Here is a 144,179-nt window from a genome sequence, read left to right as displayed (position 1 = left end):
TGTAACAAAAAGTAAATGCTCATGAGCTTAAAAAAAACTCATAAGTTGCAAATGGTGTTTCGGGAATGATTATTTTCAAAGAGCCACTTCTAGAATTACTGACATATAGCCAAGTACAGTCTGTGATGCCTGCTAACAGATAACTAAAAATCAACGGTGACAAAAATCACAAGCAATTTTACTACTTTTTCAACTACATTCTTTATTAAATACTTGCAAGGGCTTCTGGCAAGTAAAACAATGCATAATTGAATTTTCTTTTTGATCTCTTTTTCCTTGCCTGTTTGTTTACTTACTTTTTATGTATCTATGTATTTATGGTGATATTGCTGTTGAACACTAAAAGAAAATAATGCACAAGGAAGGTTATAAGCCAACTGGACAATTATCTTGATTAGTTTGGGCATAAGTGGGCTAAGACTGTACAATGTATCTGATGCTTACTCAAGATATCACACACAGAGAGAAACTTCCAAAATATTCTGAGGAAATAAATGCTCTTTTTCAATTCTCCATTCTTTCTATTCTCCCATTGTTTCCTTGTCATAAACTTACAGTCACTCTCTCAAAAGTTGTTTTTAATCTTTTACATAAATATCTGTACGTGTTGATGTGTCATATCACTGGCTCTTTTGGTTTTCTTAGTCAATTTATTTAAGAAATATTTGTTGAGGGCCTTCTATATGCCAGGAACTCTTCTAGGGGCTGGGTATAAGCAGTGAACCAAACAGACAAAAATCCCTGCCCCCATGAAGATTATAATTTAGTGGGAGGAGACAGATAATCAACAAAATAGATAGGCAAAGCATTCTATTTTTTATTTTTAGGAGGTACAGGGGGCTGAATCCCGGACCTCGTACATGGGAAGCAGGCACTTACCCACATGAGCTACATCTGCTCCCCCATTGTAATTTAAATAGTGAATATATTCGATGGAAAAAATCAGAAAGGGTGCTTTAGGGAATAAAGGAAATGGCCAGAGAAGGCCTCACTGCCCAAGGTGACATTTGAGCTAGCACTTGAGGAAGGTAAGAGAATCTGGGGTTAGAGCATTCCAGGCAGAAGCAACCTCCAGCGCAAAGGTCCTGTGGCACAAGTATGCCTGGCATAATCAAGGATCACCAAGGAAAGAAGTAGTTAGGCAAGGAATTTAGGAAGTTTAGAAGTAGTTGGGCAAGGAGTTTAGGAAGTTAACATCAGATAGGTAAGGCTTTAAAGGCCACTGGAAGCACTTTGCCTTTCTCTTGGAGACAGGAGCCAACAGAGGGTTCTGAGCAGAGGAGTGACATGATCTGATTTGCATATTTTCCAGGATCACTCTGGTTGTTGTACTGGAAATATATACAGGGGGGAAAGAATGGAAGTCAGGCAACCACTTAGCAGGGTATTGTAGTAATTTAGGTAGGAGATAACGATGGCTTAGAGCCCGCATGGTGGTAGAGAAGCAAATAAGCTGTCAGATTCTGGACATACATTTTTTAACAGCTTTACTGAGGCATACTTGACATGCAATTAAAGTGTACATTTTAAGTGTACAATTCAATGATTGAGTAAATTTACAGAGTTGTGCAGCCATTACCACAATTAAATTTTATAACATTTCCATCACCCCAATAAGATCCCTCATGCCCAAATGCAGGCATGCTCCATTCCCCCTGCCCACTAATTTACTTTCTGTATCTATACAGATAGTCTATTCTGGACCTTCCATATAAATGGAATCATAATGTGTGACTGGCTTCTTTCACTCAGCACCTTGTTTTCAAGGTTCATCCATGCTGTAGCATGAACCAGCGCCTCGTTCCTTTTTAGTACTTGTTCCTTTTTAGTACTCGTTTGAATGGATAAACCACATTTTGTTTATCCATTTACCAGTTGACGGACATGTGCGGTGTTTCCACTTTTGGGCTATTATGAATAAACCTACTAAGAATGTTCACATACAAGTCCTTGCATTGACGTATGTTTTCATTTCTCTTGGGTATATACCAAGGGGTGGAACTGCTGGGTCATATCATAAATTTATGTTTAACTTCTTAAGATAATGCCATACTGTTTTCCAAACTGGCTGCCCCATTTTATATTCCCATCAGCAATCTCTGACGGTTCCAATTTCTCCTTGTCAACAGTTGTCATTGTCTGCTTTTATGTTATAGTCACACCAGTGCGTAGGGAGTGGTATCTCATTTTGGTTTTGATTTGCATTTCCCCACGGTGAGTATTTTTTCCTGTGCTTATTGGCCACCCTTAGATCTTCTTTGATCTTCTTTGGTGAGAGGTCTATTAAAATCTTTTGCCCACTTAAAACGAGGCTTTTGGATATACAGTCAATTCTCATTATTGACAGAAGGTATGTTCTATTATAGCCATGAACACTGAATTAGCAAATTCTGAACCATTATCCCTAGGGGACATCTAGGGTTAGGCTTCTGCCAACCGCTGGTAACATTTCATCCACCAGTCAATACATAACCTGGTTTTATGTGTTTCTGTTTAAAGGTGCCTTATGGCCTTTACTTCCTCTTTAAATTTGCATAAAATGATTCCTTTTGGAAGTTTTTTGTTTGACCATCCTTTTAGAGACTGTTCCATTTAACCCCATCTACAAACAGCATTGCCTTCAGAACATTCTGGAGCTACCATTTATTTAAACAAAGCCTCTGAACATAAATTTAAGCAAGGTGAAACCATAAAGTGCACTGGGGGGCAGCTCACACCGGAGCTCCTTAAATGAGGTGTTGAATCATTAACACTGAACTCACAGCTAACAGCACTACAACTCCAGCCTGAACTAAGCTGAATGCAGAGAGTACCCTTTTGCCCTTAGGGCACTAGACAGAACTTTGGCAGCACACTTGGGGGCCATTTTAAACAGCAAAATCACCCACAAAAAGCACAAAAATGCAACAACAAAAAAATGTGGCACTACATATACTGCATAGACACTTGCTGATGGAAAGAGAGCTGAAACAAGGAGGCAGAACATTGCCTTATTTGAACTCAGCGGGGAACTCTTCAAGCAGGCGGCTCAAAATGTTCCCGGGCTCAGTGCCTGTCTGCGGATGACGGCAAGAGTGCAGCGAGTATGAATTTGGGCGTTACACATCCATTTCAGCGAGTAGGCAACTTTGCAAATACGGACTCCACCAATATTGAGATGTGGCAGTATTAGAGCCAATGGGATTTGCAGATGGATGGGAAGTTCAATGTGAGGGAAAGAGAGGAGCCAATGGTGACTCCACGGTTTTTAGCTCATGCTACAGAAATATGGAATTGCCATTAAGGGGAGAAGCAAGTGTAGAGGAGAGCGGAAAAGTGTGACTTTGAACAAGCTAACTTTGAGAGGCCATCCAGGTGGAGGTGTCAAGTAGGCTGTTAGATTTATGGGTCTGGAGTTCAGAGGAGCCATGCCAGGCCTGGAGAGAACAGGGTGCTCATCAGCACACAGACGGTGGAGAAAGGCCTGGAAGTAAAAGTAGGTAAGGTCACCAGGGAGGGAGTGTGGCTATGGAAGGCGTCCAGGGACTAAATTCTGGGACATCCCAAGTTAAGAGGTCGGGGAAATAAAGAGGAACCAACAAATAATACTGAAACGCAGTGCGGGCCAGAGCCCGGGAACACCAGGGAGATGGTGACCTATTGTGAGCCACTTGTTTTATTCTCGCCACAAAGTATTCTCCAGAAGGAAGTATGTCAAACACAGCCGAGAGGTTTCGGGGCTAAGAAGCGTCCCTAGGACCCAGGATTTAGCAATGTGGAGGCTGTTGGTGAAGCAGACAAATGGAGAGAAGGGTCTTAGCTAAGAGCTTGGGCATTTGCAGGCCCCACTGCTGCGGAGATGGTGGTGCAGGACAGCATTTCACCAACTTTCATGTAGAGTGTATGAATCACAGTGGGTTTTGTGAAAATGTAGATTGTGACTCCACAGGTCTGGAGTGGGGCCTGCATGTCTGTGCTTGCTCCCAGGGGATACTGAGGCCGCTGATCTGCCACACTGGGGGTGATTTTATCTGCTGTTATTACAACAGTTTATTTCCTGAGTACAAGTTTCACCAGAATGGTGAATGTCTACAGCTCCAGGTAGATTCTAGAGGATGTTCTATTTTCCCAAGGGCTTACTATCATGGACATGCAGGTGTGGCTTCAGAGCCAGGGAGGAAGCACAGCGAGCCACAATTCGGGATCCCCGCTCTGGCCCCGTAGGCTGTGTGACTTCGCCCCAGCAGGGCCCACTGGGGCAGAAGGGTAGACGCGCAGCTGAGCGCAGAGCTCCCGTGCTCCAGGTCCACTGGATGACACGCTCCTTCTCTTGCTCAGTGAACTATGGAGGCGCCTCCTGAAAGCCCCCTTCCACCAAGCCTGCCATTATTTTTCCATTTTATCTATGAATAAATTGGGACACTAAAGGTTTAGACGAATTCACTGAGCTCAATATCCCATAGAGACCTTGTTGCCCATTCCCTCCCTCAGTTCACCGGGTGTCTTTAACTGTGGTAGCATATGTGTATGACAAAAAATTTGCCATTCAAAGCACTTTAAGTATACAATTCAGTAGCATTAATCACATTTATGATGTCAAGCTACCACCACCATCCATTGCCAAAACTTTACCTATCATCACCCCAAACAGAAACTGCACCCATTAAGCAAGCCCTGGTAACCACTAATCTACTTTCTGTCTCTACGAACTTGCTTGTTCTAGATACTTCATATAATAGTTGTCCTTTTATGTCTGGCTTTGCAGTATGATGTTTTCAAGGTTCATCCATGCGGAACAGGTGTCAATCGTTTCTATTTTAAATAATGAGGAAAAAAGTGCAGCCTGCCCAGGAATGGTGTCGCACACACGGAGAACTGACACAACAAGATGACGCAACAAAAAGAAACACATAGTCCCGTGCCACTGACGACAACAGAAGCGGACAAAGAAGATGCAGCAAACAGACACAGATAACAGACAACCAGGGTGGCGGGGGGAAGGGGAGAGAAATAAATAAATAAATCTCTTTAAAACTAAATAAATAATAAGGAAAGTCCACTAAAATGTCTGGAAACTTTCTGCTTGGCAATTGGTGAAATTCCACAATGCTATGGGGTAAAAGTCCATCAATGGAATGAAAATAAAACTGCAGATATGGAAATCTTAGGTCTGAAAAGATACCAAAGACAAGAAAAACCAAGAAGGCCTGGTGGACTTCTAAATGCAAACAGTCGATTTAAACCTTTGAATTCTTTTCTCTTAGGCCCAGGTAACTATTTCCTTCAGCTTTTTCTGGAACAGGTGCACATTGCTTCACCTGCGATGAGTAAGCGCTAAGTGGCACTCAGGGCACAGGTGCCGTCTCCGTCTGTGCTGCGGTTTGGGAAAGAAACTTGAAACTAGTTTGGCAGCTCTGTGTCTGGATGACTCGCTGACGGACATGTCAGGTGGAATCCAGCCTAATGGCTTGCTTAATTTTTGTCTCAATCCCCAAAGGTAAATTTAGCAAATTGTGATAACATTTTGATGACTTAAAAGCAGCTGCTGGAGAGCTATGTCTAGTTTATATACATTTACAAAGTGAGTATATTCCAAAAAAAAAAAAAGTAAAGAAGTTTTTGAATGGGTAATGTTTTGACTTACTTAAAGATCCATAACTTTCTCATGGCTGTTTTAGATTAAAAAAAAAAATGTCATCACTTGAAAAAGATTAATGACTACTTGGGATCTATTTCCACTTGTACTTCGTTTAGATTTTCAAAGAAAGCAAGAATAGGTCTAACAAATTTATTTTAATTCTACTTTTTGGCTGTCCTGTAGGGCACTTACAATAACTTAACAAAGAATGCAAGATAGCTTGGCTATTTGCCCAAGCAGATTGCTCTCTGTTATGTGTCTGTGGTCCTCTTATACAGGCAGAGGTGATGATATAAAAGCCACCATGCTTCACAGGAAACGGTATTTTAAATGGCATTTCTATATTTATAGTCTTCAAATTCATTAAAAAAATGAGTCCTTTCAAAAAGGAATGTCCTTTCAAATGTCCTTTCAAAACCTACATGTTTTTGTCTTTCAACATTTAAGTATTTTTATTTATATTTATTTTTCTGGTTGCTTTCATTTAGCATAATATTTTTTAAATTACTGTAATTTTTAAAATTACGAGTTTTAGGTTTACATAAATGTCATGTAAAAAAAATTTACAACATACCCACATATTCTTTTGAGTGTTGACATTAACAGTGGCATGGTAACTTTGTTACAACTGATGAAAGAATATGAAAATATGACTGTTAACTTTAGTCCTTAGTTTGCATTAGTGTGCTTTTTTCCTATGTACCACCTCATAATTAACACCAGGTAATAGCGATGTCCATTTGTTATAATTTATGAAAGAACATTACTGTAGCTGTACTATTAAACCTAGTCATCATTCATAACATGGTTCACTCCGTTGGAAGATTTTTTTTTCCAGTTTATTAATGGGTTTAATTAAATCACCTTTGCCGATTGTTTTTTTCCCCACACAAAATGTTACATTAAAAAATATGAGGTTCCCATATACCCCACTCCCCCCACATCAAAAACTTCTTTCATTAGTGTGGTATCAATATTTAAGTGTTTTTAAAATTACTGAATTTCAGGAAATGAGCCAGGTGACACTGCTGCCACACCGAGGCTCAGGAAGCACTCTCCCGGGTCAGGAGCTCCCACGTTCCTGGCCCATCTCTCCACCAGAGGGAGGAGTGCACCTCACTGCACCAAGGTGGAGGGCATAAACCACAGGCTTCTTCCTGACACTGAAAAAATAAACCACGACTAAAATGCATGGGAAACTGCACATTGTTTCTGGGAGCAAACTGAAAGGCCAAAAAAAAAAAAAAAAGGAAGAGGCACCTACTTTAACAGAAGGTAGTCCAAACTTTGTCCCCAAATATCTTGGGCAAGTTACTTAATCTCTCTCCTCCTCAGTTTCCTCCCCATACCAAAAATGGTGATAATACCTGCGTGGCAGGGTCATTGTGAAGATGAAATGAGATCAAAGTGTCAGGAATATAGCAAGTGTGGTGCTGGAGCATTCTTCGCCCTTTCCTCTGCCTAGCCAACCTACTCAAGTCTTTCCCTAAGGGTCCCACCTCTGTGAAGCCTTCCCTAAATAATCCCACCCTGGCTTGGTTGATCCTCCTGGGCTCCTAGGCACCCTTCTCTCCAGTCGGTGCCTCTCTCCGAGCTCTTAAGAGTGTAAACGTTTGCTTGCTGGCTGCATCAGGTGGCCCTTCCCCTGTATTTTAAGGCTTGAGGCTGGGACGGCACCTTGCAAAGTGTTCAGCATTGTGCAATTACGACTGCATAATATTTTTGACAAATCATGGAAACATCTCTGCAAACCAAAATTTAAACAGTAATGCAAATGGAACCATCTGGAGTTGTCATCGGTGCTCCCTTCGGATTATAGCAAGAAAGCAACTTTTATAATCTAGGTCCTTATGGTGAGTACCTCTTAGACAAAAATCCCTATTTTAGTAAAATAATTTGCATTTACTGGGAAATTATAAATAACTAAGCAAGGTGACCTAAAAAAAGATGAAAGCCCAGCCCTTGTAAAGGCAGTGAAGTGTTGCCAGCTGCAGGCTTCCCACTGGTTATTTTGAAATGGTAATAGGGCATGAAAGGAGCCTGTCATCCCAGGAAGTACTCAGAAAAGAGACAGAGTTGCAATTGTATCCAGTTTTTTATCTAAGAAAGTAACTTGGACAAAGAGAGAAGGATGGTGGGAAAACCCATCCAGATAGCCCTTCCACATTCAGGTATAACCACCTCTGCCCTACACAGTGGCTCCTGGCAACCATGGCAACCACAGCACCCAGGATCCAGGCTATACTTGTGCTGAATTTCTGTGCTGTTTGTTATTCTTTATTATGTAGGAATTGGGGGTTGGTTGTATCTTATGAAACATGCATTTGCAAAACGGACAAGTCCTTTATGGATGCGAGAGACCCATGTACTCTTGTTTGGACCCAGTCATGACATTTAGACCACTGCAATGACCACCTAACTTTTGTCCCTGCATCCACCCTTGCTTCTCGCCCCTTCTAACTCAACATAGCAGCCAGTCCTTCAAATCATAAAACGGCCAACTCCCAAGCTTCAGTGGCTTCCCATTACACTTAGAAAAAAATCCAAAGTCCTTAGGACAACCAACAAGGACCCGATGGCCCCTCTGGCTTCACTCTCACCCTTCTGGCCCTCACTCACTGCGCCTCAGCTCCAGTGGATTCTTGCAGCACCTTGACCGTATCAGGCATCTCCCTGTCTCAGGGCTTTCCACCTGTGGTTTCTGTAAGTGGTTTTAAGTGAAATGTTTACTTAGTGATTCTTTACCCCACATGTAACTTTAAAGAAAACCCCTTTCTTTTCAGGCGATATGATATAGGACGTGAAGGGATTATCCATACTGAGAAATGTAATGCTGTCTCATTGACTAAAGGAAAAAAAAACAACAATCAGATCACTATTTTCCTATCTCTAGTTGCAAAATTCACTGACAGCTGATCAAAATGAAGACCACTCAGATTTTCTAATTTTGGAGTGTGAGACAACTGGCACTTGAGGCGTTTTTGTCTGCAAATTTAGTTTGCAGAATTCCAACAAAAATAAAAACTTTTACCAAAAACAAAACACCAAACACCTCAAAACCCAAATACTGACATGAACAAATCAAACTTGGTTTTCACATGGTGAATTCTTTCATGAGCACTGAAGTTTTTAAGATCATTCCAAGTCATGTGAAGCCACACATTGCAAAACTTTCTTTTACCATTCTTTTTAATTTAAAGCCTGAGGTGTTTTTTTTTTTCAAAATAAACTTTATTTTTAGAGCAGTTTTAGGTTTACAGAAAAAGTGCACAGAAAGTACCGAGAATTCTCACCCCTCTCCCCCTCCCTCTCCAATTTCCCCTATTACACCTTGCATTAGTGTGGTACATTTGCCACAACTGATGAGCCAACACTGACACATAATTTACATAAAGCCCATAGTTTACGTTAGTATTCACTTCTTGCTTATACAGTTCTATGGGTTTTGACAAATGCTTAATGTCATGTATCCACCATTACAGTATCATACAGAATAGTTTTACCCCCCTGAAAATGCCCTGTTTTGAGATGACTTTGTAAATTTCTCTGCACTACATTTTCAAGGACTAATGTTTAATCACATAAGCAGGAAGCTACAGAGAAAAAAGATATCAAATTAGAATCAGGGAAGTGGACTTGGCCCAATGGATAGGACATCCGCCTACCACATGGGAGGTCCTTGGTTCAAACCCCGGGCCTCCTTGACCAGTGTGCAGCTGGCCCATGCGCAGTGCTGATGCGCGCAAGGAGTGCCGTGCCACGCAGGGGTGTCCCCGCGTAGGGGAGCCCCGCGTGCAAGGAGTGCGCCCTGTAAGGAGAGCTGCCCCGCATGAAAGAAAGTGCAGCCTGCCCAGGAACGGCACAACACACACAAGAGAGCTGACACAAGATGACGCCAACAAAAAGAAACAGAGATTCCTGGTGCCGCTGTTAAGGATAGAAGTGGTCACAGAAGCACACACAGCAAATGGACAGAGAGAGCAGACAACTGGGGTGGGGTGGGGTGGGGTGGGTGGGGGGAAGGGGAGAGAAATAAATAAATCTTTTTTAAAAATTAGAATCATACCTGATGGCTTCCAACCTATTGAAAATCATTTGAAAGCAAAAATACATTTTAGTGTTCTACACCTTTTGGGGAATTCTGTCATGACACAGATGAAGCGTACATACTTACAGTAAGGCCTAAGAGCGCTGACAAAGGAAGTTAGAGAAGTTGGGGAAAAGGAACTAGTGAGAATGAGTAGACTTACAGGTAACTCAGAAATAAACTTTTTCAAATTCTTTTAAAAACAATGAACATTATAGGGAAAACCCAGCTTTAACCCTATAGGCAGCTTGTGTGTTTAAACAATTACACGGATAGGTTAAGTACTGTTTGCAAAAGCCTCAAAACGCCAGGACATCCTGGGCTTCAGACCTCACACCCATGCCCTTTGGAATATGAAGACCCCCTAACACCAGAGACTAAATGTCACAGTCAAGGAGTGCCCAGGAAAAACATGCGTAAAGAGGGGAAACCCCACAACCTACCCCACTCCTTAAAGCAAGCAAGAGGATTCTAAACAAATTCTGAGGAATGAGTAGTAGAGTAACTTTCATAGTCCAAGCCTCACTTGTAAAGTGAGAAAAGGGGGGGGGAGTAGTAAGAGTGGGGGTAAGGTGTAGCCACAAAATACTGGAGTCTGAAAGCACCAGTCAGTCAGTTCCAAAACTCCAGGAATTCATTTCTCGTAAGTCAGTATCAAGGCCGTCTTGGATGGTGAATTTGGGGAAAGAAAACCTGGGATCAGTTTTGAGTAAGGCTATTTATGGTTGGATAGCTTGGGCAAGCCACAGCATCTCTGGAGAATTGTTTCCTCATCTGTAAAGCATACAGAACACTCTCTTCTTAGAGCTGTAAAACGGATCAAGTGAGAACCCATTTATCAGTACCTCTCAACCCTGCCTGCACCTTAGAATAACTTGGGGAGTTTAAAAAAAAATGTTGCAGAGCAGCTGTAGCTCAATGATTGAGAGCCCGCTCTGCATGTACAAGTACAAGGTCCTGGGTTCAATCCCCAGTATCACCTTGAAAAAATGTTAATGTTTGGGCCCTAACCCAGAGATTCTGAATTAATTGTTCTAAGGCGGATGCGATCCGTGGGATTTGAAAGCTCCCCAGGTGGTTCTAATATGCAGCCACTGCTGAGAACTACAGGTCTATGGCCAAAGCAGCTTTTCAAACTCTCATGAACAGGATCACCTGAGGATCCTGCCGAACTACAGATTCACACTCATTCCTAACAGGCTCCTAGGGTACCTGAAAGGCTCTCAGCCCTACACTGCATATAGCAAGGTACCAAAGGCTGCAAAGCACCATGCAAATTACTGACATAGCCGCACACTCTCCCCAAGCTATCAACTTTTGGTGACAGTGATAGCTTCAGCAAACTACTTTCTTAGTGTGTATAAGATTGTAATGACAGCATAAAAGGGCTGCATAAGTACTGACAAAAGGCACCGTTTGGGTTACCTTGGTTAAGAGAACATTTACAATTATAAGCACACCCACTTGCTATGGTACCACTGTTCCCCACATTCATTACAAATCACATAGGTCATCATCTGCTCATCTGGGTTTGAATTCCGCACCCAACTTGGAAGGAAAAGTGTTCCTCTAGCAATTACGGTGACCTTGCAATTGTATTTCTCACAGCGTCTGCATCTTATTTTATTTGTCTCTGTGCCATCATTTACTTGGGGAAGGTGATGCTCCTGTATGCAAGCTTCTGTGTAGGAAGCTCTCAACTGCTTCAGTTCCTTGCTTGCCATTTCCATAATGGTCATTTTGGCAAATTCTCTTGGAGACATGGTTCCGGAGAGCAGGTTTTGTTGTAAATGAGAATTTCTGGGATTCTTCAAGTTGGAAACTTTGCTTCTGATACAGGTTTTATATTTTTTGAGGTTTCCTGAATAAAGGGTAAAAATGTGTTCTTCAATTTCTCTTGCAAATGTCTGCCACACGTCAGCTTTTGGTGGATCTGTGGAAGAACTCGTTAAAGCTTCATAAAGAAGCTCTCTGCATTTAGCTCTCACGGGCACTGTGGAATCCAGCAACTCACTTGATTTGCCAGTGGGTTGAGGATCACCACCCTTGAAGTCCCCCTCCTTAGGCTCCACTTGAATAGCGTTATTTCCTGGCATAGTCATTTCAGTGGCTTTTGCAATATCTTGGGATGGTAGTGGATAATCGGAACTGGAGCCGTCTGATAGCTCAGCTTGACTTGGGTCATGAAAAAGTACTGAATTTTCTTCTTTGTTACCACTCTCAGGGAAAAATTTAGGGTTGTTTGTTGGTTTGACAAGAGCATTCTTATAAAGAGCTTTCCACTTTGACAGCAGGCCCTTGGCTTTCTTTTTCAAAGCCACTGTGGGGCAGTCTTTGAGGACCCTGTACACAACTCTGACCACATCTGTCTTCTGCAGATGTTCCTCATTCACATGAGCAGTTTCTAGTTCAGTAAGGTGGTTGCCAAGATCCTCAAAATTCCTTTTAGACATTAGTTGCTCAATAAGTAGAGCTCTGGCAGCGATTCGGTTCTTGTCACACATCTTTACAGCTGCAAAGAAAAGGGAAAAAGAGGTTTCAGATTTCTCAAGCTTGTTTCGGCTAGCCACAGCTTCCCAATAGCAAAATGGCACTTTCTGCCAGTTACCTACTGAGTATTTTCGGAAAGAGTTACGCAACCCAGACGGTTGCAACATGCTAGCAAACAGAATCTGAAATATGGTATGGTCTTAGTTTCAAAAATTCAATACACAGTGGTTAAAAAAGAAAAAAAAAACAGCATCACAAAAAACTTCTGCATTACCATTTGCTTAAAAGAGGCTTGTTGGGGTTTTTGCTGGTGCTGCCCCAAGCCACGCCATGCCAAGCCGCTCGAGGGGATGTCTTACATCCTGAACTTGAAGACTCTGGCCCCTGGCAGAAAGTGCCCATTCTCCTTCTCCCAGCACAGTGACAGCCTCACGGTACTGCCAGTGGCTGACTACCGGCTGCCACTCCTGGGCTACACCCAGGTGCCCCAAGCAAATACACTGAGCTGCTGCCCATCAGAGAAAGAGTTGGGGAAAGAGGTCAGACCAGCAGTGGGTGGAGCAAGAGCACCTATGGAGAGTTTCAAGTGACACATCATTCATGCTAGCAGCCTGGGCCCAGGGCACTTGGCTGAATCGAAACGGAATGCTGAGTCCTAGCCACGCTGTTACCTTTGAAGACTTGCCAGCTTTGCCCAAGGTGAGAAGTTACAGTCCATCTCCTCTGTTCAGATGGAACTCGTTTTGAAAATGGTGACAGTATGGGTCTGCCCCATCCTCATCCCCTTACCCTCCCTTGGTTCACTGGGCTCTGAACCTGCCACCTCTAAGACTGAGGAGAGAGTCTGCGGTTGACTAGGATTTGCACTTTAAGTAGTTAAGGAGTATGCAGGTTTTTGTTCGTTTTGTTTTCAGGCACTGGAAAAGTTATCTTACAGCACACAGCAATTTACCTTCAAGATACCAGTATCTCTCTTGAATTTTGCCAGTATAACCTCTTCTGTTTAAAATAACTTTTTTTGCTTAAGCACCTGCAGGACTATTAGTGTGCTCTGATGTCTAAAAGGCGCACAAGAAAGCCTATGAAACTTAGAAGAACCTCCAGAAATTTTCATGCTAAAACTGTGTGCACATTTGTTCTGTTTCCTATAAGATGATCAACACACCTGGAAAAAAAGACTAAAACGGTCTGCATCTTTGTCTGTATCTATTTTATTGGATGATCTGTTACAACATTTCCATCTCCACTGTTACACAAATCAATGATCTTTCTAGGTCCAGGTCAGCCAGTTCATGTGGATAGAACTGTGGGAATGAAAAGCAGGCCAGCGTCAGCACTAGCATCGATGTGGTGCTACTGGGCAGAGATTTTTTCCCATATTCAGCTCTATCACTGAATTACTAGCTTTTATAATCTTTAAGTGGTACTTTTCTGAACGTGAAAGAATGAGGAACAGGGCAAAAGGGGAACAAATCTAGAGAGACACAAAGCAGATTAGCGGTTGCCTGGGGCTGTGATAGGGATTTACGTGGGGTGGAGGGAAAAGGGGAGTGATTGCTAACGGGTATGAGGTTTTTTTGGGTGGGTGGTGGTAGTGAAAATGTTCTTGATCATGGTGATTTTTGTACAACTGTGAATATACTAAAAACCATTGAATTGTATACTTTCAAAAGGTGACTTGTATGGTATGTGAATTATATCTCAATAAAGCTGTTTTTTTTTTTTTAACTCTACGGTCAGATCAAAACTTTATTTATAAACTACCATGAAGAGAAAAGTCTGAAGAGAGAATCAGAAAACTTTAAACAGTAGCATTCTCTGAATGTTAAGTTTTTAGGTGACTTATCATGTGCTCTTTCACCCTGTTCTGTATTTCCTACTATGAGCATGTATTATTTTTATGAACAGAAAATTTATTAGTCTAATATAATTTCATGATAAACTATATACATTTAAGTACTTGCCTATTGAAAAGGACTATAAATGGACCAGTTAACCTTTATCTTCTTTCTGGAATCTGCATATTGTCTTTTTTTTCTTTCAAACAAAAGGTCTCACATATTTATTACTGAACCAAGTTATTTATGCCGAAGCATAAAAACCAAGAAAAAATCAGTGTTTTCCTCCAATAAAGTAAGTCCAACTATTCAGAAAGGATGTCTCTTTCACCTGCATATGGCAAGATGTTAGTGAACTTGATACTGTGTAAGCATGGGAGTTATCACATGTGATTCCTTACAGACCCAGCTTAGTTCTCTCCAATGTCGTCTCTTGGAATTGTACCTGATCTTATTGCCAGCTTTCATTTGAATCCATTGAGGAAAGGGGCGATTCTGTTTTTGTTTCTTGGCCAGAAATTGATTCTAAAAGTCTTATGAGAAGACATGGCAAAGCAAGAAGTCAAACTTGTACATTATCTCTTAAAGGTGCTACATCAGCAGCAGTTCTGCATCCATATTAGCATTCACAGTTCCCTCAGAAGTCTATGGCTGCTGTGCCAGCTGGGCCCTGAATCTCAACAGAGTTGCAACACCTACTCTCCAGTTCATTGGTCTCACCCAGGACAACTACAAGGAAGTGATGGACAACCACCATACTAAGGAACAGAGGGAGTCTACAACTACAAGCAAGAGAGTCCCATCCATCGGCCTTATGGGAACACAGCCCCCTCTCAATTAGAGGTGGAGTGGGCATCACCATCCCAGAGTCCTTAGGATTGGGGAATGAATTATGGACTAAAGTAGACTTACTGGTATTCTACTATAAACTTAGTGTGATTCTAGCAATGGAAGAAATTATATCATTGATGTGGAGGCAATGGCCATTGGAGGTTCTGAGGGAAGGGAGAAGCAAAAACAGGTGTTAATACGGGGGTATTTTTAGGACTTGGGAATTGTCCTGAATGACATTACAATGACAGATACAGGCCATTATACATCTTTCCATAACCTACGGAATTGGGTGGGAGAGAGTGCACACTATTAAATACAATGTAAGCTATAATCCATGCTTAGTGGCAACATTCCCAAAAGTGTTCACCAATTGCAATGAAAGTACCACACTAATGAGGGATGTTGTTACTACGGTAAAGTGTGGGAGATGTGGGGAGCGGGCCATGAGGGAATCCCCCGTATTTTTTATGTAACGTTTATGTAATCTAAGTATCTTTAAAAAAAAAAAAAGGTCTATGGCTGGGAGTGGAGGTGGCTCAAGCCATTTGGTGCCTCCCTCCCACATGGGAGGTCCCAGGTTCAGTTACCGGTGCGTCCTAAAAAGAAGACAAGCACATAACAGACAGAGAGAGCAGACAGCGAGCACAAAACAACAAAGGGGGGGGGGACAGAAATAAATAAAACAAATCTTAAAAAAAAGTCTATGGTGAGGGGAGCGGTTGTAGCTCAGTGGGTGAGCACCTGCTTCGAATGTATGAGATCCCAGGTTCAATCCCCAATATCTCCTTAAAAAAAAAAAAGTCTATGGCTGAGTGATGAAAAAGTTGGGGTAATGGATATAGGTGATGGTATCACCATACTGTGAATGTAATTAATACCACTGAATTGCATATGTGAAAGTGGTTAAAATGGGAAATTTTGAGTTGTATATGTCACTACAATAAGTTTTTTTTAAGAAAAGTCTACCGCTGACTCTCCAAGAGTTGGATCTCCCCTCAAACTCAACCCCAAAATATGCAGAGTTAAGCAGGCTTGGCCATATCTATGGGGCTCCTACTGGCCTTTCTGTGCTGGGTCTGCTGGGACTGTGAAGCACCTTCCCAGATTCTGAGTCTTGATTTTTACCACCATGGGGTGCTGGAATGTAGAAAACCTGGGCAGTCATTTTTTTAAAATTCAGCTTAACAGTCACTCAGGGGGCCCGTCAATTCAGGATTTTAAGTGTCAACTTTTCTAATTATCAAGAATCAGTACTTAAAGATGAGTCTTCTTCCTTTTTTGAGATCCACTTTTAAAGATGGAAAACAGTAAGAGACACCTTCCAAAGACTCGAAGGCTCTGTAAACAAAGAGCAGGCAAGATAAATAAATAAAATAAACCGAAAAATAAAAAAACATCCTCAATTGCTGAACTTTTATCTCAGAACTTTCTGCTGGAGATTTTTAGGAAGTGGAGCGGTCAGATCACAATGCAAGCTTCCAAACCGCTGAAGACACTCGGCACCACCTCACTTGTTGGAAAGTTTCCTTAAACTAAATATTCATTCCCTGTTCTGTATTCCTTCTCTAGGCATTCCTAGCAAACAGATTAGGATTGATATTTGCTGGAGGTTAGAAAGGTGGTTAATAAAGAGACAGGTGTAGAATGTCCACAAGGAGGTTAAGCAATATTTAACTAGGGTCAGAACTCTCAACTGAGGGCCAGAATTTCAAGGTGATTCTGAAGGGGAATTTTAACCGCAGCCTCGGGGCTTCAAGTGCAACCAAGACAGCAGCTGGTATCGCCAGCAAACCTTTTTCCTTACTCATATAAATCTATAGAAGTTAATGTATTCGTGTTTAAGAAGCCAAAGAGCACTTTGCCCTTCACTTGTCCTTTTATTTCTCTCTCCTCCATCTTTTTAAGAGCATTTAAATCCCGTCAAGTCGCCTCATGGGATTATGCTGTGCATAGAAATCTTTGCATAGCCCTAGCAGGGCACAGTGTCCAAGTGACCAGAATACAAAACCTGGGGAACTACCCTAAAAAGTCAAAGTAAGCTGTGTGTCCAGTTTAGAGCGCTATGGAGTTCATTCAGCAAATATGTCTCTAGTATGTGCCAGATGTTGTGCCTAGAGATAAATACTGTAGATTGTCTCTGCCAGTCCCCAAGGAGCTGACAGTCTAATAGAAGGAATACTTACAACTGGGTAATTACAATACGTGGGGTCTCCACAAGGATGACACAGGTTGGTTGGAGGAAACACATGCGCTGTACACCCTGATCTGGGCTCTCCAGCATCTGGCCAGTTTCAAATAGCTCTGGCACAGATCTTGGCAAGATATCCCCGTGTTTCCCACGGGTGAAAGGCCTCCCCTTTTGGGCCTCCCCATCATCACCCTGAACCACTGACAGACGCTGCCTATTTCACAGCTCTGTGCCTTGCCTACACACACACACAACCTATGCTAATGTGCTCCTGCAGCAGGACCTTCCTGGTTAGGCTGCCGGTCGTCATTCCCAAAGACAGCTCGTTTCTGCTCCTGACCTGAACACTCAGACACTTCTCTGACTCCAGTTTTTGCTAGATGAGTCCCATTAAATCAGAAAATATTAAAAGCACCCACTGTGCACAATGCTCCTCTACAAATTACAACTAGTGATGGTAATTATTGTCACGATGCACCCAAATTCCCAATACTCATTCCCTCACTAAATTCACTTTTCAACAACGGAAGGCAACATATGCTTATCCAGCATATGCATCATAACGTCATCTCAAGCCTCATAATAAGCCCTTGAGAAAGGTATACTGCTTATCTTCATCTTACAGAAGTCCATACCCCTAGGCTCCTTCCCTGGCAAGCAATCCATCCCAATTCTGGTTTAAAAACTCCTGGAGCTGTGGTGCCCACAGTAGGCTAACCAAGGGCCTAGGAGTCAAGTCATTTGGGGAGAAGGATCAAGAAAGTTCAGTTCCCAGAAGTAAGCAGTGTGGAGCATGCTGGGCAAGTTTCTTGAGCATCCCGTGCTTCAATTTTCTCAAATTTTCACCAAACGGAGAAAAATCCAATGTCCTAGGATTTATATGAGAATTAAATGAGGTAGTTTGTCAATTACACAGGTCTATGATTATAAGGGTTAAAAACGTCCACCACCTTGCAAGTACTGTCCAGAGAAGGCAGGGGGTCTGCAAACTTGTTTTGCTAAAACACCAGATAGTACAGGAAATATTTTAAGCTTTGTGGTACATCCAGTCTGGGTATGGTTTACTCAACGCCGGTGCTCTGGTAGAGTGACCAACGGCCACTGACAAAGTATAAATGAATGGACGTGGCTGTGTTCCAATAAAGCTTTTGTCAGCCACCCAGAGTGTGCTGACCCCTTTCCAAAGCAGTGCTGCTCAAAAGAAATATAATGCAAGCCACATATATAACTTATAACTTACATAATTTTTAGTAGCCGCGTTAAAAATATAAACACAAGAAATTATAGTATACCTTATTTAACCCAGTGTACCAAAATATTGTCATTTCAAGATGCAATGGACATAAGCAAATTATTGAGGTATTGTACTTTTTTTTTTCTTCTTACTAATTCTCCAAAATTCGCTGTTTTATACTTCCAGCACATCTGAATTCGGTCTCACCCACGTTTCAAGTACTCACTGGTGATATGTAGTTAGCGGCCACCCTATGGAAACATATGCTAATGTAGATGATTAGATGCACAGCCACGCTCCTAGCTTCTGCTAGAGTTTAGACAGGGCCAGCATACCAGGTGAGTGGATGCTTGCAAATATTAACCGACACGATCGTATGGGCAAGGCGCACACATTTGCCCTAAGGTTGCCTAGACTCTGCAAAGTACAGAGAAAAAGAAAGTGAAAGAGGTTTCCAGACGCTGGGAACAGCAGCAATAACCAGATTCCCCATCCGCAGGGAGTTTCCAGCCCCATCCCCCGCAACGCCCCCGCCCCGCAGGCAGCCCCGCCCGGCCCCGAGAGGAAGGCAGCCAGACGCCGCCTGGGCGGCGCTTCCTCCGCGGCACCGCGCTGGGTCCCTCTCCCGCTCCGCGGCTCGCCAGCGAAAACGCCGCTGGGCGCGCGGGGGGCGGGCTTCCGGTGAGCGGGGCCGCAGCCACGCCCCCGCGGCCCCGAAGATTCCACCGCCCTTCCCCTCCCCCCCCCCCCCCCCCCCCCCCGCCGCCGCGGCTGCCGCGGGAAGACGGCGGTCTGGGCTCCTGCGGGCCTAGCCGGCCCAGGGCGCCGGGACAGCCTCTCCGCACGAGAGCGGGCGACAGGTGCGGGCTCCCCTGTCGCCCGGGCAGCGGCCCCGGGAAGCGCGGGGCTGAGCTCACCGAAGGGCGCAGGCGGAGCCGGGGGCCTTCCGAGCGTCTCGCGTCACGAGGGAATTTCCGGTCCCCAGGCCGGGGGGGGCGGGGCGGGACGGCGACGGCTCCACCACTCCAAAGCCGCCGGGCCTGAGGACACGCCCCTGGGAACCAGCGCGGGCGTGCTTGGGAAGTGGCGCCTGCGCAGAGCAGGCTGCGGCCGCCTCCCCGCGGCTTCTAGGAGGAGGAGGGACGGCTGGGGGCGGAGAGGCCGGCGCAGGCCTCGGAAAGGGAAAAAAGCGCCGCCAGGAGGCTTTTTGACAGCCCCTGTTTTGATCTACTCTAAAACTTACTTTCTCTGCTTACAAACTAGACAGTCAAGACAGCGCTCACTCAGCTAGATGTTGATATAAACTTGGACATGACTGTGAATCATCGATTTAACTCAGGAATTAATTCAGCAGGGATGTACTGCACCCCTATCATGCCCCAGTTAATGTAAAAGTAGTAGGCGTTCATCAGGTAGCCATGTCCATCCCGGACTTCTTTGCTGTGCACATTCTCTGCCCTACAAGGGCCCCAATAAAACCTAAGTGATGGTTGAAATAGAGACTGTCGCAGCCCCCTGCTTTGCTGATTCCCTACTTTAAGGTAATTTTCGGGCAAGGTCAAAGAAGCGGGGCTATGTGGGAGGTGTGGGGAGCGGGGTATATGGGAATCCCCTATATTTTTTATGTGACATTTGTATAATCTAAGTATCATTTTTAGAAATAAAATATTAATAAATAGTAGATAGCATTTTTTTAAAAAGCAGCAGGGCTTCGCTCGGGATTGGATGTTGCCAACACTGTTTCATCTGCCATTTTTATAATAGCCATCCTAGTGCCTATGAGGTGGCATCTCATTGTGGTTTTAGTTTGCATCTCCCAGATGGCTGATGATGTTGAGTATCTTTTCAAGTGCTTATTGGTCATTTGCATATCTTCTTAGGGGAAATGTCTCTTCAGATCCTGTGTCCATATGCCTAATTTATGAAGGGGTGCAGTTGGCACCCATTTCCTCTGGACTAAGTCCTCGTGTTAAGACCCGAGGGGCCAAGCTATGCCTTTTTCTTTTTAGTTCATTTGTTTTTAAAAACTGTTAGAATGCTGCAGATCCATCCTGGATATAATCTAAGAGATTTTAGTTTCATAAATTTATTGCGAAAAGATTGTTTCTCTCCAAAGAACGAAGTGAGACACTATAAATCTAGTTTATTGTACAGGCTGGGTTCCAGAGGATATAAGCAGGAAGAAAGTATTATTTCTCCCCATTACCTTGAAACAAACTCTGATGGTTCTCTTTCCCCTACCCCTTGTCTACTCAAAGGTTGGAGCTTGAGGCTTGAGCAAATCTCAGCTTTTCCTGTCAATTTCAGGTATAATGCAACAATTTTATTGTTAGGTCTTTAAAAGCCCAGTCCAATCTAATATCAAACATCAATCCCTCATCCAATTGAGGTGACACACCGACTGGTTGACCACTCAGTCCTGCTACTGGCAATTCATCCCACACAGCCTTTTTTCTTTTGGGTCACCTCACCAACAGGCAGGTCTCTTGGGCAAGGTCCTTCCAAGACAATCCAAACCCAACTTCTTGCTTGATGTATACCACAGGCCATGGGAGAAACCCAGCAGCTCTGTGCCCGCCATGCACTGCAAGCAGAGGGTTCTTGCCAAGCCAAGTCCCTGTCTACAGGGGAGGAAAGGAAGCTTCCAGAATACTAACAACTCTCTTCCTGGATCTCGATTGCCTTCTTCTGTTCATATGCTGAAAACAGGTGAGGGACCATAGGTGACGAGCAGTTAGGAGCTCACTATTTAGTAAGTCCTGCATAGATTGTCAGGTGTCTTTTAATACTGTGCTCAGCTTTGGGGCCTTGGATGGAACTGTGAGTCAGGAAAAGCCCCATTTAACATCCTCCGGTTCCTGTAGTAATCTTTTGGTCATTTCCAGACTTCTTGGTCTCCTTTTCCACACCATTTTGTCCATTTTGCATGTTTATGGCAAGTGGTTACCAGTTAGCAGAGAAATGATGAAGAGCAGTAAGTCTGGCTTTGATTACTTTTTGGTACTTATCGTAGGATGGAAAATTCAGAGGCAATGCAACCACACCTTTCTTATTTTGTTACTAAGGAGTCTTCAAAATGCCATTTAACTGGAAAAATCTAGAGGAAGTTTAAAAGAAGTGGAACAGGGCAAGCAGCATGGAGGAGTGGTGGACAACTGGGCCGGTTGTTGCAGGCCAGGCCATGGAGCTGCTGCCGGGCTGGGTAGGGGTCAGGCCCATGGTGACGTTGGCCTACACACGCCACCTGGGTGTCAGCGCATTCTGCCGAGCCAGGAGCCTCATCTTTCTAGACAATTTGGGCTATGGAAAGGGGAAAAGTATTAAACAAGGTCCATCAGGGACCATGAGACACAGGTTAGAGATGATAAACTTGAAGATCTTGAAGAGGCAAATCCATTCTCCTGAAATGAGTATCTGAAAACCAAGAATCTCAACCTGTCAAGAGGGGTCACCACCAATAGTAGGATTTACTCAAAGGAAGCCATGGGGCACTCCCTGGGGCTTGAACACAACCCCCTAACCCCCAGACCATGGGGTATGGCCTAGAATTCCGGCAGCCACTGTTTTCCCAAGACCCAACAGGGGCCAGTGACCTCCTGGACGAGGACAAGGATGACTGGTAGACTGACACCTACCTGCTGTCAGCTATGGAGTGGACTCCATAGCTGAGGGTCACTGCCAGCACCTCATCCAGTAGCACTTAAGCTTCCCTTTTCTCCAGCCCCTCAGAGCTGACAGGGCCCGAGTCTGTCCCCATCATGGACTTGGAGTGCCTCTGATTGGCAAACGGGTCCCTATGTCAAGGTCAGAGCCCACAGGGAGACTGGGAGACAGGCAGCTCGGCTGCTGCAGGTAAGTTAGGAAGCACTGAAAGATGAAAATGCTAAGCTCAAGCAAGCTGAATGAGGTTCAGAGCCTCTCTGAAGCTCAAACAGAAATGGTGAGGGTACCGGAGCCAAAATTAGAAGCGAAAATAAGCAAGGAGGAAAGTGATCTGAAGTGGGTGGCTCACAGGTAGAGCAGAACCTCAAGGTGATGGACCAGATGGGCCATGAAGGCAAAAAATCATGTCCTGAAACTGAAACTGGATATAGATTTTCTCCAGGCTCAGGTCTGTAAGAGAGGGAAGCCCTGTGGTCCGGCCAGGTGAGGCAGAATGTTGACGTGGCCTTGCAGCACCTGCGAGTGGTCATGAGCCACACACTCTGGTCCATAGAGTAGCTTGGTTCTGCAGTGGAAACGTGGAATCTTCTTGCTGACATATTAAAATCTGTAAACAGAATTTGTAGAATTAAAGATGAGGAGAAAAAATCTTGAGAACCACTGAAATGCTTCCAGCCTAAAAAGCTCTGTTTACATCCTGAAATCACCACTTGCTTTATTTAGAGATGCGATCGTGTCTTTAAATATGCATTCCTCCCCTGGACTGAACATATTTATCATGGGACACTGATTTCATGGCTCAAAACTGTGTTACTAGCCAACTACCATCCCATCCACAGGCAGCCATGGTTGGGGGTTACGCCAATAGTTTTTAGGGAATCGTTGGTGAACAGTCCTATTTTATAGACACTAACAAATCTATTGGAAGAAAGTTTTATAAAAGCCAGTGATTGTTTTAAAAAAATCACTGCACTTGAAAACAGCACTTCTGTAATAAGTGTTTTCCATGGTCTTGCCAGAATGTCAACTGTAAGACAAGTTCAGCTGATGATTTAAGAAGTAGAGAAAATCACTAAGTGAGCTATCACAGAAGTATTGATTTGTAGGGATTTCTGCCTTCCCGTGCTCACTTGGCGTTACTTCTGACTTGACAGCTCACTCGTGGCTCCCCTAGGCTGCAGCTCGTGGGTTTTGAGACACCGCTTGGAGAATCCTGCTGTGCTGACCTCCCCAGGGATGGGGTCACCAAGATGCCCAGCTGTGAAGCTGGTTAAATGTACCTCTTTCCAGGTTTTCGTATTTGAAGATCTTCCTTGGGCTGGGGGTATCCATACAGGTTTCAGGTGGCATTTTGTAGGGGGGCAGGGGTTAGCACTTACTTAGCCGCTGAAATCGGTCAGGGCCTTCCTAGCCGGTGCTCCCTCGGATGTACTGGGGGGATAACACAGCTACACGCCTTCTCTCCCGGTTTTCGGCTAGGTTAAAAATAAATAAATAAATGTCCGTTTCCCCTCCCCATTCAAACCAACAGTTTTCCTACTTAATTAAAAAAATAAAATAAAAGAAATGGGATGAAGCCATGGTGACCGTTTCTCGAAGACCTCCGCTTTTCTACTCAGTAGCTTTTCCCTTGCTGGGAGGGAATGAAAGGTCCGCATGACTGGGTCCTGCAAGATCTCAGGGGCGGTGAGAAGGGCACGGTGCTCGAGAGCCCGGGGAGGAGATGCGGGGCGACAGGGGAGCAGGAGAAGCTGGAGGCAGCCCCGGCCGTGCGCGCGGGCCGCCACAAGGGGGCACTGCTGCGCCGCCCAGGGGATGGGGAAAGGACCCGAGCCGGGCGGCAGGTGTCTCCAGGGCTCACCTGGAAGCGCGGGGGACTGTAGCTTGGGCACATCTTAGGAGGAAGAAGATTAGAAGAAGACAGTGGTGGAGATAGAAAAGCGGCTGCAGAGACTTTTACCACAGTCCAGAATGATCGATGTGGGGAAGGTGGGGGCTTCCCGGGCCTGAGCAGCAGGAGGGTTTCCTCAGCCCCGGGATCTGTTGATGCACCCCTCATGGCTCCAATGCCATCACCTGAGCGGCCTGCTGAGGTCCAGGGTCCACTGATAGCTGGACTGGCAGGCCGGGGGACATCCCCAACGGAAACGAGTCAGTCGGTGGCTACATTATACCTGATGCCCGTGTGACTTCAGTCCCAACTGCCTCGCATCATGGAGAGTTGGGGTCTAGGTGTCTGACGGCAGCTGGCGCAGTGTCAGATGGATGAGGTACATCAGAAAGGGGAGTGATAGTCTTCCTTTGTGAAGTAAAATATTTGTTGAGGTAGAACATATCTAGAAAAGTAAGAGCACAAATCCTAAGTGTACAGCATTAAAACAACGCATTACCAGCCACCCAGAAGCACCCCTTGTGTTTCCTTTCAGTTACCCAACTCCCTCCACCCCACACCTGCTGGGGTAGACACAAGCCTGGCTTCTACACAATAGAGTCATTTTGCCTGATTTTCAACCTTATATAAATGGTATATACTTTCTGGCTTCTTTTGCTCAATGATATGCTTTTGAAATTTATTTGCTTTGTCATGAGCGCATTATTTTTTTCATTCTCATTTCTTTACAGTATTTCATTGAATGACCACACCACAATTTAGTTATCCATTCTCCTCACGATGCAGCTTTGGGCCATTCGATAGGAGCTATTACAAATAATGTTGTTATGCATTTCTATTTAGGAGAGGAATACTATTTTTGGTCATATATGATGCACGACCACAAATTGCCAATGCCAATTTTCTTGTGCAAGTTTTACATGGAAAAAGGCTATTCCCAATGTATTTTGAGCCATATTTTCAGCGAAGGAAGCATATAGGCACTCAGAAAAATTACTGAGAAGGAAACTCTAATTATTTCTTGCCTAATTCCATTTCACCCAGCACGCTTTGTCCTACAGAAAGCAGCCACAGAGTGCAGGGCACTATAAAAACCACGCCAGTCCAACAACAGCAACCTAGAACTGGAAACTAAATCAGTTATGTTACACCGAATAAAGGTATACACAGGATATAATTTTTTTGTCAAAATTACGCATATGTAACCTTAAGCCACTCAGCCAAAAGGGTATATGAAATAAACTTCGGATTTTAGAATTTTAAAGGGCCACAGACATTTTCCCGCCCACACCCCATCTGTGAGGTGAGGATCCCTGAGAAGCAGTGGTGCTCGTGCTTTCCAAGGGGCAGCCCTTCCCAGCTCCACTCTAGACTCTTGCCCCACACCGTGATTTTGGCTCTCAAAGTGTAAGTCTATTTACAAATCTTACGGAATTTTTTTCCATGTGCAGTACAATTGGTAACATATACATAAGATAAAAATTTGCCATTTTAACCACTTTTAAGTATGCAGGCCAGTGGCCTTGATCACACTCACAAGGTCGTACAACCATCACCACCATCCTTCGCTAAAAGCACCAAACAGAAACCCTGGACCCGTTGAACAGTACCTCCCCGTTCCCTCTGCCCCCCGGTCCTCGGTAACCTCTCATCTACTTGCCGCCTCTCTCTATGAATGGACCTGTTCTAGCTGGTTCATCTAAGTGGGATCATGCAATATTTATCCTTTTGGGTGTGGCTACTTTCACTTAGCATGCTACCTTCAAGGTTCATCCATGTTGCAGCGTGTATCAGCACTCCCTTCCTTTTTTATGGCCGAATACTAGTCCGTTGAATGGATAGACCACATTCTTTTTATCTGCCCCTCTGCTGGTAGAGACTGGGTTGTTCCCACCTTTTGGCCGGTGTGAATAATGCTGCTATGAACACTGATGTACAAGTAAATGACGGAAATTTTATGAAGCAGAGATACAACATTTGAAAATGTGAGAATTCCAAAATGGTCATAAATAACTGTTCCAATCTACAACCCCATTCTCTACCTTGAAAAAAAAAGCCTTATTTATACACATGTACAAAATCCCAAAGTACATGCTACCTTGCCCTTCCCTGACCAGACAGAATGAGGCCGCCTCTAGCTAATGCCTGAACTTTGAATGGGAAATAGAGTGCTGTTATCTGGCATGTACAGTCACTGTCTGGCTGAATTAAAGAGAGAAAAGGTTGAACTCATTTACATTGGCTTTTTATATGTTTGCCCAGTCTAAGCCTTCTTGATATTAGTGGAGAGCCTCAGAAATGTCGAAGGAGTTTTTTGTTTTTGTTTTTAAATCTTGCTTAAAACCAATGTACTAAGAAAAGAGTATTGCTTGTAAACTACAACATAAACTACAATCCATGCGGTGCAGCAGTGCTCCAAAATGTATTAATCAAACGCAATGAATATGCCACACTGATGAAAGACGTTGTTGATGTGGGAGGAGGGGGGGTGGGGGTGGAGTGTATGAGAACCTCTTATATTTTTTAATGTAACACTTTGTGTAATCTATGTATCTTCAAAAAAAGACAATAAAAAATAAATTATATATAAAAAGAGTATTGGTGATTCAGACTGTCAGTCTGATAACTTTCAACTTTCCCCAGGAACATGTTTTTACTCAAAATGATGCTAAATATTTATTATTCTACTCACTCTGTCAGGTTGCCAAAATACTTTAAATGTTCTAAAAGCATACTTGATAGCAAGAATATTTTACTAAAAACAAATAGGAGAGTATCAAATTATACTCCAGACGTGCTCCAGAACTTTGATAGTTTTTCTTCAAACTGTGGAATGCTTCCAATCCCTGTTTATTTAGCAGGAATTATATCATCTAATATCTTATGGTCTGATTGGGACGGGATTTAAATAGCAGATCTGGGAAAGTATGTTCCAGAAAGCAGTAGCTTATCCCAGAAAGGTAAGGTTCTGATGTAGGGAGGCAATTCTCCCCACCATCTTGTGTTTCCATCCATCTGTGCAAAGGCATTGGCAGTTTTTGTGCCAAAGATGTTTGTCTAACAGCCAGCCTGGAGGGTAGAGCTAGTGCCTTCCTTCCAGAGGGCACATTTGTTTCCTAACCAGGATAGTAAAGGTAGTTTCTCCCTCTGGGGCAAAGGTTGGGTAGGTTTGCTATCAGTTCCCTTATAAGATTGGGGTTTGCCTAAACTCAGGCTCCCTCAGCCGTGGCACAAGCATGCACCTGGAGCCACCTTTGCGTTGCCCCACGCACCGTGGGACTTGGAGGGACAACAGGAACTGACGAGAGCGAGATGCTCTTACTGCTTGCTGTGTCTGGAATAGTCAAGTTCTTTATCTCTCACCCAGTAGTCTCGTGGGGTTTTTTTACCAATATCTATGAAACTGTGACAGGCAAACTTGTTATCTTGCAAATAGGGTAAAAGGTCAGACCCTTCACTGGTTGGTTTTTTTTAAGATTTATTTTTTATTTTTATTTTTTAAAAGATTTATTTATTTATTTAATTCCCCCCCCCTCCCCTGGTTGTCTGTTCTTGGTGTCTATTTGCTGCGTCTTGTTTCTTTGTCCGCTTCTGTTGTCGTCAGCGGCACGGGAAGTGTGGGCGGCGCCATTCCTGGGCAGGCTGCTCCCTCCTTCGCGCTGGGCGGCTCTCCTTATGGGTGCACTCCTTGCGCGTGGGGCTCCCCCACGCGGGGGACACCCTTGCGTGGCACGGCACTCCTTGCGCGCATCAGCACTGCGCATGGCCAGCTCCACACGGGTCAAGGAGGCCCGGGGTTTGAACCGCGGACCTCCCATATGGTAGACGGACGCCCTAACCACTGGGCCAAAGTCCGTTTCCCTTAAGATTTATTTTTATTATATTTAATCACCCCACCACCACCTGCCCTCGCTGTCTGTTCTCTGTGTCCATTTGCTGCGTATTCTTCTGCATCTGCTTGTCTTCTTGTCTTCTCTTTAGGAGGCACTGGGAACCAATCCTGGGACATCCAACGTGTGAGAGAGGCACCCAATCTCTTGGCCACCTCAGCTCCCTGGTTTGTTGTGTCTCTCCATTGTCTTTACTCTGTGTCTTTTTATAGTTGTTGTTGTCATTGTATCATCTTGTTGCATCAGCTTGTGGTGCAGGCCAGCTCTCTGCAGTGCTGAGTTTTCCCCAAACCCAGGACCCCCCATATGGCAGACAGGAGCCCAACCACTCGAGCCACATCCTCTTCCTTCTTCACTATTCTTAACATCTGAAAACATCTCCAGGTAAAAATATTCCATAGTCATCCCACAAGTATTTTCTGCCCCAAATAAAAATTAGAGTACAGAAAATCCTAGCTACTTCAGGCCAGGCAGGAGAGTGCTGCAGTCTTAGGAAGGCATCAAGTGCTGGAGCAGAAGGGAGCTAAGGGGCTCGCCCAAGTCCCAGCTGCCATCTTGGTTTTGAAGACTGAGAGAAATTCAATAGCATATTGATTCTCCAAAATGCTAGAGAACTGCTCGGAGGACATTCTACAGACAAATCACGCTCTAAACAGTTTTATTTTAAGTATTTGTTATAGTAATCTTTTAAAAATGTGTGGTACGTTTCATTCTGTGTTTGCTTTTTTAACTCTTCATTGTGGAGAGTTTGAAACATAGGAAAAAAGAGACCAGTTAGTGTTATAAACCTCCCACGTACTTACCTCCCAATTTTAACAATCAACTCGCAGACAATCTTGTTTCATCTACATCAGAAGTCCACAAACTACAGCCTGTGGGCCAAATTCAGCCAGCTACATGTTCTTAAGTAAACTTTTCTTGGAACCCGGCCACTCCTGTTCATTTATGGATTGTCTACGGTGGCTTTTGAGCTCCAATGGAAGAGTTGAGTACATTGTTATGACCGAGACCACATGGTCCACAGTACCTAAAACGTTTACTTTCTGGCCCTTTCCCGGAAATGTTTGCTGACTCTTGCTCTAGAGTCCCACTTCCCCTTCTCCCATGCTATTCTGAAGCAATTTCCAGGCTCATTTCATTTCATCTGTAACTATTTCAGTATATATCTCTAAAGGAAAGAATTATTTTAAAGCAACCTGCATAACCACAGTACCATTATCATACCTAAAATTTGCTTATCATCATCAAATGTCCTGCAAATGCTCAGATTTCCAGTTGTTTCCTTGTTTTCATAAACAGCAAATACTTAGACTAGACTCAGTGTTGACTCAGTCCCAGGTCTGTACTCAAGCATCATCTTCTCATTTTGCTCTTTAGAGGTAATGGAAGGAAAGTTGAGGAGTTTTTTTTAGATGTAACAAAGTTCTGAGACCATCTTAAGTTTATAGTAACATGGCTGAGTGGTTTTTTTTTTTGCATTCCCCCCCATACACAAAAAGGGTCAGAAGGTGTATAGCAGTTTGGTATGGGTATGAATTCCAAAAGTAGATATTGGATTATGTTTGTAATTTGGTCTGTACCTGGGCATGATTATGATTAGGGCTTTGATTGGGCCACATCATTAGGGCATTGATGAAGACACAGCACAGATGAAGACATGGCAAAGGACAGAGTTGGGGGTTTTTAATGCTGGAGTTTTGATGTTGGAGTTTGATGCTGAAGCCTTACGCTGGAGCCCTGGGAAGTCAGCACAGAGAGGAAAGAGAAGCAAGCCCTGGGAAGAGAGGAACCCTGAGCCCAGAGAGAAGCAAGACCCTGGAAGGGAGGACCCCAGGAAGCCTGAACCCTCACAGACGTCGGCAGCCACCTTGCTCCAACACGTGGAAATAGACTTTGGCAAGAGAAGTAACTTATGCTTTATGGCCTGGTATCAGTAAGCTCTACCCCAAATAAATACCCTTTATAAAAACCAACCCATTTCTGGTATTTCGCATCAGCATCCCTTTGGCTGACTAATAAAAGGTATGATAGGAAGGATACTTTCTAGTAAGAGTTTATGTCAGGAGGAGGAAGCCCATTCCAGGGTGGGGATGAGAGCATGGGAGAGGGTGCAGGTGGCCAAGGATGACAGATATGGGAGTCCTGGTCGAATTACCTGAACTTAGGTAACCCAAAGGAACCCAAGGATCATTTGTGTTAGATGACACTACAGGCTGTTGATTGGGATTCAAAACAATATGTTGGCATTTAAGGGTCTAAAAAATTAGTCCTGAGGACCATTGTCTTGTGGTGGAAATGTCAGCGGCTACTCCAAGGGGTCGGATCAGGATTGTGCTTTGTTTGAAATCTTCCAGAGGCCAAGAGAAGGTGTGTTATTTTCTCACTTAGTATAACACCCAGCAGTGAGCAGGCCAGGCCCGGGGTAGAGGGTCCCCGGTGGCCTCAGGGAACCAGGCTTCCTCCAGCTATGCCCTGCCCCTTCCAGAGCATGCAGTCCTTGTTCTCATCTTCACAAGGCATGGAGTGCCTGCCTTTACAATGGCACTGAAGAAATGCAGTGGCAAAAGGGGCTGTCAGCCAAGGGAGACCCCCAGAAGCCTCACCAATGGCTTCAGCTTACATCTCAACACCCCTCCCCCACTGGCTAGGAAATGCAAACTTTCAGGTGAGTAGGTTTCTTACTCCCCATCCCCCAAATATATGGTTACGCCAGTAAAGCAGAAGGTGAGATGCACCATGGAGGTGCATCTCTAAGTCTCCGTCATAGATCTATTAGAGAAAAATGGAATATTATCATTCCATTAAAATTAACTCAGCTTCGTGCATTGGTTTTTCATCCATACGTAACATGGTTCTCAGGCTTCCTTACTTTGTTTCTGGTTCAGTATGTCTTCCTTTAACCTGGTCATCGGGGCACTGTCCTTCTCATTGCACGTTCTCCCCTCCAGCTTCCTTTATGCTAAGTCATAACTACCCTTGCACCTTTTCCTCGGTCACTGCGGACAAACGGAGACATCTTCTGGTTCTACCACAGTATTAGAGATCACCTGTATCAGTTAACTTCTTTTTCCCCACCAGTTTCCAAGGCACAAACCAGGCAGAGGCATGATACAAAAGCCAAGCTGAGATAAACAAGGGGTTGCTCTGTTCCCAGCTTGTAGGAGGTGGGCACCACCACCAAGTGCCACTCTACCCAGCTCAAGGAGTGTATCAATTGGCTTTTGCTGTGTAACAAACTACCCCAAACTTTAGTTGGTGGGCTTAAACCCACCATTATGATTCTGTGGGCTGATTTGCCTCAGTTGGGCAGTACTTGATCTGGTCGCACCAGACACACTAGTTTTGTGGTTTCTATTACTAGCACTTGTCTCCGCAGACACAGCTACAGTCCTGTATAGACTTTGTGTGCCAAAATGCACTTGAACTAAAGGCAAACAGTGCGTTTTTTTCCCCAACAGGTTAAAAGGTTGTATGTGTTGTTTGCATTAAAGAGAATATTGTTGAAGAAGGATTGATTGGGGCTTCAGTATCACTAGCACTTCCAGAGGGAGGCCACAAGCTTTAAAGAGTAGCAAGCAGACCACCTTCTGTCCCTCCTTCCTCCCACTGCTCAAGGCCTTCATCTCCTGAGGTGGCAGTAGGCAAATATCTACGGGACCTTCTGTTGGAGAGCAGTCGAGTGTCTGTTTCTGACCTATAATCTTAAAACAATGCAATGCTGGTCCTTGGGGAATACACTCAGGGTTCATTACCACACCCTGCTGGTCTTGAATTTGGAAGAAAAAAGAGAAGAAAGCCACCCGTCTTTTTTTGGAGTCCCGCTAACCTGCTAATTTAGTTTTAGGCAGCCCTCTGAAGGCCTTGAGTTCAGCAACTCATGCTGATTTGCATTACAGTTGTGAGGCCTAATAAATCAGTCATGTCCCCCCATAATAGGAAACAATATTTTAAGAATATAAAGTATTTCCATAGAGAAAAGAATAAAAACCACATTTCCAGCAAAGACAAATAATCGTACACATGATTAAACACAGAGTCAACAACACATTTTCTTACTTACAAAAATTTCAACCATGACACAAGGCGATTATTTGGATATTATTATTACAAAGCATTTAAACACACAAGCTTGGCTGTGAAAAATCAGGCTAAGCCACTTGGGCAAAAGTTTATCTATGATGTCATAGTTTCCAAGAAGTGTTATAAAAGTCAGACAGTTAAACATTTCTTTGTGTCTTTTGTTGCATGTGGTAATTCTATAAATGTATAGAAATTCATCAGCTCATGTCGATAAATCAGATATACTCAGGGTGGGGGAAACTGAACTGGCATTTCCACACTTTAAAGTTCAGAAATGAATGAGATGACACAACAGTACTATATTTAAAGCAAATATGGGCACATGTTCTATAAGAAAGGCATCTTACAATAATATTCCCCTTGGTCCATTTCCATTTTTCAGTTTGTGTTTCTAAAATGAGGGTGGGGGACTCTATGATGTGATAGCAAAACCAGAGAATTGACATAAGAGCCAAATAGAAAACGATGACAGCCGACATTATGTTCACCCATCCGCAGATAGAAGGCCATGTGGACGTAAGCCAGAAACCAGCAAGACGCCTTCCACCGCCATCTCGCCAGTATCCCGCCTGCCACGCTCTGCTTCAAAAATGGCCTTAAGATGGAGAAAGAATAAAAAATTATTTCAAAGTATTCAAAACAATGATATAATCAAAATATTGAATCAGTATTAACGAGGACCAAACTCACGTGGTCCTCTTGCACAGGGGTAGGCTTCTATATTGGATACATAGTAAGATTATGCTTTCTAGATGCGAGGGGTCCAAACTGAGAGAGTTACACTCAGAACCAGGGTCCCTGCCAGGCTAAAGGACTCTCAAAAGCCCGTAAAGCTGAGAAGACTGAAGTTTACTATGAAATTTTGGAATTCCCATTTAAGAGGGGCAGGGGCCAAAACGAAAGTGTTCTATAGCTTTCTTTAAAAAAACAAACAGGTTAAAGAAATTTAACATTCCCTGTGAATATCTAATGCAAAACTAGAGTCAGGGACATCCATATGATGTAATACATACAGATGTTAAAAAGAAGTTATTACTTAATGGGTGTAGAGTTTCTCTTGAGGTGATAAAAAAGTTTAGGTAATGGATATTGGCGATGGTAGCAGGATATCACAAAGTAATTAATACCACTGAATTGTACACTCAAAAGTTGTTAAAATGGGAACTTTTAAGTGGTGGATATGTCACTACAATAAAAAGTTTTAAAAAAAATTAAAATATAGAAACCATATGGTCAAAAAGGAATTATTTTTATATATTCAGCTTTTGGTAATGCATGTAGTAGTATAGTTATTTTTTCTTCAAATATTGGTTTACGTATTTGGAATTTATCTGGAATGTCAATGTTTTCATATGCAAAAAATGTTTCATAACATGCTATAATCATTTTACTAACACATTTATGCATAATCAGAAAAGAGGCAAACCTGTCCATTTTAGAAAATTTTAATGGATAGAGTACAGAGGATGAATACCAAGAAAATTATCTTCAAATTGGGCAGAAAATGGTAGAAGGGACTCATTTAACAAAATTTAAGGATATACAGTAACTATTTTATGTTCATCCATTCATCCAAAAATATGTTCAAGCAAATATTATTAAAATAAACATTTGCTGAATGACTGTTTATAAGTTTCTGCAATGTTGTAATGTTCTTTAAAATAAGGAGTGCATACTCATATTGTAAGCAGAAAACTACGCAAAATGCTTCTAACTCAATAATTATGAAAATAATCATAGCTATAATTTATGAAGCTCCTATACAATACTAATCACTATAAGGAGAAATCTCTCTGTCGTAAAGAGGGTAATATACCTAGAGGGTTCTGTAATTCTCAATATCAGAAATGAGCTTTAGAAAACAGCAAAATGCTTCTGATTCAGAGATGATTAAGATTACCCTGAAACAAAAATGTTTGAGAATACCATTTAATTTGGAGCATGTTATTATCCTTCTTTAAAATGACATGCACAGATTCCGTTAAAATGGAATTGAACAATAGCATATGCATACTGTGGTTACAAAGAGCTTAAAATACGTATTTATGTGGAAAGTCAAAAGCAAAGTGTAAAAGCACTTATGCTACTGTGGTGATTGTGAATCTTGACTTTCTTCAATATAGTAATTTCCTTTGGCCTTTTCAAAACTTCTTAAAAAAATAAATTCAAAAGCAACAAAGAAAGGGCTGTTAAAGATCATGCTTAAAATAATGCCACCATGCCGCTAGGTTTACATCCCCAACAGCATCCTTTCTCTGCTTTGGAAATAATAATCAGAGAAGAGTTTTCAAGGCCACAGACTTGAAACCACTTCAGGCTTGCTGTGGTCTCTGTATCCAGCTTCCCTGGCTCTGCAAAGGGAGGAGGGGTCACCTGAAAGGGCCACATGGGGGTGAGGAGAGCCCATGCCTGCGCATGCCCCAGGCTACTCTCTTTGGCTTTTCCAGCTCCCTGGGTTCATTTTCTTGAGAACTGTTGGACAGCAGCCATCACTGAGCCACGAGTGATGAAGCAACTGGTCCTCCTCTAGCCTCTTCTCAGGAGGGAGCAACTTTCAGGGAGCTATGACTTTTGGGACATATGTCTACATCAAATCACATCTGCATCCAAAGCCCCATCACATCGGGCTGGAGGGAAATTCCTCCTCAGCTATTTGACTGCCCAGGGCTGGGGGAAGGCACCCCTCCCTCGATAACCTGAACCTCTGAAAGGCTGCAAGTGGTCCAGTCAGTGAGAGAGGGGCGGTGCATCTCCACTTCCTCGCGGTGGCCACTGCACGCCTGTGGCCCTTGAAGTCACTCATCTCTGACTTACCTTGTAGGTCTGAGTTCAGGGAGTCAGAGTCACATCCGCTACAGATATTCACAGCCAATGTTACACCACTGAACAGAAACACATGCCCGGCAGCCAGGGCTTCCCACACCCCCCTCAAGGCTTCCCAGGGCTGAAGTTCAGGGCACACGAGCCTGCGGCAGGCCACGGCTTGGGCTGGGAATCCTCACTACAGCAGCGTTATCTTGAAGGGTGACTGCTGGCCAGGCTGTGTAGGGGCACGTCTTCAAAAACATGCATTTCGTAAAAGCACTGTTTTGATGGCATACACACATGCCCACCATCACCTAGTTCCCATGTTCTAGAAAATAGTTCCCTAGCACATAAATTCAGTAAACAGGATGATGATTATGAATCCTGGACACAGGCATATTTCACTTCTCCAACAGGGAATGTCATCCATGTACGGCACAGCTTGGCGCCACGATCCCCAAATTATGCCACAGGCACAGCAAGGTAAACCGGTGGATGGGATTTGTACTGCTTCAAATGTGTTGCAGTGAGAATAAACTGGACTTAACGTGTGTTTGAGAGCTCAACAAGCACAGGCTGCTTTTACTGCAAGGGAAGGGATGCTAGGGTAATTCATGAACTCAGAACCAACCTCCACTTTCATTTATAGTCACATCTGGTATATTTTAAATAAGATATTCTGCGTTAATTAAGGTGACAAGTAAATGAAAAGATGCTAAATTTAACATCTGACCCCAGGGACTAGGTTTTCTGGGCTGAGGCCCACTACCAAGACAGGATTTTACTTACATAAACTAATCATTATATTTCACAAGCAAAGTACAAAGAGAATCCCAGTTCTTGGATCTACTGAAGAGGTTTCTTCTCTCTTGTCACCATCAGCTGGTCCTTGGCTTTTCATGGATCTCCTTATAGCTTTCACCTTAGCTTTCCCCTTCTCACCTTGATATGGGCTATGTGTGGGGGCTGTGTATCTCTTCATGAATCACCTGGGCTGTGTGTGTCAAACATAAGAACTGCAGCCCCACCTTTCATAACTATGCCAACCACTCCAGTCCTGGAAAGCCAATTAAGTGACTTAGGCTCTATTGACTTTGGTTATTCAGGGAAAACGCAAACTGAATATGTGAATTCAAGCTTACTGGGAATATGGGGAATATGTGTTAATTCAAGCTTATCTAGTACTCAAACAAAGCACCATTTGACTCTTCTCTCCTGCATCCTCTGTATTAAAGGAATCCAAAAATCCTATTTGGGGTTCGGGTTTTTGAACAAGAAAGTTCCTGAGCCCAGCCGGTCGTTAATAAATTTTCCTTCCCCAAATTATTACTGAGTCCTGGCCTTCCATATGTGATCATTGAATCTCTCTGCTTCCACAACAATCTCAACCAAACTTTCCACAAGGATCCACAGGGGTAGCCCCCACAGTTATGCTCTCTTCCCTTCTCATTTCTCTACTATGTGGCCTTTGTTCCCTTCCCCCCAAAGCAAGAACCCTGCAAAGATCACCAGCCACTTTCTGAGGGTCAAATGAGATGAACTTTTTGCTATTTTTATCCTATTGTTCTTTCTGAGCATTTGACCCCATTGACCAACCTTCCCTTAAAACTCTGCTCCCTTTTCCTGCATTAAGGTCATTGTCAAAGTAAAGGATTCACTTAGCAGGTCTGGAATCCAGGTTGTCCAAACCCTGCTCTATCCCAAGAAAGGTTTGGCCTTTGACTGGCTCCTGGAAGATGACCTCTAAGCCCTTGGAATATCCTGCCTGAATAAGTGTCTTTGTTTCCCTGAGGCCTTGGCCTAGGCTAGTTTAAGGTGAAAATGTGATTTAGATGGTGAGGGTCTTGGGCCATACAGTCTGTTCGACCTCTGGAGGAGCTAGAGACCGAAGAAAATGTCAGCTTCATGGGTGATAAAAACCCTGGACACCAAGGCTCAGACGAGCTTCCCTGGTTGGTAGTACTTTGTAAGTGTTGTCACACGTTGCTGGGAGAATTATCTGCTGTCTAAATCACTCCACTGGGAAAGGACAACTGGAAGCTTGTGCCTGTTCTCTCCTGGACCCTGCTCTATGCGCCTTTTCTCTTTGCTGATTTAAAAAAAAAACCGTTTTATTAGAAACACTTTCAAACTTACAGGACTGTTACACAAATAACACAAACCCCATATCGATGCTTAATGTATGTAGAAGTTTTAATGAGCTTAACTATAAAAGTGTGGAAATAGAGTTGATGGTATCACAGTATACTGAGTATAACTAACGGAGCTGGTTTATAAATGGGATTGTAGCTGAAAGGGGTAGTGTAGGGATGTAAATGTCGACTGAAAGAGAGCTGGAGAATAATCTAGGGACTGGATAACATAGTGAGCCCAGAGGCTGATGAGAATTGTGGTTGACAGTACAGATGCAAGAATGTCCTTCTGTGAACTACAACAAATGTACGTCACTATTACAAGGCGGCAAGACTATGGAGATACATAGGAAGACAATTGCTGTAACCTATGGACTATAGTTAACAGCAATATGATAATATTCTTGCACCAATGTCAAAGAAGTACAGTGTTAATAATGGGGATATGGAAAAAACATGCCAAATGTATGCTGTAGACCATAATTAGTGATGATAGTCTGTTTTGTAAGATCACACCTTTGCTAATAAATATATATAAATAATACAAACTCTCTACCAAGAACTCCATTATATCCCTACCCCCGACAAATACCCAGATCCACCAATTTTAACATTTTGCCACATCTGCTGTATCATTCTATCTATCTACCTGTCTATCTATGCATCCATCCACCCTCTTTGCTGATTCTAATCGGTGTCCTGTTGTTATAATAAACTGTAATTGTGAGTGAAACGGCTCTTCTGAGTTCTTTGAGTTCTTCTAGTAAATCATTGAACCTGAAGGTGATCTTGGGGACCCCAGAAAACACCCACAATTTCAGTTCAGTACAAAAAAAAACATTTTAAAAGTCACTTTCTAGCTGCCATCTATTGTGTTCAATGCTAGGCATAAAATGAATAGGCAAGATGTTATTTTACAAATGAAGGAATTTACAGCCCGGTTTAGGGGGCGATTAGGTGGAGGATCCTGACACACAAACAGATCATTCTCTTAGCGTGTGATAGGTGCTAGGGTCTGACAAGTATTATCATTACTTGAGGGCATCTATTCCTTTGCCATATTTCACTCCAGAATGCCAGCTCTTTAAGTGTAGGGAGCCAGCCTTTGTCATCCTCGTAGTCCTTGTGCCCAAGCATTTCAGTAAGTGTTCTGTTCTGTGTGTAAAATCATGGACAAAGTCTGTAAAAATCTAGGAGAACACTTTTTTTCCACGTAGGCTTTTGCTAGTATGGTGACCCTGAGCCAGCTGAATCCTCCCCGTCTTCCACCTCGCATTCACGCTGCTGGTGTCCTTCCAGGCCAGGCTATCATTTCTGTTTTTCACAAACTCACAAAGCTTCCCCACTTTGTCTCTGGCCAGCCCACCAACCCAGGGGCCACAGGGTGGAGGAATAGAGTATGGATTAGAGTGGACTTACTGATATTCTACTATGGAACTACTGTGATTAGTAATGGGAAGAAACTCTAGCAGTGATGTGGAGAAAGTGGCCACAGGAGTTGCTGAGGGCAGGGAGAGGGAAGAAGAGGTGTGATGTGGGAGCATTTTTGGGACTTGGAGTTGTCCTAAATGATACTGCAGGGACGGATGCTGGACATTGTATATCCTGCCATAACCCAGTGAATGGACTGGGGGAGAGTGTAAACTACAATGTAAACTATAATCCACGTGGTGCAGCAGTGCTCCAAAATGTATTCACCAAATGCAATGAATGTGCCTCAATGATGAAAGAAGTTATTGATGTGGGAGGAGTGTGTGTGGGGCAGTGGGGCATATGGGAACTTCCTATATTTTTTAATGTAAGATTTTTTGTGATTTATGTATCTTTAAAAAAAAGACAATTTAATTTTAAAAATGCTGGAAGAAAAAAAAGTTACTTTGGGGTTGCAGGTAGGGGAGGAGAAGTTTCAATCTGCCAATGTCCTTCTCGTGTCCCACCAAGGCCAGAACTACCATATAATAGCCAACGGCCTTAAGAGAAGAAAAACACACAGTCAGCAAGGTCATCAAAAAGCGTTTAGCTGTAACGTCTAAAAGAGCTACAAAAATGAACTAAAATGTTTTATTGGGAGGACTGAATTCCTTTTCACTTGGAACATGAAAACAAAATGGCATGCTAAAAGGGATTTTAGGGATCACACAGTTGAAATCCTTTGTTGTAGAAGAAGGAAACTGAGGCTCAGAGAAACTGAGGAATTTGTCCATGTTCACCAAGCTGAGGAATGACAGATACAGGGTAAGAATCTAATTAAAGTATCTTTTAGCATTGTGGGTGATTTCCATTGGTGGAGAGATTGTGTTCCAGAAGTTGATGGCTGGGAAATGTGCTAATTAAAAATTTCTTTTCTTAAACACCTCTGAAAAATTCAAATACCTTCCCCAGATCTAGTTGAACTGGTTTTCTATTAACCTAATCTTAGTAGTTTACTCTTTGTTCTTAGATCCTAGAAGGACAATATTTAGATCTTCCCAGGAGTACCTTATAGTCCAGGAAACCTCTAACATCCCTTAGGGACAAAAGACTATGAACCTGGACATCAAGCAGGAGTTCTGCAGACAAGAGATAACACAGGATTAAGAAATTTGCCCAGGTGGAGGGGGCAAGATGGCGGCTGAGTGAACATACCTGTTAGAGTCTTCTGCAGGGAATCGGCTGGGTGGCGTTGGAGACTCTTTGGGACCGGATTGTTTCGGGATTTTTGCTGGTCCGGAGGTGTTTGGACATCGATTTGGAGGGAAGGTAACAGAGAGGATTCGTCTGTGAAATATACACGGAGATCCCAGCTACCTGCAGAGGATTCCCTTCTTGGGTAGGCGGAGACGAGGCATCTAGCCCCGCTCGGTGGGGCTGAGCCAGGCCGGGCCGGGCCGCGGTAGCGCTTGGAGCCGGGCGGGGCCGGTGCAGGCCCCGGCGGCGGGCCGCGGTAGCGCTTGGAGCCGGGCGGGGCCGGTGGAGGCCCCGGCGGCGGGCCGCGGTAGCGCTTGGAGCCGGGCGGGGCCGGTGCAGGCCCCGGCGGCCGGCCGCGGTAGCGCTTGGAGCCGGGCGGGGCCGGAGCAGGCCCCGGCGGCGGGCCGCGGTAGCGCTTGGAGCCGGGCGGGGCCGGTGCAGGCCCCGGCGGCGGGCCGCGGTAGCGCTTGGAGCCGGGCGGGGCCGGTGCAGGCCCCGGCGGCGGGCCGCGGTAGCGCTTGGAGCCGGGCGGGGCCGGTGCAGGCCCCGGCGGCGGGCCGCGGTAGCGCTTGGAGCCGGGCGGGGCCGGTGCAGGCCCCGGCGGCGGGACGCGGTAGCGCTTGGAGCCGGGCGGGGCCGGTGCAGGCCCCGGCGGCGGGCCGCGGTAGCGCTTGGAGCCGGGCGGGGCCGGTGCAGGCCCCGGCGGCGGGCCGCGGTAGCGCTTGGAGCCGGGCGGGGCCGGTGCAGGCCCCGGCGGCGGGCCGCGGTAGCGCTTGGAGCCGGGCGGGGCCGGTGCAGGCCCCGGCTGCGGGCCGCGGTAGCGCTTGGAGCCGGGCGGGGCCGGTTCAGGCCCCGGCTGCGGGCGCGGTAGCGTTTGGAGCCGGGCGGGCCTGGGTCAGGCCGCGGCGGGTACGGAGCCGGGCAGGGCCGGTCCAGGCCGCGGTGGCGGGAGGTGGATGCCGGAGCCGGCTGGGCCGCTGTAGCGAGCGGAGCTGGGCGGAGCCAGGCCAGGCCAAGGCGGCGTGAGGAGCCGGGCAGAGCCGGTCCAAGCCTCCGCGGCGGGCGGAGCCGGGCCTGCGGAGGGGTTTCTGTTTTTTTTTGTTTTTTTTTTTTTTTGTTTGTTTGTTTGTTTGTTTGTTTGTTTGTTTAATTTTACTTAAATTTTTTTTTTTTTTTTTTTTTTTTTTTTTTTTTTTTTTTTTTTTTTAGCATCTGCAGTACTGGGGAGTTCGTGGGCCCTGAGCGGCCTATTGGGGGTTTGTGGGAAGGGAGGTGCTTGCAGACCCATTTGGGCAGACAGACGGGGGGGTTTTAGGGCAAAGCGGGGGGAAGTTGTTGTTTTAGATAGTGTTGCAATTGTGACACGTGTGTACCTGTATCTCTCTTCTCCCTATCCGTTCCCCACCGTTTGCCCATCCTCTTTTTCTTTCTTCATTTCTTCTTGCCTTTCTTTTTTCTCTATTATAATTAGTTTGTTTTTTTTTTTTTTTTTGTTTTTTTTCGGTTTTCTCTTTCCCTCTTGTCCCTCATCTTCCACTTATTTTTACTTTAATTCAAGTATACAATAGGTGCTACAGGGAACACCTCACATTTGCTGGGTTTTCCCATCCTCCACTGCCTCATTTCTGTGTGAACTGATTTAGGCTACCTACACTATCCCCCTTCCCCTGCATCTTGATATCCACTATCATCTACAGTCTCTCCTATATTCCACCCCCCACCTCCCGTTCTTTGATCCACAAAGTGTCTAACTCTTAATTTCTAATACCTTTGTTCTGTTTTCTGTCTATTATCCACTCTTGAAACTATTACCTTTCTTTTCTTTTTCCCTCTCTCATGAAAACAATAGCTGTGTAGTTCATACCATATTCCTCCCAAATTCAGTCATCAACTTCATAAAAGGTACTCTACCTACAGCTATAACTCTATACAATCTACATGAATCTAACCTCCATCCTTCCAGATCTCATATTCCTGCTTTATTAACATACATCACCAATACAACTTTACACTTTTCCCTTGCTTACACAATTGCCTTTCCCCAACACTAATACTTTCCTCTAAAGTGAACTTAACCAACAACAAGTAACTAGAATAAGAAGATAAAAGTGACAAAGAGAAGATATAACACCTGTGCAAAAATAACAACTAATTAACCTCCAAGAGCAGACAAAGAAGCTAAGGAACTGATTAAATTCGTCAAAATAAAGAGATGACCAGAAAGCAACAAAAATCTACGAACCAAACCAATAATCAGGAAAACATGGCTGAATCCAATCAACAAACCAATAATCACGAAGGGGAGCAAAACTTGGCACAAGCAATGAAAGATCTCAGAACATTTATCACCGACAAAATTGATGCAGTAATGAAAGAGGTTAACAACATGAAGACATCACTTGGAGGGGAAATTGCAGACATACGCAAAAACATAACAGATATGATGGGAATGAACACCACAGTTCAAGAAATCAAAAATACACTTGCAGCAAATATCAGCAGACTAGAAGAGACAGAGCAGAGAATTAGTGATGTGGAAGACAGTACATCAGAAATCAAACAGATAGTAGAAGGGGTCAATAAGAAGATAGAAAAAATCCAATTAGGATTTAGGGACCTGAATGACAATGCAAAACGCTCAAACATACGTATTATAGGCATTCCAGAAGGTGAAGAGAAGGGAAAGGGGTCAGAAAGAGTGTTGCAGGAAATAATGACTGAAAACTTCCCAAATCTACTGAAAGAGACAGATGTACATATCCAAGAAGCACAGCGCACTCCACAAGTCATAAACCCCAACAGGCCCACCCCAAGACATATACTTGTCAAATTATCCAATGCTCAAGACAAAGAGAAGATCCTAAAAGCAGCAAGAGAAAAGAAAACCATCACATACAAGGGAAGCTCAATTAGATTAAGTGCTGATTTTTCTTCTGAAACCATGGAGGCAAGAAGACAGTGGTATGATATAGTCAAGGTACTAAAGGAAAAAAATTTCCAACCAAGAATACTCTATCCAGCTAAACTAGCATTCAAACATGATGGAGAGTTCAAAATATTCGCAGACAAACAGAAACTGAAAGAGTATACCAACAAGAAACCTCCCCTTCAAGAAATTCTAAAGGGAGTTCTGCAGGAAGAAAGGAAAAAACAGGAAAGGCAAAGATGGAGGAGAGTATAAGACCAACAACAACAACAAAAAAGACAAAAAAAAATATACAAACAAAATATGACAAACACAAATCCAATCAAAATATGGCTAACACAAATAATTCCTTGATAGTAATAACACTGAATGTCAATGGATTAAACTCACCTATCAAAAGATTCAGACTGGGACACTGGATAAGGAAATATGACCCATCCATATGCTGTCTACAAGAGACACATCTTAGACCCAGAGACGCATGGAGATTGAAAGTGAAAGGCTGGAAAACAATCATACAAGCTAACAATAACCAAAAAAAGGCAGGAGTAGCTATATTAATATCAGACAAAATAGACTTTAAATGTGAAACAATTGTGAGAGACAAAGAAGGATACTACATTTTAGTCAAAGGGAAAATCTGTCAAGAAGATCGAACAATCATAAATATCTATGCCCCTAACAAGGGTGCCTCTAAATACGTCAGGCAAACGCTGGAAAAACTAAGTGAAAGAATAGATACATCTACAATTATAGTGGGGGATTTTAATACACCACTATCAATTCTGGACAGAACATCTCAAAAGAGAATCACCAAAGACACAAAACATCTGAATAGTATATTAGAGGAGCTCGATCTAATAGACATATATAGATCGCTACACCCAAACACAGCAGGATATACATTTTTCTCAAGCGCACATGGATCATTCTCCAAGATAGATCATATGCTAGGCCACAAAGAAAGGCTGAACGAATTCAGAAAGATTGAAATCATACAAAACATTATCTCTGACCACAGTGGAGTCAAGCTGGAGATTTGCAAGGGAAAGAAGCCCAGATTTCACACCACGATTTGGAAATTAAACAACACACTCTTAGAAAAACAGTGGGTCAAAGAGGAAATCTCAAAAGAAATCAATGACTACCTTGAAACAAATGATAATGATAACACAACATACCAAAATTTATGGGATGCAGCAAAAGCAGTACTGAGAGGGAAGTTTATAGCCATAAATTCATATATCAAAAAAGAAGAAAGAGCAAAAATTGAAGAACTAACTGCACATTTGAAGGAATTAGAAAAACAACAACAAAGTAACCCAACAGGAAGAAGAAGGAAGGAAATAACAAAGATAAGAGCAGAACTAAATGAAATAGAAAATAAGAAAGCACTTGAACAGATAAACAAGACCAAGAGCTGGTTTTTTGAGAAGATTAACAAAATTGACAAACCTTTAGCAACACTAACAAAGAAAAAAAGAGAGAAGATGCAAATTCACAAAATAAGAAATGAGAAAGGCGATATCACCACTGACCCCACAGAAATAAAGACTATCATAAGAGGATATTTTGAAAAACTATATTCCAACAAAAATGACAATCTAGAGGAAATGGACAAATTCCTAGAAACACATAAACAGCCCATATTGACAAAAGAAGAAATTGATGAGCTTAACAAACCAATCACAAGCAGAGAGATAGAATCAGTTATTAAAAATCTCCCAACTAAGAAGAGCCCAGGGCCAGATGGCTTCACAGGTGAATTCTATAAAACATTCCGGAAAGAACTGACACCAATCCTGCTGAAACTATTCCAAACCATCGAAACAGAAAGAACATTACCCAACTCCTTCTATGATGCCAACATTACCCTAGTACCAAAGCCAAACAAAGACATCACAAGAAAGGAAAATTACAGACCAATTTCTCTAATGAACCTAGACGCAAAAATACTTAACAAAATACTTGCTAATCGTATTCAACAACACATTAAACGAATTATACACCACGACCAAGTGGGATTCATCCCAGGTATGCAAGGATGGTTCAACATAAGAAAATCAATCAACGTAATACACCATATAAACAGATTGAAGGAAAAAAATCACATGATTATATCTATTGATGCAGAAAAAGCATTTGACAAAATACAGCACCCTTTCTTGATAAAAACACTCCAAATGATTGGAATACAAGGAAATTTTTTGAACATGATAAAGAGTATATATGAAAAACCTAAAGCCAATATTATTTACAATGGAGAAATCCTAGACTCCTTCCCTCTAAACTCAGGAACAAGACAAGGATGCCCACTGTCGCCGCTCCTATTTAACATTGTCTTAGAAGTACTTGCTCGAGCACTGAGGCAAGAACCAGAAATAAAAGGCATTCAAATTGGAAAGGAAGAAGTCAAAATTTCATTATTTGCAGATGACATGATCCTATACATAGAAAACCCTGAGAGATCTACAACGAAGATTCTAGAACTCATAAATGAGTTTAGTAAAGTCGCAGGTTATAAGATCAATGCGCAAAAATCAGTAGCATTTCTGTACACCAATAATGAGCAAGATCAGGAGGAAATCAAGAAACAAATACCATTCACAATAGTAAATAAAAAAATCAAATACTTAGGAATAAATTTAACTAAAGAGGTAAAGAACTTATACACTGAGAACTATACAAGATTGTTCAAGGAAATCAAAGAAGACCTAAATAAATGGAAGACTATTCCTTGTTCATGGATAGGAAGACTGAACATTATTAAGATGTCTATCCTACCAAAATTGATCTACACATTCAATGCAATCCCAATAAAAATCAATGCAGCCTTCTTTAAGGAACTAGAAAAACTAACTATGAAATTTATTTGGAAAGGAAAGAGACCCCGAATAGCCAAAGACATACTGAAAAAGAAAAACGAAATTGGAGGAATCACACTCCCTGACTTCAAAACATACTATAAAGCTACGGTGGTGAAAACAGCATGGTATTGGCATAAGGAGAGACATATAGACCAATGGAATCGAATTGAAAGCTCTGATATAGAACCTCACATATACAACCACATAATATTCGATAAAGCCACCAAACCCTCTCAACTGGGAGAGAGTGGCCTATTCAACAAATGGTGTCTGGAGAACTGGATAGCCATATGTAGAAGAATGAAAGAGGATTACCATCTCACACCTTATACAAAGATCAACTCAAGATGGATCAAAGACCTAAATATAAGAGCCAAGACCATAAAAACCTTAGAAAGCAGTGTAGGGAAACATCTACAGGACCTTGTAATAGGTAATGGATTTATGAATATCTCACCAAAAGCACGAGCAGCAAAAGAACTAATAGATAAATGGGACTTCCTCAAAATTAAAGCCTTCTGCACCTCAAAGGAGTTTGTCAAGAAAGTAAAAAGGGAGCCCACACAGTGGGAGAAAATATTTGGCAATCATATATCTGATAAGAAACTTATAACTTGCATATATAAAGAACTCCTACATCTTGAAAATAAAAAGATAAACAATCCATTTAAAAAATGGGAAAAAGACTTAAACAGACACTTCTCCGAAGAAGAAATACAAATGGCAAGAAAGCACATGAAAAAATGCTCCAAATCTCTAGCTATCAGGGAAATGCAAATCAAAACCACAATGAGATACCATCTTACACCCATAAGATTGGCAGCTATGAAAAAAACAGAAGAATACAAGTGCTGGAGAGGATGTGAAGGAAGGGGAACACTCATCCACTGCTGGTGGGAATGCAGAAGGATCCAACCATTCTGGAGAACAGTATGGCGGTTTCTCAAACAACTAGCCATAGATTTGCCATATGACCCAGCAATACCACTGCTGGGAATATACCCAGCAGAACTGAAAACAAGAACACAAACCAATATATGTACACCAATGTTCATAGCAGCATTGTTCACTATTGCCAAAAGTTGGAATCAACCCAAATGCCCATCAACAGACGAGTGGATCAATAAAATGTGGTATATACACACAATGGAATACTACTCGGCTGTAAGAACAAACACACTACAAACACATGTGATAACATGGATGAATCTTGAGAACCTTATGTTGAGTGAAGCAACCCAGACATTGAAGGACAAATACTACATGACCTCAATGATATGAAATAAACAAGCTGCCCTAGATAGCAAGAGACTGAACGATAGGCTTGCAGGAAATCGGAGGGTGGAGGAAGGATATGAGCCGATGTCTGCAGGGGTGGAATTTAAGACGAGATGGTGGTAAGTATGAACACAAAGAAGAGATAAAAGGGGGGCAAGGGGTTGCCTTTGCTTGGGGCTTTGCGGGTTTGAGGGTGGCTGGGGAGGGACGGGTGGGTAACGTTGCCCAAAAGTGGGGGGAGGGAGGGGTAGCATACGAACCAGGAGAGGGTCAGGTGTTGGTGGAGAGAGTGTTGTTGGGGGGGGGGGAGAGGGGGGGGTGGGGGGGTGGGGTTGAATGGGACCTCACATATATATTTTTAATGTAATATTATTACAAATTCAATAAAAAATAAAAAAATTAAAAAAAAAAAAAAAAAAAAAAAAAAAAAAAAAAGAAATTTGCCCACATCCCCCCTCAGGAGACCCTGTAAAACATTCCAGCATCATCACCCCCCTGGCAGGAATGCAGCACACAGTCATCACTTGATCCTCAACCCCTATCCCCCCTATAAAAACCCTAGACCCCTTCTCACTTTGAACTGGTTTTTGGAAAGATACCCCAGTTCTTTGCTTGTGCACTTGCAATAAACCACCTTCTCACTGAGATGCGTTTCTCCTTTGTAGTGCCAGATCGGCACTATTGGAAAGAGCTGTGCTTAAGGTAAAGTTCTTTTCCATCTTAATTGTTTGAACCTTGGAATGCATTTCTTCACTGGGTCAATAGCATGCATGACGGCAGCCCCGCAGGTCGTTCCACAGCATGATATTTCATCCACAGCACACTTGCTCTTGAACTAATAGGTTTTGGAGTTCAACCACTATATGCTCACATATCACTCAGCACCTTGATTTAGGATGACAGAAACACATCCCTGTCTACTCTGGCCATTGTCTAAGTATCTTTTCACCAGTAGTGGCAGGTTTTTGCTCATCTCCAAACTTCTGATGGCGATTTTGATGTACTTGGACAAAAACTCTTGCAAGGTAGGGTGTGAAGATGTTAAGGAGGAATTTCTATAGAAGATGGAGGAAGATCCTGGGTGGGGTGAGGTCTTTGACTAGTGACATCCAAAGAGATACTTGCAGGACCCAGGGGGACACGGACTTAGTTCGCACTAAACCCAGAGACTGTCCTGTCTCCTTTCCCAGCTTGCAAGGTTGCCAGATTTAGTAAATAAAAACACAGGATGCCCAGCTGAAATTCAATTTCAGAGAAATGACAGGTCCCAGTGGTAGCAGTTTGACATTATTTATGAATTCCAAAAATAATCATTGGATTATGTTTGTGGACTGGTCATTTCCTCTGGGCATATAAGATTATATTGGATTCAGAGGTTTACTTGATCAAATTATGATTAGGGCTTTGATTGGGCCATGTCAGTAGGACATTGAGTCCCCAACCCTTGGTCATGAGGAGCTTGGTCATGAGGAATGAGAGAAGTCCCTGGGAAGAGAAACAAGTCATTCACCTAATAGTCCACAGCTGGCCTTCTAGCGCTAACAGAGCAGCTGAACCTGGAGAGAGGCAAGCCCCAGGAAGAGAGGAACCCAGGAAGCCTGAACGGACATCAGCAGCCATCTTGCTCCAACACATGGCAATAAACTTTAGTGAGGGAGGTTAACTTGTGCTTTATGGCCTGGTAACTGTAAGCTTCTATTCCAAATAAATACCCTTTATAAAACCAACCAATTTCCAGTATTTTGCATTAGCACCCCTTTGGCTGCTGAATATACCCAGATATAATAAAAAAGTATTTATGGTTTATCTGAAATTCAAATTTAACTGGGCATCCTATACTTTTTCTGACAACCCTACCAGCTAGGCTCTCTCTTTTTCTCTGGCCAACTAGCTAGTGACCACCTTGAGGTGTTCTTGGGTTTTTATCCCTCTAAAGAATGCTGGTTCATCTCAAGTTTCTTTGTTTTGTTTAACTTCATAGGGAAAGAGAAGCCCACCTAAAGATCTGGTGGTGGTGCTGGAAGGGAGGGGACAACTCGAGTGACGGAGATGCTGGGAACCAGGACCACTGGTGAGTGAGTGTTTGTAAGGAGAGGACTTCCCATTGGTGGAAAAACCAACGTGAGACATTGCTGACTGAGCAAGTTGTCGGATGCTGAAGTAGCCTATTGGGCTCCCAATGTGATATAGCTTTATTAGACATAAGTTTGGAGATGGGCTGATGGAGGACAGGAAAAACTCAGGTGAGTTATTGACAAGATAGCTTCTCCAAAGATTGTCTCCGAACGGGTTAACCTTGATCTGGGCGCACTTCGAATCCTGAGTGATAATCCCGATCACATGACTTCCTGAGTGGGATGGGTCCCTGCTACTGTGTACTCTTCAGTGCTAAAAGGAATTCTTGTGAGTGGATATCTGGTGTTTCTGCTCATATGTGAGGGCTTGAAAAGAAAGATCCCAGGAAGGAATCAGTCTAGAGGAAGGACCTAGAAGAAGGATCTTGCAATTGGGGGTGGAGCCTATATACCCCTGAAGAAATCATTTTATTGGTAAGGAACTGGATTCCCTGAAGGTGTAAGAGTTGTTCCTAATCATACAGTCAGCATGCAGGAGATGAGGACTGGCTTCACCCTCCAAATAGGATCTGCAAGCTGAAGGCTCTACCCAGGGGGGAAATAGGCAGGGGAAAGGGCTTAAAAACTACAGTTCAGAGATGAAGTGGAGAAGACTCCAAGGTCAGGTGGCCGGAAAGCAATCCTCAAGCCAGCAAAAGGAAAGCTCAGTCCATGAATTGAGGTCACTGACCAGAGGCTCGTTACGGTTTTGATCCATTGATCACAAGCGAGTCTTCTGTAACTCCAGTTTCGAGTGGAGGTCGTATTTCCTTTCAATATATATTCTCGCCGCTCCCCCCCAAAAACAATAACAAACAACAAACCAAACAGAAACTACAGAACAACACAGATGGCAAATTGGGGAAAAGGAATTTTTTTCACCTTTTTCCAAACAGTCTCAACCCTCATATAAATCGCCCATCTCTCTCTCTCTCAGTAGTACAAGAGTGAACATGGAAGAGGTCTGTTGGAGTATCCTTTGTGAGGATAGGTGTGTGGGAGAGGGACTAGAAGAGGAGAATATGGGCTGTACCAACTTAGTCATCCATCAGGGGGATCTGGAGAAGGTCTAAAGGTTTCCAAAGATGCCAAGCAACCCTGAACTGATGAATGACAGGAGTAATGATACTCCATCACTGAAGAACCTTCTTTGCCATATTGAGAAACATGAAAAACCTGACATCTAAATACCATTATTTCAATCAGCAGGATTCCAGTCAAAATCATCTTCTATATCCTGTTTCCAGCCACAGACCCCACGATCAAAACTGCAGTCAGCTGAGATATTTAAATCAGCTAAGAAAAAGAGTGCATTTCATAACCATTAAGAGCTTTAGAAAACATACACCATTTGGAGCTTTGGAAGGCCATGCCATGTTTTCAGTTGCATAGAGTATAGATCATGGCAACTGATGTCCTCTTTCAATTTAAATCTGTGAAGCCATTCTGAACAAACTCTATTGTGATATAATAAAACAATAACAAAAAACATGCACAAGAAAACTATTTTTTAAAAATAAGTAATGGGTAAGATCCCCAATGAGCCAAGCAAAACATGGAATTTAAGCAATTGTTTATGAAATTCAGGCCAGAAAAGAAAACCTCTCCTACTCAAACAAACTAATGAAGATTTTGCCAGAACTTGCTAAATTATCTGGAGATTAAGAAGTTTCATGTACTCCCACCAGTATCTGTCCACACTTAGGTTCCCTTTCAGGCACAAGGCTTTCTACTGCAAGCACCTGTAACTCTGGGCCGGGGTGTTCTCCTGCCAGTGTGCTTAATCCTCCCATGGATTGCCTCAAGCAAGCCACTTAGTCTTGCTTTCATATGTAAAATGGGAATAAGAACAGCACCTAAGGCACTGTCTTAGGTTGGGTTTCCCAGAAGTAGACCCTGAGACAAGAATTTGTCTAAAAGTGGTTTGCGTGGGAGGAGAGCTCAAGAAAAAGAGAAGTGGAAAGGTGAGAGGGGGAAGAGAAGGAGCAAATAAGGAGTGTGTTATCATAAGCAAATTGCCACTGTGGGCAATTGGAGTTCAGTCCCAATGGGGAACTCTGGGAACCAGCGGGGAACACATCTCAGAATCATCCTACTGGAAGGGGTAAGGGAGCTAAGGGTCTTATTCACCAACTCCCATCTGACATTGGTTGAGGTTGTTAATTCCCTGGCATTCCTGGCTTACTACAAGGTCAGGAAAGGGCATTGCTATAGCAATTGGACCTCCATCCCACTTGAACCTTCTGTAGGACTGTTCTATAGAACATGGGTTCCAAACTGACTTTAGGTTCACATCCAATTCCAGCACTTAGCCGTCTCACTCAAAGGCTAGGAAACTGAAGTATCTACCGCCAACTCCTGTCTCTCATTGGTTGAGGGCTCTTCTGGGGAAATAACTCCCCAGCATTCTGGCCTGAATGGCCAGGAGTACCAGGAAATTAACAGCCTCAAGGGATGGGGTGCTTACCCGGGTGTGCTGATGGGACTGAGCTCTCCGGGACACCTTCCTCAAGGATTCCTGAAATCACAGTCATTCGTATGCCCATATGCCAAATTTTATACTCTGTGTGTCATTCAGTATCATGGAAGAAGGCTTAAAATAAGAAATATTTATTTAGGGGAAGAACCTGGTTGGTTTGGTGGGCCAAAGAAGACTCAAATAATTCATTAATGTCACTTGGCAAATCCAATGCAGAGCTGGGCAGAACATGTGAGCACCTGGAGATCGTTGCTTTCTCCTGAGCTATGAAACGTTTTCTTCCTATCCAGGAAAACAGGTGATAAAATATTTGATGCAGAGAAATGAAAAATAGAAGACTTAGGAGAAATATGGAGGAAAAGAGGACGCCTGTAAGAGCTGGGTCACGAGTCCAGTGCTAGCCTTTGGGGAGTTTGCACGAGAAGCTTCTTGGATGGAAGTTGGAGCAATGAGCTAGAGAAGCACTTGCTTCATGGTAGAGACGGTCCTATAAACCAAAGGAATTGAATTGGAGAATGTACTCATAGGGAAATACAAAGGGAATCAAAATAGCATGAGGCTAAGACATGTATAGTGGGAAATAAGAGAAAAGAAAAGAAAAGAGAAGGTCAAGGCATTCATAATTATACCAAGTGAAGGGGATAAATAGATACATTGGCTTTTCCCTGATGTCTATGCAGAGAAGCCATGTGTAATTTGGCATAGGCAGAGAAAGTGCTACATAAACTGAGGAAGTTAGGGGTCATGGCCAAGAAATTCCAGATTATGAGGCTTTGGTAGACTGATCACAGAAATGATCCCACTTTTTTACCCCTCCATGTAGCCATGCTCTCTGCAATAAAACTTTGCAGCTCCTTCCCCACCCTTAATTCTGGACTGGCCCTGTGACTTGCTTTGGCCTATAGAATCTGGTGGAAATGCTGTAGTGCCAGTTTGCAGCCTAGACCTCAAGAAGCCTTCTGGGCCTTTGCTCTCTTTCTTGCTACACTGTCATGACCCCATGGGAACAAGCCCAGGCTCATCTGCTGGAGGATGAGGGACAATGTAGAGCAGACCTAGTCAGCCCAGTCAGCACAGCTGAGGCCCCAGGCAAGTGGGACAGTTCCAGAAAATAGCAAAGTCACTGGGCAGGCCCACAGCTGACTGCAGACACAATGGTGAGCCTCACCCAGCCCAGCTCAGATCAACAGAGATGCCAAGCCAAGCCACAGACCGATGAGGAAAATAAATATTTATTGCTTTAGGCCACTGAGGGTTTGTGGTTGCTTGTTATGCAGCATGATTGTGGCAGTAGGTAACTGATACAGGCACCTCGTGTCAGATTTTAGTACTCTGTAATTTTTGGGTCATGGGTCCTCAGACATTGGAGTTGAAGCAAATGAATAATTTTCTCCCACTTCCAACATACACTCTGCTCCAACTGCAGGGTGTGGGCAGTAGAGAGAAAAAAAATAGCCTTACTCTATACTGTAATCATTGGTATTAATCATACAAGGACCTACCATTTTAATACTGATAATATGTGTCATGATGCAACAATTTTCCCTCGAGCATTTATGAATGAATCAAGGATTCATAAACAATCATTTCATCTTATGAAGAAACGAAAACAACATAGGACAATGTGAAGCAACATATACTTGGAGACAAGTGTTATTTACCTTTGTGTTCCAGTTTGGATGGTAGAGCTTTTCTTTGGACCGGAGCCAGATCAAATTCACCTGCTTCCTTAACTGTCGGGGCTAATAGAGAACACTTGATCAGTTAAGAAGAAAACAAAAACCCACATGCTTAAGAAGGTACACAGGTCTACCCTATCTAAATGCAGGAATTCATGTTTTGGGTTACAGACTTCAATTTCGTTCAAATCAGTATAGAGGGGGATGCTCCCCCATACAATTAAAGAATAGACTAAATACAGTCCTTAACAATAAAATAATATTATAAGGGAATCAATTGAATAGTACACTTTAAATGTGTTCCCAAGTAGGTCAAATTATATCAGATATCTACCAGAATAAATCAGGCTATCTGAACTTCAGCAGCTTGAAACTAGAGCTAGAGAACAAGATAGACAGAAGGAAGTCCAACAAGGCAAAGGCAGTACACCTGAAAATAAAGGAATTCAGGTCTTTTGTAAATGATACAAGCACAACTGAAATAATAACGCTAGTTTGCCCAGTGAAGAAGAGACCGTAGGAAACAAAAATGAGCAAATAAATTTTACGATTTTTTTCAACAAAAATTATTATTTAACTGTTAAATTCTTTAAATAATAATTGAAATGTTAGCTCAATGACTTGCATGTGCCTTTCCTTGGACCATGGCTCCCTCCTCTTACTTCTCTACAGTGGCCTTACTATTTCTTAATATTTTGAATGATATTTGTATCTTACATACATAGGAACTTTGCGTAAACCTTTGATCACTTTAGCAGCACAAAATGCATTTTCCAGTTACAGTAGAAACTGGAAGCGATTCAACTTTGTGTGATACTTCTGTTATTTCATAGAAGTTGGGAATGAAAATTGCAAATAGCCAAGCTCTCAAGACCACACATCTGGTAAAACGCACACACAAACCTTAGGGAGATGACTCACGATACACAGAATTGCTGATTTGGAGAAATGGAGGCTTGGACTCCCTTGAACTTGTCCCAAGTACTGGTTTTCTTTTGTCGTGGGAATAATTTATTAATATAATTGCTCAGAAATTATTGGAATAATTTCCCTATTCTACCCTAAACAACCAAAAAGTATATTATTTGCTTTGTAAAATTTAAAGGAAAATAAATGAGCCAAACATCATTCATTACCCAAAGATAACTACTGTTAATATTTTGGTATACTTCCTTCCAATTGTATGTTTATTATATTAAGGGAATCAGATCTACATATATTACTTGTAAAACACTTTTTCTCTTCATAGCACACTGTGAGCATCTTTTTTATCATCATTTTACATGTCAACATACTATTTATTACATGATATTGCTGTACTATTATTTATTTAACACCATTAGACATACAGGCAAAGTTTTCTAACTCCTTTGCCACTGTAAATAATAATGCCCAGAACATTCTTATAGGTGGAATCATTGTCCTGAACTAGGATTATTTCCTTGAGATAACTTCCTGAAAGTGAAATATCTAGGTCAGTGGGCAGGGCCATTTCCATGGCTTTTGGTAGGAATTGTTGAAATGTACCCATTAACACTCCAAATATAGGGTATCAGCTGCTTCCCCATATCGTTCACCAAACTTGAGCTTCATATTTGAAAAATAAGGTCTACCAACTTTACAGGTCAGACCAAGCTATCAGTAACAACACGTTCTGTCTTGATACAAATAAAACATACATGTTGAGCTCCCCTAAACGTGGGCTGGATTTAGTGACTCACTTCCAAAGAATAAGGTGAGGAAAAGAGGTGGGGGGCGGGGAGAAACTTTTTGGTGGAGAAACCTGCCAAAGGCTACCTTATCTAAGTGATCAATGGTGGCCGAAGATCACCCCTGCTAAGCATGCAGCCCCTGAGGTTATGTGATGGGAATGGCTTCTGTGACATTCTTCCCCCAAACCTGTAACCCCAGGCTAACTGGGAGAGACATTTTAAAAAATACCTGTCTAGAGAGGGTAAGCAACTTGTCCAAGGTCACCCAGCTAATAAGGGGCAGAGCTGGGATTGGAGCCCAGGTACACTGGTCCCAGGGCTGTCAGCCATGAGGCTGTGCTGACCCTTCTTACACACAGCACCTCAGAGAGATGTGTAGATTCATGTGTGTGCAAGCGAATGTGTGAGCACAGGAATGCACCATGACAGGTTAAAAGTGGTTACCTCTCTCGGGAAGTGGGGTTACGTGTGAATTTTCCTTTTGTTTCCTTCTGTGGTTTCAAGTGTTCCCCTACGTTTTCCACAATGAATATGCATTAGTTTTATATCTTAAGAAAAGATCAACAAACAGTTCCTTTCTTAAATGGACAGATGTCAGCTTAGGATGCTGGAGTCCTCCTGGAAAACTGTGATATTTAGCACTCTCCTTATTTTTCTAAATGCTTAAAAACACGTTAAATAGAGCCTCACAGGGTATTACTGAACCTTTAATCAAAACAAAGTCAAAACTTATCGAAATAAAACCTTTTAAGAAAAGAACAAATGAAAGCAATTCTATTAAAAGCCCAATGCCTCGCTTTAAAAGTTTTGTAGGAATTCTAAGTAGTTAAAAGAAACGGAAGGGTGTATTTAAGTTGTAAATGCTCAGATAGCTGGCATAATAAGAAATTCTAGGATTCTAGCCAACCTATACACATTTTTCCCCCATGGGAGAATTCAGAAATTTTAGTAAATGCTACGTGTTCTTGTCTTTCAAGTAGTTGAAACCATCTGGCATAGTCTTATAATGCTAATAAACACTTTTAGGTTTCAGTTTTCTGGCTCTTGAGCAATACAAGCCACATGTACTTTCCAATGTTTCCTGTTTCTTCCATAACTCAGTCCTGCAACCAATGCTTCTGTCACTTATCACCTTCTCCCCTCCATCTCCCATCCATCCATCCATCCATCCATCCATCCATCCATCCATCCATCCATCCACCCATCCTTCTGAACCACTGGAGAATTTGTTACACCCATGACAACACTTCACACCTAAATACCTCAGTGTGCACCTCCTCCTAAGAACAAGGACATTCTCCTACATAGCTACAAGGCCATTATCATACCCAGGAAATTTAGCAGTAACATTAGACTATTATCTATAAATAGTCCATATTAAAATTTCTCTACTTGAACCAGTAGTATTATTTAAGCTTGTTGTTTTTTTTTTAATTTTAATATCCAGAATTCCATCCTGAATAAGGCATTGCATTTTATTGTCAGGTCTTTTCAATCTCCCTTAATCTAGAACAGTTTCCCAGCTTTTGTTTTATTTTATTGGTTTTTTTTTTTTTTTGTCTTTTGTGGCATTGATAGTTTTGAAGAGCCCAGACCAGGATTCGTCTTATATTTTTCTTCTCCCTCAGGATGAGATTCAGGTTAAGCCTGTGTGTCAGCAATACTACAAAGAGAATGTTATAGCCTTTGCACATGTCACTCTGTCCATCACTGGGGAGGTGAAGACTGAGCATTGGTTTAGGCAGTGACTGCCAGGTTCCCCAGTATAAATGTAACTTTGCCCCTCTGCAATTAGTTAAGTAATCTATGGGATGAGACTTTGCGATACTTTGAGACTGGACAAATATCTTGCTCCCCAACAGTTTTCCATCCCCCCTCTAGGGGTTTAAAAGTTATTTACCTGGAAGCAAGTAGAGAAATGTGATGTATTCATCTAATTTGGGGGGGGGGGCAGAATAAATATTGGCTTCAAAGTGCTTTTTAAAAACCTACATTGTAACCAGAAAATATTTTGAAACACCTGTTGTTTGGCTTGTCATCTGACTACTTGAACTAGGAAGAAAATTAATTTGATCAATCAGTTTGCAAGTGATTATTGACTAATGAATAGAAGCTCCATGAGGGCAAGGATTTTTGCCTGTTTCGTTTACATCTGTAGGAACTCAATACATATTTATGGCATGAGTGAATGACTTAACAAAGAGGGCTTTATCCTGTATTCTAATTATAGAAGATATTAGAGCAGTGTTTCCCGAGCATTTCCAAACCATTTCCATTGGTTCCAGTTTTCTCATCTAGAACACTTTTTTCCCAAAGGTTCCCCCAGGTGCCCTAAGCATCTATACCACTGATCCGTCCTTTCTTACCAGGTCTTAGAAATACGCTTTCCTGAGACTTCCACTATCTATTAAAGGAGGTAATGGCATTGGCATACTGGTACTTGGGTGGGCCCGTGTCTACTTTTCATTCAGTTAAATCCTACTGGCCCAGGTATGTATGTCAACAGTCTTGGACCAACGAATAGACAAGGCAAAAATACAGCGGGAGAAATAAATGCCCAGTAAATACGAGATGGGAAAGGCTCAGTGTCAGGAATCCAAGATGGTTAATGTGGAAATCATCCTGGAGGGGCTAAGACTTATGGTGGGTTCTCATCATAACCCATGAATAGGGGGATAGGGCAATTCTCCAGTTCGTGCCCAAAACGTAAACTCTGACATGTTCCCCCCTTTCCCTATAATTATCTATTTGGGCTTTTAAAATTGTAACCACACCACTGTGAAATTCCTCTTTCAGAGAGTGTAGAAAGTGCCTGTAAGAAGTAAAAAGGCTGCGTTCAGCAGAGGATTTGGTGAGAAGCTCTCTGACTTGGGAGGTGCCCCGTGTGGAGAGCTGGGGACCCAGACAACTGTGTTTGCTGACAGAAGTAGGTTTATGTGGCTGGGAGAGGAGAGGGCCTGCATTAAGTAGGAAACTCCCCAGAGGGAAAAAAAGACTTACTTTTCTCATTTTCCATAGCAGCTCCTTTGATTTAATAGCTATGTAGGCTGTTAAAGTTTCCAGATCTTATAGAAAACCCTGCTTCTTAGGACTTACCGCAGAAATGAAGTCATGAAACTGTAATTTTGGCGCTCATTTGTCAGGAGGAATCACAGTTCATTTCTCCTAAGATGTATAAAATAACAATGGATACTCACAAAACACATCTCCTCGAAGGCTTGGCTCCCACCCTGCAGGGTTCTTCAGGGCTTTCTCCTCTCTTGTGTCTTCCTTCCTCTCTGCATTCCCTTGTTTTTCTCCACTGGACTTCCCATCCCTGTAAATACTCCCCTCAGAGTTGAATGGCTGAACCTTAGGGACAGGAGTCCCAGAGGATTCTGGGATAACATTTTTAATTTTTTCCTTCTTTTTCATGCTATTCTTGTGAGCAAGCAACTTCTTGATTGTGTCTTTGATGGTGCCACGAGCTCTGAAGACTTCCTTCACAGAATTTTCAGGGATAACTAAAACAAGCAACAGATGAAAAGCTCCAAATTGGTTGATAATTTGATCACTTATTAAAAAACGGAGTATATTAAAGGGGTTCAAGGGTAGCAAGGGAATGCTTCCTCCACTCAAATGAGGGCCTGCTTTCTAGTATTTCAGGAAGAACTGTATTTGCATAAGTGTTAAGAAGTTCCAATATTAGAGTAGTGAGAAGAGAGAGTCAGAGAACACACTTTTGTTTTGCTTCATTACTGCTTTAGTGAAATACCAGCTACTACCCAGGTGGGCCACAGATCCCTAAGGGATGAATTTGCCAGGGTACACTAATGTTTCCATTTTTGTGCTGGAGTTTCCTGAAGTTGGCGTTGTCTAGGGAGCCCAATAGATTTGTCCCAATATAATGTTGGAAGATTACAGATATAGCTATATATGTTGAACCATATGAAATTGTGACCTACGAATACAGCAATTTGTGGCAGTTTGAGATTATTTATGAACCCCAAAAAAGACAAGGATTATGTTTGTAAACTGGTCTGTTCCTCTGGGTGTGAGACCCTTTGATTGTATTAGATTCAGCTGTGATGTCTTTGATTAATTATGTCAAGATTAGGGCTTTCATTCAATCACATCAGTAGGGTGTAACTCAGGGTTGATTCCCTGCCCCCTTGGTGGGCTGTATAAACAGACACTCACACAAGAAGACACAGAGAAGAAGACACGGAAGAGGATAGAACTTGGTCATTTCGGTCCTGCCATGTGACAGAAAAGAGAAGGCTCAAACAGCTAAAGCCCAGGGAAGAGAGATGAGCCCTATGGCAGCCCGTAGCTGAGAGAGGAAGGCTGAACCCTTGCAGAGATGGACAACCATCTTGCTTTAACACAGGGCAACTGCTTTTGGTGAGAAATGAAGTTTGAGTTGGACTCTTTAGGACCTGGTAACTATAGCTTCTACCCCAGATAAGTACCCTTTATAAAAGACAACAGAGCTCGGCATCAGCACCCCTTTGTCTGACTAATACACAATTTATGGCTCAATGCATACATACTCAGTTTTCTTTTCCCTTTCTCTCTCCCCTTTGGATTGCTTCACCTCAATTGACCACTATTTAAAGCTAAATGATTTTCCTTATTAAATATTTACAGACAACCTTCTATATTTACTATTTTAATTCATTTTCTGTGCCTGGCCACTAAATTAAATTGCTTTTAAAAATGTACCTCTAGACTGATGTCCCTCATCCCCCAGTTAATCAGTGATCCTTGAGGAGGAAATGTCAGTGGAAGAAAACTCAAGAGGTAGGAAAAGGTCATTTAGCCCAACACTTTTGTTTTATAGACAGGGAATGAAGGTACGTTACATGACTTGCCCAAAGTCACTCAGCTGCCTAGCAGCACAGCTAGGATTTCGGGGTGAAGTATACAACTGACTTCTTTTCCAGTTCTATTTCCATGTTAGGTTTATTCCTCCTTGAGAGTTGAGGGTTACTTTTCTGTAGACTTGCTTAAATTCCTTGAGACCTAGAATCCAAAGATGCATGCCCTTTTTCCAGGGATTTTTAATTTTTAAAAATTAAAAAACAGATCTTTAAAATCAAATATATTTCCCTATTATAAAATATCTAAGCATGTGCTAGTCTGAGACTAAGCATGAAAGGTTCTTATAATTCAGTTCACTCCATCCTACTTCTTGGCTATACCTTAAAGGAAAATAAGGGAGACCGCACCATTCTCAGTGCCTACAGAGAATATCATCAAAAGAAATCAGATTGGGGCTTTGTTAGACAGTTTTTCACTGTGACATTTTAATCTTGTCTCATCTTTAGTTTCCTTCCCCATCATTCAGTTGATTCAATTTGTACCAAAGTAAGACAGAAATAAACACGGGGCAGTCCACAATATTTCGGGTAACCAAAAGAAGAAAGAAAAATTCTTTCAAAATATATCTGCTGCTAATTAACTATGCTGCTTTTATTTTGAAATCAGTCTAAGGCATTTATACGAAAGAGATAGCATTCTCCCTTTTCAATGACATATTCTAGTTATTTATCACTGTGACAGCCTGTAGTTATAGGTACAAAACGTCCCAAGTGTACTAACCCAATAATGCATCATTACTCATTTTCCCAATCTTTAAATGGCCCATTTCATCTACTATGCCAAAGGCTGCATGGTAGGTGTTGATTGTAATGTGCTGATCATATACAGACCTTCCCCGGAAGACGGTTCCCTCAATCTTTTCCTAGTACCCAGTATGAAAAGTTAACAGGAAACACTCATCTCCTGTTAATTTCCTTTATGCAATCAGTAACATAAAACTAAGGACTTTTAATAAATAATGAGAAGCGGGTTTCAACCCATACCAGTCAAACCTAAACATCTGCTTTCAGTTTCTGTTTTGAAGCTTTCCTGTAGAAAAGAAAAGAAAATCAAAACATCATAATTTATGTGGTATCAACAATTTCCCTTCTTTTGTATATAAAGAGAAAATTGGTACAATGAAGAAAATGCAATCTAAAGATAAATGTATATGTGTGTGTGTGTGACTATGAATGAATATATTTGATCTATCTAGGTATTTCTGGTTCAAATTGAACATGACTGTTGATTGTTTTCTTTCTAAAACTACTGTTATTGCATCATCTTTTCCAGAATATAAAAATATGGGGAAAAGTTGCGGATTGTGGGGGGTCTCAGACATAAAAATGGGGCCATTCCAGAGCCTTAAGCTTCACAGATAGTCTCTGTAGAGGTAAAGTCGGAAATTTCTCTTGGTAGAGATATGAAATTTCTCTAAAGATCTACTTTATGAAAAACATCTATGTTAATGGCCTACCTGAAAATCCTTATTTGAATCTCCTTTCTTTGGGATAAAACTTTATTTATAGAAGATTGGTATGATATGGGACTATCTGACCCAGCAGGAATATGACTTTTACATTCATTCACCTGTGATTCGTTCGCCAGGTGACCACCAGCCAGTTGACAGGAGAAATGTTCTGCTGATAAGAGCTTTGGACAGTCTTGGGAGGAGAGACTTAACCATGGGCCAGTAAAGGACTCTTCCATCGGGCCCAAGAAACAGGCAGGGACTTTAGAGAAGGAAAGCTGAGCCAGGAGAGTTTGTCAGGGAGAGGCACCAGAGGAGTGTCATAGGCCACAAAAACACGTCCCTTGGAGCCCAGTTTCCTGGTTGGACTCCCAGCTCCCACATCTTCTAGCTATATGACCTCAAACCATGACTTAACTTTTCTTTGCCTCAGTTCTTCCCCCTTATAAAATTGGGATAACTGTAGGATTTTTCTGAGGTTCAAGTAAGTGAATACATGCCAATTACAAAGATGAGTGCCTGACACACAGTCAGCATGATATATATTGATATATATATGTGTGTATATATGCTATTCTTTTTAGAATTCATTACCAGAATGTTCAAAATTATTTACGAATTTTAAAAAATTCCAGCCATGCTTCCAAATTTCTAATATTTACATGATGACAGAAAGGAAAAAAAAAACCAGAATGGCCTGGTTATACCAAAACCTATGTTCTTGAATATCTATTGCATTAAGTCATAAGCATGTTCTTAATGACCGAGGGAGCTGCTTTTCCACGGGAACAAGTGATAAATTAGGTGAAGAAGCCTTTCCCACTACTCCTCCTGCTACAAGTGCATGGTTATTGAGCACTTCAGAGACTCTAGGCCAGAGCCAAGCCCCTCATAGGGACATTTGTTTTTATGGATGGATTATTTCACTGTATCTCCAACATAACATCAAGGGCTACATACTACAATCTCTATTTTCTTATGTGGAAACCGAAGCACTGATACGGTTAAATAACTGGCGCTTGGCCTCCAGGTTGCAGGCTGGTGCTTTGGTGTCCTAACTGCTAACACGATGGATGGGCTTAACATCAGGAATTTATTGGCTCACGGTTTCAGAGACTAGAAGGCTCGCTTCCTCCCCGAGCCAGTATCTTCTGGCTGGCCGCAAGCCTTGAGGTTCCCTTATTTTTCTGTCACATGGCAATGTGCATGATGAGAGTCTTCTCCTTTCTCTTCTGGGTTCCGTTGACTTGCAGCTTCCGGCTGCTCCCTGTGCCCTGTCTTTGTCTGACTTTCTTTCTGCCTATAAAGGACTCCAGTTACCCAAATTAAAGCCCACTCTGATTCAGTGGGGCCACGCCTTCACTGAAGTCACATCTTGAAGAGAGCTTACTTACTCACCAGAATGTGGACTAAGACCAAGGACATGTCCAAACTGGGGTCCACAATTCAATCCCCTACAGCTGGGGAGCCAGAAATGAAGCCCAAGTCATCTGAGCCCAGAGGCAGTGCTCCTGGTCACTAACCTGTGTAGTTTCTTTTCCTAAAGTGACGATTGCTCTACTCCCCAAACGGGGTATTGCCAAAGTTTCAATTTTCTTAGAATGAAGTATAGCTGCCATCTAATTAAAGCCAAATTATCTAGGAGCATATTAGTAATACTCACATATATTGGAACAATAAAATACACACATCTACATTCAGTGTTTTCCTTTGGGTGCAGATGGTGTGCAATGTTAATCTACAAACTCCTCTTCTACAGTGCATTGTAGTGTCTAGACTTGCAAAACAATGAACTCACAATAAAAGTTGCTGTGTCGGTGCTATGTTGGTATAGAAGCTATCCATGTGCATACAAATATGTTTTGCAGCGTAACATTTTATAATGCTGAATACTAATTGGATGTGATTCTTCCATTTTTGTTTTTATGACTTTTCTATGCACCTAAGGGTGAAGTTTTGGCAATCCTTCTTTAAACAATGAAGGTAAGCCCTCGTTAAGGAGATCAATTTTTCAATTGAAACATGACTGTTTATCTTTACAGAGAATTAAAGCAAAATGAAAAAGGCTGGGCAAATACTGTAGTGAATGACCCAAAGTTAAGGTTTTTCCTTTAAATAAACATCCTAGTGAAAGACTTAACGTATAATTTAACTGCCAAATGAATAATAATAAAATGCACAACTTCCAGATATCAAATACAGCATGGTGATAAGTTTGAGATTTTGAAGAAGAAAGAAAAATTAATTTTATCCCCAAACATACTTCAAGTCAGATGGTCAAAGGAAGAGACAGTTTCTTGACATAAGAAGTGTTTGTGTTGATGTGGGGTTTACAATTTCAAAACACTGGGTTACAATATAGAAAAGAAGAGCTGCAAACAATTACCCAATTCCATGTTTAAAGATGTTGCCTTCATTTGGACATTAACAACATGTGAGGTTTGAAAGGTGTCAAACAACCAGGAAGAAAGATGATTCCAAGTTTACTCTCGGCTCTTCTTCCAGATCTCTTTGATTCTTAGGCCTGGGGGTGGGTGGGGGTCTGGGGAGGTGAGCTCCCCACTTCCCAAAACTGAGGCTTCTTTTTGGTATGCGCAGCCCTCTTGCATTTACCTTTACTTTCAGAGTAGAGAGTAGCTGGCTCTTAACAGAAGTACTGATTGAAACGATAATAATGGCAATAACTAATAACCACAGCTAAATTTACTGAGTGTCTACCACGTGCCCAGATGAGCTAAGCACTCTACCTCCATCATCTCATAGGAACCTCTGGGAGAAGCATTTGTCTCAGGGTGGGGTCTCCCCAAAGCCTGAGACAAGGATCTGGGATTCCTTGGAAGGTGATCCCAGAAGGCAGAAGGCAGAAGGCACACGGTGTGGGCAGTGAGATGGAAAACGAGAAAACCCAATGCATGGTACCTTAATGAGCAGGTTAGAGCTGTGGGCATCTGGGGCTCAATCCTGCTGGGGACGTATGTGAGACAATGCAGAACCCACCTCTGAGCTGTCCCACCCTGCCAAGGGGAAGTTGGGGAATTTATCCACTGATGCCCATTCCCCATTGCATGAGGGCTGTCCTTAGGGGACCTCACTTCCGGGTTGCACCTGCAGGGGATGAAGCAGACTTCTCGAGAAATTTCTGAGGCCACAAAGCAGAATGAGTCCCCTGCACCTGGACTAGGGATGTGAATGGAACCATCTGCCACAGCCTGGTTGACATGGGGAACTCCCACGGGCTGTGGCCTGGCCCGAAACAAGCACCTGCCACAGTACTGCCATGAGCTCTATTTTGGACAGGAGGAAACGGAGGCTTCGAGAGGTTACTAAACTTGCTACAGGGTGAAGCTAAGATTTAAATTTCTAACTCCTGAGTCTGACCTGCTGACCAACACATGACTCAGCCTGATACAGGCCAGACTGGAATATACATGTTCAAATTTGGTGGCATGAAGGAGCCTGGGGCATGGGTCTCCTGACCACTCACCCCATATGGAAAGTTGCTATTTTCTATCTCTTCTCTGGAGGCCTCCCAAGGTGTCTATGGAATCCCCACCGCCACTGACCCACCCCTACCTGGCTCTGCACACTCAGTCTCTTCCTCTCTCTGAATAAAGTTTCAGAAGGACCTCAGGGTGCAGTGGTTTGGAACTGTATGCTCCCCAGAAAAACATGTCCTTAAACTGGATCCATTCCTGTGAGTGTGAAGCCATTGTGACTAGGACCTTTTGATGAGGTTACCTCAGTTAAGGTGTGGCCCACCTCCATCAGGGTGGAGCTTAATTCTATTCCTGGAGTCTTTTATAAGCAGAAAGAAATTCAGACGGAGAGAAAGCCACAGGAACCAAGAAGCTGAAAATTCAATGGAACCTGGAAAAAAATGGAGAGGCTGCCATGTGCCTTGCCATGTGACAGAGGAGTCAAGGACCAAGGATTGCCAGCAGCCAGCTCCAGATTACCAGGCTTTGAGAAGAAAGCTTTGCCTTGATGATGCCTCGATTTGGACTTTCAATTAGCCTCAAAACTGTGGGCTAATAAATTCCCATTTTTTAAGCCAACCCATTGAACAGTATTTGCTTGAGCTGCCAAGGGAAATGAAAACACATGGGCACATCTACCCAGAGGGATAGAAACCACAGCCTCAAGTTGTTGGAGTCTGGGTAATAGTTAATCCAATCTCCAGCTCACCTAGTAATCCCTCCCAGAGCACCCTGCCTGAAAGTCTAAGGCAGTAGAATGGCCGTACTCTGGTGTTTCCTGCTCCACTGTTAGATATGTGGTGGCCACATTTAAGAGAGAATGACCCGCTGCTCTTAGGCTGCATCTGGGAGCCACTTTTATTGCACATTTCTTATATTACTGATAGGCACAATTTATGCTTCTCTAGATTGTTTTTTGCTGATTAAATGCTACCCAGTTCTTTTAGAATTTCTTCATAGAATTTGAGTTCCAGACTCATTTTCTTTGGTTACATTCTTTGGTTCTATTCCAGTAGACCTCAAGCACAGCCCACTGGCATACTGCGCTCCTCTTACAGGTACACTGCCAAATGTCTACCAAGGTATACAAAGTTGATTTTTGTTGTGGCTGATGGATATTCTGTTACAGCCATTTTTGACACCAGGACTATTGAGCAGAAGGGGGCGTGGGATGTGACAAAGGTCAGCGTAAAACCTACAGCCATATTTACTGGAACATGTGGGAACTCTGCGAAGGGGCACGTGAGAGAGTTGGATCATAGCAGCAAGCAAGTCAAGTCACCCAACGAGCCAGTGCTGAAAAGGACATGAACAGAGGAAGCAGCACAGATGACTTTGAGACACTGTAAGACATTGTTTTCCAGGGGAGCGATTGCACTAACAGTTGAGAACATGCATGGGCAGACATTCCTGGCGCACACTGTGATTTCTCTTCTCTTTCAGGGCACACAGCAGGATTATATCCTTCTTCCTCCCTTCAAGTTAGGCACTTACAGGCTGAATTAATTAGGAGCCAGTTTGTGACTGTCTAAGCTTCTTTCCCTGCTGCAACAAACCCTATGGCTTCAGGTTGATACTGGGGGGTCATAAGATGGCAGGGTCTTTCTAAGCCTGGGTCCCTCTGTGAATCTATTCAGAAGAAACCCCTGGCAGCTCTCTCTGGATAGAGCCCAAGTGAGAAGTAAACCTTCAGTGTTGCAGTAGCTGTTCATTGCAGTGACATTTAATTGCCATAGATTTGGTTTATAAATTCAAAGGTATAACACATAAACATTAAAGAGTTCACCAGCAAGAACAACGGGACTCTTTGCTCTGCATTTTAAAAAGTGAATCTGGGTTTGAGGATGACAGAAAATGATACCAGCTTATCAGCCTTTGTTTTTGGCTGAGCATTCTAAAAAACTCTTGATTCACATGGTTATAAAGCCTTTGTGGGGAAGCGGATGTGGCTCAATGGACAGAGTGTCCGCCTACCATATAGGAGGTCCAGGGTTCGAACCCAGGGTCTCCTGGCCCATGTGGTGAGCTGGTCCACACATAGTGCTGCCACGCACAAAGAGTGCCATGCCACGCAGGGATGTCCCCTGTGTAGGGGAACCCCACGCACAAGGAGTGCACCCTGCAAGGAGAGCCGCCCCGTGTGAAAAAAGCGCAGCCCACCCAGGAGTGGCACTGTACACACGGAGAGCTGACACAGCAAGATGACACAAAAAAAAGAGACACAGATTCCCCGTGCCACCAAGAATGCAAACGGACACAGAAGAACACACAGTGAATGGACACAGAGAGCAGACAATGGGGGGGGAGGGGAGAGAAATAAATAAAATAAATCTTTAAAAAAAAAAGTATGCCATATTTAAAGAAAAAAAGGCCTTTGTGGTTTTAAGCCACTGCCATTGTAGGATTGCTTGTTACTGCATCATAACCTAGCCTATCTGACAGATACATATGCTTAGGGTCTTTTGTCCTTAAGTCTTATTTTCAGTATTTTAAAGCACATGTGACAAGAAAAATATTAAGAACTGTTGTCGTTCTTTAAGTTTCCTGCCTTAAACTTCAGTGAGTGTTGGAGATGCAATCCTATTTAGCAAAGGATACAGAGTTGAGGCAAAGTCCAGTTAAATCCAAACACTGCACGCACATGCACATACACACACACCACATACATAAAGAAATAAAGGGAGGAAGGAGATATGGAGAGAATGCTTTATTTGGAATAGCTAAGATGCCATGACCAAATGGTACTCACGAGAACACTGAAGTCCATTGCCTTTATAGCCCTGCTTGCATTTACACTTGAAGGATCCTTGAGTATTAAGGCAATTGGCATGGTGGTGGCAGGTATGGGTTTTCCCAGCACATTCATTTATATCTAAAAATTGGGAACATTCCAGTGAACAACTTTGTGGTAGCACAGCTTGCCAAAAGACTATCCCTTACTGACGAGCAATTCCAGGGCCAATTACTCAACACCCCCAAAAGACCAAGCATTGCCTGAGAAGAGTGTTCAAAGTACCATGTTGGCAGAGAGCCTTAGCTTTGCCTGATGCTTGGTAGTACGTAAGGAGTGTGCCTGCAGCTCACCTCCCCCACAGAAACTTCCATCCCCTGCTTATCGATGCAATTGCAATCTGTAAGCTATTTAGGTTTTTTCCCCCTGAACTTTTTCATCCTGATTTAGAACAAAAAAACAGTATAAGAAAATTAATTCTGTATTTGGAAGGGCTCCAAACTCCTAACAAATCAAAGGACAAAATATGTTAGGAACTACTGTCAGCATCTGAACATATAAGCACAAGCATTTTGTTCACAGCCTGACAGGAGCATGGGTTAGGCTGGTCTGAGCTTGTCCTTGGATTTAGACTTGGAAAGTCTGCTGACTTCTACCCAAGTGAGAGGTTCATGAACCCTAGTCTCCATCTCACTTTCTATCTATGCACTTGCAGGCAGAGGCAGACAAAATCGCCCATTGTTCTACTTTAGGCGCAAAGGGAGCTCAGATGCAAAACCTTAATCAATTTTAAAATCAGAAAGATTTGTGTTCTTTCAAAGCTCTCCGTGTGAATCCCTGCCCTGTCCAGTGGAACCTTTCTTTAGGTATCAGGCGACAGGATTATGTGCTTGTAACAGCATCGTTGGCTGTCAGGGCAGATGGGCCTTCGGCAGGCCATGGAGTCCAACCCTGCCTCTAGCTGTGGGGTCCTAAGGACACATGGATTTTACAAGTCTGTCTGTAATGGTTGGACTCCCCTTTGGTACACACGTTAGGTGAAGAGGAATTTATAGGCAGCCAGGATTTCCCTTCACCATGGACCCCATCCTACGTTATGGTATCAGGGGCAAAGGGAATGCATCGCAGGCTCCCTAAATACCCCACTTCACTTACTCATTGAGACCTGGAATCCCTTTACTCATGGAGACAGGAGTTTAATTCACACAGATGAGGCCGATAGCTGACTGGTACCAGAATCTTATCAGGGTGGTTTTGGGGATGGTGGACACTGAACATTTTCAGGGGATTTGGAGCTTGAACTCTGAAAGGGAGAGAGGAGAGATGGAAGGGCATTTGCCTTCCTCTCCCTCGCAGAAACTATTAGAACAGGTCACTCATTAAGAGTAGGTAGGCAGGGAAGCGGACTTGGCCCAGTGGTTAGGGCATCCATCTACCACATGGGAGGTCCGCGGTTCAAACCCCAGGCCTCCTTGACCCATGTGGAGCTGGCCCATGCGCAGTGCTGATGCACGCAAGGAGTGCCGTGCCATGCAGGGGTATCCCCCATGTAGGGGAGCCCCACGCGCAAGGAGTGCGCCTCATAAGGAGAGCCGCCCAGCACGAAAGAAAGTGCAGCCTGCCCAGGAATGGTGTCGCCCACACGGAGAGCTGACATAGCAAGATGACGCAACAAAAAGAAACACAGATTCCCGTGCCACTGACAACAACAGAAGCGGACAAAGAAGAAGATGCAGCAAATAGACACAGAGAACAGACAACTGTGGTGGGGGGAGAAGGGGAGAGAAATAAATAAATAAATAAAGAGTAGATAGCCTCATTATTTTTGTTTTTATAAAAAATGGAATACTGCTTAATCGTTCTTATTTTTAAATGTGCACCTGAAGACAGGACCAAAAATACAAATGAAACAAAACAAAACAAATGACAACCAAACAAAAAAACAAAATCCCTCAAAAAACACCTCAAGATAGTTTGCCTCCCCCAAAAACAGCTACACAGACTGACACTCTTTACTTTAAATCTTTATTGACCTGACTTCATGCAATTCATGTCATCAGGATTCCCTAAATGCTGTTTAAAAATAGGACTTTTGGGAAACGGATGTGGCTCAACCAACTGGGCTCCTGTCTACCATATAGGAGGTCCAGGGTTCGATGCCCAGGGCCTCCTGGTGAGGGCAAGCTGGCCCACGTGGCGAGCAGGCCCACGTGGAGTGCTGGCCCATGCTGGAATGATGCCCCACAGAGGACTGCCCCCCTGCATGCGAATGCCACCCAGAGTGGGAAAGCCACCCCGTGGAGGAGTGCTGACCGACACTGATAGCTGGCATAGCAAGATAACATGAGAGACACAGAGGAGAGAAAATAAGAAGACATAGCAGAACAAGGAGCTGAGGTAACACAAGAGAGTAATCACCTCTCTTCTACTCTGGAAGGTCCCAAGATTGGTTCCTGGAGCTGCCTAATGAGAAAAACAAGCAGACACAGAAGAACACACAGCGAATGGACACAGAGAGCAGACAACTGGGGGAATGGGGGAGGGAGAAATAAATAAAATAAATCTTAAACAATATATATGACTTTTATGTGGTGTTAAGGTAGTCATATATACAGCAGAATGTTCAACCAACAGATTGAATTGACATCAAGTATCTGTAGAGAAAGCCTCCAGGCTTGGTACAGGAAGGAAAACAGGAAAAGGGGCACCCAAGTCTTACCTACACAGTCATATTGCCCACTGATATACTGCAGTTCGAAACCAACATGGCATTTGCAATAGTAGCTTCCAAATGTGTTCACACATCTTCGATTGTAGGGGCAGATGGCTTTACCAGAGGCACATTCGTCAATATCTAGAGCACAGAACCATAAGATGTTGGTGACAGTGAGAAAAGTGCTCCCTTCCCTTAACATACACACACGCACACACACACACACACGTAGTTTTTCAGTCTGGTCATTCTAGTGCCACTGTATCTCAATGAAGTGTTCTCAATCCCCCCTGGGCACACTCATAGTTCTTCCTTTAATGTATTAACATCGCTTCATATATCTTCTTTTAGAGGGGTCACCTCACTGGAATGTCACTGCTTGTATTCACACCTTTTCTCCTATTAGACCCCTGCTCCTCTGGGGTGAGGACAGGCTGTCTGGCACATGGTACCTATATTAAAGGTTGCTGGGTGAATAAATATTTCTTCCAGCTCTGTATATATAACATATACAAATTCTGAAGACAGAGTCAGAGAGCTAAACCATAAGCAAACCAAATACACAAATACTTAAAACATTGCTGTTGCTGTTTATAAAACGAATGATTTCCTCAGCAAGCTCCTCCAAGGCTCCTGCAATATCAGCTCAAATAATAGAAATGTGGTTAGCACTGAAATTTCTAGGAAAGCACTTCTATATCAGTTGTTAATCAAGTGAAATGCTGTAATGAGGCAACTTGAGCAAACAACAGGCATCACTCCTCCTCTAAGCTCAGGAGTCATGTTGTAGGGGCTCGACTGCTATGTCGACCCAACCATTAAAATCCAGGCTTTACTGGCACAGGTGGAGCCCAGTGGTCAAGCACGTGCTTTGTATGTACGAGGTCCCGGGTTCAATTTCTGGTATCTCTCCCCAAAATTTAAAAGCTAAAAAAAAAAAAAAAGAATCAATAAAAGCCAGGCTTTCTCGTAATTTTCAAATGTCAGATCAAATAGGTGCCATGATGGCATTTTGGACCTCTGGTGAACATGCAGGTTGGTGCTGGTTTACCATGCCCCCTTGCATTCTTGTCATAAATACGTGTTGGACTGGAGAAAAGTATATTTTGGCGATCCCTTGCAGGCAACCTCATCTTTCCCTTCCAATAAACATGGTACTCGCCAAATCTAAGAGCTGGGCAGAAATGTGGACTCAGTTTGGTCCATATAAATCTTATACTAAAGAGTAGCATACCTTGCCATATAAATCTTACTATACTAAAGAGTAGGAAATCCCATGAATCTAATTAAATCTTCTTTTTTAAAGACTTATTTATTTATTTCTCTCCCCTCCTGCCCCCCCCCCCCCCCGTTGTCTGTTCTCTGTGTCTATTTGCTGCGTCTTCTTTGTCCACTTCTGTTGTTATCAGCGGCACGGGAATCTGTGTTTCTTTTTGTTGCATCATCTTGTTGTGTCAGCTCTCTGTGTGTGTGGGGCCATTCCTGGGCAGGCTGCACTTTCTTTCACACTGGGCGACTCTCCTTATGGGGCACGCTCCTTGTGCGTGGGGCTCCCCTATGCGGGGACACCCCTGCGTGGCAGGGCACTCCTTGCGTGCATCAGCACTGCGCATGGGCCAGCTCCACATGGGTCAAGGAGGCCCGGGGTTTGAACTGCGGACCTCCCATGTGGTAGACGGACGCCCTAACCACTGGGCCAAGTCCGCTTCCCTAATTAAATCTTTGATGACTCTTACAGGGTAAAGACAAGATTTTAATTTACATGGATATATTTTTTAAAGTGTTTAACTGGTTTAGAATCTATGGCTGAGCTTTCCAAATGTAGTTGATCAAGGTATGTACAGTTCAGATAATCAATTCAACATCTGGAAGGGAAAATATTTCGATTGCAGTGAAGACATCAGAATATTAAATCACACTGGTATTCACGTTTGTAAATTAAAAAAGATTAAGATCTCTCTCTGAATGGTTTGGCATCCCTTACTAATGGTTTCTGCTCACTTGCTCTAAATATTACGTATATTCAGTGCAATATAACTAAGTCCCATGACTATATATAACTTGATGGTAGAGCGGAATTCCAATCCTTAAAGGAACCAGGGCATAAAGCGCGCGCTGTGTTGAATTGGTCACTGTGGGGCCCCGCCCACACCCCTTGTCTCCACCCTGCCAAAGGCTGCCTGCTGCACCTGAGGCTCTGCCTCAGCGCCCACCCAGGCAAGCCAGGAGAGCTGGGGGATTCATGCCCAGGAGCAGCCTCCATCAATGAAGAGCAGAAGTTGGTGCCCTTGCCCCAGAGGGACCACTTGGAGGCAGCCACCCCGGTCTCCCAGGGGTACCTATAGTTCCTTGAACCTGCTCGTTGAACTCCCTCTACATTGGTTGCCTTCCCTTTCCTTCCCTGGGTCACTTTCCTACTTCAATCAGTTTCCCTAGGATCACCTCCCAAATAAACCACTCGCTCTTAAACCCTTGCCTCAGGGTCTGTGGGAGCCAAAGCTAAGACACCCAATTAGACAAGGGAGAGAAAGAGGCCAGAGTTCAAAGGCATCGATTTGAATAAAAAGAATACTATAAATGAAGGCTTTATCTGCTCCTTTAATATAATTGATTTGATCTCATTTTCTCGAAGAAGAATTGGCTATGGAATACTTAGTTCACGTGATTTCCAGCAAGCTTTAAAGACAACGTGAAATTATTTATATGCTAACTAAAACCGTGTAGAAGGTAGATATTATTTTCAATAATCTTACATTTTAAAAAATAAGTAAATCTATTTTTCCAGGCGAATATTAGCTAGAGCCCAGAGTAAAGGCCAAGGGCCCCCAGGAGCATGCTCATTGAGTGACAAGAAGCGTAATCATAGGGAAAACGGACTTTGGCCCAGTGGTTAGGGCGTCCGTCTACCACGTGGGAGGTCCGCGGTTCAAGCCCCGGGCCTCCTTGACCCGTGTGGAGCTGGCCCATGCGCAGTGCTGATGCGCGCAAGGAGTGCAGTGCCACACAGGGGTGTCCCCCGCGTAGGGGAGCCCCACGCGCAAGGAGTGCACCCATAAGGAGAGCCGCCCAGCGCGAAGGAGGGAGCAGCCTGCTGAGGAATGGCGCCGCCCACACTTCCCGAGCCACTGATGACAACAGAAGCGGACAAAGAAACAAGACGCAGCAAAAAGACACAGAAAACAGACAACCGGGGGAGGGGAGGGGAATTAAATAAATAAAAATAAATCTTTAAAAAAAAAAAAAAAAAAGAAGCGTAATCATGGAGTCTCTAGTGCATGGTGATTGAAGTAAAATGTGCTAGGTAGACAGACAGAAATAAAACCAACCACCTTTCTCCTTTTTTCACTAAGGCATTAGGCAATCCAAAATAATAGAAAAGTGTCCTTCCCAGCACCCAAATTGTGTCTAGAGCATGTTTGGCTAAAAAAGGTCATCTCAGAAATGGGCAAAAACCTGTCCTTTTAGGAGCTTGCAATGACTGCTCAAAATGCAGGTTCTGAGGGATGAAGAGGAAGAATTCAGTAAAGGAGCGGGGGAGGAGGGAAGGTCAGGGGCCGAGGTGAGAAGTCAAGGTGATTCCTGCTGCTCTACCTGTACAGGCTCTTCCATTTGGGGCCAAATGGAGTCCTGGGGACGGACACAGACACCGTGGCCCTTCCGCCGTGTCCTCACAGCCGTACTGGCAGTTCCTCATGGCACACGTCCTGGAGTCTGAAAGAGCAGGCCACGATTACCCTTTTCCTCCTGAGAGGCTAAAGCAGTGCTTCCTGAGAAACTGTCTCCAAATCCCGGGTCATTCCATGTAACTGGTGGAATGGCAATGCGGGATAAGCACCACAGTTTGAATCCAAAAGGGAGAGCCAAAGGGACCCCAAGCTATGTAGGGCAGGGGTGGTCAACTGGCGGCTGTGGGCTGAATCCCATCCATGGTCTGTTCTGTTGGCCAAGGCATGAAAGTTGACTGTCTTTAGGTAAGGCAAGCACCCCTCAGCTACTCAAGTCTCTCTCTTGCATGTGACCTAATCACTCGACTGGCCTCTAGAGGTTGAAACACAACCTCTGATATCAACCCCTGATACAGATTATTAGCCCAAGGAATCAGGGTAAAGAAGTCCATTCTAGAGTCTTTCCATGGATACCTAGCTCTGCCAGAGTCCTCCCAGTCATAGGACTTGGTCTTCAGATGCCTATATTAAAAACAGGTAGCAAATCAACTGATCAACTGCCTGAAATCCATTCTGCTCCCCCCCCCCCTCTTTTTTTGCCACTTCCCACCACTGAGGCTGGAAAGCCAGATATTTGTCTTCTTCCCAGCTTCCCCTGTAGCACGGAGTGGTCAAAGAGATAGAGAGACAGGTCCACTGGAGGGAGTGAGGCTTCTGGTAAAGAGTTTGCTTCATGACAAAAGGAACAGGCATGAAAGAGGCCTTCATTGGCATCATCCCTTCTCCCTTAATCTTACCTACCTAGAATGCATGCAGGATATCTGGAGCTGGGGTAGCCATGTTGTGACCGGGAGACCACAAGCAGGAGAAAGGAACCAACGCTCTGAGGATGGCAGAGGCTGAGTCCTTGCTGAGCTGCTCTGGAACTGCATGCCTCCAGCTCTTTTTGTTGTTAAGTGGGATAATATAGTTGGATTTTTCTGTCACTAGCTGCGGAATATATCCTACTTACTAAGTGCATTTCCTTAGAGGTGACCAGCTTGTGTGGCTCAGAAGACCCTGGGGATTAAAATGCTGAATTGTTTCCAGTCCAGTGTCCACTACAGGGGAGTGTGGTGAACATACTCTCTCCATCCACCTCCCTCCGTCATCTGCCAATCACCCAGCTGGACAAGGGGCCAGGGCCAGGAAATTCAGCATCCAGTGGAGAAGTCCAAGACCACCTGGATACTTCTTTGAGCTACAGACAAGGAGGCATGGACAGCCCCTACAGATACAGAGGCAGACAACGAGAGTGTGGAGGACCCAAGTCGAGGAAATGTAACAAACACCTACTCGTGGTTATCCTTCTAGCTTATTCTCTTCTCTTCATATTTTTTTCTTTAAAAAGGAATCTTTAAATTTTACCTAATTCTATCTTTCCATTTAGGGCAGATTATCTTTTTGGGGACTGATGACGCATTCATGGAATGTTCCAGAGACATCCATTAGCATAAACGTTTTTAAAACTTTCAAGTAATTACTAGAAAAGCCTGGATAGTGGCTCCCTTTGGGGGGAAGGAGGAGGTTCTAGCAAAGTTCTGTTTGCCGGTGATTACAAGGGTGCTCGCCTTATAAGAAGTCATTGTGCTCTGTATGCGTTTTGTGTGGGTTTCTGCTTAATTTATAATAAGGATTTCTAAAAAGATCCTTCAAACACCTGCTTTATCTCTTACGATAGCTTGCAAATGGAGGATCCGGGGGTCTAGTGATGTGGGGGCACTCTGCCAAGAAGGGACAGAGGGAGGAGGAGCCAGGGCAGCAGCAAACTGCATCCTAGCCAAGATTTTATGAGTGCAGGGAAGTCCAGGATGGGCCTGAGGTCCACCCGACTCTGCAACCAAAGGACGCTGGCAGAAAGCTCTGGGCTCCTTGGGGGCTGCCGGGGAAGGAAGCAAAGAGAGATGGGGAGGGAGGTCAGGGGAGGCAGGCAGGGAATGTGGAGTTGCCTTTCAGCTGCAATATAAAACCTGAAAAGCCTTCCCTCTCCATAACTGAATGGCTATAGACTCTTACCCTCCCACAGGACATGGCCTTTTCCTGATCACAGAAGGGCTTTTCTGTTCAGGAATGTATTTCCAACAGGAGCCTCCAATTGTCAGGTCCGGGGCAAGGGGCATGAGAAAGGTGGCTGGTGGGAAGAACTGATGTCCCTCGGTAGACTTTTTCACCTCCTTAAACCAATATGCTGATTTTGCTCAGTATGCTTACTTTCAGGAAGAAACCCAATGCATCCCTGATATAAAAAAATATATATATATCACCTGAAAGTTTATAACATATTATAATATTGTATTTTCAAATATATATATTTTATACCGTCCCCAGTGTAGTCATTTTAAAAGTTCAGTGCCCAGAATAGGCAACTCCAGAGAGACACAGAGCAAATGAGCTGGGGAAGGGGCATGGGGCCCAACTGCTGATGGCCACGGGCTTCCCTCTGGGGCTGATGAAAATGTTCTGGAGCTTGACAGAGGTGATGGCTGCACAACACTGTGAAGGTACTGAACACCACTGAGTGGCACATGTGGAAACGGGGCTGTTCCCGCTGTGTCTTTTGCTACACCCACCCACACAAAAGTAGATGGCCAAACATATTTTCGTTTGGGGTGACTCGAAGAGATCTTTCAAAAATGACTCACGGCAACATTTTCCCAAGCATCGAACAGCAAAAGCCAAACCACAAACACAGACCAAGGCCGGCCTGGATGTGGAGACTTACTGGCACAGGTGGCGTCCGGCATCAGCATGTAGCCACTGAGGCAGAAGCACTTGTAGCTGCCGGGCATGTTCACACATCTGTGGGGGCAGGGCCGCGGCTGTAAGCCACACTCATTCACATCTGCCGGGATGGGGAGAAAACAGAGAAAGGTCACCTGAATTGGGAAACACCCCGGGGGGTGGGGGAGATACTAGATCTCCATACTGGAAAGAACAACTGAGTTGGCTTCCCCGGACCCCACCCTTGGGGCACTGATGCTCCATTTTGAAGGGCTGGAGGAGGGGGTGATGCAGGACAAATAGAATTATATGCTGTTGGAAGGAATGTATGTTTGTGCAATCATTTTGGAAAGTTGTCTGGCAGGATCTACTGAAGCTAGAAATCTACCTACCCATGACCTAGCATATATGCTCACCGAAAGAGGTGGGCTAAAATGATCTCAGAAGCACTATTCATAGTAGTCCCAAACTGGAAATAATTCAAACATCTCTCAGTGGAAGGATGGATGAATAAATGATTTGTATATTCACACAGTGGAACACTATACAGTAAAGAGAATGAACAAACTACAGTGACACACAAAATGGATGAATCTCACAAACATGATATTGAGCAGGGGTAGCTGGATACATATTGTATGCTTCCATCTAAATGAAGTTCAAAACCAGGTACAACTAATCTGTAGAGTTAGCAGTCAAGATATGGTTCCTGTGGGGGCTGGGGAGAGGGAATGATGGGGGTGAGCGGCTGGAAGGGAGAGTGAGGGATCTTCTAGAGGGCTCTGGAGCTTCTGTTTCTTGATCTAGATATTGGTTAAATGGTGTTAAGCTTGTGAAAATTCACTGAACTGTACATTTCTGAGATATGTACTGTTCTGTGAGTACAGTCTGTCAATACAAAAGGTAGAAACTTACAATTTAGATATTTCTGCCTTTAATGACATCCCAAGTGACCTATGACAAATGCCAACAGCACAGCCTCCTTTCAAGGAGGTGATTATCTTAGGTGGGCCCTATAGTGGCTGAACTGTCCCGGCTCACACCCTTCTAGAAGAGGCCGTGCCAGGCAGCTCTTGATGGTGACACTGTAAGGCTGTATTTAATCCTATGTAAAGATATTCACAGGATAGCAATAAGTGAAAAAAGAAGGCTGCAAAACAATGTGTACAGTTTGAACCCAAAATTATAAAAAAACAGAACTACATTTTTAAAAAAGCCTTTGAGGATATGCTCTAAATTCCAATTACGGTTATTTCCAATTATGGTTATTTTATATATATATAAACATTAAGAATGAACCACTTTGTATTAAAATAAAAAAATGATCCAGAAGGAAAAGAAAACTTTGAAAGGGATCCTGGATAGATGGTTTTTGTCTTTGGAAAGGTGATTGCATTGGGCCTCACCCTTAACTCCCCCAAGGAAGATATGGAGAGGAGAAAACCGCTGAAGTCCAACTGAGACCAAGATTCAGCCCACCGACAGGTCAAGAGTAGGTGCTTGAATATAAAGAAATGGCTGCTTTGGCCTCTGAAAGGATCCTTAAATGGGGATTTTCCAACGCCCTAGGTGGAGGTTTGAGATCCCCCTCTCCCCTACCATCTCCCTCACAGATCCCAACCATTCCACAGGGGGGATGGGAAAGTGCTGGTGGGACCTAACAGGAAACCCAGAGACACCTAGGGCTCGGTGTGAACTCGGCACTGGAGGAGGCTCCTGGGTTTCATGGAAGGAGTGATCTGGGGAGAGGCATGAGTTGAAGGCTGACGCCTGTGATGAACTTTGGTCAGCTGCCACTGGGCAAAGAGGCTGGGGGAGGACAGGCAACCCTGAAACTGGAGCCAACTGGGCCTCTCCCTCACGGTTCATATTTTCCCGGGACTTGAAAACGAGCCTGAAAAAGAACTCTACTGCAAATCTCTTTGAGAAGGTATCTTGGTACTGAATCCAAAACATATGGAAAAACACGTTTTCTGGCATGACATCCTGGGTAAGGGATACAGCTGGATTATTACTTAGGAGAGCAGGCTTCTGGCCGTACCCCGCTCAAGCACTTGGACTTGGCTCTGGCCTCCAAGCCGGGGGTGGGCTAGCGAGGATGGGTCTGTGAAGCTGCAGGGGTGGCGGCTCAGAGAAAGGCTACTTCAGAGTCTGCAGTTAACCTCAGGGCTTGACCACAAGGGCTAGCAGCGTGGCCTGGGTGCCTGCCCTTCTCGAAAATGCCACTGGCCTTTCTCCTAGCAACCTGGCAGCTTTCTGAAGGGCGGGAGAATTTGATTTGCCGCTCTCCGCTCAACTTCACTAGAGGGCTCAGGTTGCTTTCTTATTTTTGCAGGGTTCCTTGTGGCAGGGTTTTGGGGCCTGAGTGCTGTTGATGTCTCAGTCAGACCATTCTTTGTTGGGGGCTGCCCTGTGCACTGGAGGCTGTGCAGCAGCGTCCCTGGCCTTGACCTACTAGATGGCAGGAGCCACCCCCAGGCATGACAACCAAAAAGGTCCCCAGATATTGCCAAGAGTCCCCTGGAGGAGCAAAATCACTTGAGTTGAGAACTGCTGATCCATAGCCAAGACCAGACCCCTTACTCCAATGAGGGGTTTTGAGTCATCATAATATTGCGAGCAGGGTTTCTCAACCTCAGCAGTATCGGCATGTGGGCACAAACATTCTTTGCTGTAGGATGTTTAGCAGTGTCCCCCACTCTGCCCACTAGATGCCAGTAGCACCCCCACCAAATGTCTCCAGATATTACCAGATGGCCCCTGGGGTAAGGTTGCCTGAGTCAGTAAATGAATATACAGGACAACCAATTAAATTTGAATATCAAATAAATGACTAACACGTTTAGTATATGCATGTCCCATGCACTATTGGGGACATTGGTATCCTCCTAACAAATTATTTGTTGTTTATTGGAAATTCAAATTGAACTGGGCATCTATATCTTATCCAGCAACTCTTCCTGGAGGACAAAATCGCCTGGGTTGAGAACCACTGTTTTAGATGTCTTCAGATAAACAGCTTACGACAGAAGTCATAGATTGCCTTTTAAAATACATCAAGTACAGTAAACATACTCAAGTTGTTTAGCCTTACTGTTCCATTTTTAGATATTTAGCCCATATAAATACTCATTCAAGGGTGCAAGGTATGAGTAGAACAAGGGTTCTTAACCAGGGGTCCATAGACCCCCAAGGGGTCCGTGGAAAGATTTCAGGGGGTCTGTGAGCTTGATTGAAAGTTCAAAAAAATTATTCTTGTGGGGACATGTTGGTGCAGGTGAGATGTATTTATTAAATAACACACAGTAGAGTGTGGACTTAGTGAGGGGTCCATGGTTTTCACCTCATTGGCAAAGGGGTCCATGGAACAAAAATGGTTAAGAATCCCTGGTGTAGAATGATGTTCAATTCATCAGTTTGCAATGGTGAAAAACTGGAGATGACTTAAATGATAACAGTTAAATAAAATACTTTTATATATACGTGACTACAGCATGCATGCTATGGGCTAAGTTGTAGCTTTAAAAAGTATGAGGTAGGGAAACGGACTTTGGCCCAGTGGTTAGGGCATCCGTCTACCACATGGGAGGTCCGCGGTTCAAACCCCGGGCCTCCTTGACCCGTGTGGAGCTGGCCCATGCGCAGCGCTGATGCGCGCAAGGAGTGCCGTGCCACGCAGGGGTGTCCCCCGCGTAGGGGAGCCCCACGCGCAAGGAGTGCGCCCGTGAGGAAAGCCGCCCAGCGTGAAAAGAAAGAGCAGCCTGCCCAGAAATGGCACCGCCCACACTTCCTGTGCCGCTGACGACAACAGAAGCGGACAAAGAAACAAGACGCAGCAAAAAGACACAGAGAACAGACAACCGGGGGAGGGGAGGGGAATTAAATAAATAAAAAATAATAAATCTTAAAAATAATAATAATAAAAATAAAAATAAAAATAAAAAGTATGAGGTAGTTTCTGCACATGCTAACGTGTGATGATGCCCATAAGAAGTAGTTATGCATAGAAGAGGTGGCATTGGATTGGGAAAAGTGGACATGGTGGCTGATGGGTATGGGGAAAGTCAGGAAGAGATGAGAGGTGGAGGCGTCTTCGGGACATGGAGCTGCCCTGGATGGTGCTTCAGAGGTAATCACCGGACATTGTAAATCCTCACAGGGCCCACTTGATGGAATAGAGGAGAGTATGGGCCATGATGTGAACCAATGTATATGAGGTGCAGAGGTGCCCAAAGATGTACTTACCAAATCCAATGGATGTGTCATGATGATGGGAACGAGTGTTGTTGGGGGGGGGGGAGAGGGGGGGTGGGGGGGTGGGGTTGAATGGGACCTCACATATATATTTTTAATGTAATATTATTACAAAGTCAATAAAAAATTAAAAAATTAAAAAAAAAAAAAAGAAGTAGTTATGATCGCTCTTTCATGGAAAAGGACTGGGTGGATGTGGAACAAACTGCTAACTATGGTTACTGTAGTGACTGGGGTGGCGAATCTCAACTTTCAATGTATATCTTTTTTGCACTGTTGGATATTTTAAAAAATAACCAATATGAATTACTTTGGTAATTTAGAAAGCACAATAAAATTACTTGTTTAAAGAAAAAAAGCCTTTTACTGGGCATCTCCATGAAAACATTGGAAAGACTTTATGCTTTTTGAGGAGAAAAGACTGGGTGAAAAATCTAGTCCTCAAAAAAGAACAAAGAGGGAAGTGGATGTGGCTCAAGCAACTGGACTCCCGTCTACCATATAGGAGGCCCAGGGTTCGATACCCAGGACCTCCTGGTGAAGGCAAGCTGGCCCATGTGGAGAGCTGGCCTATGCGGAGTGCTGGCCCACGCAGAGTGCTGCCCCGTGCAGGGTGCTGCCCTGCGCAAGAGTGCTGGCCCACGTGGAGAGCTGGAGCAGCAGGATGACGCAACAAAAAGAGACACAGAGAGACAATAAGAGATGCAGCAGACCAGGGAGCTGAAGTGGTCCAAGAGAATGATCCCCTCTCTCCCAGTCCAGAAGGTTCCAGAATTGCTTCCTGGAGCCACCTAATGAGAAAGCAGGCACAGAAGAACACACAGGGAATGGACAGAGAGAGCAGACAATGGAGGGGAGGGGGGGAAATAAAATAAATAAATCTTGGGGAAAAAAAAGAACGAAGAAACCCTGACCACTGTCTTGTGTCACAAGTCCTGCAGCGATGACTTCATTCCTGAAAGCTCTGGTGGAGGTGTGGAATGTGATGCTGGTCGATTGTACTGACCTTGACTGCAGGTCTTCCCAGCGTAGCCTGGAAAACATCTACATTTGTTTGGTCCCACGCACTCCCCAAACCTGCATCCGTGTTCACACGTAGCTGAGGAAGGAGACAAGAGCAGGAGGAGTTAGCGTGGTGAAATGCACATATGTAGCGCCAGCACACAGTTAGCACCAGCACACAGTTAGCGCCAGTCGTTTTGCAGAGCAATCCTTGGGGATGTTACAGAGGACAGGGCCATCTGCTTCCTCTCTGGTCTGTTTCACCTTTGAGATCGGGCAGGTGTTTTGTTTGGGAAATAGATCAACCCCTGTACCCTTCCACCTCAACACGGGCAGGTTCAGCGTGTCTTTCCTTAGCAGTGCTGAGCCTCTAGGGGCCATCAAAGAAATACAAAGTCCCCGGGACCACAGCCAGTGAGTTTTGCATATAAACACACAACATTTAATGAAAGAAGCATACAATTTAGCTGGAGGAGACTCCAGAGAAAAGCTTTGGCCATTGCCAAGGTCCCTCCCCTTCTTTTGGTCGTTTGCCTCTTCTGTGTTTTTTCTCCTATTTTGTCCTTTGAATAATCAAATTATGTTTAGTCCTATGTGTTATCAAATCAAACAATTCACAGATTGGGTGGGGTGGGGAGGGGTGCTACCTCCAGCCACCAGTCAGGAGAAAGCACAGCCTGCGTGCAGGGTTGTTTTTCTGTTTTATTCACTGTTGTATCCGAACACCTGACAGAAGGAGGTACTCAGTAAATACTTGCTCAATGAATGAAGCGGCGCTAGAAACAGCAGGGGTAGGATGTGATAACTGATTGGAGTGGGCACAAGAAAAAATAGCCAAAGCTGATGGAGATTTCGAGTCTGTTGATAAGGAGAAAAAGCAGTTTACAGGGAGAAAGGAAAATCAGAAGACCCGAGGAGAAGAAATAATGAATAAGAGAGAAAAGGGGGTTATGTAGGGATCAAGAGTTCCCAGAGCGGATCTTAGGTCTAGAAGGAGCTCAAGAAATAGCCATGGTATGAAAGAGTGACTCGGCAATGGCCCAGCTATGCTGCTTACTTCTCTGGCCATCGATTCCCCTGGCTCATAGGTCCACCTCGAAGCAAGCCTGTTCCTTAAGACCCCATCATCCGTCTTCCCCTTCTTATTGTGATCATTTCTCTCCCACTTACCGGGAGTCAAAATCTTTGTTGTCACTATTTTTTATTGTCCCCTAAACCAGTCAATGACAACCTCCTATTCCTGTGTCTATCACCAATTCATTCATTGAACAATTTCTTCATTTGTTTTTTTTTTTGCTAATGGGAAGCACCTTGCCCAGAGATACCTGGAAGGTTATGCTGCACTCTGCTCTCTCCAGTGCCTGATAGATGCGGGCATCTAATAGCTTCGTCCCTTGTCTCTGGGCGGGACAAACTCTGTGGTACAATTAACCACCTCATGTGGCCCCTCCTTCCAGAAGCTTTCACAGATTTTTCTGGCCACATGTGAACTCCCGTGCAAGTTTAAGTACACCACAGAACTTGGGCAGGCCTCTCCTGTGAAAGTGATCAGTTTCCATCTTATTAATTAGACTTAATATTTGGTTTCTATCCTTGATTTCTATTTACAGCTTGATTCTAAATGCTTTCAGGACAGGGATTTAAAAATCCACCTGTTTCTCCCACAGCGCTTGACATGGTGCTTTGAACACGTCGGATACTCAAATAGTTCTGAATAATGAATAAGGTAATAGGTATAGAACTTAAGAACAAATTGACAGTTGGGGAAAGATGCTCCCTAGCAAAACTCATCCACTTCAGGAGACAAAGGAGATAGAATTTGATTTCCAGTGTCTGTTTGTTATGGGTATGTACTTAAAGATGCAGCTTTAAGTTCGGATGTTAGGAAATTAAATCTTTTCTTTTTTGGTAAGCCCTCAAGACCCCTGATTGTTCTCTGGAAACTGACTTCCAACATGGTCCAGATAGAAAAGCTCAGAATAAATGCCAAATAGAACACGGGAGAATTCATGAAATACATCTTTGTTGCTATAAGGTTGAAAATCCCGAAAGATGTTTTCAGTTTATAGTAACTTTGCACCTGTGATTTGAAGATCCCATCCACAGCCAAGGAAAATTCAGTTTGAGTCTAAAATGGCCTGAGATTTAAGCATACTTTAGACAAAGTAAACCTCTCTTGTTCGATTCCCCTCCTTCCCAACTCCTCCATCTGCAGCTTTCCACACTTTGTCCCATCTCACTAAGTGACACATACTTGAAGATGAATGAAAACAAGTTGATCAGGGTCTGCTCTGGCTGCACATTTGAGCAGTGCAGAGGCCCAGAGCAGCAGGTCCTGGTGAGGAATGAAGGGTGAATGGGCAGCCCTGAGGCAGGCGGCTGGGTGGACTGGGACCTCAGAGTCTGGGGTTGGTGTTGTTTGTTTGGGCAGGATGCCATGCATCCTCGTCACGTTCCCACCAGGCCACACTCAGGCTTAGCAATCAGAAACCGGGCAAACAGGGACAAACGACCCTGTTATTCGGTGCTTCAGGCAATAAGCGACTTGACCGTCGAGAAGGACCATGCCAGTTGGATAAAAGGCCATACAGGTTTCAGATATAAAAATCATTGCAAGTTAAAACCTGCACATTTGACTGGGACAGTGGGGGTGCTGATCATCTCTCCAGTTTGCCAAACCTGCGTAGTGGGCATTTGGCTGGAACTCTCCACACTTGTTCTTTTAACAGTTTGCTTTAAATTGTTTCGTGCCTACGGTATTATATAGTCCACAAAAGGGAATGTGATTTGGCTGTGTGTAACATAGCCTCACTGCTCTGATCCAGACCCAAAACTGCCCTTCCAGAAGACCAAAACATGCCCTCATTTATTCACCAGAGACATGCAGGGCCTTACGGTCTGGGGGGCAGTAGGTGCCGAGGTTCGTGCTACTGTAAGAGATTCTGAATCATGGAGGCACGTGGTTTTTACCCCTTTCCACCTGACTGGCCTCAAAGAAAAATTTGTCCCGCTGTGTCTAGAAAAAGAATAAAGCCACATTCAATCCCCTTGTCACCCGGCAATTTCAGACACAAGTCTGGGCTGAGAGTTATTGGTCCTCTCCGAATCCACAGTACTTGATGAGGAATTTTCTCCACGTGCCTGGTAATGAGCACCTGCTCATGCCTACAACCCCTGAGCCTCTAAAATAGGTATTATTCTGTCTGTGTGGCCGAGGAGGAAAAACCAAGATGATGAAGTTACAGACCTTGCCCTAGGTCAGCCAGGTCGGTCTGGTTCTCAAGATAATGCCCTTGATCATGGTGTTCTAAATCACATCAGCGAGAAGGGCTGCCCCCATCTTTGTTTAATTTTAAAAGGTCCTAGGGGGGACATTCTAACTTTATCTCGTTTGGCAGTGATGATTTTCCAATATTGTTTTCTAGCATCTTCATGCTCCTGAGAGCTCATTGCAGGAAAACTGTAATGGTGGAAGGTTTGGCTTAATATTGACCATGGGGGGTGGGGGGCTCTATCAATGTCTTACACTGTTTCCTTGATTCCAGATGTTTGTGAGCCCACCAGAGAAGAGGAAGCTGGTGGGAGGGGCAGACCAGTGAATAGAAGGCAGCACTATCATTCTTAAAAAGAGCTAACAGCCCAGTGCTTTAGAGTTGACAATCCAAAATGATCCACACCAATGCCTAAACTATATGGGACATGCAGTTGTATTATAATCCCATTTAGCAGATGAAGGGCTGAGGTTCAGTTGGCCTCTGCCAACTGCTGGGGACACAGGGACAGTGAGACCAGATTCCTGCCCTGGTCAGACAGGTAGCCAGTAGGAATGTGGGCTTGACCCCTCTACAGTGCAAGTGTGGGTCATTACGGAAAATCATAGAAAATCCCAATACAAAACTCTGCTCACCTCTGTCCTCCCCCATCCCCTGGAAAGGCTCAGCTGCCTCTCTCGCAGTTCCTAACACATGGTCTGAGAAACAGTGCCCAAGGCAAATCATGGCTCCTTAGTTTACCATTTGCCCAAAAGATAAGAAAAATACTTCAAGTCTTTGCATATGTGCCTGTGCCCCTTGAAACCATTTGGAAACTGGCACTCTGAATTTTAAAAATATGAGTACCCAAACCATACGGTAAAAAGAAAAGCTTATGCTTTTGTTTGTGACTGAAGCCTGCTGCTGGGTTCATTCATCGTTTAAAATGGACTTCATTAGGAAGCAGTTGGGGGAAATTTTTGAGGGGCTTGACTCTATAATTAGCAGGAAAAACCGAATGGCCTTATTTCTGCCCATCTAGGTTTCTCCAGATTAAAAAACAAGACAGACAACAAAACAACTCGAACCCACTTACTAAGGCAATAACGCAGATATAATCGACAAGGCGTTTAAAGTCCATGCCACACGTTGGAAACCTGGACCTTGGTGTTTGTAGTTATCCACGTCCCTGGGTTGGGGAGTCTGCTGGCAATTTGGCATTAGTTTGTGGCATCACAGGTAAAAATCAAAGGACCCTAACACAGTTGCTGAGGGCAGGGCAGGTCTGAGCTTCTGCAGAATTACCTTCACAGACTCCCTTGCTGTTCCTTCTCCAGCCGTAGCAGCAGGCCAGCTTGGCTCCGTAGTGACAGACCCCTGGCTGGTGTGCAGGTGCAGGCATCCCATCATTCCTTGGACTGAGGATAAAGAACTACACATTCGTATTGAGAAAACAGAAAAGGGCAACAGACACTCTTCGCTGCTACTAAAGGAACAGGAGAGATGACAATTACCCGGTTAAAAACATCCTATGTGCTAGCTAAGACTTTGAAAGCCTGAATTTAGTGCTACCATCATTTGCTAGCCTTCCCATCGACTGGCTTTGTCCATTCACTTCTTTCCCAGGGCTAAGGGGAAAAAAAAGGATTACATAATCTATAAAACTAAGGGCACTTGAAAGTGGCTGAAAATTTATGTATGCTACAGAACCTTCGAGAATGCCAGATTTCAAATCTGCACTGTTCAGACACAGTGGCTGTCCAGTTCCATGCCTGTTTTGGTGCCAAGTGTGGTAACTCTATCCCTTGGCCCGATGGCTTTGTCCCAGACCACAGCCTTGTACTGTGACTCCTTTGGCCACTCAGGAACCACTGATCAAACTGGAATCTCTGCACAGTGTGAACTGTTAGGGAGCTGGGGGGGCCTAGTGAGCCCTTAGCAAAGCCCTCTCATGTTCCAGATGCAGAAACACGACGCCAGGGGCATGGAGTCACTTTCCTACCAGAGCCCAAGGCTCCTACCATCCCTCACAGCCTCCTGGAAACACAATTTGTTAAGCCCTTTAACTGTAGAGCAGAGGTTGGCAAACATTTTCCATAAAGGGCCAGATGGTAAATAAATATTGTCACATGGCCTCTGTCCTAACTATTCAATTCTGTTGTCACGCCACAGCAGCTAGAGACAAAACGTAGGTGGATGGGCATGCCTGCATGCCAATAATACTCTATTTATGGACACCGAAATGTGAATTTCCCAGACCCTTTCAGGTGTCACAAAATATTCCTCCTTGCAGTTTTCTGCTACGTTTAAAAATGTACACCCATTCTGAGTTCATGGGCCATGGCCTTGGGGGGCCCATGAGCAGTGGTCTGCCAACCTCTACTCCAGAAGCCTGACAGAGCCCTCCCCACCACATTCCCCTAAGTCAGGTGGGCAATGAGCGGAGATCGTGGCATGTTTATCTTGTGTCGGGCCGGGCTGCTACCAGACTCTGGTGTATCTTTGTGTGAGGTTGGTGGCTGTTTCCTCACGCACATTAAATGCACTGTAAAATATTTCCTGGGCCTTTTAACACACAAGGAATGCACATTTCCTCAGGTGCTTTCTGTAGCAAGACTGAATTTTCTGCGAGTTAAAAATATCTCAGTCAAGGTTGGGAATTTAAACAACCTTGCAGCCTTCCCTCGAGGGAAGCCTTGAACTTGGCGATTCGGTTAAGAGTTACAAAGATACAGTCTGGGACACTTCATTAACTGAGAGCACCAAATACAAGGATGCTTTTATCATTGACTTTTCCCTCAAGGAGGCTATTTTTTCATCCTCTAATGGAAATAATTTTAGGGATTCTGCAGTCATTCACTCAATCATGTAGAACAGGGTTTCTCAACTTCCGCCCTACTGACATTCAGGGCCAGTTAACTCTTTGTGGCAGGGGGCTTTCCCGTGCAGGTAAGATGTTTGGCAGCATGCCTGGCTCCACCCAGCAGATGTCAGTACCACCCCCTTTCCCAGCATTCACAAGGAAAAAAGTCTCTGGACCTTGCCAAATGTCCCCTGGGAGAGAAAAGCATCCCAGTTGAGATCCACTGATTTAGAGCGAAACCTCTATTCAGGAGTTTCTATGACCCAAGCACTGTCTTCATGAAAAAGCCCTGGCCTTTCTTCTCATGAGTTCACAAGCCATTGCAAACAGATTGATTACAGTACAGGGGCAAGGAGTACAGTACAGTGCAGGAGAGCTGTGTTTCCCACAAAAGGGTCTGCCTTAGTATACCCCTGTCATGCACAGTTACTGGTGGGAGCGGGAGCAGCCCGGGTGGCATGGTGAATTCCAGAGCGCTGGGCCCTCGGCTAGTTGCGCTTGTGGCAGCCGGAGGTCGACGAGGGACATTCTCATCGCTGCCACCGTTTCCCGTGACTTCCCTTTTTTTTTTTTTTTTACATATGTAGGGATCAATTTCCCTGCCAGGGGTGATGATCGTCGAATTTCACCTTAAGGAAAGTGACCGTAGATATGGTTCAGTTCCAACCTATGATTTTACACATGAACCGAAGGTCGAGGAAGACTGGGTGACTTTTCATTGGAATTAGCAGCCAGACAGGAACACACTTCACCAAACTATTCTCATTCGTCCAAGTATTCATTTTTCCTCCCCAAATTTGCTGGGGTGGGCATGGGCCAGGCACTGTGCTAGGGACGGAGACTACAAAGCTGCAGGAGACCAGCCCCTGCCTACTGAGGACTTTCATTCCAGGGGTGGCAATTGGCAAGTGAGCAGATACTCGTACTCTGATTTTATGAGCCTTATCAAAGGGATACATTCTGAGGAGCCCGGGCGCGGAAGATATGAGTCATTAGGTTGAGATAAGTGAGAGGTTTTCTGGAGCAAATAGGACCTGAAGGATATAAGTTCTGGTGACAGGGGATCTTTCTCAGGTGATGTGGGAGAGAGCTGTTTGGTGGGGAGGGGGATCCAGGCAAAGAAAGTTGCCTCTGCCAAGGATGGACCCACTAAGAGCATGGCGAGTTTGGTGGCCTGAAAACCTGAGTGTAGACAGTGGTATGGGTTTGGAGAAAGGGAGTGGGAGGGGAAGCAGAAGGGCATGGTGGGATGGAGGAAGGGCAGGTAGAGAAGCAGGGGCCCTTGCATCCATGCAAAACATTTTGTCCATCCTGATGGTTCTGGAGAGCTACAGAAGGATTGCCAGTGGTTGGGCACATCAGGGATTTCGCAGTACACAAAACACTCTCCAGAGAAGTCAAACCTGAACAAGGTCTCAGAGATCAGAGATGTGAGATGTGAAATCACACAAGCAGGAAGTGACATTTGTTGCAACATGATTTTTCTTAAAAAGCCTAATTAGAAGCTTGAAAGAACCCAGGGTCCCTTGTTCAAATGGCCAAACCCATTTCATATGTACTGGTCAGAGTCAATTACTTTGGACTGAGAAGAATACTGCCTGGGGTTACCCAATAGGTGCAAGTGAGCAGAAGATGAAATTCACACACTGTTTGCATGTTACCATAACTCTCCAGAGAAACGAGACTTCTTGTTTGCATATGTCTGCCTTCAGGTGAAAAGGTGAAACGGAAATATCCGAGGTATGCTAATGTCTCCTGAGTCATCGTTTTTTACATTGTGCCAAGTGCCACTTGTAAAACTCTCCAAAATGTTAATGACTGAGACCATCAAAAATTTGTTAATAAAATAAGATTTCTTATCCATTCTAAGGAATTCTTTCCCCAGTCATGAATGTATCTTACTATTACTGCTCCATTGGAAGGTATCAGAAGTTTGTCATCAAATATAGCCTTACTCTCACTTCTTTTTAACTGGAAACAATGGTTGCTGGAGAATTAACAACATGACATAGAACTATAAAATGGATTCTGATATTTGGACAACTACCCAAATCGGAAAAGCGCACTTAAGCCTCCAGCTACTCTGTGGATGCAGAGGCATGTTCTATGCATGTTTCTGAAAGGAGATCAAGCAACCTGAGACAATGTTGTAGAAAAAAATCATCAGAGAACCATGGGAGCCCATTAACGAGCCACCTGCCTTTTAATTCACGGGTGTGCCATGCATTTATTCAACCAGTTTTGAGAAATAGCTTCAAAGGGCCAGGCACAACTTGGATTTTACTGGTTTAAACATCAAATTCTACAGCTGCCCATGAAAGTGAAAAACTAGCTTAAAAGGGAAAAATCACCAGTGGATAGAATTGCTAATAATTACTTGCTGGTTTGTGAATGCCAAAGGAAAGTGATTTATTACACCAAGAATCCATCTCTGCATTTTATTCTTGCTGGGGGGTTTTCTAATACACATATGCAGCTATTTAAACTTCATGGATGAAAAAGAACATCCATTACTTAAATATTAAAGTTGAAACAATACTATCCAGTTGAAAAAAAAGAACCCAGTACAGGCAAGCATGTTATTTATTGACAATAAAAGCAGAGCACATTATCTTGTAAAATCTTTTTAAAATTGCTGAAAATTGCAATGACTTTTAGTTTCTACATGGTTTTTGCATGATGTTCCAAGTGAATGATAGTAAGTTATTCAGGTTGCTTTCCCAGTATCCTCTCTTTTTACCTGCTTTGCTCTAATTCCACACTCACTAAGTAGCTCTCCCGTGCCTAATTCAATCATTCGATTGCTTTGATACCTGATTGTGAGTACTATGAATAAGGGTACATGAACTGTTAGGTTAGACCATACGGAATTACCACTTTTCTGTCAAAAAGGGCCAAAGAGCTCTAATTTCCTAAGTTGCAACATAACAAAGGTGGAAGAGAAGGCCAAGTGTTCCCCAGAACAGTTTCTTTGTCTCCTGAGCATAAAGTCGCGCCACACAGCCCAGCTAACCTGCCAGTTAGTCAGGGCCGGGCAACCCCTTTTGGCCAAGGAATGTGGGTGGATGGGACATGTGCCTCCTGTGGGCTGGGCCCACAAAGCCTCTGTTGCTCTCCCTTCCCATCAGCCCCCTGATCAATGGGAAGACCTGGAGGACAACGGTGGCCCATGACGGATGGAACCTGCCCTGTGTGAAGGTTCACTGTCGGTCACTCAAACCTGCCATGGACTGCGAGAGGAGCAAGAAGTAAACTTTTCCCCACCTTCAGCCACTGAGATTTTAAGGTGTTTTGATACAGAAATTAACCTCCCTTGACCGACACAGTAATATCTATGAACCATTCTTTCCCTAAGCTAAAATCTAGTATGTATTGCTCTCTCCTTGTTTGTGACTCCATTCGTACCAAAAAAACCCTCACAAAGGTATCAAGATCAATCATATTTAGTTTCATATTTAGTGAAGCATGTGTAAATATTTTAATTTTTTCAATTCATTTTTAAAAATTAAAATTGGTCCAGTATGTTCTGGAATAGCAAAAATGTATAGGTCAGGCATAGTATCTTTCACTGGAATCCAACAAATGTCTGGATATAAATGATGTCTTGTGCATTTGACTGGAGTGATCCAGCCCCAAGAAACCTGTTAAACCCAGGGTAATCAATGAAAAGAAATTGATGAACCTAGTCAGGCATGACATGATCTTCGACTGAACCGATCCTACCATCATCTTCTGCTACCTTGGGAGGTCTGGCTGGGATAGCCAGCTGCTCTCTCTCTCTCTCTCTCTCTCTCTCTCTGGTTCAGTTCTCTTTCCTCAATCTCTCTCTCTCTCTCTCTCTCTCTCTCTCTCTCTCTCTCTCTTTCGGGTTCAGTTCTCTTTCCTCAATCTCTCTCTCTCTTCCAAAATAATATTTGTCATATAGAAGGCCCAGGGGACTCAGTTCTGAGGCAGGCAACTGTCAGTGTAGATGAGTGTAGCAGTTTGATATTATTAATGAATTCCAAAAAGAAATATTGGATTATGTTTGTAAACTGATCTTCTTCTCTGGGCATATGAGACTATACTGGATTCATAGGTTCACTTGATTAAGTAATCAGGTAAACCTCTTGTGCCAGTAGGGCATTGAGTCCCCACCCCTTTGTTAGGCAGGGACTCAGATAAAAGGCATGTCAAAAGACAGAGTTGAGGGTTTTTAATGTTGGAGTTTTTGGTGTTGGAGTTTGATGCTGAAGCTGGAGTCCTGGGAAGTGAGAAACCCTGAACCCAGAGAGAAGTAAGACCCTGGAAGGGAGAGCCCAGGAAGCCTGAACCCTCACAGCCATTGACAGCCATCTTGCTCCAACACATGAAAATAGACTTTGGTGAGGGAAGTAACTTATGCTTTATGGACTGGTATCTGTAAGCTCCTACCCCAAATAAATACCCTTTATAAGAACCAACCAATTTCTGGTATTTTGCATCAGCACCCCTTTGGCTGACTAACACAGTGAGGAAGTCTCTGTGGAGAGGAAGCCCTGAGTTGTGAGAGTTGGAGCTCAGTGCTGAATCGGCCATTTACTGCATTATACAGCTTGCTGTCTCCATCAATCTAATTAATCAGAAAATTACCATCTCCACAGCTGAGATTCATTCGCAAACATTCCAGGGATTGTGTAAGTAGTGTAGCATTTCTTTGTGGGATTCCTTATTTTCTGCAAAAATAGACTGTGCCAGGAATCTGAGTATGCTTGCTTATGGTCAGGCTCCAAGAAACTTCATCATAGTCTCCAAGACAAATTGAGAAGTTGAAACTTCTTTTGCTGATGTTTAAATATGTTTAAATATTGCCAAGCAAATAGAACCAAACTTTTCTAAATGGGGACAACAAGGTCCAGTTATGAGGGTTTTTTTCCTTTTGTTTTTTTGGTTTGGTTCTATTTTCCAATATGGCAGGCCCATTGCATCTATGCAGTTAAAATTAATTAGGGTTTCCTACCCATCTTCAAGGGACAGAGGCCAAGTGTGACAGACTCAGGGATACCCCAAAGCATCATTGTTATTCCGAATGTGTTGAGGTTTAAGGGCCCGGCAAAAACTGGTACAGGCTATCAAGCTCTCCTGTACCAGTGTGTGCTGATGTGCCTTCGAATTTCCCACATCACAACTGGTAGGGATAGTAGCAGACCTCAGGCAAAACTTGGAACCTTCCATCACCACTTCTATCTCTTTCACTTATCTTCCAAGCCCAGGGGTGGAGAGAGTGGGGATGAAGCGTGCCTTAGTTTGGGTTTCCCAGTAAGGAGACCTGGAGATCAGGATTCGAGTGGAAGTGGTTAATTTAGAAGGTGAAGGAAACGTCCATAGCGGAGTGGAGGACTGAGAAGAGGAAGGAAAGGCAGTCAATACAGCAAGGGTTATCAAGACAGCTACCTCTGCTGGCAACTGGAGCACTGAACTGAAGCATTTATTCCCTGTCACATGCATTCATTCAGTCATTCCTTCATCCATTCAGAGACAGCCCGGAGTAGAAGGACATAAAGATGAGGTTTGGGAAATAGGCAAAGGCTAGATCAAGCGGGACCTTTTGTGCCATTTTAAGTACAATGGGGGAAGTGGATATGGCTCAAGCAATTGGGCTCCCACCTACCAGATGACAGGTCCCTGGTTTGGTTCCCAGTACCTTCCAAAGAAGACTGTGAGCTGGCATGACGGGCAGTTATGTCAAGCTGACACAACAAGATGATGCAACAAGAGACACAAGACAAAAAAAAAAAAAACAAGAGACACAAGAAGAAAAACATAATGAGTGACACAACAAAGCAGGGAGCAGAGGTTCCCAGGGCCTCCTAAAGAGGACAAGCAGGATAGCAAGCTGGCGCGATGGGCAGGCATGGTAAACTAATGTGACGAGATGATGCAACATGAGACACAAGTGGAAAAACATAAGCAGAGACTCAACGAAGCAGGGAATGGAGGTGGCTCAGGCGATTAGGCGCCTCCCTCCCACATCAGAGGTCCCAGGTTCAGTTCCTGGTACTTCCTAAAAGAAACAAAGAAGACGAACAGACACAGCAAGTGCAAACAACAAGGGGGTGGGGAGATAAATAAATAAATAAATAACATCTTTTTTTAAAAAGTAGAATGGATTTTATGCTTAATCCAGTGGAAAGACACTGGAAGTCTTTCAGGAGAGGGCTGACATGATCTGATTTCAATTTTCAGACAACCAATTTGGGGTGTGGACTGGACTGGGTAAGAGAAGAAGCAGAAGAAAGCTGCTGCTGCTGTTCTGGGGAGAGGTGACAGTGATGTGGCTGGGTGGCAGCAGTCAAGAAGGAGATGGAGGCGGCAAACTTGGCCCAGTGGTTAGGGCATCCGTCTACCACATGGGAGGTCCATGGTTCAAATCCCGGGCCTCCTTGACCCGTGTAGAACTGGCCCACGAGCAGTGCTGATGTGCACAAGGAGTGCCCTGCCACGCAGGGGTGTCCCCCACGTAGGGGAGCCCCACGTGCAAGGAGTGCGTCCTGTAAGGAGAGCCGCCAAGCGTGAAAGAAAGTGCAGACTGCCCAGGAATGGCGCCACACACACGGAGAGCTGACACAACAAGATGATGCAACAAAAAGAAACACAGATTCCCATGCCACTGATAACAGAGGCGGACAAAGAAGACGCAGCAAACAGACACAGAAGACACAGAGAACAGACAACCAAGGTGGGGGGGAGGAAGGGGAGAGAAATTAATTAATTAATTAATTAATTAATTTTAAAAAAAAAAAGAAGAAGGAGATGGACTTTAGACCTGGGAATAGGACTTAGCGCTGGACTGAATACGAGTGGTGAGGAAAGGCGCCAGGCACGATGCCCAGGTTGTGGGCTGGAGCCAGTCTGGATACCGTTTGCTGCTCAATAGGGATAAAGAGGTGTGGGTATGGGGAGTGAGTTCTGGAGAGACAATTGTGAGCTCTGTTTTGGATGTCCTCAGCTAAGTGACATGTGCCAATGAATAATTCAAGAATGCAACAGAGGGAAGCGGATTTGGCTCAAGTGATAGAGCAACCGCCTACCACATGGGAGGTCCAGGGTTCAAACCCCGGGCCTCCTTGACCCGTGTGGAACTGGCCCATGTGCAGTGCTGATGCGCGCAAGGAGTGCCGTGCCACGCAGGGGTGTCCCCTGCGTAGGGGAGCCCCATGTGCAAGGAGTGCGCCCCCTAAGGAGAGCCGCCCAGCGTGAAAGAAAGTGCAGCCCGCCCAGGAATGGCGCCACACACACGGAGAGGTGACACAGCAAGACGACGCAACAAAAAGAGACACAGATTCTCAGTGCCACTTGTAAGGATAGACGCGGTCACAGAAGAACACACAGCGAATGGACACAGAGAGCAGACAACTGGGGGGGGGGAGGGAAGATACATAAATAAAAAATAAATCTTAAAAAAAAAAGAATGCAGCAGAGAAGCTAGGGCTCGAGATTCACAGTTTGAAGTCACCAGTGTATAGATGGCACCACAAGCGAGAGGACTGGAGAGACCACGTGGAGAGAGCGAGTAGCTCAGGAAGAAACAGGGCCAGAGACTGGTCTGTAGAATCATAGCACTTGAAATCCAGTAAAGGAAGGGAGGCTGCTAAAGGAGGCTGAGAAAGAGTAACCAGTGTGGAAGAACAAAAACCAGAATGTGTGGCCTGGTGGTTTTAAGACAGGTCCACAGGTTCTTTGCTGCTCCTCCCTTCAAGAGGAGGAGCTTCTTCCCCTGCCCTGAAGTGTGGACTGTGAGGAATGACTTGCTTCTAACCAAGGGAACACGCTGGAAGTGGCGGCGGGTTACCTCCCAGCTCAGGACGTTAAGTGGCATTGTGGCTTCCCCCTTACTCTCGCTCTTGGACCCTTGGCTCTGGAGGAAGTCAACTGACGTACTGTGAGGAAGCTCAAGCAGCTCACTGAGGCGCCCCGCAGTGAGGAACTGGAAACGGATCCGCAGGATCCGCAGGCCAGAGCCAAGACTTCAGATGGGTGCCGTGCGGGCAGCAGGCTTGTCTGCAACCTTGGGCGAATCCCTGAGCCCCACCCAGCTAAGCTGTTTGTTGTCTTAAATCACCAAGGTTTGAAATATTTTGTTGTGTGGCAACAGACAACCACTACATGTGGTGCTTGGAAACAAAGCAAAGGGAATAGTTGAAGAGCAAAGTGATTGTCTTTGCTAAGACTTTTGCTATTTTGATTTTGATTTTTGATCTGTATTTGTCAAGACTGGGATACCATCAATTATAAGCAGCTATTATTACATCCACTAAGAAAGAAAACAGGCTGCCAATGAAACTGAACTATGGCTCATTCCTGGATGATAATTCAGGGCAATGCATGAATTGTTCACAACCATGTTAGTGTTCAAGCGTGCAAAGATTTGCTCTCTGTTGCTCTCAGAATAAAGTCCCACAGTCTGATTCCAGCCTGCCTTCCTGGCCTCTTGGCAGCCACTGGGGGCACGACCCCAGATACTGGCCAATTCATGCATCTGGGTCAGTGCCTTTTCTCATGGTAGCCCTTGTGCAAGTCTGCCTCCATCCATCCATCCACCATTCACCCATCCATCCACCACCCACCCATCTACCCACCGTTCATCCACCATCCACCCATCCATCTAACCATTCATTTATTCCTATGCAATACTTACTACATACTAAGCACAGGAATACTTGCCTTCTTCCCCCACTTTTATATCAGGTGGACTCACTCTGATATATCAGGTGGACACACTCCTTCCATAAGGATGGTTTAAATGCCATCTCCTCTCTTGACTTTTTCCTGACTTTCCCATGCAGAATCAATTTCTCTTTTGTCTGTATTCTATGGAATGTTTTATGTATTTATATATGTGATATATACATATACCCTCTTTGGAATACCATAGATACATATATATATTATTTATCTATAAGTAAGATATTAATTGCCTCTCCACCCCCCTCCTTTGGTCATTCATTTATTCGCCAATTTTTTATTAAATACCTACTATGTGCCAGGCACTGGGCAAGGAGCTGGAGTTACACCCCCCCAAAAGGATGTTTGCTTGCCCTTCATAGCTGTCTAGTGGGGGTGGCAGATAGGCATGTATCTCCAGCATTCAGGAGAATGTCTGGCCATGTCATTGTTTAATTACTATTTGTCGAATTGAACTGAATGCATGTGAATGCCTTTGAGGATATTTTTCCATTTAAAAATTTAAAAGAGGTTAATTATTGAAACCGATGCACTGGGCCCTGGCAAGTTAACTGACAAAACTGGCAGTATCAACAATCTTTCTGGACATGATAGGTGATGGAAAGTGACTTAATTATCTTGGGAGACACCATAACCTTTAAATCAGTAACTTGCTCACTGAGTGATTCTAGGCAAATCTTGTAATCACACATTGTCTTAAAATTCAGTTTACTAATCAGTAAAACTGGAGACACCATCTGCAGTTTACACATGGCAGACATTGCGAGTAGGCCCCAATCCCTCTTCCACCTTTCTTCCTTAGCAACAAGGCCCCTACCCCTAGCCACTCAGGACAAAGACTACATCTCCCAGTCTTCCTTTCAATGAGGCGTGGCCATGTAGCTAAGTTCTGCCCAGTGGGATGTGAGAAGTACCATGAGCAACTTCTAGGACATGGCTTTAAGGTTGGAGGGATATTCTTCTTCATGTTTATTTCCTCCTGTTGACTGGAATTTGGACGCGTTTGCTGGAGCTCAAGAAGCCATATTACACCATGAGGTGAGAGCCTTCTGGTGGCACAAGGTAGAGGAGCCTGTGTCCCTGACTCCATGGAGTGCTACATCAGCCCTGGACTACCCACTCCTATGCAAAAGACAGACACACATGTCTAGCTTCTTTAAGCCAAGGTTTTTGGGTTTTCTATCACTTGTAACCAATATAGAAGAATCAGGAAGCAGTGTTGCTATGATCAACTAGCTGCTATGAGATGGTTATCCCTATGCTGACATTTCCTGCTTAAAAGCCCCTGAAGTCAGGCAGCTTTTGAGGCCCAATTTTCAGTCTGCATTCAACTGAAAATAAAGATCAGGTGACATTTTTCTCTTTGGTTCCTTGAGATGTCTTTCTGTCTTTTTGGAGCTTATCTTTTACCACCTGCATGTCTTGGCCCCATTGTCTTCGGTGGGGTTTGTGCCCTGGATCTTGTCACTAGGAGCATAAGTTCCTCAGAGGTATTTCCCTGTCTTGTCAGTTCAGTGACAAATGATGGTGCATTGTGGTGCAAGCCAGCCTCATTTCCAGATGCCCAAGACCGTGGAGACAGCTCCGCCTGTGGTGGGCTGAAAGTGGCAGAACCCACGTCCCAGAATCCCTTAACCAGTGAATGATGGGAGTATAAGTACCCCAACTCCCTTGCCTTCAGCAGGAGAATTCTGGGGCATATGTCCACTGTCTCCCAGAATTCCCCAGCAGGATTCAGCCACAGTGGGATTTGTTTCATACACCTCCGTCCCTTCTCTGCCCCACTTCCCCACTGACCTTACCAGAACTTCCTGGGATCACCTTCCAAATAAACCACACATACTCCACCCTAGCTTCAGAGTCCGCTTCTGAAAAAAATACCAACTTAGAAAGGAAGGGGGTGGTTTTGAGGGGAGGAGCACCTGGAACCCTTCACTTACTCTAACGGTGTGGGACAAGAGTCGAGCCCCACAGCATCGTTGGTGATATTAGAGAAAGCACTTGGGAAACGGACTTGGCCCAGTGGTTAGGGCGTCTGCCTACCACATGGGAGGTCCGCGGTTCAAGCCCCGAGCCTCCTTGACCCGTGTGGAGCTGGCCCATGCGCAGTGCTGATGCGCGCAAGGAGTGCAGTGCCACGCAAGGGTGTCCCCCGCGTAGGGGAGCCCCATGTGCAAGGAGTGCGCCCCATAAGGAGAGCCGCCCAGCGCGAAAGAAAGCGCAGCCTGCCCAGGAATGGCGCCGCCCACACTTCCCGTGCCACTGACGACAACAGAAGCGGACAAAGAAACAAGACGCAGCAAATAGACACAGAGAACAGACAACCGGGGGAGGGGGGGAATTAAATAAAATAAATAAGTCTTTAAAAAAAAAGAAAAAGAGAAAGCACTTGGCAAAAAGGTCAGCTTTGATGTATTTGCTTTTTATAGGGAGATAATTCGGGAATATTGGAACATCACTGACTGGTCTTGGAACAGAAAACAAAATCAAATGTAGGTTCTTAGGGAATCACTGAACTTCAAGTTTCTCTGTCTCCTTGTCAACCAAGGGACACAACAACTACTTCTCAGGGCTGTTGAGGGAATTGAATTGACTGAAATAACATTTAAAATCGAACACAAAGTAGGGGCTCAGTAATATTTGTTGAATTCCGTTCTGATTTTGGAAGATTATATAACATGTATTCTCATTTCAATATTTATGTATCCTTGATTTATGCATATAAATTATATATAAATAGGACTTGAATGCCTTCTGAGCCAATGAAATGAAACTATTGCAATAAAGTTGTTCTGAAACGATTCCTACATAATTGGATGCTTTCTTATTACTATTTCCTAGACTTCCTCGGCTCTGGAGTTTGGGGTAGATTCCCATTAATTCTTCTCTGAAAAATAAAGGAATGAATGATATGCCAACTCAAAATCACTAAAATCCTGTTAAAAACTAAGATAAAGCCTGTAAAACCAACCAAAAAAGACTCAAAGCTTAAGCTTCCTCTGGTGAGCTGACTTAACAGCCCCCAACGATGCCCATATCCTAATCTCTAGAACCTACGAATACCTTATATGGCAAAAGAAACGTGGTCGATGTGATGAGGTTAAGGATCCCGAGATGGGGAGGTTATCCTGGCTTGTCTGGGTGGGCCCAATTGAACCACAGGACTCCCTGAAAGAGCTACCTCAGGAGGAGTCACAGTTAGAGAACACACTGTGGCCACAGAAGCAGAGGCCTGAGTGACGTGGTCCCAAGCCAAGGGCTGCCGGCAGCTGCCAGGAGCCAGGAGAGTCCAGGATTTGAGGCTTCCCATGGAGGCTCTGGAAGGAACCCGCTCTGCCCACACCTCGGTGTTAGCCCCTTAAGATGCCTTTTGGCTTTTACATCCAGTAGCAGTGGAGGTTGGCTTTGTTTACTCTGTTGTGTTTTGCGTGCCGTAGTGATAATTGAATCAAAACTTTTTGGGGTAACGAAAGTTCAACACACTTGTTATAGAGGTAGGCTGGGGTCAGTTTGGGAGGACTTTAGGGTCGCAAGTGGGGACGCACTTAGGTGTTTGCTAGATCGCACGGCGGTCACGTGTGACCCTGGGTCCTGAGTTTGAGCCTCAGCCTTCGTGGGCTCAGGGCTCTTGTGGAAAGAGTGTGCCGGGTGAACTGGGGTGAAGGTTGTTCGTTAGCTGTCGGTGACAAATGTGGCCATTTTGAGTCTACTCTTCGTCACAGCACTCTGAGACTTGCCACAGTTAGATCCGGCGGGAAAACTGGACTAATGTTTCAGACCAGAGAATATAACAAGATGTCAAGAAATCCACAATGATAAAGATGAAGCTTTATTTGGCATCTTGGCAGTGGATCGTCAAACTTGAATTTGTACTGTCTTGGGAATAATTTCTGGAAACTATATAGCCTAAATATTGATTGTTAAATAGAGCATAGTATTTATGCAAAGAATGAAATGGGTGCTTACAATTGGATAATACGCTTGATTCATATGGGCGATCATCTAGAATGATTGAGGTGGGAAGGTAAAAAATGAACAAGACTGTTTATTCTTGGCATGGTGGAAAGTTATAACTTTATTTACGAAAGTGTGTGTTGAACACTTAAAAGTTATGACAAAATTTGCTATAATGAAGGTGTTATTTCATGAACCGTGTGTTCTAGTTAGGATTCAGCAAAGTTCAGGCTACTTTCAAAAGTTACCTTGGAACAACCATGCCCATTCGTTTACATACTGTTAAGGTTTGTTTTCTGAAACAGTGATTATCCTTAACAAGTTTGCCAACCCCTGGTTTATGTGTTACTTGCACCTGTGCTATAACTTACTGAAGGCAACTTCAATAAAGAATGCATTTTCTCGTAAAAAAAAAAAAAGACTCCTTTTGGAGTTCTGATTTCCAGAACTATCAGAGAATAAGCCTGGGTTGCTGTAAACCACTAAGCAGCAACAGGAAGCGAATACACTTCCTTGCAGAGGGCTGCAGAGAAGAAACAGTCCTCAACAGCACGTGATCTGCACATCACAGGCCCCGCCCCATGAAGGCAGCTCTAAGGCCAACTCAGCCACTCCTTCGTCAGTCGCCTTATTTTTCCTTGAATTTGACAGAGAAAAAAAATGTATAACAGAAATATGCAATAGGTAGGGGGCTATTCCAAATTTTAATTTCAAGAACAGTAAAGTTAAGAACATATTTCTCTTATGTGGCCCAAGGGGAAAAGATCTGTGTTAGGACTTGGAACACAGTAGATGGATTTCAGATCAATCAATGTTCTAGACCAGCCCTAGCCAAGAGAAACAGAACAGGCACGTGTGGCATGTTAAATTTTCTAGTGGCCATATTTTTTTTTGAATGTAAAGGAAACAGGTAAAAATAATTTAGTAAAGTAGCATTTTATCTAATGCATTTTATCCACAATAATATCATTTCAGCATGGAATCAATATAAAAATTATTAATGAGAGATCTTATATTCTTTTTTTTTCAGGCTAAGTCTTCAAAATCCAGCGTGTATTTTACTCTTATACAGCACATCTCATTTTGGACTGGCCACAATTCAAGTGCTCGAATGCCACATGTGGCTGGGGCCTACTGTATTGGACAGTGTAGGGCTAATAGTCCCAATACCTAAGGGCATGAAAAAAGTGTAAGCTTCAAGCCAAATTCTGGTGCTTAAGACCAGGTAAAAGCATTCTGCTATTGATATATATATATTTTTTTTTAGTATTTGTATTTTTTAAATCTTTTATCATCTTTTTTAAAAGATACATAGATCACACACAAAGTTATATTAAAAAATATGAGGTTCCCATATACCCCCACCCCCCTCACCCCACTCCTCCCACATCAACAACCTCCATCATCGTGGGACATTCACTGCATTTGATGAATACATTTTGGAGCACTGCTGCACCACATGAATTATAGTTTACATTGTAGTTTACACTCTCCCCCAGTCCATTCAGTGGGTTATGGCAGGATAGGTAATGCCCTGCATCTGTCCCTGCAATATCATTCAGGACAATGAGTGTTAATTGGGTGCCTACTGTGTACCAAGCACCATTTACGAGGTATATAATCTTCTAGGTCCCTAAAATCATGGTGCAGTATTCCAATTAAAAGAAAAACTGGTGCTGACATCAGCAAACTTGATATAGCAGCCACAGTTTTGAACATAAATTGTGAAACCTTGGGCAGGCACACACGTCAGCAGTGAGGCCCTGGCCTTCTCTGCAAATGTGCTGCCCACAACCGGGAGGCGGGAGTTGATTAAGCACAATTCCTGGGCAGTTCCTGAAAAGCACCTTGACAGTTCCTAGTGTGCCGGAGCAGACAAGAAACGCACCAGCTCCGGAATCATCTGCCCTGCCAAGAAACCACATCTCACGTCTTGAAAACCGCAGGACCCCAGCATCCCAACATGGATTCTCCAGTTTAATATCTTCCAAGTTTACTTGGGGGGCTTTTCCGCTTTTGATTTAATTTGGCAGCACTTTGAAGGGAAGCTCCTGGGTGTCTGTGTGTTGGCCGCTGAAGAACTATTAATGCCGGAAAGGCGCTCGGTCTGTCTGCTCTGGCTTTCTAGCAATACACGAACCTCCCACGGTCAAGGAAACCGTGATCACGAGCAAGCTGCACCGGCTCACATTTTTATGACGAAAAGGAAATTGAAACTGACAACCATACAGTCTAAGGACCTGGTTTGAGGTTCGTTCTGTTTGAACGTCAACATCCCTTAATACATGGGCTGGCTCTGATGCAAGATTATTCCTGTGTGTCAAGCAGAGAGGCAGGCTCACCTTCGGAAGCCTGAACCAAAGGGCTGCTAGGCTGCTTTCCACAGGAATCAGCCACTAAAAATCTCTCCAGCACAGGGTGCTTCTCAAGTGGGGGCAATTCAGCGCGCTCCCCGGACATAGGGCAATGGCCAGAGACATTTTTGACTGTCATACTGCGGGGAGGGGGAAGCGTGGGACTTGGGGGGGGGGGGGGCGGTACTGTGGTATCTAGTACGTGGAGGTCAAGGATCTGCCAAACATCCTGCAAGGCACAGGACAGTCCTCAAAGAAATAATGATCCCACCCCAAATGTCACTAGTGCCGAAGGGGAGAAGCCCTGTCCTAGCAGAGAGCAAGCTTTGACAACCAGAGAAGAGGGACTCTTTTCCAGTGGGCATTTCCCCGAAGGCCTTCCCAGTGGCTGGCTACGAACAAGAACTCCGGTGTCGACCGCCTGGGTTGGAAAGCCAGTTCCACCATTTACCGGCTGGGCCACCTCCGGCCCTTTCCTGGACCTCTCTGTGCCTCATATGATCATCTACTACCCCCCCCCCCCCCGCCCCCGGGGCTGTTAAGGAGTCTAAACGGTAAGGCAACGGCTTCAGATTCTAAGTTGCCACAAGAAGAAGGGGTCGGTTTCGGCTACCAGCCACGATCTTTCTTTCCAGCTCCCCGGGCAGCATGCAGAGGTGCCCGGCATCCCGGCTGGCTCGCCCTGAGCAAGGTCAAAGCTGACTTACTTAGTTTCTTTCTCTCCTTTCGCAGCGAAACTAGCTACTGACAACCAACGGGTGCCCTTCAGAGAGAGTGGAAACAACCTAAGTGCACAGGCACAGAACCCCCCCACCCACGCACCCCCCGCTCACACACTCACACCCACGCCCCCGCCCCTACATTAGACGCCCACGACCACCGAGCCCCCACGTACCCGCAGGTGCGCGCGTCTCCCTGCTCCTGCGACCCCCGGGACGCAGCCACGTGGAGCACCCTGAGGCAAAGGACACCCGGCCTCCACGGCCTCCACGACCCGCCCCAGGCCTCATCCCAGCTTTCAGCCCGGTCCTGGCGCGCACAGGCAGGCGAGCGCGCGCAGCCGCACTCACGCCGGGGTGCCTGAAAGCAAGGGAGCGCAAAAAGAAGGGGTGGGCTGCGGCAGCCAGACACTCACCTGGTCGCGCTCCCTAATCCACCTGCCAGCCAGGGGAGCAGCAGCGGGAGCGCGACGCCCCAGGCCCGCGGCATCTCGCCGGGGGACCCCGCTCGGCCCCGCGCCCGCTGCCTCCTGCCGCGCCCCTTCGGGAGGGCACCCGGCCCGAGCAGGGGCGCCGCGGGGCCGCCGCCTCCTGGCTCCTCCCGCGGCTCCGGGGCGCGCGCCCCGCGGGCGGGCAGGGGAGAGCCGGCGCTGCTGCGGGGGGCGCCCGGGCGAGGCGCGCCGCGGCTGCTCTGCGGGCGAAGCCAGGCAGCGGCGGGTGCGGGCGGCGAGCTCTGCGGCCTGAGACCGCCCCCAGCCCCACCCGCGCACCCTCCGCGCCCCGCCAGCCTGCCCCCACACTCGGCTTAGTTCCCGCCTGTCCGTTACCCAGGACCGGCGTGGGGTGCAGCCCGGGGCTGGTTTCAGGGGCGCCTGCCCTCGAGGACGGAAGGATTTCCTGGAGATGGCCAAGCAGGAACCGAGCGTGCAGTTCATCGTGCCACTGCCCGGGTTTCCTCCGCAAACCTCACATTACGGCATGCGGGAACTGGAAGGTCCCCGCGTCCTTGCGCAGCCCTTTCGTTCCACACTCCGTCTCAAGCGGTCGTTTGCAACAGCTTATTTCCAGGGGACCGCGAGATGACACAGTAATCGCGCCAGTAGAAACTAAGGGCAGAAACCTGAATGCTGTGCAGGTTCAAACAATGCCTTTTGGTACTTACTTGTTCTTTGTTCGGGTGGCCCAGCTTCTTACGGCAGTAGAAACGACTGGTCTCTCCTTTACCTCCTCCCCGTACCCACATCCTTTGGCTACAGGGTAACAGAGCTTATGGCCCTACCCTTTGACTTTAGACTTGGCTGTGTGTCTCCTGGAGCGCTGGCATGTGGGTGGAAGTTGCAGGGTGCCAGTTCCAAGCCTAGGCCTTAAGACACTGAGCCTCACTCACCGACCTGAGCATGCCCCGGCATGAGGGATGCGTGCAACAGAGCTACTTGATTTGCAGACCTATAGCTTGAAGCAGAACCGCTCGGTTGAGCCTAGAGTATATTAGCCAACCCACAGATACCTGAGAGCTCCACTGAGATTAGCAGTGCTAAGTTTATTGTGATCGTTTGTTACTTAGCAATAGCTAGCGGATACACCTTTGAACCAGTGTCAGAAACAAAATGATGGAGGAAAACAATATGGAGAGCGAGAGGAGGTTTGTCTTGACTATAAGCTTGATTCTTGGTTAGATAATGGACATGGGCCTTCATTCTGGCCAGTGACATGTGAGAAGAAGTGGGAATGGAGGAGATTTTTGCTACCCATCCTTGCTGTACAAGGCAGCAGATATTACCTTTGCGCAAAATACTGTTTTACAGTTGAAGGCATCCTAGTGGATTCAGTACCCTTTGTCAATAGTATACGTGGTTGTAAATAGCTACCAGTGACAGGCATGGTCCTACGCATTTTCTATACATTATCTTATTGAATACTCATAACTCTATAGATAGGGACATTTGCTTGCCCATCTTAGCAGTGTCAAGAAACTGAGAGTCAGAGAGGTTAAGGGGCTTGCCCGACGTCACAGAGCTAACCAGTGGTAGACCTGGGATTCGCAATCAGGGCACCTCTCTACTGGGCTCTGCTGCTGCTGCTCCTGCATAAATCCCTTTTCTCATCTTCTTACTCCTCGGTGGCATCACGTGTCAAAGGATTCTCACAAATGAGGTTAAGAAGACGATTGCTTCATGTCTGCCATCCAAACCCTTTGAGCCCTTCATACCATAGTTTGTTTTATTTGCTGAAAATATTAAAATCACAAGGAAAGAGGAGACGGTGTGAACGCTACGCCTGTGACTACCTAAGGAAAATGGAATATAAAGGCTTTCTTGGTGTGATTTTCCCCACAGGCCAATGCTGAGGCAAGGATCCAAGGAGAAGCAGTTTATTCCAGGGATGCAGAGACCATTGGGAGGCACGTGAGGACGTGAAGAAGGGAAGGGAAGGAAGGCAGGAGAACTGGAGCTTCATGCGGCTGGGGATCGCCCAGAGCCAGAGTAGAGCATGCAGCTCCAACTTAAGCTCAGCGAAGGGCCAGGGAGCTGGGGTGTTGGTACCCCGTGTCCATTCCGCCATTGCCCGAAGGCTTCTGCCAGGGTACTGACTCCTGGTTCTTCTGCCTACTGTGCTGAGGGTAGAGTGGGTTCTTCGACCAAAGGGTAGAGTTGCTGGCCATTGAAAGGCCCCTGGAACTGGAGAGGCCTGAGGGGTGTGGGCTGGGCCCCACCGGGGCTGTAGCCTACTGTCTGGAAATGGTATTGACCTTTGTGGTTTTCAGAGCCGACTTCTCTTCCGTAGGCAATAAGGGAAGTGATGAACACTCAAACAAGAAAGTTCAGGGGGAGGGCAGAGGCTCTTTGGCCAGCCCTCCTATTCCCGGGGAGGGAGGAAGCCTGTGGACAAAGCACCTGTCAGGTAGTGCAAGGAACAGAAAAGGAACCTGGAACTACTATGTTGCCAGGTGAGAAAACATCGACCACAAATTGCCATGTGGAGGCAGGTGTTTTTAATAACCCCACTGGCTGCTGGCTTTGAAGGGGGACTGGCAGCTCCTCTCTAGGGAGCTGCTTTTCCATTCTATAAGGAAAAACAATCTTTGATCAGAGTCTCCTAAAATCATCCATGCTTTTTACAAGGCTAATCCCCTCCAACCTATTTTCCACTTAGGTCCCCTGTATAAAATAGGTGTGATGGGATATTTTTGTGCTTTCTGAATATATACATGTAACATACACATAAAACTTTGAACACTTACTATATGCCTGGTACTGAGATGTGAAATTATATTGAAATAGTAGTACCAGAATTGAAGCATGTGGGATGAAAGAGCTGGGTAGAAAAGTGTCTAGACTGATGTGATCTTCCTCCCTTTCCCTTCCCATTTATCCTCCCTACATCCTTCCCTCTCTATTTGTCCCTTCCCTCCTACCTTGCTCAAACATTTATTAGCACCCTACAAAATGCTAAGCATAGTGCAACTAATATATCTAAGTTTTCAATAGCCAGAGTCTATTAAGTAATCCTCACCTTAATAACAAAAAGACAAATAACCCAATTAAAGAATGAGCATAGGACTTGAATAGACATTTCTCCAAAGAAGATGCATGACTAATGATTACATGAAAAGATGCCCAACATCATTAGTCATTAGGGAAATGCAAATCAAAACCACAATGTGATACCACATCATGTCCTCTAGAATGGCCACTATTAAAAAATTTTAAAAAAGGAAAATAACAAGTGTTGGCAAGGTTGTGGAGAAATGAGAACACTTGTACTTTGCTGGGGGAATGTAAAATGGTTCAGCCACTGTTAAAAAGGTTGTCAGTTTCTCAAAAAGTTAAACACAGAATTAGCACATGACCCAGCAATTCCACTACCAGATATATGTGCCAAAGATTTGAAAGCAGGGACTCAAACTGATACTTGTACACCAATGTTCATAGAAGCATTATTCATGATAGTCAAAAGATGGAAACCATCCAAGTGTCCATCAGTAGATGAATGTATGGTGGTCTATCCATGCAATAGAATATTTTTTCAGCTGTGAAAAGGAATGAAGCTCTGATACATGCAACAACATGGATGAGCCTTAAAAACATTATGCTAAGTGAAATAAGCCAGCCACAAAAGGACAAATACTGTATGATTCCACTTATAGAAATATCCAGGCTAGGCAAATCCATTGCATCAGAAAATAGATTAGAGGTTACCAGGGACCGAGAGAAGAGAAGAATGGGGAGTTGTTGCTTAATGGGTGCAGAGTTTCTATTTGGGGTGATGAAAAATTTGGAAAAAGAGTAATGGCAATGGTTGCACAACATTGTATGTATAAATAACACCACTGAACTGTGCATTTAAGAATGTTTACCAAAAAATGTTTACAATAGAAAAATTCACACATATATATGTATATAAAATCACAATTTAAAAAGAGTAATAAAATTTTTGGATAAAAAAATGCCAAGCACCATGTTAGATAATGGGGTACCATTGGTGAAAAGGTATCCACCCTTCAGTTCCTGTTTCTTTTTCCTCTGGGCAAGTAACCCATGGTTCTTAGAAAATCTGATCTTTAATAGTATGAGTTACACCTCTCAGGGAGAAGGAAGAAAGCAAAGACGAGATTAAAAGAGGCATCAAATGACACCTTGATTCATTTCCACCTCAAATTTGCCAGCTCTTACAACCCTCCCCTTGATCGAGGAAGAGAAAAAAAAATTGGTATTTGTAGAGTGAGTATGATCTGCTAGATATTGTACAGAGACTAATTCTTTAATCTTGACCACCCTGTATAAGGTAGGCCTTCTTCTGCCGTTTTACAGGTGAGGAACCTGGGTTTAGAGCAGGGAAGTACCTTGCCTAAGGCCAACTAGCAAGCTAATGGGAAGAACGTGGGTTTTGGAGTCAGCCCTCAAAGGAGATGCTTTTTGCCACACAGGTCCATTCTGAAAGGCAGGGGTTGCTAAACTGGTGGTAGAGGGTGGGGTCAGTTCCCCATCCTGAAGAGTGAATGCTATTTTATGTGTACAGGCCTAAGTGCAGGCAAGGGGCAACATGACTTTCATCTGACGGCCAAGGTTGCCCATGACCCTTTAAAGGTCACTATCGAATAGCAGAATCTCATTGCCCATGAATGGAATCTCATCATTTTAGCCAAATTCCTAAGTGTACAACTTAAATGTCTCAATCATTGGGAACTTTTTCTCTTCTTCGTGCGTGTGTGTTTGTGGAGTTTGGATGGCTTGAGTCCATTCTGTTTACTTTCTTCCTAATCCATGGGTAAATATCCTTTGTTGTTTACCTGTTCACAATTGAATATAATAAGTCCTTGACATAAACCTCTGCAAGGCTTGTCTTTTTTCTACATAAAATCCTACATAATGATTTGTGAGAGCTGAACCCAGGCAACTCAGCTCAGATAAGTCTTAAAATGACTGTTACTCAAAGTCGATCCAACTTGCTTTGGAGAAGATTGGTGGAGGAAAGTTCTGTGGACTATAGAACTGGAACTACATGGGATATTCCTCCCCCTGCCCCGCCGCCCCCATTTAAAAAAATAGAAAAGTTTGCTGGGGCAAAAAAGCATTTTAACATCTATACCTCCCTATTTTCAAAAAGTTCTTATATCTGGTTTGTGGACTTGTTCATTCCTTTAATAAATATTTCTTGCCCCCTTGCTGGTCATGAGCTGGATGCTGTGCATGAGCGGGGAGCAGGAGGAGCAAGAGTGACAACGAGTGAGAAGGGAGCAAATGCTCAGGGACCGATATTTGACCTTGGATATACCTGGATCTGTAGCTCTATCTTTCGATGTGTCTTTAACTCGATCTCTATCACTATATTTTTACCACTGTATCTATAACAATATCTCTATTGTAGATATCTCTACAAGTATATCTGTATTTGCCCATTTGTCCACATCTGGATATACATAATTGTATCTCTCTGTAACTATAGCTACATCAATAAAACTATAAATTCTATCTCTTACTGTATCATCATTATATCTATCTGCATATCTATAACTATATCACTCTACTGCTACCATTCTAGGTATAATTAAATCTCTATAACTGTATTTATAGATATCTATCTCCCTATCTCTCCACCTGGATCTCTATTGCTATCAATACATCTGTATCTGTATATGTACAATTATATCTCTATAAAACTGTTATTATAGCTGTAAATCTATAACTCTCTCTATCATTATATCTATCCCTAGCTTTATTTCTAGCTCTCTATTGAGTTAGTTTTATGATTCTTCTGTTTCATGAAGGCTCTGCTCCTGCCCTCCATCTCTGGTGAGAGTCTTTGTATCCTTTTAATACACATCCTTTGTACTTGATCAAGTTTGAGTGTGTTTCTGTTTCCTACATCCAGAAGAGTCCTGACTAAAATCATGTCCTATTCCACTTTCTACCATCTTGCATAGGCTCACCAGCCTGCATTGACCGTCTCAAGTAAAGAAGAAAGGAGGGCCATTAGCATCTTCCTTCAGAAGAAAGGAATGCTCACAGCCGTATGGGTCAGGCCTACCATTAAGGAGGTGAAAAAATTGAGGTGCAGAGGAATCTGCCTTGAGGTGTTTATGGGAGTAAGGCTTAGAAATGAGGGTAGAACCAGAGTGCCTGATCAGAGCTCTTTCTGCCATCCCAGTTTATGTTCATCAGGAAAATGAAATGCATTGAAGAATTGAGAGACACAATTTCATACAGTTGAAGTTTTAGAACTTATTGTAGCAGATGCTATCAGTGCTGCACCCATATTTTTTTTTTTTTTTTTTTGCATTCTCCGTGAATTGCCAAAGCCTGCTTACCTGGAACACTTGCAAAACTCTGAGGGATTTTTAGTTCCAGGAAGCAGCCCTCAACCAATGATGGATGGGGCTTGGGTGAGGAACTACCTTAGCTACCTTACCCCTTGGGCTGTGAAAAATCTCAAGCGTTGTCTGAAGAGTTTCCCAGACTTCCTTGGTGAGATTAAACTCCAGTTGCCTTTATGGAAACTGCTCGGTAATTCACCCTTGGTTGGCTTTCTTCCTGTTCCTGTCTCGTTTCCCCATTCCCCTGACAATGAGTCCTGGGATTAGCTTTCAAATAACCTACTAGCACTTATATGCTTGCTTCAACATCTATTTTGCTTTGGAGACCCAAAACAGGACACATATATTCTGGATAAAATAATTCCCATCCAAATTTTGAATTACATCTTGTAGCAGATGTGGAAAGGGAATTCTCACTGTCGAATTTTTAAAAACGGGGAAATAGTCTTAGTCTTCAGAACATTTGCTTTGAAATTCAATTAAGATAAATTCTGTTGCACGTGTGAGCTCTGAGGTTCCCATGGTCAATTTGAGAACAGAAGGACTAATTTGCTCTTCTTTGGAGAAAGAATTGGTCATTTCAGTGTGGCTTATCCAGTTATCCTAGAATGACCATATAAACAAGGGGATAAAATCCAGAAGTCTAATCCTAGCTCATTACTTGGCCCCATACCTTTCATTTTACTGCATTTATAAAACATCTATCATTTGTATGGGGTGAAAATGAAGAAACCCCATATTTTAAGTTTTGTTCTCAGTACAACAGAGTACACTATCAGATCCCTAAATGACAGATTCATGATGTATGTAAATTCTAGTACTTCATTCTTTTGTCAAACACATTATACTGCTTGTATGCCAGGGGCAAGAATTTATGTAACTAAGAGCTTATATTAGAAACACATATGATATCCTTTATTTCTTAGATACAGTTATCTTTTGTAAACAGAAAAAAATATATATGTATTAGCATTTTGTTGATGTTAAATAGTCTTCCCCAGACTATGAAAAGAAAATATCCATGTTTGCTCCTGGGCTCCATTAAGATGAATTAATCCTTGAAACATTTTAGATGATAGCTTCAGGCATGTATTCAAGAAATAAAAATTCAGCCTAGGTCTGATGGAAATATTTAGCTGTACTCAAAGCTTACCACTGATGGTTGATTTTCTAAAAATAATTTAAGATTTATTTTATTTATATTTATTTCGCCTCACACCCCTTGTTGTTTGCACTCACCGTGTCTGTTCATTGTGTGTCTACTTGTCTTTTTTTTCTAGGAGGCACCGGAAACTGAACCCAGGACCTCCCATGTGGTAGGCAGGTACCTAACTGCTTGAGCCACATCCACTTCCCTAATGGCTGATTTTTATGGTTGTTTTTTGTTTATGGTTTACCTAGTCTTGTGCCCAGGCACAGTGAGGCATATGAAGAATGATAACAATTCCTGCTCTAATGGAGTTAACATTATAATGAGGGAAGATAGACAATAAACAAGTAGGCAAATCTGTAAGTAGTGTGACCTACACTTTCAGTTGTAGAAACATATTTTTAAGTTAAGCATTCTGCTACACACACAGGCCTTGTACCTTAATTTGCCTCTAATTACAGAAAGACAAACACTGGAGATTTTGGTGATCTTGCTGGTTCTGATTTGCCTTTAGGATCATTTCTTTAAAACACATCTGCTTTCGAAAACGTGTCTTTCAAACTAGCATTTTTACAAAGTGCTTTTTTCCCCTCATTTTTATTATCTTTTTTTAAAAAGATACATAAATAGCAAACATTCGTTTGGTCTCTTTTGGATAAATGGGAGGAGGGTATTAATTACACCATGTGTGTCTTTCAAATGTGACATTGGAGCTCATGCAAAACAGCTGTGCAAAGCCTAACATTACTGAGTTCTTTAGCAAGGGCTCAGTCAACATCAGGAAACACAGAAAAATAATACAAGTGCAAACATAAGCAATGAAGCAGCCAAGATACCCTACTCCTCAAAGGAGGAAAAATGCCTTGATAGTAGCTGTTCTGTATTGTTTCATTTTACTTCCAGTTTGAGGGTGCTAAGAATCTCCTGTTCCTTATTGTTTTTAATGAACTGAACCAGAGATCTGACCTAAACTTGATGGTGGGTGTCACCCAGATGCCAGTGATGCCATTGAAGGGCAGCTTGACTTTGACCTTATCATCCTGGACTCTGTATGGTCTAGTTCTGAAGCAGGCTAGTAAGACAGGAAATCAACAGACGGACCTGGAACCCGGCAGAGAGTCCATATGGACATCAATAACCCCCAAGATGGCTGCTGGAAAACCCGCACCCCCAAGATTCTGCCATTCAGAACAAAGACTTTTCTGGAAGCCAGGAGAAGCCCCGGATATTCCCCAAAGACTTTATCATTGGGCCCTCCTGGGGGATCGATGGGTGGGGTGATCAGTCAAAATAGTGAACAGCTGGGACTCCTCCCCTGCCATTAGTAAAGGGGTGGAATAATTATCAGTTTAAAAGGCAGGCACAGAGCCTAAGCGCGCTGGCTCTCTTACCTCCGGACCCGTTCCTCCCCTCTGCGCGCCGCTCTCACCAATTTTCCTCTGCCATGTGGCCACACAAGTAAATCTGGGCATTTATAATCTATAATGGGGAATTGTAGTCTGTAAATCAGCCCTCTTTATCTCTTTTCACCCCCTTCCTCTCTGCCTGGGACCCCTGCTCTGTTATTTTCTCCCAGTTCTCTTCCCTCCCTGCCTGAATAAATTACTGGTCTAAATCATCCAGCATGCTCTTGAAATTCATTTCTGCAGCAGAGCCAAGAACCTAAATAAAGTCCGGTAACAGTTCCCTCTAATGAGTGTCCCAAACATGTGCTTATGAAATCAAATATAACTGCCCTTCCTTGAAGACACAGAAACCGAGCGATTTCTCTAAAACTGCTAGTCGTTCTTTGTAGAGATGAAGCATCGGATGGTGTTATTTCTTCATCACTTGGAGGAGGCCAATGAGACTTCTTTCAGGACAGGAGACATTTGAAAAGTTGGCATTCTGAGATGAGTATAAGTGGCAACACAGCAGACACCCCACCTTTAAAGGAGGGGGTGGGGTCAAAGCCTTGCCTCTACTCATGATACCCTTCCAGGCTTCTCTTCACATGCCTTTCCCTTTCTGGCCAGCGGAGAACTCTGGTTTCCATTCTCATTCACAAAATTTTTGGTATAAGAAAATGATACCAAGCAGAAGAGGGTTCATTTCTCCTGATGCATCTTTCAAGCCAATTCCTGAGACATCAGAGTTTCATAAAGAGAAAAAGTTAATTTGATTGCACAAGCAAAGGATTCCTCATGGCCCAAAACCACTTCTCCAATTTGCAGAAATGTTAACAGTTTATAACATCAGGATGCTAAGGAGTAAGTGGGGTGGGGTTTGCACAGGTTCTTTCATTATTAAACATGAAGGGGCTGAACAGGATGGGGCTGGGTACTGGGGTGAATTACAAAGTTACAGCCATTATCAGAGATCAAGGCATCTCCAAGAGGCGGATACTGGAAAGAAAGGTCAGCTGCGCGGTTTTTCATATGGATATCAACCAGAGGAATGTGGAGTGGTCACCCTTTCAATAGAAATGTCCATATACAAAGGTCAGATCCATCTGGAGTAATACGATGGCAGTTTTTTAGTTGAAGGTGGCCACATACAAAGGGTGAAGTCAGTCTAGCAAGTTGCAGTAATTTCGGATAGTAACCCTTTGGGCTAATAAATTCAAAAGTATCTGTATAATGTTTCAGTCACGATAATTATTTGTTAATTCTTTACATTCATTTGCAAAAACTTCGAGACTGAAATTTTGGAGAACAAGTTTCTAAAGTACATACATTCTCTGTGATCTGCCATTTCCCAAAATTATTTTATTTTGACTCTCTTTTTTGATGACAAAAACTTTCATAGCTAGATGGAACTTTGTGAATGATCTGGGTCATTTTCACAAATGCAGACCTGAGGCTTAAGCTCCACCCCTTACTGGCTGAATCACCTGGGATAAGTTAAATATCTGTTCCTCCCTTTGTACCTGGTGCCAGGTACAAAATAAGCACCCACTGAGCATTCGATTGTGTTGGGGTTGGAATTGTTTATTATCAGATGAATCCAAGGCCCCACCACCAGAGACTGGTGGAATCAGAGACGGCAACTGGGTTTTCGGACTTCTGGTCTAGTACTTTTCTCACAACACCACACTGTGACCCACCTTGAAAACTTTCCTTGGTTTTGGAACTTGGGGGTCAACTCAAAGTAAATTTTCCACCTATTTGTTGAGCAGCATACCAAATAGGTATGTATCTTGGAAGGTCTAGTTTTCTGCATAATAATAATAACTATAAAAGCTGGTGTTTATTGTGAGAATTCAATTAATGCTTTCTAAAATAAAAAGCTTGTTAAAAAGATGTGTCCTAAAATTGTATGATCTCATTGATATGAAATAATTAGAATAAGCAAACTCATAGAGTCAGATCTAGAATATAGGTTACTGGGGTGGTGTAAGGATAGGGAATGGGAATTTATGATTTAAAATGTACAGTTACTTTTGGAATGATGGAAATATTTTGGTAATGGATGGTGGTAATTGTAGTACAACATTACAAATGTAATTAATAGCATTGAAATATATATTTGAATATTGTTAAAAGAGGAAATGTTAGGTTGTATATATATGGTAATGGGATAAAAATTTTTTAAAGAAAAATCCATGGAACTGCAGTACCCAAACAGTGAACCCCAAGTTAATAGTATAATTATTAAAATGTGCTTTCATGAATTGTAACAAATGTACCATACCCATGCAAGGTGTTAATAATGGGACTCTTGTACTTTGTACAAGAATGTTCCGGAAACGCACAACCTCTCTTTGAAAAATGAAAGAGGTGTCTCATGTTTTCTGTAATAAACCTACTAAGGCTTTACTCCTCAGCCACGTTGGATCCCCAACATCCGTCCATCTATGTAAATGGAAAAACTCTGTCAAAAAATACCTTTTATTGTCTTGTGGCGTAAGGGAAAATTTGTGCTTCAGTAGAGAGCGATGCATTGTTTCCATCACACCCTTCACAGTTTTCTGATTCTATCCTTTCATTGTCTTTGAGCTATTTCACAAATTTGTCAGTTGCAGAGGCTTGCTAGCAATGCAAAACCACTTTTTGTCTGTAGACATGTAAATTTGTTCTGGCTCCATTGAAGTTGTGTCCCCCACTGTTGGAAGAGGTCAGTTTTGCCTTCCTTTGTATACAAATTCAATACTCCTGATCTATAAATGTGTCTGTTCTTTGGATTCTCCTTTGATCTGGTTGTAATATCTTATTAGTTTCCTCATTAATGAGTTAAATGAAATCTTTAACATGTGTTCATTTTATATCTTTATGAGAGTTGTGACTTTACCTTTTAAAAAAATTATCCTTTAACATTAAAAAAATCAGAGTTAACTTTTTAAAAGCACTATTTAAAACATTTGAAATATATTTAATATAATGTAAATAGCATAAAATACATTTTTAAAGTATTGTTTTTCTTTCTTTGGGGGCACTGGCTTAATAACAAAAACATTCCCGTTTGCTATTGCTCTCTTCTTTATTACTTTCATCAACATGAATTTCCAACCAATTTTTTCTTTTTTCAGGCACAGTTTATTTCCACTTATTTCCAATAGCATTCTTAAGTTTAAGCAAAACAAAATTTCCACTCCCCCACCCAGTTTCTTTAAATAGCAAGAATGAAGTGTAATTAAACAATGAATATATAGGGACCACCCATGTTGAGAGGGGAGGGCTATTAAAAATTAATTGGCAATGATGGCCGTAGACTGGTTCCTTGCTGGACAAGTTAGAAATGACTAACTTGATATAGTTAGATGTTATTCTTATAAGCATTTTGTGTATGTGTTCCTGTGAACAAAGTCAGGTATTATTTTATGTAATTTAGACCAAGATTACATTCCTTGAAGGTGAGGGGCAAAAGTGCTTGGGTCTGATTATATAGGGTGGCCAATTCATCTTGGTTTGCCTGGGAACTTCTGGTTTTAACACTGAAAGTTCCATGTCCTGGGAAACCCTTTCAGTCCGGGATAAACTGGGTGGTTGGTTACCGTTGGTTTGAATTAGCAAAAATGCCTAACTATATTGGTTATAATCATATTAAATTTTCATCTGTCTTTGTATCATAGTAGAAAGAGCATGGCGGGATGGATGTGGCTCAAGTGATAGGGCTTCTGCCTACCATATGGGAGGACCTGGGTTCCATCTCTGGGGCCTCCTCATAAAGGCGTGCCCATGTGGTGAGTCAGTGCCCACGTGGTGAGCCACGCAGCAAGATGATGATGCAACAAAAGAGAGACGAAGGGGCGAGTCAAGGTGAGACGCAACAGAAACCAGGAACTGAGGTGGCACAGGTCACAGGAAACCTCTCTCCACATTGGAGGTCCCCAGGATCCAATCCCGGTGAATCCTAGAGGAGAAAATGAAAAGAGAAGACAAAAAGAGAAATAGACACAGTGTTGTAGACGTCGAGAGAGGTTCAATTACTGCGTATGGAAAGGCCAGGACTCAGTAATAATTTTGGGGAGAAAAGAATTTGTTTACAACCGGCTGGGCTTGGAAGTGTCTCCTCCAAAACCTGAGCCCCCAAATAAGATTTCTGAGTTCCTTTTATACAGAGAAAGAGTTAAATGGTTCTTTGTTTCAGTGCACAATGAATTTGAATATATTCTCCACATTCTGGGTAAGCTTTTAACATGAACCTTAAACATTCCAAGTAAGCTTTTAACGTGAACCTTATACATTCCAGGTAAGCTTTTAACATATTTGGTTTGCATCTTTCTTGAATATTTAAAGTTTATAGAGCTTGCATGGTTTTCGTTTTTTGGGGGGGGGGGGGAGACTGGAGTGGTTGCCATGGTTACGAAGGGCAGGGCTGGGCTGCAGCTCCCACCATCAGGTACATACAGCTTAGGTTATCTATGAAGAAATGCACAGCCTCCCACCCATAGCCTACATCAACAGATGGTCACAGAGCGAATGGACACAGACAGCAAAAACAGCAGGGGCGGTGTGGAGGGGGGGGAGAAAAAAAAAAAGAGAAAGCATGGGCTTTGGGATCTGACTTGAGCTCAGATTCTGGCCCCACTGCTTAGCAGTGACCTTGGGCCAATTCCTTAATCTCTCTGATTCTGAAGTTTCAGAGGATGATGCTCCCTGACTCCCAAAAAGGTTGTGAGAATTAACACATGGACTCCAGTGATGTTCATTCCCTCACCCTTCATCCAAATCTGTGTCTCATGATAAACTATTTGATACCGAGTAAAAGCAGGTTCCTTCCTCTGGCTGCATCTCTAAAGCCAATTCCTGACACACCTGGGTTTCAAAGAGAGAAGAATTGTATGGGTTGTGTAACCATCGGAGCACAGTGGCCTCACGGCCCCAAACTGCCTCTAGGATCTGCAGGCATTCTAGTATTTTATAACATCAAGATAATGAGTAATTGAGGTGGCGTTTGCACAGGTTCTTTCATTAATAAACATTAAGGAGCTGAAACAGGATGGGGGTGGACACCCACCAGCAGTGAGTCACAAAGTTACAATTATTATCAGAGGTCAAGGCATCCTGGACAGGGGGATACTGAAAAAAGGTCGGCTGCAAGGTTTTTCATACGAATAGCAGCCAGAGGAAGGTGGAGTGGTCACCCTTTCAACAGAAATGTCCATATACAAAGGTCAGATCATCTGGGGTAATAATTACAATGGCAGGTTTTCAGTTGAAGGTGGCACCTACAAAGGGTGAAGTCAGTCTAGCCAGTTGCAGTAACTTCGGATATTAACTCTTTGGGCTAATTTCAAAAGCATCTATATAATGTTTCAGTCATCATAATTATTTGTTACTTCTTCACCATCTGTTCCATATTTCTGTATGTGGCGTCTTCTGAATTTATATCAAATTTCTCTGACTAAACCTTATGGGGCATCCATCTCTGGTGCTGGGTGTAGGAGATGTAGGGCACTGTGAAATGGTAACAACAGTGATGAAGAGAACAACATGACAATCAACCATAGCGGCAGCTAACACTCGTGGTGTTTTATGGGCTGGGTACTGGTCTAAGTCCTTTATCTGAAACAATAACATAATCCTCATTCTCATAGCAACCCTAATAGGGATATACTGCTCTTAACACCATTCTACAGATGAGGAAACTGAGGCACAGAGAGACTGAGGGTCTTCTGCTAATAAAAGGCAGCACCGGGATTCTGATCATGAGACCGGGGCTGGATTAAATTGGAGGGGCCCCTAGGCCCCTGTATCTAACAGATGGCAAGAAATGCAACTGTAGGTCACAAGCGAGGTCAGAGCTAGGGCTCATGATGTGAGCAATTTTCACACGATAGCTAGCTATGTCTAGGAGGGCAGGAGAGGAAGAGAAGGAGTGGAGGATGTAACCGGGGGCTAAGGGTGAACAAGTAATCATGATTGCTAAATCATTCTATAGATACCTTTATATTATAAAATAGCAAAAGGTTAATACCTGAAATTACTGAAGCTGGCTAAGGTGACCCCATCCCTCTCGCCAGCTCACTCTAGACTTAACTTCACCCTTGTGTATGCTTACTGTTGGGATGGTAACCACTCCACCCTCCTGTTCAATATCCATATGGAAAACCTTGTGACTGACCTCTACCCTGTACTTTCCTATCTTGAAACTTGATCTCTGAAAATTATTGTAATTTTGTAATTTCCCCTGGTTTGGGGTCCACCCCCAGCTTGTTCAACCCCTTAATGTTTATAATGCAGGAACCTGTGTCCAGTTTCACCCCAATGATTCATTAGCACCTTGATGTTATAAAATATTAGAATTTCTGCAGATCAAGGAGGCAGTTTTTGGGCCATCTGAGGTGACTGGCCTTTCTTGCACAATCAAATAAACCTTTTCTCTCTTGGAAACGCCATTGTCTCAGGAATTGGCTTTAAAGATGCATCAGGAGAAGAGAACCCATTTTTGCTTGTTATCAAAGAAACCTAGTAGGAAATATAACAATAAAAGAAAAGGGTGAGTTTCCAGAAAATGATCAGCCATGCCAACAAAGTCGAGGAGATCAAGGATGATGCATAAATGGCCACGTGGCTTGGCACCAGGGCAGTTCCAGGGGCTCTTAGAATCCAGGTTGTGGGGGGTAAGGGCAGCTTCTCCATTTTGCCATTCCATTAGAACTACCTGGAAAACATTTCCACAATATGATTTAGACCCTAAGACTTGCCTCCAGAGCTACAGAGTAAATTGGTCCAAGGTGGACCTCTGGCCTCCTGGTGTTAGTCTTCTGCTAAAAAAAAAAAACCCACCCCACCCAGTGATTATAATGTACTATTGTATCAGTGAGTTCAGTAAGGGCAATGGGGAGGGAAGAAGTGAAGGCAAAGCTGTAAGTAATTCTGTGAATAAGTTTAAAGGAAGGAGAAAGACAGCTTGAAGGATAAGAACAATAACTATTTACCATGAGCTCTTACTATGGAACTAACTCTCTCCTGAGTCCTTTGGATACACTTTTGATACTGAGCAAAAGCTGGTTCTTTCCTCCCGATGCAACTTTAAAGCCAATTCCTGAGACACCAGGGTTTGAAAGAGAGAGAGTTTAAAGATTTATTTATTTTTCCCCCTTCCTCTCCTCTCGCCCTGCTGTTTTTGCTGTCTGTATTGTCTTCTCTTCTCATTATCTCTTCTCTAAGATTCACCAGGATTCGATCCTGGAGACCTCTGATGTGGAGAGAGTTCCCCTGTAAGTTGCACCACCTCAGTTCCCGGTTTCTGCTGTGCTTCACCGTGACTCTCCCCTTGTCTCTCTTTTGATGTGTCATCATCTTGCTGTGTGACTCATTTGCGTAGAGCACTGGCTCACCGCATGGGCACTCGCACAGGCACTGGCTCGCTGCACGGGCATGCTTTCTCTTCTTTTTTTTCACCAGGAGGCCCCAGGGATCGAACCCGGGTCCTCAAATATGGTAAGCAGATGCTCTATCACTTGAGCCACATCTGCCTCCCGAAAGAGAGTTTTATTGGTTGTGCAAACAATGGAGCATGGTGGCCTTATGGCCCAAAACTGCCTCCCTGATCTGCAGAAATTCTAATCTTTTATAACATCAGGGTGCCAATGAATAATTGGGGTGGAGCTGAACACAGATTCCTTCATAGGAAACATTAAGGGGCTGGAATAAGATGGAAAGTGGGGGAGGGGATAGCAAAGCAAGGTCCTACCACAGATTTGATAGGGGAATACAGAACAAAGGTCAGTTACAAGGTCTTTAGTATGGATATTAAACAGAGGTGGGTGGAATGGTTACCATCCACATAGTAAGTATACACCAGGGTGAGTTCAATCTGGAATACCATCACAATAGTAAGCATACACAAGGTTAAGGTTAAGTCTGGAGGAACACTGAACAGGGGTGGGACTATTCTAACAGCTTCAGTAATTTAAGGTATTAAACTTTTGCTATTTTATAATATAATGGCATCTATCTAATGATTTAAAACCATAATTATTTGTTAATTCTTAACCCTTGGTAACACTTTCACATTTGATCATCATGACAATCTTATGGCACAGGGACTATTGTCCTCCCCAATTGCCCCATCTGTAACTTGATGATCCCCGTCATTGGATGATTTCCCCATCTGGAAACCAAGGTCCAGCAAAGTCCAGAAACTTGCCCAATTCACCTCACCAGTAAGTGGAGAAATCAGGAGAAATTGAGGCAGGCTGGTAAATACAAAAGTTATTTTTCAGGTTCTCAGAGAGAGAAGCATGTTTATAGGCAGGAAGGAAGATGTGTCTATCACCAGCTAGCCAAGCATAACTGAGGTTATTAATTGTCCTTTCACATGTCTACCTTTTCTCTCCAAAGAGACTTCTTTCTGACCTGCTGCATTTCCCTCTGTGCCTTCTTCCTCCCATCTCCCAAAGATCAAAGTGCATCTGTAAAGGTGGGATGGTCTTCCAAGAGGAAAGTCACTGCCTGGGAACTCAGTGCTAGTGTTATCAACTGTGTTGCAAAAAGGAGAACCTCCTGCCCCAGGGTTGGAGATATTTGGGAGGATTCCCTGCTGGTTTCTGGAGGTCCCAGTGGAATGTAAACATTTTGTAAAAGGATCTCTTTGGACCCATCTTCCTGGTATAATTCAAGAATGCAACCCTTGTATCTGAGATGTTGTGGGTTTCAGGAGCCTGGGCTATTTCTTGAATGGGCCCAGCATCAGCTCTCCAAACGGCCTGTCTTTGGATGGCGGCATAGCGAATAGAAAGTTATATATGAGGAAAATGTAATATACTCTCTCAAAGTTCCCCTCTGTTCCTCACAACTGCTTGAAGCAGAAATAGTGTTCTATTTTTATTTTGGAAATTTTAAAACAGTTGCAAAAGTAGACAACATAGTGAAGCCCCTTGAGCCCATAAACCAGCTTCAACCATCACTGTCATTCTGCTATTATTGTTTCATCTACCACTACTACTTTTTTTTTTCCTTTCTTTTTTCTTTTCCCTTTTTCTTTGCTGGAGAATTTTAAAACAAATTTCAGACATCATATACTTTCACCAGTAAATACTTAAGTATGTGTCTCTTAACATATAAGACCTTTAAAAAAATTACAATAAAAAAAACTATGAAACATTGTTAAAAGAAACCAAAGAATACCTAAGTAAATGGAAGGACTTCCTGCATTTATGAATTGGAAGACCAAGTATTATTAAGATGGCAATTCCATCCAAAGTGATTTACAGATTCAATATAATACCAATCAGAATCTCAACAGTTTTCTTTGCAGAAACAGGAAAGCCAATCATCAAATTTATATAGAAGGGTAAGAGGCCCTGAGTAACCAAAGCCACTTTGAAAAGAATGAAATTGGAGGGCTCACACTTCCAGATTTTAAAACTAATTCCAAACTAAACTAATCAAAACAGTATGGTACTGGCACAAGGACAGACATATAGACCAATGGAATTGAATTGAGAGTTCAGAAATAAACCCTCACATCTAGGGCCAATTGATTTTTGACAAGGCTGCCGAGTCCAGTCAATGGGGAAAGAGTAGTCTTTTCAACAAATGGTGCTGAAAGAACTGGATATCCATATGCAAAAGATACCTCACACCATATGCAATAATTAGCACAAAATAGATCAAAGACCTAAATATAAAGAACCAAAACTATAACTCCCCTAGAAGAAAACGTAGGGAAGCATTTTCAGGACCTTGTACTAGGCAGTGGTTTCTTAGACTTTACACCCAAAATACGAGCAGCAAAAGGAAAAATAGATAAATGGGACTTCATCAAGAATAAAAGCTTTTGTGCATGAGAGGACTTTACTGTGAAAGTAAAAAGACAATCTAGGGAAGTGGATGTGGCTCTGGCAACTGGGCTCCTGCCTACCACAAAGGAGGTCTCTGGTTTGGATACCTCTGACTCCTAAAGAAGACAGTGAGCTGGCATGATGGGCAGGCATGGCAAGCTGACACAATAAGAGATACAAGGAAAAAAAAACATGGTGAGAGATACAACAAAGCAGGGAGCAGAGGCTCCTGGTGCCTCCTAAAGAAGACAAGCGAGCTGATACAACAAGATGACACAACAAGAGACACAGGGAGGGAAAAATATAATGAGAGACACAACAAAGCAGGGAGTGGAGGTGGCTCAAGTGATTAGGCACATCTCTCTCACATCAGAGGTCCCGAGTTTGGCTCCTGGTGCCTCCTAAAGAAACAAGGAAGATGAGCAGACATAGTAAGTGAAAAATAACAAGGGGGTGGTGAGAAATAAATCAGTAGAATAAATCTTAAAAAAAAAGACAATACTACAGAAAGGGGGAAAATGTTTGGAAATGACATATCCAGTAAGGGCTTAATATCCAGAATATGTAAAGAAATCCTACAATTCAATGATAAAAGGACTAGCAACCCAATTTTTAAAATGGGCAAAAGAATTGAACAGACATTTCTCCAGAGAAGATATACAAATGGCCAAAGAGCACATGAAAAGATATTCAACATCATTAACCATTAGGGAAATGCAAATATCAAAACCACACTGAGATACCATTTCACACATACTAGAATGGCTGCTATTAAAAAAAAAAAGAAAATAACACATTGAAGAGGATGTGGAGAAATAGGAACACTTGTTCATTGTTGGTGGGTAAAATGATGCAGCCACTGCAGAAGACAGTTTAGCGGTTTCTCAGAAAGTTAAGTGTAGAATTACCATATGACCCAGCAATCCCACCACTGGATATATACCCCCAAGAATTGAAATAGATATTTCAATATCTATTGATTTGAATAGATATTTGCACACCAATGTTCATAGTGACATTATTCACAATTGCCAAAAGGTAGAAGCAACCCAAGTATCCATCAATGAATGAATGGATAAACAAAATAAGGTATAATCTGTACAACGGAATATTATTCAGCCATAAAAAGGAATAAAGTTCTGATACATATGACAACATGGAGGTACCTTGAAGTCATCACGTTGAGTGAAATAGCCGGACACAACAGGACAATTAATGTATGCTCTCACTGATATGAAATAATTAGAATAAGTGAATTCATAGAGTCAGAACTAGAATACAGGTTACCAGGTATCAGCACAGAGGTAGGGAATGGGGAATTGATGCTGACTTGTTACAAAATTTGTTCGGGGTGATAGAAAAGTTTTGGTAATGGATGGTGGTGATGATAGCACAACATTGTGAACGTAATTAACTCCACTGAAATATATATTTAAATGTGGTTGGAAAGCAGACTTGGCCTAATGGATAGGGTGTCTGCCTACCACATGGGAGGTCCAGGGTTCAAACCCCGGGCCTCCTTGATCCGTGTGGAGCTGGGCCATGTGCAGTGTTGATGTGCGCAAGGAGTGCCGTGCCACACAGGGATGTCCCCGCGTAGAGGAGCCCCACGTGCAAGGAGTGCGCCCCGTAAGGACAGCTGCCCAGCACGAAAGAAAGTGCAGCCTGCCCAAGAATGGTGCTGCACACATGGAGAGCTGACACAACAAGATGATGCAACAAAAAGAAACACAGATTACTGGTGCCGCTGATAAGGATGGAAGTGGTCACAGAAGAACACACAGCCAATGGACACAGAGAACAGACAACTGGGGGGTGAGGGGGGGAGAGAAAGAAATAAAAATAAATAAATGTGGTTAAAGGGGGGAAATTTTAGTTTGTATATATGTTATTAGAATAAATTTTTTAAAAAACCATAGTACTGTACAACAAACAGTGAATCCTAATGTAAACTATGGACTGTAGTTAATAGCATAATTATAATAATATTGTTTCAGCAATTGTAACAAAGGTACCACAGAAATGCAGTGTTATTGGGGAAAATTCTATGTGTGTGTGTGTGTGAGAGAGAGAGATATTGGAACTCTGTATTTTTGCATGGGTTTTCGGTAAACTTACAACTTCTCAAAGAAATGACAATAATTCAGTTATCACAACCAACAAAATTAGCAATCATTCTTAATTTTGCCAATTATTCTGTATTCATTTCTCCCCATTTGTCCCCAAAAATGTCCATTTAGAGCCAAGTCCTGACAAGACCCACATATTTCTTTTGGTTGATATGTATTTTATTTCTTTTAATCTGTATAAATATTTCCTGTACAGAATATATTTCAGGGTTACCAAATGAGGGGTGAGGGAATGTTCATTGTAAAAGAATCTCAGCTAATAAATGCAAGACTAATAGCATGAGATAATTGCTATTTTGTCTCCCCTAATGAAATAATGGATCAGTAGATACTAAAACCATTAGATAAGAAGTAGATGAAGATTTTGTAAAGGAGGGAAAAGGTGACACCACCAAGTCCACATCTCAACCTGAACATGACTGAGAGTGGGACAAGCAGACGTTATGTGTCTCCTCCTAGGAGACAATAGGAAGTACATTGCGCCACTTATGAAGTTTTCTTGTCACTCTACCCCCCCCCCCAAATTAAACTGGAATCCAAACATGCTTTGTTATATAGCTAGCAGTTTACAGGAAATTCGGTAAATAGTGGGGCATATTAAGAAATAGCACAAGGATATGATCAGTCAGTCAAGTCCAGAGTATGGGAATGCCTACAAAAATAAATGGGGTGGCAGGGGGGAGGAAGGGAGAGATAGAGAGAGGAGACAAAGCTACTTTTGTTGCAGCAGTTGAGAGCAGTTCAATTATTTGCGTATAGAAAGGCCAGGACTCAGGAATGATTTTGAGAAGGAAAAATGATTTATTGATGGCCCGCTGGATTCGGGAGCTTTCTGTTTCAAACCTGAGCCCCGAACAAGAATTTTGAGTTCCTTTTATACAGAGGAAGGGCTAAATCGTTCTTTGTTTCAGTGCTCAATAGGTTTGAATTAGCATATATCTTCCACATCCTAGGTAAGCTTTTAGCATGGACTGCATACATTCTAGATAAGCTTTTAGGACATTTGGTTTGCATTTTCCCTGAATATTTAAAGTTTATAGTTTGCATTGATAAACTGATTCCTGGGACTGGAGTCATTGCCATGGTTACCAAGGGCAGGGCTGCAGCCTCTCACCATCCCACACCCACAAGTCAGGACAGACAGCTTAGGTTAAGGTTATCTCTGAAGAGACAAAGAGCCTCCCACCCATAGCCCACATCACTTTAAGGCTGTTGTGGAAGCAGAGAGATTCAATGATGGCATATTGAAGGCTAGGTCTCAGGAATATTCTGAGAAGGAAAAATTTATTAAGACTGGCCTGGCCTGTGGACTCCTGTTCAAAAAGCCGAACCCTGAATAGGATTTCTGGGTCCTTTTGTTTTCAATCCAATAACATTGACTTTTATTCATTCATGTTAAGTCACCTGAAATGATATCTGGTACATTTAAATGCTCATTAATGTATATGGCTGAACAAATCCATTTCAATGGACACTCAATATCCCACATAGTAAGTCACTTCAACACAGCCTCATGACAACTCCCACAATAAAACAGTATTTTATTTTGTAAATTTTGACTCTGGGTCCTTTTTATACAGAAGATGTAGAAGTGGGGAGTTAAATGGTGCTTTTATGCAAAAAGTACTTTTCTTTGTTAGTTTCTCAGAGTTTTAAGTGTTTGATTACCAGATAGGTTTTGAATTAACATATCCCCCACCTTCCAGGTAAGCTTGAATTAACATATCCCCCACATTCCAGGTAAGCTTGAATTAACATATTGCCTACCTTCCAGGTAAGCTTGAATTAACATATCCCCCACATTCCTTCTGGATATAACTTTGAATATACATGCAGTCTACATTCTTTCTGAATTTTTGAAGTCTATAGGGTCTATATTACGTAACTGACTTTCTAGAAACTAGGCACACTTGGATACAGAATTAGGTAATTTTGAATTCATGCACAGGTTGTATTAAGGCTGCCTACATTTTTTCCCCTATTTATTTAAGAGAGGAAAGAAAATTTACCCCAATTCCTTTCCTCTGGGAAACACCATTTAAATAGATCCCTTAGTCAGGAAGAAGTTTGGGACTTGGTAGAAGCAAGTCTGCTCTGCACACTATTGTACAAGGTCATCTTTATATGAGCCAAGTGGCCTCCCTGGAGAATGTGGCTATGCTCTATGCTGCTGCCTGCCCTAGAGGGTCCCCTCCCATCCCCATGCGCTCCTGTGAAGCTTGTGGAGCCTGGTCCCTGGGTAGGGGATGGTCATAGACCATGGCAGAGGTGAACTGATACTTACAACATCGTAGCTGACTGAGAACCACCCTGAAAGAGGCTACGGAAAACTCTAGCAGCAGCCCCATCTAGTTACTACTTTAAATTTTTCTCCTTCTGTTTTATAATTTCTATTAGTGATCTCCAATCTTTCAGCCAAGCTTTGGTCAATACCAAGTAAAACTTTAGTTCAATGTCATTGGGAACTGCCCGACCTGGCCTACAGCCATGGCTTATTTGGCCCTCACAGTGCTAAATATACAGGTTTAAACCAACATAGGACAATTGGTAACTATTTATCTCCAAATCTGGTTTTCTGGCTTCTCTTTCAAATTAGTAGCAGCATTGGACCTGAACTCTGCCATGGCATCATTTGGCTGAGTCTAAGGAGAGTCTGTGCCTTTGGACTTGGCACAGCTTCTCTAGGTCTCCACCCTTACCAGGGCCATCACCAACTCTGTGATCCCCACTGCACGCAGGTTGAGGGGTAGTTGTCCTTTATCAATGGGTTTGAACTACTGCTTTTCTTAGAGAGGGCAACCAATTATTTGTATCCAGGTTTTCCCCCAAAGCAGAAAAATGAAAATGTCAGGGTCAAAGGTTTCAAGAAAAATGGGAGAGAATGGATGTCTTTGTGTGAGCACCATTTCTATCTAATAAGCAAACACTCCTTTAGCCACACATCTAACTCATCTTATCTTATCTTACCATGCCAAATGTACACATTTTTTCCCTGCTTGAACCAGAACACAACAATATTCTAGAATTGGAACCTAAACTAAATAAGCATTTCATTTGGTCTGAGTTTGGGAGAAAAAAAAAGATATGGGAAACACCAAAATCATTTTAACACTTATCGATGGAAAGCCCTCAAGGAAGGAATACAGGGGTGGATTCTGCCAAATGCCTTTCCCAGGACAGATGACTACCTTTTTTTTTTTTTAGGTACTGGGGCCAGGAATGAAACCTGGGACCTCATTTGTGGGAAGCCAGTGCTCAACCACTGAACTACATCGGTTCCCCTGAGTTGGTTTTTTTCCTTTGTTTTGCTTGTTGTTTGATTTTTGTTTTTTAGGAGGCACCAGGAACTGAACACAGGACCTCCCATGTGGTAAGCAGGTGCTCAACCACTTAGGACACACCTGCTCTCTGACTGCCATTTTTTAATTTTTAAGAATTTTTTATTTATCCCCGCACCCCCCTTAGCTGCTTGCACTCACTGCCTGCTCTCTATGTCCATTTGCTGCATGCTCTTCTGTGTTTGCTTGTCTTCTTGTATTCAATTGCTTGAGCCACCACAGCTCCCTGGTATCATTTTTTTGAACACTCACTCTTGAATGCAGAAGAAAAAAGAAAGTCATATTTTAAATAATTCTTCCAAGTTACAGTGGGTTGTCTATGACTGGCATAAAAGTATAATTACAGGTTTTACAAACATCAGCTTCTGGGTATTATGAATGTTGACATTCAAAATCAACCAGTGAAACAGCTGAAAGCAGATCATAGGAGCCACTGGGGTATAAATTACCAGGAAAATACATATTTGGATAGAAACATAGTGGTAGAAAGGTTATATTTCTAGATATTAGGGAGTTTAATGGTCATTTAGGGAGTCTGGGGTTGAGTGAGGCAGGACTGCTGGGTTTAAATAAAGAATGGATTTTGACAGCAGCCCATCCTTTATATGTTGTAAAGATGCCATTTTGAGTTTAGAGCTGTATAATTGAGGAATTTTGTTAGCATTTTACCTCTTCTGGAGACAGACCATTTCTCCCTGAAGTTTCAGAGAGAACGATAGTTCTAGGAGAACCATGTCAAAGTGTCCTGTTCATTCCTAGAATTGATGTCTAGGGACTATAATCCAGAGGTATGGAAGCCTGGACCTTGTAAAATTCAGGCTTTAGGGTCTGCCAGGAGGAAATGAGGGAAAGAGTCAAAGGAATAAAAACAAAATTTCACAACAGAATTGATACAGGGGATAAAAGAGAGGGCACAGGGAAGCGGCTGTGGTTCAAATGATTGGGCTCCCTTCTACCATATGGGAGGCCCTGGGTTCACTTCCTGGGGCCTCCTTGTGAAGGCAAGCTGGCCTGTGTCCGCAGAGAGCTGACGGCTCACTCCCGCAGAGAGCTGGCACAGCAAAATGACCCAACAAAGGGAGACAAGCAGACATAGAAGAATGCACAGTGAATGGACACAGAGCAGATAGCAAGCAAGCTGCAAGGTGGGGGGGATAAATTAAAAATAAATAAGTAAACAAATCTTAAAAAAAAAAGAGGGTACAAAAGTCAAAGAGGGCGACAGACTTGGCCCAGTGGTTAGGGTGTCCGTCTACCACATGGGAGGTCCGTGGTTCAAACCCCGGGCCTCCCTGACCTGTGTGGAGCTGGCCCATGCACAGTGCTGATGCGTGCAAGGAGTGCCCTGCCATGCAGGGGTAGTCCCCGTGTAGGGGAGCCCCACACACAAGGAGTGCACCCCGTAGGAGAGCCGCCCAGTGTGAAAGAAAGTACAGCCTGCCCAGGAATGGCGGCACACACGCGGAGAGATGACACAACAAGATGATGCAACAGAAAGAAACACAGATTCCCATGCCGCTGACAACAACAGAAGTGGACAAAGAAGAACACACAGCAAATAGACACAGAGAACAGCCAACCAGGGTGGGGGGGGGGGGAGGGGAGAGAAATAAATAAATAAATCTTTAAAAAATAGTCAAAGAGGATTCTAAGGTTTTCATTTGGGACCTTCTCACTGATAAAAAGCAAACAGTTAGAAAAGGCATCACTTTTGGAGGAGAAATTTTTTAAAAATCCAGTTTTAAAAAGGGCCTGCTATAAAGTAGAGAAACTTATATAAAGAGTAATGCCCTGTGTACATCTGGAGGTATGAAACTAGGGTTCAGACAAGAAGTTGGGAGTGATCCACAAGCAAAGGTAGTGATCCACAATCAAAGAACTTTCATTGAATGGCAAAGTGAATCAAAATTAATTAATTTTTTCAAAGTTTATGGGACGAAACCTTGGACTATAATTTTTAAAATGGGATTTACTGATTAGGAATAACATATCTTCTGAAGTTGTTACAGTGGTGTTGAAAATATTAAACAGAATAATAACCCCTGGCAATCTGTAATTTTATTGGCAACAGATCCCTCTGAAGAAAAGTGGCCCTTTATTTCAAGGAGGGAGATGCAGGCTTGGCCCTTGATAGAGATGTGGTAGACATGGTCCTTCTGAATATAGACACAGTGAAACTTGGCGAATCTTTGAAAACCCAAACACCGAGTTGCTAAGGAGGTTCCCTGGCTGTTGAGTAGAAATTTGCCTTCATCAGTTTGGGTCTTAGCAGAGATGATGGATTTCATGGGGCAGGAAACCAAGTGAAGGTCTCCAGGTATAATCAGAGAGAGGTGAAGGGCAAAGTCAAGAAAAGCAAGTTCTCCCTGTTGTCAAATCAAATAGCTTTATTGTGGCTTGAAGCTAGGTACCCAAGAAAAACATGTTCTTAATATTAATCCATTCCTGTGGGTGTGACCCCATTTACATAGGACTGTTTGATGACGTGATTTCAGTTGTGTGGCCCAGCTCAATGAGGATGGGTCTTAATCCTATTGAGGCAGGTTAGAGCAGGGTAATGGAGGAGAAGATGACACACAACATGGCTGGCTTACAACATGGCCAGCAGACAACATGGCTGCAAGACCTTGCTGGCAAGACCTCGCTGGGACCTTGAGTTTCACCTTGAGGTCCCAGTTTCCCTTTCCGGGACCTCTCCTTGGCCCCGGATATTCCAAAAAGTCCTCACTATTGGCCCCCACCATAGATAGGGTAACCAATGACAGCTGGGACCCATCCCTTTATCATTAGCAAGGGGAAGAAATAATTAACAGTTTAAAAGGTAATCAGCCAAGGCAGAGCCCACTCTCTCTTCCTAGAGGGGCCCACACCAAGTCTTGGTGTGTATTTACATCTTTCTCTCCCATTTCTCAGCAAGTTCTGTTCTTTCTCCCATTTCCCAAATAAATTCTTTTTACTGGCCTAACTAGACTGGCGTGTGCATAAATTCTTTTATGCATCATAGCCAAGAACCTAGAGGAATCCAATATTTCCCCATCTTACTATTACTGAAGGCTTTTATAAGCAGAATGGAATTCAGACACACACAGAGAAAGCCATGGGGAGAAGCCAGAAGTGAATGGGACCCAGAGAAGTTAGGAGAGGTGGCTGTGTGCCTTGTCATGTGACAGAAAAGCCAAAGACCAAGGATTGGTGGCAACTAGCACCAGAATGCCAGAGTCTTCTGAGAAAAAGCATTGCCTTGATGGTGCCTTGATTTTGGACTTCATGTAGCCTCAAAACCCTGAGCCAATAAGTTCCCTTTATTTAAGCCAACCCATTGTATGATATTTGTTTTAGCAGCCAGGAAACTAAAACATAGTTCTTCTTTTCAAAACCTTTCTTCAGCTTTGCTTCTCACCTAGAAGAAAATGCATGCTTATTCCCATGGTCTGTGAGGCCCATCATTCCCTCCTACTACTCTGTCCCCAGCCACACTGGTTTCCCTTGTTGATTCCTGCCCCCCAACATTATCCTGTGCTATTCCCAATGCCTGGATCACTGCGTTCTGAAGTTGTTATGTGGCTGGATCCTTCTTATCATTTAGATCTCAGTTAAAGTGTTAGAGAGGTCTTTCCAGAAAACCATATCTGAAACTGTATCCAGAGCTTTCCATCTGCATATATCAACTGGGGATTGTGTTATAATACAGACTCTGACTACTCAGCCCTGGGGTGTGGCCTGAGATTCTGCATTTCTAACAAGTTCCATGGACTATTCTTTGAGTAGTAGCCCCACCCCTCAATCTCTCTCACATTATCTGTTAAGTTTTTTTTCATGATATTTCTCCAATTTGAAATTATTTGTGTATTAGATGGTTTGTTGGTTGGTTGATTGATTTTTTTTACTAGAATGTAAATTCCCTTCCAGCAGGGACTTTGTCCAGTTGTTCAAATTTGTGTTCTCAACTCTTAACATAGTACCTGGCATATTGTTCCATAAATATTGTTGAATGAATGATGCTGTTCAAGATTCATTAATTACTTTATTTCTTCACCACCTGATTACTGACCAATTCAGTGATTACCCATTTACACACCAGGAACTAGAATATGTGATAGGGCAGTGCTACTCATGTGCTGGTCCATGGACTGCTAGGTACTGGTTCAAAGCTTGAACTATAATGTAAATTGGATACGTCACTAAGCAGTGTTTAGATGACATGTTTTTTTTCATAGAAAGACTTTCTTGATGAAGGAAGAAATGTGTTGCTTTATCTTGCAGCACAAGCACCTGATCTTATCATAGACTGGTTAACTCTGTGTGAACTGGCTGCAGCAGTTGCGCTGCATTTTGAGCAGGACTGATAGAGAGAATAGAAAGGATAATAATATATTTTCCAACTTCAGAAAACTCGTGGATAGGTATATTTAGAGATATAATTACAAAATTTTGTGTTAAGTGCTCGAATAGAGAATTGTATAAGAGAATAGGAACATCGAATTGTGAGAGAGAATGGAGAATTGTGGAAGAGAAAAAGAACTGTGGGATAGGCAAGAAATTGTGGGAGACATTGGGAATTGTGGCAAAGAAATGGAATCATAGAGAGAAGAGTGAATAGGGAGACAGAACGGAAGAATGTGAGAAGAAATGGAGGATTGTGAGAGAAAATGGAGATTTTGAGGAAGAACAGTGAATAATGGTACAGAACAGATAATTGTGGGGAAGAATGGACACTTACCAGAGAAAACAGAGAATAGTGAGAGAAAATGAAGGTGTGTGAGAGAAAATGGTGAGTTATGAGACGAAGAAAATTGAATTGTGAAAGATAGAAATGAAAAAAAATAAAGAATTGCAAAATAGAAGGAGACTATGGGAGAAACAAGGAATTTCAGGATATAAGAATTTTTAGGGAAGACGGAATTGTAGAGGAGAAATGGAATTGTGGGAGTGAGATATAATTGAGGGAAAGAATAAGGGTTGTGGAAGAGACATGAAATTATGGGAGAGAATGTATTATCATAGGAGTGACAGAATTTTGAGAAGAATGGAGAATTAAAAGAGAAAATTGAGAATTGTGAGAGAAAATGAAGATGTGAGATGGAAAACTGAATTATTATAGAAAAAAGGAGATTCGTGGGGGGAAACAAAGAAATGCAGGAGAAACATGGGATTGTGATAAAAAGCAGGGAATAGAAGGAAAGAACAGGGATAGTCTGAGAATACAAGAGTATTGTGAGCTAGAACAGGGAACTAGGAGAGAAGAGGAACTGTGGGAAAGAATGGAGTATTATAGGAGTGACATGGACTTGTAGGGAATTGTGGGAGAAAATGGATATTTATGGGAGTGATAGGGAATTGTGGGAGGAAATGAAGAATTGAAGGAGTGATACAGTATTGTGGGAAAGAACAGGAATTGTGGGAGAGATGTGGAATTGTGGGAGAGCATGGAATATCATGGGAGTCACATGGAATTGTGTAAGGAAATAGAGGATTAGGGGAGAATATTGAGAATTATAGATGTAAAACAGAATTCTGAGGGAAGAAAAGAGATTCATAAGGCAAAACTAAGAATTGTGGGAGAAACAGAATTGTGAGAAAGGCAGGGAATTGTGTGAAAGAACAGCCATTGTGGATGTGAATGGAGAATTGTGGTAGAGAATGGAGAATTGTGGTAGAGAATAGAGAATTGAGGGAATGAGATAGAATTTTGGAAATACAGGAAATTGTGGGAAAAATGAGGAATTATGGGAGTGAAAGATTGTGGAAGAGAGTGGAGTATCATGGGAGTGATGAGGAACTGTGGGAAAGAATAGGAATTGTTGGAGAGGATGGAGAATTGTGGGAGTAACATGGAGCTGTGGGAAATATAGGGAATTGTGGGAGAGAATGCAGTGCCATGTGAGATGGAATTGTGGGAAATACAGGGCTTTGTGAGGGAAAATGGAGAATTATGGGAGTGACAGAATTGTGGGAGATAATGGAGAATTGTGGGAGTAATATGGAATTGTGGGAGAGAATGGAGAATTATGGTAGTGCCTGGAATTGTGAGGGGAAATGGAAAATTAGAAGAGAAAATTTAAGATTATGAGGGAACATGCATGTGAGATGTAAAACAGAATTGTGAAGAAAGAAAAGAGATTTCTGAGGCAAAATTAAGAATTGTAGGAGAAATACGAATCTGAAAGGCAGGGAATTGTGGGATACAATGGAGAATTGTGGGAGTGACTCAGAACTGTGAGAGGAAATGGTGAATAGTAAGGGAAAATTGAGGATTGTGGGAGAAAGTGTACATGGGAGATGGCAAACAATTGTGAAGGAAGGAAAGAGATTTGTGGGGCAAAATTAAGAATTTTAGGAGACATGGATTTGTGAGAAAAGCAGGGATTTCTGGGAGAGAGAATGGATAATTATAGGAGTGAATGATAGGTATTGTGGGAGTGACATGGAACTGTGGGAAATATAGGGACTTGTGGGAGAAAATGGAGAATTATGGGAGTGATAGTGAATTGTGGGTGTGGATGAAGAACTGTGGGAGTGACATGGAATTGTGGGAAATAAAGAGAACTGTAGGAGAGAATGGAGTATCATGGGAGGGACATGGAATTGTGGGAAATACATGACTTTAGGGAGACAGCGGAATTGTGGGAGAGAATGGGAAATTATGGGAATGGCTTGGAATTATGGGAAATGGAAGATTAGAAGAGAAAATTGAGGATTGTCAGAGAGCAAGGACAGGAGATTGAAAACAGAATTGTGAGGGAAAAAAAGAGATTTATGATGCAAACTGAAGAATTGTAGGAGGAACGTGGAATTGCAAGAAAGGCTAGGAATTGAGTGTAAAAGTTGAGGAATTGTCAGGGAAAATGAAGAATTATGGGAGTGGCAGGGTTTGGTGGGAGGGTATGCAGAATTGTGGGACTGACATGGAATTGTGAGAGGAAATGTAGAATTAGAGGAGAAAATTGAACACTGTGAGAGAAAGTATACATGGGATATGGAAAACTGAATTGTGAGGGAAGAAAAGAGATTTGTGTGGCAAAATCAAGAATGTAGGAGCAACATGGAGTTGTTAGAAAGGCTAGGGATTGTGGGAAAGAAAAGGAATTGTGGGAGTGATGCTGAACTATGAAATATAGGGAATTGTGGGTGAGAATGGAGTATCATGTGAGTGACTTGGAATTGTGGGAAATGCAGGGATTTGTGGGGGGAAACAGAATTATGGAAGTGACAAACTTCTGGGAGAAAATGAAGAATTGTGGGAGAGAATGGCATTGTGGGAGAGAATGGAGAATTATGGGAGTAGCTTGAAATTATGAGGGAAAAAGAAAATTAGAAGAGAAAATTGAGAGGAGAAAAGAGATTTATCAGGCAAAATGAGGAATTGTAGGAGAAAATGGAACTGTGAGAAAGAGATTTGTGGGAGAGAATGGAGTATCTTAAAGAGTAACTTGGAATTGTGGGAAAAACGGATTTGTGTGAAAAATGGAGAATTATGGAAGTGATATAGAATTGTGAGAGAAAATGGAGAATTGTGGATTAACATGACATTGTGAAGGGAAATGGAGAATTAGAAGAGAAAGTTAAGGATTGTGATACAACCTGGTTGAACGTGTGAAATGGAAAACAGAATTGTGAGGGAAGAAAAGAGATTTGTGAGACAAAATGAAGAATTATATGGGAAACAAGGAACTGTGGGAAGGCAGGGAATTGTGGGATAGAATGGAGAATTGTGGGATTGACATGGAATTCTGGGAGTGAAAGGAGTATCATGGTAGCGAAATGGAATTGTGGAAATAATAGGAATTGTGGGAGAGAGATGAATTGTGGGAAAGAATGGAGAATTGTGGGAGTGACAAAGAATTGTGGGAAAACATAGGAATTGTGGTAGTAAATGGAATTGTGGGGAAGACCAGGAATTGTGGTAGAGAATGGAATTTCAAGAAAAGAGTTTATTACAAGGCAGCCAGGCAAGGAGACAGGAGTTAAGGCTCAAATCCGTCTCTTTGAGTTGAAAAGATTTAGGATTTTTCTATGATTTAATGGAGGCTGGACTAGGGAGGTGGGATGAGGTGATGCAGGGATGGTGTGATATGAGATAAGGTCAGGGACAGGAATTAGTTGAACATGTACAGTGAGAGATCATGCCAGTTCATACATCACATACTTAAAAATGGTAGCCTTGACTTGATGAGAAGTGTGTTTTTTAGTATTATAATAAAACATAGGAAATTTCAGGTCCAAGTTTTATCCTTTTGTACATGCTCTAGTCTCCAGGTCTGGTTGGAACTGGTTTTGACTAGTTTCTACAGGGGAAGAAGGATACAAGAACTAGGCTTTTGGTGAAGCAAGTCACTTATTAATAACATGAATAGGTGGATCTCAAGCAAGTAAGGGAGGGGTTAGGAGATGGGCTTGCTAGCAGCCAGTTTCCAAAAGCCATCCACTTTTAAAGGCATTGAGGGGGCACTTGCTTTTTTAAATGGGAGGAGTACTGTAATGGTACAGACAGTTACTTTCTTTCTGGGTATTTCTGTCCTGTAAATATAGGTGGACTCTTTCAAGAATTGATTGTCTATAACTGAAAGTTGACAATCAGTTGGCAACAAAATGGTTGGACTAATTTCCCTTGCCAGGAGCAAATGAGTGAAGGCAGAAAGTGAAAAGTGGGGTGACAGCGGTCATGTCAGAAGTGGACATGACCACCACCAACTGCCAGCTGTGGGGTCATTTTCCACCTTTAAGTGGCTCTTTTGTCCCCAAATCCTGCAACTTTACCCATCTTCAACAATTTCAGTTCAACTTAGAGAGACAGAATTCAGAATGTCCAGAAATTTTGCTCTACAGAGAGAGGCCAAAGATGTGCCCGAGTTATCAGATGATGGCAGCTGGCCTTTTACAGACTGCATCGAAGAGCTAGCAGAAACAGGGACAGCAGACCCGAAGTCTTTACAACACAATTGACAAAAACCGTGCACTCTGAACAGAAACCACAGAAGAAAAGATGCAGGCTTCCTTGTAGTTATCTGTCTCACTGGATGTCAGAAAGTGGCTACCCCGATGGGGTAGCAGGAGTGTGGGGCATGTAGGGTCCAAGGCCCACCACCAGGACAATGTCTGGAGGTGAGAATTTGGCTAGGGCATGTGTTAGCCTCCACCAGGATGGGGGTAAATCGGGGAGATGCCTGTGGGAGCAAACGGGAAGGAAGCTGGGGAAGCCAGGAGAGGCACCAGACCCCCAGGCCTGGCTGCCCCTGAGCACAGGAGAGAGGGCAGGGAGGTTGAGTGGAGGCGCCCAAGGCCACTGTGCTATCTAAGGGAGGTTTGCAGAGGTCTTTAAGTCTGGGAGACCCAGGGGAGGAGAGCTGGGTCTCCCAGAAACTGGCTGCCTGAGTATGAGGCACACTCAGTCGGGGGTGGGGAGGGCCCTACAGGGGCCTGACTGCAACGCCAAAGTGGAGATGGATTTCAGAGCACAGCAGTCAGTCATGCAGCATGGCGCCTGCCAGGTGCATGCCCTTGCCTTGTGGGCCTAGACGGATACGTCTCCCGGGTCCTCCTCTTTAGAATTCACCCATTACCACCGGAGGCCGACTTGGGAGTTGATGTCACCACCAGTCCACTGCCGCCCCTGTCACCATCAATCCCTATTTGCTTAAGGGAACTATTTAGAAACCTGTGTCCTGATGGTGGGTTTAGTTCTTTCCAAACTAGTCTTTCTGTTGTCATTACCACGTGGACAAAGAAAGTAAAACGACCTCTTTGATTACAGTTAAGGGCACTGGACAGGGTGGACTTTGGATAGCCACCGAAATCGAGTTTCGGGTGCTCAGAAGTGGCAGATCAGGTTAGGAAGGCTCAGTACCACGTGCTCCCCATGCAGCCCGCGCCTCTGGGGGGTTAAGCGTTGTCCAGCAAAAGCCCGGGACCAAAATGTGGCGGCGTCCTGGCGAGCTGATGAGGGGCTAGTAAAAGTGGACTCCTGGCCGAGGCCAGAAAACGCGTATTTTAAAAAAAGCAGACCCCCAGGGGCCAGAGGCAATTGCTAAATCCTCCTAGGGGACTGACTGATGTAGCCAAATGCATTTGGCCAGGGCAATAGGAATGCTCTAGCTGCACGAGTTTGGCCTGGAGTTTTTCCTCCTTTTTCAAGGTTTACTCCTCTAGTTTGCATGAGAAGTGGAGGTCAGAAAACTCAGTATAATCATTAGAATGGAATCCAATGCCTGATGGTGAAATGAAACCCGGGAGAGACAGGGGTTGATTTTCCCTCCTGGAGAGCCAGCTTCACCCACACAGCTCCCCTGAGAGCCGTAGGAGCGAAATTCAGCACCGTTGGAGAGAAACCCTGGAAAAGATCCTTAACGCTCAGCATTCTCACCGAAGTTTCAATAAGTTCGGCTAAAGTCCTCTCTCTGCATCCAGAATCCTAAAGTGTCACAGGAAAAGAGGTTTCTGGGATTCGTTTTCCTAATTTAGACACTCTAACATGTCTTTATCTTAAAATCTGGGATTTGTTTACAGTGTACATATAATATAGCCTGTGCATAAATTCAAAATTATCTAATTCTGTATCCAAGTGTGCCTAGCCTCTAGAAATCCAGTTAAGTGATATGGGCTTTGAATGTTCAGAAAGGATGTAAGACTGAATGTGTATTCAAGGTTGCATCCAGACAGAATGTGGGGGAGATTTTAATTCAAGCTCACCTGAAATGTGGGGGATATGCTAATTCAAGCTCACCTGAAATGTGGGGGTACTTTAATTCAAAACCTATCTGGTACTCAGACCAACACTTAACTAACAAGGAGAGTCATTTTCTTTCATAAAAGCACCATTTAACTCCCCACCCTATATCTCTTCTATGTAAAAGGGAAGCCAAAAATTCTATTTGGGGCTTGGTTTTTATGAGGACAGGAGTCCACCAAGTCTGGCCGGTTGAAATAAATCAAGTTCCTTCTCAGAGTTCTTGTGTCCTGGCCTTCAATACCACGTACACCTGACTTCTCTACTACTCACATAAACATATTTTTGGAGCAATAAGAATTCAAGAAAACACAAAAGGATTTGCCATGAAAAGTAAACTTCCTTCCCTCTCCTCACTGGAGGAGACCACGGCTACCAGTTTCTCAGGACTTCTTCCCTAGGTATTCTGTGTATTTACAAAAATCTGTTTGTAAACATTTAACTACGTTATCTTCCCTTCATGTGAATGGCCACGAGTTGTTCACATGGGTTCTACCTTCCTTATTTTTATTTAATGATGTATTTTAGAGATTGTTCCCTATTAGGATGTGTTGGTAGCCTTATTGTGTCTAAAGGCTGTAGAGTCTTCCATGGCATTATATAGCTCCTTAGTCTCCAACTGATCAACATTCTTTAGGTTGTCGCACCAACTCCGCTGTAGTGACTCTTTGCATGCATTTGTCATTTTGCACATGTGTTGTTATGGCAGAGAGAAGTCAGATGATTGCAGTATTGAAGGCCAGGATGCGAGAAATCTCTGAGAAGGAAGATTTATTAACAGCTGGTCGGGCCCGGCGGACGTCTGTCCAAAAAACCAAGCCCTGAATAGGATTTCTGGGTCCCTTTTGTACAGAGGATGTAGGAGGGGGGAGTCAAGTGGTGCTTTTATGCAAAAAGGAATTTCTTTGTTAATTTCTTAGAGTTTTAGGGGTTTGTTTGGATACCAGGTTTGAATTAACATATGGCCCACATTCCATCTGGATGTAATTTCGAATGCACATTCAGACTGCATCCTTCCTGAGTATTCAAAGCCTATAGAGCCTATATCTCTTAATTGGCTTTCCGGGAACTAGGCATACTTGGATATAGAATTAGATAAGTTTGAATTCATGCAGGGTCCACATTAGTGTAAGTCTACGGGATAGGTACCTGGTTGGGGAATTCCTGCATCAGAGCATATAGATCGTTTCAATTTTGAGAGTGCTTGTTCTCTGTAGAAGTGGTGCCAATTAAGTCTCTCACTGGCTAATATAGAAAATGCAGCATCCTGGGCCACAACCCAGATTTATTGAGCTAGAATTTGCATTTTAACAAGATCCTGGGATGATTTCTGTGCACATTAGAGTTTGAGAAGCTGAGTCTGGGGCAGAGGTTCCCAACGCCGGCTGCACATTAGCCTCCCCTGGGGAGCTTTCAAAAAATCCTGATGCCCAGGTCACACCCCAGACCAATTAAATCACAATTTCTAGGGGGTGGAACCAAGGCGCCAGTGAGTTTTCAAGCTCCCCGGGTGATTATGAAGCTGGATTCCTCTAGATTCTTGGCTATGTTACATAAAAGAATTTAAGAACATGCCAGTTTAGTTAGGCTGGTAGTTTATGGAGAAAATGGGAGAAGAGAACAGAAACGGGAGAAAATAACAGATTACACATCCCCAGGTGTGGGTGCAGGCTGCTCCAGGCAGAGAGAGAGATGGACTTACGTGGTGACTTTTTAAGCTATTAATTATCCCTCCCCTTGCTAATGTTCAGGGGACAGGCCCCAGCTGTTTGCTGCTCTGATTGGTTACCCCACCCTTCAGTTCCCCAGGGGGCCCAATAATGAGGTCCCTTGAGGCTATCCAGGGTTTTCCCTTGACCCTGGCAAAATCTGGTTCCAAATGGGGTTCTCATGGCCAGGTTCTCGTGGGGTTCTTCCAGCAACCTCCTTGGTGGCAGTCTTTCATTCAGGGAGCTTGGGGCGGGGGCGGTTTCCATGGCCACGTGCTTCCGGCCATGTTTTTCTGCCAGGCCTTAGACTGGTCTTCCCTTTCCCTAAACTAGCCTGCCTGAATTACAATGCACAGACAAGGCGATCACCTTAGAAACTGGCCGGTGTAAATGACTTGTTATTATTACTTGCCTTTTGATAAAATGAAAAAGTGGAATGCAGGAAAAAAATTTTTATTGAAGTGCTCTGGAGACTACTTTTCTCTTCACCCAACTATTACTATATGATTATACTAGACTTGATAAAAAGAGTTAGCATAATACTGACTCATAATAATATCATTTGTAAATGGCACTTTACATGTTGATATACAGCATCCGATTTAAATTCTCTTCCACAAACACTGATGGAGTATTAACTTTGTACAATGTTCTTTGCCAGGTACTGAGAAAATTGGGGCTAAGTGATTACTTGTGCCAGCAAGAGGCCTCCAATTTAGGGTATGTCATAACTCAAGTGTGACCAGTTGTAAGGCATGTTGGGGTTTCAATAAAATGAGTTGGTGGGGATAGGGTGGAAATCGAGGCTGGGGTTGGGTGAACTGACCCAACCCTAGGGCTGATGCACTCCGGAGAGAAAGCCAACAGGCCACATTACAGTGTTCTGAGTACCCTGGTGATTCAGACTTGAAAAAGGCATTGATATGGCAGGGGGTGGAGAGGCAATGAAGAGTTTCAATTCACTGTGATGGGTATTGGGCATGATATATTGTTGCTAGGTAGAGTGATGGGTGAAGACAGTCAGATATTAGCATCATGGTTGTTGGGGATTCAATCATGCCCCCCACAAAAGGCATATTCAGGTCCCAAACTCTGGTCCTATGGGTGTGAACCTATTTGTAAATAGGCCTTCTGAAGATGTTATTAATAAGGTGGGCCCAGACTGAATTCAGATGGGCCTTAGTCCAATATGGCTGAAGTCCTTATACGCAAAGGAAATTGGACACAGAGAGGACGCTGTGGGGTGCAGCCAGCCAGAAGCTGGAAGTCAATGTTACCTGGAGGAGAAAGGAGAAGATATCACCATGTGCACTGCCATATGACAGAAAAGCCAAGGACCAAGGATTGCCAGCAGCCAGTCCCAGAATGCACAGTCTTTGGGGAGAAAGCATTGCCTTGCTGACACCTGATTTTGGACTTCTCTTAGCCTCAAAACCGTGAGCCAATAAATTCCCATTTTTTATGACAACCCATTCTATGGTATTTGCTTTTGCAGCCAGGAAACTAAGAACAATGGCTTTCATAGTGGTTGTTCAGTGTAGAGTGAGTGGGGCTTTCAAAAGCAGCAGAGCATGCAGGGATGGGGTCCAATTTCCTGGAGAAGGGGGCTAACGATAAGACTAGTGTCAGGGCCTAGCCATAGAAGCTCACATCAGGAGAAGATCTAGAGGGCTGAAAAGGCAATGCAGATTGCAGCCATGTGATAGGAATTGGACAACCATGGCTGGGGATTGGGGTCATTTGGGGTTCCCACTTCCCACAAGTAGGAAGAGGCCCATGGTTTGAGGCAGCAGGCTAATTCTTGAACTTTCCTTTGGGAGGAGGCTTCCAAAGCATCCCCTCCCTGCCCCCATGTCAAAATTGGTTCAGGGAGTGGGTGAGACTGAGGATGCTATTGAAGGTTCTTGGCATCTGAAGGGGAGGAAGGCTGGGAAAGTATGGCCTGATAATGCATTTGAAATTAGAATACTCATCTTCATTCACTCTTCAGTCATTTAATTGAATGAACACAGTGGGATGAAGTGAAAGCAACTAGTATTTTAAACAAAGATTAATTAATTTACTGTATACATGACCCAGCAAATATGGAAGCTAAACAACTGCCCTACTATTTCTTGGTACATTATGATATTTAAGAGTATTTCAACACGAAAAGGTGAGAGATAATGGCAGTGGGTAGTTGAGCTAGAGCTATAAAAAAGATGAGATTATCACATTCATTTCCTTCTCTTCCCCCAACAATTATTGTATTATATGGCCACCAACACTGATCTCATTATTTTCCTCTTCCGGGCTAGAGGAGTGAGCAGTAGAAATAAAGTCGGTTGTGAACTCGGATAGGTATTGCCCACAACCATCAGGTTGGAGATTTCCTACTGCAAGTCACCTTCCCATGCGTAGGACACCACCTTCCTGTGACCTCATTGTTCAAAGTATCAATGTCTTGCTTATTCTCTTCCCTCAGCATCTTTTTCGTCTGCCCTCTCCCTCCTATCCCTGGCCCCCCTGTTCTAGTTCAGGCTTTTACCATCTCTTTCTGCCATGTACCATTGCATTTGTCTCCTGTGGCAGGCAGATGCTAGGACAGCTCCTGGTCATCCAGATATTCATGCCCTTGTGTAATTCCCTCCCCTTTGCTGTGACTTGCTGCTAAACAACAGCATATGGCAAAGGTCATGGGATATCACATCCAGGAATAAGTTACATAAGGTTGCTAGGAGGCTTTCTCTCTTGCTGGCTTTGATGGAGCAAGTCACCATCACCATGTCAGGGAGGCCCATGTGGCAAGGAACTGAGGGGAGCCTGGGGCCAACATCCAGTGAGGAACTACATCCTATGGTACAATAGCCCCAAAGGAATTGAATAGTCTCAACAACCACATATGTGGGCTTGGAAGAGGATCCTTCTCCAATCAAGCTTTCAGATGAGACCCCAGCCCTAACTGACACCTTGACTGCAGACTTGTAGAGGATCCAATTAAGCCATGCTCAGATTCCTGACCCATGGAAACTGTGAGATAATAAATGTATGTTATTTTAAGCTGTGAAGGTCATGGTGATTTATGAAGCAGCCATAGAAAATGAATACACCTTCAAACTGGTCTCCTGTTCATCATGGATCAGCTTTCCACCCACTGCTTCATCCAAGCAGAAATTATCTTCTTAAAACATAGCCTAAATTCTGTTACCACTATTCTGGAAACTTTCAGTGGTTTCCCACCCTCTTCTGAAAAACTGGGCTCTTGGTAAATAGAGATATTCTTGGAACTGATGTCCTGAGATAAAGAGGCAGAATCTCTGGGGTGAAGTCAGAAGTGGCCAGCGGAGTGCCTGGCATATGGTAAGGATCTAGGATACATCTGTCAAAAGAATGAAAGAAGCTGGCATTTATATTCTCTAGCTGGACTGCACATTGGAATCACATGGTGGTGATTTCTAACTCTATTGATGCTCAAGCTCCCCACTGGACCAAGGAAATCAGAATTCCTGGGGATGGGGCTGGCCATAGGAATGGTTTAAAAGCACCTCAGGTGATTCAAATGTTTAACAGAGTTGGGCACCACTTTTTTCAGGCCTGCTTATCTTCAATGCCCAGCCCCAAAGTCGCCCAGGAACTGCTTTCCCATAGCCTCCGTTAGGATGAACTGCTATGTCTTTAATTTTTATTTCATCCTGCTATTCTTGTGCCTTTTTTCATCTGGCTTTCCTCCTTAGGTCTGTGCTTTCCAGTATGGTAGTCATTAGCCACATGTGGCTATTAAAATGTAAATTAATTAAAATACATAAATAAATTAAATTAACTCAATTCCGCCATTGCACTAGCTACATTTCAAGAGCTGAATAACAAATGGTTATTTAAATTTTAATTAAATTAAT

The 144,179-nt window shown here is 43.5% G+C and overlaps 2 protein-coding genes, 1 non-coding gene and 1 pseudogene across 3 annotated transcripts; 1 reads left to right on the top strand and 3 right to left on the bottom strand.

Moving 5' to 3' along the window:
- Nucleotides 1-8,826: 8,826 nt before the first annotated feature.
- TCEANC (transcription elongation factor A N-terminal and central domain containing) lies at nt 8,827-19,279 on the bottom strand. The gene is made up of 2 exons (XM_004459118.3): nt 19,206-19,279; nt 8,827-12,216 (listed from the first exon to the last, which is right to left on the bottom strand). Exon 2 carries the CDS (start codon nt 12,206-12,208, stop codon nt 11,153-11,155), a length of 1,056 nt encoding a protein of 351 aa, XP_004459175.1. The 5' UTR covers nt 12,209-12,216; nt 19,206-19,279; the 3' UTR covers nt 8,827-11,152.
- A 2,145-nt stretch (nt 19,280-21,424) lies between these two features.
- Nucleotides 21,425-22,605, top strand: LOC101427855 (endosome-associated-trafficking regulator 1 pseudogene; annotated as a pseudogene).
- Nucleotides 22,606-30,805: 8,200 nt separating this feature from the next.
- On the bottom strand, nt 30,806-30,939 carry LOC111764300 (small nucleolar RNA SNORA48). The gene has a single exon (XR_002796947.1). It is a non-coding gene; the product is annotated as a small nucleolar RNA SNORA48 (small nucleolar RNA).
- An 878-nt stretch (nt 30,940-31,817) lies between these two features.
- On the bottom strand, nt 31,818-103,759 carry EGFL6 (EGF like domain multiple 6). The gene is given in 14 exon segments (XM_058291259.2): nt 31,818-32,407; nt 37,952-38,112; nt 38,608-38,719; nt 44,679-44,683; nt 49,793-49,897; nt 52,742-52,822; nt 57,669-57,974; nt 67,010-67,132; nt 69,711-69,845; nt 73,296-73,415; nt 76,131-76,250; nt 81,390-81,482; nt 85,942-86,054; nt 103,646-103,759. Coding segments are annotated over 14 exon segments (1,659 nt in total). The 5' UTR covers nt 103,720-103,759; the 3' UTR covers nt 31,818-32,296.
- Nucleotides 103,760-144,179: the final 40,420 nt, after the last annotated feature.

Source organism: Dasypus novemcinctus, chromosome X (assembly GCF_030445035.2).
Source record: "Dasypus novemcinctus isolate mDasNov1 chromosome X, mDasNov1.1.hap2, whole genome shotgun sequence".
NCBI classification, from domain to species: domain Eukaryota; kingdom Metazoa; phylum Chordata; class Mammalia; order Cingulata; family Dasypodidae; genus Dasypus; species Dasypus novemcinctus.
Note: the sequence above shows the minus strand (reverse complement) of the source record. Positions and strands in the feature narration are given on the sequence as shown.

Coding starts and splice junctions, on each gene's coding strand:
- TCEANC (XM_004459118.3), bottom strand. CDS start 12,208: ATGTGTGACAAGAACCGAATCGCTGCCAGAGCTCTACTTATTGAGCAA.